Source organism: Rattus rattus, chromosome 4 (assembly GCF_011064425.1).
Source record: "Rattus rattus isolate New Zealand chromosome 4, Rrattus_CSIRO_v1, whole genome shotgun sequence".
In the NCBI taxonomy this organism is placed as follows: Eukaryota; Metazoa; Chordata; class Mammalia; order Rodentia; family Muridae; genus Rattus; species Rattus rattus.
In genome coordinates, this window is record NC_046157.1 from 34,065,765 (window position 1) to 34,209,943 (window position 144,179).

Sequence of the window (144,179 nt, forward strand, 5' to 3'; positions counted from 1 at the left end):
CAAACACACATAGAAGCACACACATGCACACACACATGCACACACACTTGCACACACAGACTTTGAATGGCCATACAATTTACTAACGAAATGAAATACTTCCATTTCTGTAAGTCTACTCCCCAACTGATTCATGTTCTATTGCAATGTAGGCTCTCATACTTTAAAATCCATGGCTTTCTGTAAGTCCCCAGCACAATTATTAAAGTTTTAATTGCTGTTTTCACGAACATTGTGGCAAAGGCAAAGTTATGATAGTTACTCTCATCAGTGTGATTAAAATCGTACAGACTGGATTGTCACCAGTCACTAGCAATATATATTCAGAAAAGATCCAGGCATTCATACGAGAGACGGTGACAAGAAGTGAACAGGAGACATAACGAATGGCCTTGGCTGCTAGGCAGCTTTAAGTGCTGCAGACGAACAATGGGAACCAACAGGATCCAGCAGGATCAACAGAGGGGGAAAAATCTCTTTCAAACTCAAATTAAGTCTAAGATGTCAAGTAGTGGCAGTCAGGGTGGACTTTATTGGATATGCATTATGAAGTCTTCATTCTGGGGGAAATTATACACTTGCTCTAGAAACAGGGCAATTATGTGAAATGTTAATGAATACTTTCACACAGAAGACGTGTCAAAATAGCAAAGTGGGATTGGATTTTATGAGGAGGTTAATTTCTCAAGTCAGCAAAATATTCGCAATGTCAAAATTACCTCTGAAACTTCCTTATGAAAATCCCTTCCTACATAATGACCAGACAGGAGCAGGAGAGTCAATACATTTAAAAATTACTATTTTCTTTCATATGTGTGTGTATGTATGTATGTATGTTTACACTGTACTTATGTATACTGTATAATATTTAGGTAAATATAAAATGATTCACTGAGGCTTTATCAAACAACCTGGGTGTTATGTGTCCTTCATCCCTCCTTGTCCTTTATTAACCTACACCCTTCTTCCCAATTGGAGACCTGCATCTTGTTATTCTAACTCCATATCACCTGTATCCTGCTATTCCCCTCCCCCAAGTCCCCGTGATCTATGGTACCTTTATACTTCCTGGTTTCTGTTTATGTTCACATCTGAGAATTTGAAGCTAAGAACTGGAGACAAAACTGGAGACAATTATCTTTCTGAGTCTGCGTTACCCAACTCAATATAACTTTTCTAGGTAGGCCTATTCATTTAACTGAAAATTTCAGGATTTCATCTTTGTGTACAGCTGAATAGTATTTCATTGTGTACATATACAACATTTTCATTATACATTTATTTAATAATGGACATTTAGGTTGTTTCCATTTCCTGGCTCTTATGAGTGGGGGCAATGGACATCTCTGTGGAGAAGGCTTTCAAATCCTTTAGGAATATTTCAGGGAGTGGTAGAATTAGTAGTTGGTTTTAGTTAAGATATATATATATATATATTATTATATAGTTCAGATATTTATAAGATATGTGTAACTATATGTAGTTAAGATATATATGTGGTATATATGTGGTATATTATATGTGTATGTCTATTCTATTCTATATATTATACCATAGTTAAGCCACTTGGGCTGAAGTGCTCCCTACAATAATCACAGAAGAACAAAAAGCTTAGTACCAGGCATGAGAAATGTTCTTTCAAAGGATTGCTCAGTTTAGTCCAAGTGACTCCCAAAACCAAATTTTATAGATGAAGCTTTTGGGGCTAACAGTTAGGCCCTACTGATGAAAACACTACATATTTAGGACACAAGACTTGTATAATAAAAAGTTAGACCTGACCTGAAAGCCTCTCTGTAGCTTAGATTCCATGGTTCAGAAAAGCTATAAAAGGCTGCATGGGAGGGGGCGATTAATCATTCCTACCCGGCTGCAACATCCTATGAACCATGGCATTTGCAGTATGACAAGATACACATAAAATGCAATCTTGCATGTCTGTGTCAACCAGCATCTGTTTAACTGGACTTATGGCCCACTCGACAGGAGGAAAACCATACCTGGTACCAGAAACCTAGCCAGTTTCCTGGGACTGGGGAGGTCTTGGACCTTCGAAATGAGTCTACTGCTGCCACTCTACTAGACCAGCATAATTCCTAAATATATTCTAAATTTTATCTTTATACCCACAAGTAAATATAGCTACCACCCCCTCATCAAAGAAGCCTCTCTTAAAGCAAATGCAGACTATCACAGAAAACCACAGCTGGATAAAATGCAGAGACCAACTGATCACGTAGATTCCAGGCCAGTGAATGCATCTACATCATCACTTCTGAATCTAGGGCTCAGAAAACACTGTGGAAGAGAAGCTGGAAAACCAGAATATCAGGAAGTCTGCTGTGAAATGGTCTCTGCCCCCTGCCCCCAGTGATGGCATAAACAGGACCAGAACAATAGCTGTACTGATGGTCATGTTAACACAGAAGTCAGAAAATGTTCTGGGTTCCCAAGGTTGACCTAAGAGCTCCAGGCAACTGATGTCTGCTGGGAGAGGAATTAGTTTCTCCCGGAGAAAGGTAAGCCCCTTTACCTGTTGTCAGTGCAGAGCAGTCAGTCCTGAAACCATTTACAGGAAAATAACAAACAAGGACTCGAAAAGTTTTTGTGTGTGTTTGTGTGTGTGTGTGTGTGTGTGTGTGTGTGTGTGTGTGTGTACACCATACAGACATACATCTGTGTGTAATGATAATAAGGAAAAAGGCTACCAACTTGGGAGTAAGGAGAACATAGGAGGGGTTGGAAGGGGGTATCTGGGAGGGACTGCAGGGAGGAAAAGGGAGGGGGATAGTGATATAATTCTATTTCAATGAAGAAAAAGAAGTAGGAAAGAATGAAATTACTGTTTTCTCAAGTAAAGATTTCACATGGTCAACTTGCATTTAGGGGCTAAGCAGTACCAAAATGCCTACTTTAAAAGCAATGTTTCCCTAATTACTGTGAAATGATGTCACTCAAAATTGTTCAGTGTGGTTTTTAGAAAAAAGAAAATTCTCGGAACATGGTATGGTGCCAACTGCCTACGACTATTAAGAGTTTTCTTACAGACGAGAATGACAGCAGATGCCGCTCCCTACACTAAATCTGGGTCTGAAAAACTGGGTCATTACTCCATGGACAGCAGCAACCAGGAAGTTCTGACCCGCAATAAGGACAGTCAGAAAGCTCCGTGGAATTCTACCATTGGACCTATCAGAGCTAGGACTTTAGGTCAGTCAGTACCCACAGCAGTCTCCTGAGTCTGAAGACATACTTCGAGTCATTGCCTCAGTTTTAGAATTAACGGTCCTTTGACACAGAGCAGGTCAAAAGTCTGAGGTCAATTCTGAACACGTGCTTTCTCAGCAGACTTGCATTTGAACCCTCTAAACACTTCCAACATTTATTTTGTAGGTTCCTGAGCCTCTTGCCATGCAGTTGTCCCGTCAATGTGGTGCCCCATGAAGTCATTGACGAATGCCGAAAGCCCTAATCGTCACACCTGGAGGCCTGCAGAGAAGTGGGAACTTTAGCAGGTGGAGGGGCCGAACTGGCTTCCTCACAGCCTTCAGCCTGAAGCACGCCCCTCAGCCCCTGTAGTTCTTCCTCAGCATCCTCAATAGCCCTGCCCTTGACCCTTCATCTTTCCGGTTTCCCAATAAGCAAGTGCGTGTTCAGTTCACTTGCAACCAGTGGTCCCTTCATCCAGAAGGCTGAGCGGACTGAAATTCATCCCGCATCTTTCCAGACACCCATCTTGCTTGCTTCCCCTCAGGACTTCCGCGGTTAGTTCGCTCCTCAGCAGCCTGAAGCCACAGGAAAAATCCATTTCCAGACATTTCAGGGGCACCAGGTGTCCCAAAGGGCACCTGACATAGCAATCCAGGGGGTGCAGATCTAGTATTTACACCTAGAATTTGCTGAAGGTCAGTCCCCAGGTTGGCAGAAAGTTTAATGTCAGCATGGGTGTTACCTATCCGCATAGACTTTATCAATGGATTTAAAAGGTAAATTTGTATCCTTTTTGGAGCCCACGCTGAAGCAGGATCAAAAGGTCCTTATGAAAGCAGTGCTTGCTAGAGTCTGCAGCTGCAGGGCTCTGCGGGTTCCTGAGAGGGCTCCTGAGAGCACTCGCTGCAGGTCACGCTGAGCCTGGCCCTCTGCTGACACTGTAGAAGAAGCCTCATTTAAAAGTCAGACGTACAGCACAGCTCTGACAGTGACAGTCAGACTCTCACTGTAAAAATACGCTGGGGATATCAGGCCTAGAGGAGAGCTTGCTACCCGCCTATCCCTGCAGTCTTGGGTCATCAGAGATAACTGCAGGAGTGCTCCACTGGTGATTGTGAGACCACCAGAGAACAGACAGTGATGGATCCCCAGAGCCGCTGGAGATTAAAGGCTACATCAGAGTAGCATCGAGGAGGCTGAGGTCCTCTGAGAGCAAAGAGAACCTTCTGGGCAGAGACAGAGCCTGAACCTGACCAGTGAGCAAACGAGTGCATTGAAATTGCCAATATTTGGGCACATGGATGAGCCACCTTGGCATTAGAGCCAATGATGCACCAGAAAGGTGGGCAGCAACCTGCAGGGATGGATTCAAGTTTTCTAACATGCGGTTCCCAGGCCAACCAACCCCTATGACTCTTCAATACTCAAGCACGCTGCTCGGACTGGCTCTTGCTGAAAGCCCGCGGAGTTAAGAGTTTCTGTGATGCTTACACACACTGCATGGGGAGGAAGGGAAGTTTGCCTTCTCGCCTCATTTTCCTCTCCATCTCTAGACTCTGGCAGCTGTGGAGCTGCCTGTCCATCAAGCCTTTCCCCCCTTTTCAACATAAACTAAAATGTAACAGTTTAAAAACGTATAGGCAACATCCCGTGTACTCTTTATCCGGTTTCTCAGACAAGTCTCTCCAAACTGTAATAGAGTATCCTAACAGTCCATTCATTTCCCTTGCTACGGCAAAGACTGCAGGCTGACTGACGGGATCTCACAATTCTAAATACCAGACACTCAAACACAAGATGTCAGAGGGGTTATTTGTTCTGAGACATTCTTCCTGGGCTTGCAGGCGACTGTTTTATCATGTAACTCACAGCATTGTTCTGTGCCTGTCAGTCAAAGTCACTCTTCTTCCAAGGAATCCAGTCATATTAGACTATGGCCCACCGCAAAGACCATTTTTCAGTTTAAATATCTCATTAAAGATTATTTATATATATATTCCATTTTGAGATGCAGGGATTTGGGGGGGAGGAGGGGAACATGGCTTATCCCAGAACAACTAGTTACTGGTAATACAGCAAAGACACAGGCCTTCCCATCACCATAGAGATACTCATGTTTGACCTTGAATAATTTCACTTCCTTCTTTCTCTCAATCCATTTAAAGCTTGGCAATCATTCACCTGCTCCTCGTGGTTGTAATTTTATTATTTCCACGCCATCTTTTAAATAGTATCCCAGTACACAATGTTTTGAGAAAGCTTTTTTATTTAACTCAGTTTATAAAGCTGTCAGGAGACTCATCCAGGCTGTTATGTATCCATCAATGGTCCTGTTCTTATGGCTGGGTGGTGTCCCGTGATACACTTCTCTTTCGTGGGCTACCCACTGAAGGACATTGGATTAGTTTCAGAGTTTTGAAATAGGAGTCTTGATGCCGTAAATATCCATGTACAGGTTTCTGAGTGAATATGATTTTTTTTATTTATCTCTTGGAAAAATGCCCAGGTGTACAGTTGCTTTGCTCTTTAGTGTTTTAAAGAACAGGCCAAACTGTTTCCCCAGAACTCTAGACTATTTACACTCTCAGCAACAATATGCAGAATCTACCAATAATTGGAACAATCCAGCTTTACAAGTCCTCACCAGGATTTGATATTGTCGTTATTTTTTATTTTAGTCATTCTGCTAAGTGTATAGTGGTATCTTGTTGTGGTCGTAATTTGCATTTCCCTAATGTATTATAATGTTGAACATCTTTTCATGTGCATAGTCACCATCTGTATATGCTTTGGGGTGAAATGTCTCTGCATGTCTTTTGCCCATTTCCTAATTGGATTGTCTTCATACTGTTGAGAATTGAAGGTTCTTTATATATTCCAGATTTCATCCTTTGGCAGATACATGAGTTTGCAAATATTTTGTCTCATTCTATAGTTTGTGTTTATATTCTTTTAACAGAGAGTTTTGCAGAGTAAAGCCAGTTAATTTAAGAGATTCTGGCAGTTATTTTTACATTGTATTTCAGCTGCCTTTTTCTGACACAGCTCCAGCAGGAGAAGAACAAGAAGGCATTTGATTACCGCGTGCTACAGGCAGGCATCCAGATCCCTAGCCCCCATCAATGCCCTGCAGAGCTCTGGAGAGCATAGGGTTCGTGTTACTACCTGGGGTTGGGTACAAAAGGCCAGAATCTCCATTCAGCCCCCTGTGACATCAGCCTTGAGAGTGGGCACATCCTTGTAACTGTCAGGAGAGAGAAACTGAAGCTCTCCGGCTTAACATCAAAGGTGCCACAGGCCACTGCCATAACATCCCATCTTTATCAGCAATTTTTGTTCTCTCTTATTTCCTCTTCCACAGCAGGAACAGCTGGAGATCATGGAGGCAAGCAGAACAGGAGGAGAAGGAATTGACAACAGACAGGACTATGTCATGAGAATTCTAGTCACTACGGGACAACTCAGGACCCCATTTTGAAGTCATAACCCAGATTCTCCTTTATAATCGAATAGGAATACATAGCCAACATGTTGTAGAGCTATAAAGCCATATGTCTCTAGGTTAAACTACTGAGTGAGAGCTACACATAAGCAAATAGAAGCTAATATTCCAAAAGAATATGGCCTCTACCCTATTCCCCTGCCACACTGAGATGGGCGGAAGTGTCAGGTGCCCTTCAACATTCTTATTTCCATATTTCCCTCTAAAGCCCAAGCTACCTGGAATACATTTCTTTGGTTTCCAGGGGATATGAAGATTGTCTCTGTCACATGGAACCTATTTTCCTCTCTTCATTTCGTGAAGAACACTTGTTTTAATTAGACCTCTATAATGGTAGAGTACAGGTGATGTGTTTTGAAAATTATTAAAAATAATCATTTGTTATTAAATGGTTTTAAATAGTTGAGAGTCTCAGACCTAGGAAGTTGCAAGGCATATGATCATAACCCTGAGCTCTAGTTAGTTAATTCAGTTTCTGGATTCTAAAAAGTCCAAGAAAATCTCAGGGGAAGATTCTGTCACACGTTGGAGGAATGCTGGGCGGGTATCTGATTACCACACTAGTCATCAAATTTTAATATCTAAATTTTTCATAAATAATAAAAAATGCATGTGACCATTTCTTATCTAAGTTGGAAATTTACTGTAGTCTCTGTCCCTACTTTGAAAGCTGAACGATAAGTTTCTATAAGAATGCTGTGATCTGTACAGAGCTCAAACACGAATGGTTTCTGTGTCTGCGTGTTGAAGAGGGAATTTGGGTGTTCAGAAATGCAGTCTTACTGACATTCACTGCAAATGGCTGATCTCGGCATGTGGTGAGCGCTTGCACGACCTCCAGACTCTTGTGTCTGGCATAAAGAATTCAGTAGAATTAGACAGTGATAAGCAAAGTAAGAGAACAGATTTAGAAAGGATTCTCCTCCAAGAGAGCAGGCAGGCCCCAGGACAGACAACGTTTAATGTCTGCAGTGTTTATTCCTATGTGAACAGGGCTGTGTGTCTATGTCCCAAAAGTCCAAACCTTTGTCTTATTGGTGTAGCATTGTCTTTTTAGTTCACGTTTTGTTACATACAAATGCTTTATACATCCTATTAACAGCTTAGAGCTCTACCCAAAACTATTTTAATTAGCATTTATATTAGTATTAGTATTCTAATGAGGCAAGGGTTATTCTCAGACTCTTAGAAGTGCCTCTGAGTCTGCACCTGCCACACATGTGACAGGGGTGACAGCTAGGTTTAGTTGACCTTTGCTAGGGATGTTCTAGTTTTCCTCTTTGCCAACGTTAAGGCAATGGGCCCTTTGCACCTTCCCCTCTGCCTTATTCTCCTGCCACACTGCCACCTGCTGAGTCTGCTGACCTTTGACATTATTCCTCTCCAGAGATCAAACTCACCACCAGTTGGGCGTCTGTTTCTTTGGTTACCAGGGGATAATAAACAATTTCTCAATCATACGGAAGTCACTTACTTCCCTTTGGCTTGTTTTAGCAGACCTCTTCCAGGAAAAGGGCCCTATTTAGTCACCGATGTCACCCCAGCACCCTGGCTCACTGTCTGTCATTGAAGAGACTGAATAGTCATTGAATTGAATGAGAAAAAACATGAAAGGGATTTTATAAAAGAAAGAACAAAAGTGGTTCACAGAGCATATGGGGTGTTTTTGGCTAACACGTGAGTGCTGGGGTTGAAGTTAGGGTGTGAGGGAAAGAGCTCAGTGTCAGCAGACATAGCCAAGGCAGCTGAGTTTAGTCAGCATGGGAGGGAGAAACACTTGGCGAAGGTCTTCCGATGGGAATGTGTGGAGAGTTTTTAGCCCTTCAGCACCTTTCACTGGAATAAAATAGCATGAACCTTAGAAACGCATGTGCTCTCACTTTCTAGTGGACCAAATCCTGCCATAAGAGCCTTTCACGCAGCCTAAAATTCGTACTCTGGGTAGCACGGGAGAGAAAAAATAAAAGAAACATGGAGGCAGTAGCAGAATGAAATATGAGTCAACCAGAAAAGGAGGAGACATGGCAAAGGCAAGCAGCAAGTCGGCTCCGAGAAGACAAGGAGAAAAATAATACACCCTTGTACGTTTTGATATCAGTGTTTTGTTGTTGGCTGTTGGGTTGCATTTTTGTCCATGGTGTCATTTTCCATCCACAGAGGGCTTTTCTGATTTGGGGTAAGATGGAGTTTTAATTAGTTCTATTAAAGTACCCATTTCTCAAAATATAAGATCTTAGTTTTCAGTAAGAAACACTTGGGAAATTTGGGCATTATAATAGTTACCAATACTTACCTTTGTTCTAATATGATAGATTAAGTATTCTAAACACTTTGTTTCAATTTAACAGAAGAAAGCGAATAGAAACAAAAAAAATCATTCATGAGCTATCAAAAGCTGGTACGAAATTAGAGAATATGAAAATTCCCTAAACATTTTAAAATAAAGAATACAGGACAATAAGATGGTGCCACAGTAGATTTAACAGTCGCTGCTGACCTATGACGATTCCTGGGTTTTGTTTGTGTGCTCTGATATGAGTAAAGGAACCAACTAAGCCCTATGCCCGGTACAGTTGGAGGATTCAACAGGAAAGCCTTAACTAAAACATTGATACCTTTAAGATATAAAGAGAAAGAGTGCTAAGGGAAAAAAAGATAAAATCAAGAAAACATACATCCTCATACTTAGGTTGTAAGGAACAAGTGTACCATATAAACAAGTATGGCCATATCAAGGACACCAGTGCCTCATCCCAATAGGAGTATCAAGGGTTTCCCCTCGTACAAATGCATGTACAGGAAGTATTGACAGCAGCTTCTTCCACTGCAGATGACTGTAGCTGAGACTGCTTCCCTACAAAGATGCTGAATCAAGATTAGTCAGCGTGCCTCCTCCTATGGCTGCCAGGACATTCTCCCAGGCTGGTGCAGCTCCATCAAGAGTGCACAGTTCACCTGATCCCAGATTTTTTTAAATATGTATCTGTTGAGTTCAATCGCAAAGCTGTGCAGGACGCAGCAATTAGCAGTAAATAAAGCAAAATGGAAATTCATTCTTCTCTGAGAACACATAACTACAAATTAGCCCCTTGGATCACTGGAGAAATTCAGGTCATCTGTGTTGTGGAAGAAATTCCCAAATACAAACTTTAATTAGAAATTGTCCTGGATAAGTCCTACCTCTTGATACTGGTAAAACAAACACCAATTCTCTCAGAAGAAATGACAGCTAGCTTCAACTCCAAAAATTCTACAAGTAAATTTCCAGTGAAGTTGAACACACACACAAACGCACATCAAGATACAAATTTTAAAAAAAAATGGTATTGAAAGTGCGTGCGCTACGAGCTAAAACTGGGAATTAGAGTTATCAGTAGAAATGAAAGGTAGAGATTCTGAAAAGCAAGCTGGTAATCTATTGTCCAGATAAAACTAGAACCAACAGATTTAACACGCAATCATATGTAACGTGCAGAAAATAAGAATCCAGGGTGTCAAATTCAGAGCAAGAACTTGCAAAGGCTGATAGATTTTGTTTTCCTTCTGTGTATTCTTGAAGTACACTTTGGAGAGACTTCCAATACATGCCCAGGAAGAAAGACGCACACATATAAAAGAGAAGCTACGGGTAATAGAATGAACACCCTGCATATGTCTAACTCAGGTTCTGGAAGAGCATAAGAACCGAAGGAAGAGGGAGAGAGAAAGAAGATAGTGGGTAACAGAAACACATACTGAACAGTAACACAGAAGATGGAAGACAATGCTCAGAGAAGAAAAGAGATTAATATACATCTATAGACACTCTAAAGAAAGAGGAAATGGGTACTATGAGAAAACTGGAATATCTTTAAGATCAGAGCCTTTCTTTGCTCGAGTGTTCTTTAACTCAGAAGTGGGATGCTGGACTTGATGCTATGTCAGTGGCCCCAGGGTGGTCATAGTGTCTTATCACAGCAACGAAAACGGTGACTAAGACAGGAGAGGATCCTCTGGTTAGTCCAGTTGGCCCAGCCATTGAGTTGTTCAGGGGTCTCCTCTCAGCTTTAGTCCCCTACTCAGACATTGCTTCGAGGCAAAAGAAAGAGATAACAAGGAACCAGGAACCAGAACTCTGCTCTGGCACTCCTGGTCTCCACAAAGGATATTTTAAGAACTGGTACTTTGGGGTCCCTGGACCTTATCAGTTTTATCTCCCTTTTGCATCATTAAGAACTTTTCTAGGGGCTGGAGAAATGGCTCAGCAGATGGGGACACTGGCTGCTCTTCCATAGGACCTGGGTCAATTCCCAGCAACCACATGGCAGCCCACAACTGTGTAACTCCAGTTCCAGAGGATCCAACACCCTCACACAGACATAAATGCAGGCAAAACACCAATGAACATAAAATTTTAAAATATAGTTTAAAAAAGAAGATCTTTAGTGTATGAAGTTAAATAAAAATAAGGGTAGGTAGCAGTTCTAGGTATAAAGAAGACCATAATGTTAAACATAATGCCCAGGGTTAGATTGGCAACATAAACATTCAAATGTTTGTTGTTCTGGTCTATCTTTAAGAAAAAAAATCAATGTGATCTATTAACAAACTTTGTTCTATACCTTTGTGATCCATTGGTGTTTGAGTGCAGACAACCCTCCCTGGACCATCCCAAACCAATAACTTAAAACCACACGGTAAGAAGTAGAGCACACTGCTCACTTCCCCTTGTAAGCATCACAGGTGTGGCCAACAATACAATGACCTAGTACCATGTCTGTCCTCATGACGTCATCTTTGATATAAAACCTAATGCCATGGCTCTCCAGAGGAATCCCAGAGAGCAGGTAGTAAGAGCTTTGGAACCAAGCTTCCAGAGAACAGGAGGTTGAGTTATTCATCCTTTGTACTATATGGGACATACTAATCCTTTACTGCAGTGGGACAACTTGAGTCTTAAAAATTAATTATAGCTAGGCAGACAAGAAAAGCAGAATTGACTAGTTACTGCAATCTAACTATGATCTAACTATGATCTAACTATGGGGGTGGGGGAGGAAATAAGACTACACAGCAGTTTCAAAGTTGATAACCAGGATGAAACCCTAAGGTCCTGTTTTGGGAGAAGGGAAAGAAACAGAGGTCCTTGAGGGGTATGGCTCTGAGGACATTCTGAACCAAAGCCTATTAGGATCGTTCAACCCTTTGACTTGAACAATTTTGACCTCTTGAAAGAAGATGTTGCTTTCCTTTAAGGGAAGCAAGCTCTGAAGGATACAAAGGCTTTGTCTTATAAAGCATTTAGTATCTACATCACCAAAGCCCCAGGGTTTAGGATTTTAGCATGACAATTAGGGAAATCATAGCACAAGGCAGCTGAGTGGTACTGACAGGCTTGTTAAGGGCTGAAGGAGAGTAGTTCCCCAGAGAACTCTTAAAAATTCCCAGACTTGCTCTAACAAGGACAAGGTGAGTCTCCTTGTAGCAGGTCATCCTTTATTCAGAAACTTCATTCTTATTTACTCCCAACCCTGTGGGAAAGTGTAAGATTCTTAGTGACTCTGAACCATTGTAGACCTCACAGTGACATTCGCCAGGAAATCTCCAGGTCAGCTAATGCCATCAAGCAATTAGTTGCATTAGCTTCAATTTCTAAGTCTAATCTTCCTACTCGCTATGGCATACATGTGAGCAATGTGAGATAACTAGACAGACAGGACACTGATACAGAAAGATCGATGTAGCTACTCTCGATTCCTAGGTACCTCATGGAAAGTGATTATACTGGAATAGGAACTCCCTCTGAGAAGTAGGCACAAGCCTTTCTGGTGAGCCCTAATTGAACCTAATAGCATCTTGCTGGTCATTAGATTAAGAGATAAGACACAAGTATTCCTTAAGCAAAAACAGGATAGTACTAAAAATATCTAAACAGAACTAAATCCTGGGCTGCCATGGAGCTAAAGGAACCAACACTCACTGTGAGTGAGGCTGGTGTGCACACTTCTGTCATGACTGCTGTCTTCCTCCCTGAAGAATCCGGCCTTTCTTGACCCTAAGAACTGCATGAGATGCAGCCTATTTTATACCACATGTATCAGCCTGCCTCAAACCCTGTACACCTCTGCTAGGAACGGTGTATGCAAGAGAGCGAAAAAGTAACAGGCAAGAAATCAGAGGAAGACTTTCAACAGAAAAGCGCTAGAGACCAAAGGCGCATAAACCAGAGCACGGAACCCTGACAGGCTTTCTCTCAGCATTATTATGTATCAGATGTTAAGTGCAAAATTGCTGCTACTGCTTATCAAACAGGACAATAACAATAAAACAAATGCCACAAGACATTAAAAGAGTCAGATAACTTTTTACAAATACTAGCGTACGATTTGAGTGTGTCTTTGTCCTTGACATTTGCAGCAAGAATCGCTAAGGGCAGGAGCTGGAGACATGACTCAGCAGTGAAGAGCATTGGCTACTTACTCTTCCAGAGGACCTAGGCTTGCTTTCCCGCCCCCTGAATGGCAGCTCACAACCATCTATAACCCCATTCCTGGGCATCCAATGCCTTCTCTTCACCTTCACATGTACTACACGCATGCGACACAGATACACACGCACAGGCCAGACACCTGTACACACAGGATAAAAGTAGATTTAAAACATAACAAACAGCAAATATAAAAAAACATTCTGAAATTCATTTTTATAATTGAGCTTGATGTTTTAAAAAAATCTGGGTGTTTTAATAATCATAATGGATTTTCCTATTTTTTTCTTATACCTCAGATCATATAAAGGTTTTTTTATCCAACCACATAAACGTTGATAATAAACTTCTGTGGATTTGCTGTCATCAGCATTGGCTTAAATCACAGACATTCTTCAGAGTCTACAAAAGCTACTGCGCTAGTCAGCTTCATTGTTGATGTGACTAAATTCCAAGCAAGACAACAGAAGTAAGTATTATGTGGGTCCTGTGCCCCCATCCCATCAACCATGGTGCACTTGCTGCCTCAGGATGCAGAGGGTGCAGAGGATGCAGAGGATGCAGAGGATGCAGAGGATGCAGAGGATGCAGAGGATGCAGGTGATGCAGAGAGCAGGGTCTCAGGCAGTGGTGAGTATGGAGGGTAGGAACAACCCAGCCAATTGTTTTGAAGGACAACTCATTTATTGAAAAGGAGGGTTGAATCAGGGGAACGGAGGGAAAAGGACATGAGAGGAAGTGTTGCAGTGGGAACATGGGCCTTCCAAATGTATGGGCTAGATTAGTAGACTGCTGGACACATGGCTTCTGAGAAGCCATTCTCTAGCAGGCAAACAAAGCCTAACTGGCATTATTATGACATGGCCTTGTCTTTAGAGGGTTGAGTAGGCCCAAGCCTGATATGGACCGGAGCAGCCCCATGCCTGCTGCACTGTCTGAGCGATGTCCAGGGAATAAGCGATGACCTACTGTCTTGGGAATTCACAGTACTGGCTTGGGTTGGTGGATTAGAGGCTACTGGAGCTTTATTTTCTTGCTTTGTGGTTTGTAATAAACTTAAACAGCATGGTGAGAAGAGTGAGGTAGAAAAAAGCTGCTCACCAATGGCAGTCAATCATACACACACACACACACACACACATATATATATATATATATATATATATGTATATTCAGCCCACTCTTCTAGCAACTTCACAGGTTCACAATGAAGTCTTTTATATTAGACCTTGAGGGACATTTGAGATCCAAATTTTAACAATTACTCAAACAAATGCTTTAAAAATTACAATCTCATCTGTGTTGTATGAGGAGATTAAGAAAACAGAATCTGGGAACTGTGAAGCAACTCTATCTCGCCTCATGTGTTCCGGTATATACATGGAGGAGAGACGAACCAAATGAGCAGTCTGCAAACTTGACAGCCGGAGGTGACACCGGCAGAGAGATGTATGCTCGGTGCCTCTAATTCCACTGGCTGTTGTCCAAGCATCTCTGTACGCCAGGTGTGGATTTGAAAGCCAAGTTGCAAATAACATAATGGGAACCCTTTTTCTATAACCAGTTTCATCTTGGTACTGGATCCCCACGGCTGCCCGGATACAGGAAAAAAAAAAAGTCATCCAATTCAGTAATTATTTCCAGCCAACTTCAAAATCACCTAATTGCATTCCTGTTTAAAGATCCAATTTGAAGGGCTTCTCCTCATTCTTGAGTTTCTCAGAAATGATGTCACTTAGCTGTGGGGCGAAAGAGGGGGGGAAAAGCATGTGTTTTCTGGCCATCTCTGCATAGCTGATGGAGTCTAAGGATAGGTCTTCTAGTAGGCATTCTATCACATAGAGTGAGTTTTTGCCAGGGCTACCCCTTTCCTTCCTTTTAGCCTCCCACTTTCCACTGTCCTATGAAGACCTGGCTGAATTAACTTGGATCTTGACTACACCCCAAAGGCCTATGTGTTAATGATTGAGCCATACCATGGCTCTGTTGTGAGGTGGTAAGACTTTTAACAGATAAGACCAAGTAAAAGGCCCTTAGACACCCTGAGACTAAACCCCATCTTAATCTCTTTTGCTCCCTGGCCATGAGGTGAACAGCGTTCGCTGTCACATGCTCTTGGCCCGGTTTGTACATAGCTGGAAATAATGGGGCCACTCGATCCTATACTAGACTTTCCAAAAAAGATGGCCTAAAACCAACTTCTCTTTCAGAATCTACTATGTAGGGTACTGTGTCACAGTGACAAATAAAAACCTATCAGGGATAGGTAACTCATGGCCAAGTATGATCTATAACCTGACTTCATATGTTTAAGCAATTGAGAATTAGAAAAAAAATACACAGTGAGAAACAAAGAAGCCATACATCTGCAAAACCTGAAGAATTTAAAATGTTGTGTCTGAGGGGCTCTTTCCCTTCGATGGGATCAGTGTCTCTCGGGTTCCCTTCTGTGGAACTGGTACTGTAATTACCTGATTATTAGTGTTAACCACCTGAATTATTAGAGATTTTGAGTTTTCTGGATGCCAAGCTCATTGCTGTATTAACTAGGGTTGAATTAGGCCCTCTCTATTAACCTAGACTTCTTTACCATTTCCATCTGCCTTCTTTGCCCAAAAGAGCTGCATTAGATCTGACTAATTAATAAGCTCTAGGCATGACACTAGCTCCAGAACCCACCTGCCCTAAGGAAGAATCCGTCGTCCCCTGTAACCCCTAGAGGGAAAGAGCATCATCTGTTTCTCTTACCCTCATAGGCTGTACTCGAGTGCATTACTGTCAGAGTTACTCAGGATTTCTCAAAAATAAAAGAAATGTAAAGCTAGGCCTACTGCAGTCTCAGTGTAACTCCATGAAAACTTCTGATTATCCAAGTATATTTGACAAAAGTCAGATATGATTAAGTTACCCATTCTTTATGCAAGTATGAAGAAAATGATGTGAACATCATATCAAGGAGTTTCTCAATTTGCTACAATCCTTGGTTTTAAATACTAATGATTTCAGTCTTGATAGTCATCTAATAATAGTTTGATATGATACCTTTTATCCATTCATTGTTATTATGTGAAAACCATCCATAAGTTCTCTCTCTCTCTCTCTCTCTCTCTCTCTCTCTCTCTCTCTCTCTCTCTAACTCAGATTCAGAGAAAAATCCTACTATGCTCAGGGAGACTTTTTAATTAACTCCTACATTTGGCATCCATCCTAGGTTAATTATGGTTAGGTTGGATCACGCTTTAAATATATACTCAAAAATAAAGGTGAACTAAAATTTCAAAATGTTTGTTATTGGCCCAGTAGCCAAGTGACAAGACAGTAAATTTTGGAACATGGCAAAGTAACAGTTCATACTGTAGTGTAGTAAGACCTTCCCTAAAATCTCACTTCTGACATCATGGATGCTTTCACACCATGTAGGTGCTTGATAAGATTGCATCTGTCAGGAAAAGGTTGAAAATAAAATAGTGCTTACCATTGTCTGCATTTGTTAATGCATAAAGAATCAATCATTTGAGAGAGCATTGACTGTTGTGTCAAAGTGATAAAAGGAAGGGAGAACTCAGAGAGTCTGGGAGCTGTAGGGCCGGGAGTCACTGTTTATCTCCAGTTGGTAAACAGTAGAGACAGAAGTTTGGGCTTCTTAGAATTTCCTGTCACAGAAGAACCAAATCTGTGGTCAATTAGTTTGGAACAGAGGTCATTTTCAGTGAAAAGACATGATGGCTTAGATTCTGACACCTAAACCCACATTCAAGCCAAGCACTTAGCTGAGGGCAGCCCAGCTTTGAGAATGATTGTGCACATGTCTATCTGTACAGGATGCTTCTTGGACTCAAACAAATGAGAACCCAGTGACTGTAGTGGCTATGATCCAGAGAACCACAAGACTAGATCAAGAACTGGTGGCTACTGAAACTGAACGGCGTACTTGGTCCTTAAAACAAAGTTTAATGAAGCTTTCAACTGTAAAATGGGGACATAATCTCCAACGGTCTCCTCAGATGTGGCCTAGGATGACAAGAACAAAGAAGAAACTTCCCAATGGTGAAGCTGAGGGCAGCAGAGCAGGGCTCCCTACTCCCCAGGATATGTCACTGAGTCCCAATTAGAAACTGCCACCTCCGTGTTCAGGACCCCTTGAATTCCCTTGTTGATATTAGGATTGTGAATTACTCTACACTATGTTCCACCCTTTCCCACCTGAGCAGTTTCTTACTAAAGCCACTTTTTCCTGATTCTTCAAGGTGTACTGGCCATGTGAGCAATTGGTAATTAGTCACCATTGCTCATGACTCTCCAGGTAATAATTTTCATTCAGAGAGGCAAGAGCTTTGACTTTGATATACTGATTTGAATTGGTTTTCAGATGCTATTTCCTCAAGAAATGGCAACAATTTCTCATTTGCAAGAAAAAAGATAATGTCCTGTGTAAGTACCCCAGGGGGTTAATATTAGTGCTTTTTTGCAACCATTTTCAAAATGGTGCGATTTTACTTCCCGCCCCTTTTAGAAATTCTCTAAGGCATCATGACACCTCTTGGACAGAAAGTTGCTGGCAAAACCTATCACTTCCAGGCCAACCATTTAATTTTTACACCAGTTACCTTCAACGCCCTCATCCCTTTGTCTTTGCAGTGCTTACATTAACAGCTTCTCCATCAGGCCCTGAGTGGCCATGACAGGCAGAAACCCTGTGTTGATCCACAGCTGACGTGCTCATTTCTCACCCAAGTGTGCAACCAGTTCAAAGCCATAAAAATCTGGGAAATGTTTGCTACTGCAACATAGTCTAATCAATCTTGACTGATAACAGGGGCAGATGAGGATCACAGCAAGGAAAGAATTGAGCACGTTGAATTTATGAAATTATTGTTTTCAGATACATGGCTAGATAACAAAGACCTTTAATTTATTTTCTCTATGGTACTTGCAGTAGAAGATATTGATAAGAGATTAATATCTAGAATGTATAATAAAGAGACAGGGACTCCAAGGGAGAAATAAAACTATATACTGACAGGCAATTTATGGAAGAAAACCCAAAGGCTAGCAAGAGTATAAAATGATCCCTGAACTCATTAATAACCAGAGAAATGTAAATTAGGAAAAGATATCACTTTACACCCATTATCCTGGAAATGAAAAGCAAAATTAATTATTAAAGGTTGGTAAGATTGTGAGAAATGGGAATCTTTTTGCTGCTGGGAATGGATGATGGCAAACCTGACTGGCCTAATCTTCCCAGGAGACGATCGGTCACCAGTAATAATCAGGTTGAGAATAGTTAAAACTAATTTTTGGTAAGAGAGATATGAAACAGAGTAAACCAAACCATTTCTGTAAGTGAACAGATATGCGTGGAGTTGTACATTATTTTATAAAGATACATACAAAACGTTAGCATCAAATCAATGTCAGGAGAAGGCAATAGCAGTAAAGAAGGAGGAGTCACTAAAATAATGAAAGACTTAAAACAGTGAGGCACAGGGTGATGGACACTGCCCTCTGTCCTTGAAATCTCCCTGAAAAGAAGCAATGTGCTCCCCCCCACCTTAATATCATAATTGTCATATGGCCAAGTATTTTAAATCACTGAAAGAAATCCTAATAAATTCAAGATCCCTTAAGCATATAAGTAAATAAATCCTAGTGGCCACAACGGAATGAATCCATCTTTAAACCCTAGTCTACTGATAAATATTTAACAATCACATCTGGATGAGGGAGTGTGGGTTCTGTTTGCAGGATTTGCTGATTTCTGTGGTATAACTATTCTTGTCCTGGCTGATTTTACACTATCAATCATTGAAATAACAGATGGCAAAGCTCTTAAAATTACACAGTGGACTTTGCTGAGCTCCTAGGAGTGTGTTCCCACATGCTACCACTGGAGCTCCCGAGTCAAAGCACCAGACCAGCTGATTTAAACACAGATCATGCAAGGGTGTTGCATAAAACAAACACTTAGACGTTTTTCTGTACACAAGCTCTCAGAAAGCACTTTATTTCACTTGCGCCAAATCTTTAATCTGAGCTAAGGGGACCTTCTTCCATTTTTCAAGTTGAAACATTTAATTGTTGCATGTGTGTAAATCTCTTTATTAAATGGAGGCCAAGTGACAGCTGCAGACGAGTCACAAATCCTGAGCCTTGAGTGGTATATTTGTTCCTAGAAGCAAGAAGCAAGACTGAACAGTTGAATATTCCTGCAAGTTGGACAGGGACCTGTAACAAGGTGAGGAGACAGAATGCCTGTACTTAGCATCTCACAAAAGCCTTGCATTTTCATAAAGACAAACACACAAAAAAGTATCAATAATGCTCACCGCTGAGCATTATTCCCAATATTCATGACCACAAGCAATTCCACAAGCTCTCCAATATCTATTTTTTCTCTTTGTTCTTTTGAGACAGATTTGTTTTCCAACAGTCTCTTCTTCTACTAAGTGGTTACTACACGAGGACAATAAACTCTTCTGAGACCTTTTATGAAGATTACATGCTTTACACTGTACTTTCTTTTTTTCCTCGGTTTTCTCATTATAAACAAGGTTACTACAACAACAAAACCCCAGTAATACAAGAGTAATATAAGATCTGGGTTAATTTCTTACTTAGCTGACCTAATATTTGTGAATAATTAGCATACTCCTAAAGGACCTTTATCTCACCACCCATTATAATTTTTATCACCTCTCCTGCTGCCACCAGAAAGTTATCAGGAACCTACATATGCAGTGTTAACAGACAACAGCCAAACTCACAATACTCCTCAGGAAAGGGAAGGTAGATGGGTTTGAATTGTGGGATCATCAGCCAGTTGGGCTTTGTAAATTAGGGAACATCTTGGTATCTTAGGAGCACCACCTGTCTTCTGACAATTACTGGTAAAGACATGGAAACTCAGGCATTTGGTGGCATTTACTTCAGGTATTCTAAGACCTACAAGAAAATCTCAAAGTCCAGAATACACAAGGTACAGTTCACAGAACACAAAAAGGTCAACAAACTGAAGGGCCCAAGGGAAGATACCTCAGTCCCACTTGGAAGGGAGAGGAAAGCAACCACAAGGGGGGAGGGAGGGAGAAAAGGGGCAGGGAAAGGGGATGGGGTCAGGGAGAGGGGAACATGAGCTGGTATTTGGTGGGGGGAAAAGACTGAAGCCCTGAGGGCCAGCAGAAAGAATAGAAACAGGTGACCTCAGGAGGAAGGAGGTTGGGAGGACCTTCCAGAATGTACCAGAGACCTGGAAAGTAAGAGACTCTCAGGACTCAAAGAGGGGACCCTAGATGAAATGCCCTACAGTGGAGAGAGGGAATTTATTGAACCCACCCCCAGCAGAAAGACAGGGCATCAAGTAAGGGATGGGATTGCTATCCCACAGCCAAAGCTCTCACCCAAAATCTTCCTGTCTGAAAAAAATGCAGCGATGGAAATGGAGAAGAGCCTGAGGAAAAGAAGGTCCAGCAACAGGCCCAAAGTCGGATCCAGCTCAAGGGGAGGCCCCAAAACCTGACACCGTTACTGAGGTTATGGAGTATTCACAGAAAAGGACCTTTCATGACTGTCCTCCAAAAGGCCCAATGAGCAGCTATAAGAGTCAGTTGCAGATATGTGCACCTATCCAATGAACAGAAGCCGCTGACCCCTTTGGCTAAATTAGGAAAAAACTGGAGAAAACTGAGGAGGAGGGCAACCCTGTAGGAAAACCAGCAGTCTCAATTAACTTGGAACTGGGAGATCTCTCAGAGACAATGGATCACCAACCAGGCAGCAGACACCAGCTGAGATGAGGCCCCCAACACATACACAACAGAGGACTCCCGGGTCTGGGTTCAGTCAGAGATGATGTACCTAACCCTCAAAAGACTAGAGGCTCCAGGAGGTGTAGAGATCTGGTGGCGTGGGTGGGATGGGGACATCCTTGGGGAGACGCAGGGCGGCGTGTAGGAGGTATAGGATGTGGAACAGTTGGAGGGATGGACCAGGAAGGGAATAAAATCTGGACTGTAAAAATAAATACATTTTAAAAAGTTTGAAAACTATTATCCTGAGTGAAGTAACCCAGAAACAAAAGAACACACATGGTATGTATTCAGTGATAAGTGGATTTTAGTCCAAAAGTTCAGAATACACACGATACAACTCACAAACTGTATGGAGCTTAAGAAGAAGGAAGACCAAAGTTATATGCTTCGATCCTACATAGAATGGGGAACAAAATAATCACAGCAAGTACAGGGATCTGGGATGGGGAGAGGAGAGGGTGGAAAGGGAGGCAGGATCAGGTATTGGACAGGATAGGAGAGAAGTACAGAGGGTCAGGAAATTGAATAGAAACATATAGCAGTGGGGGATGAGGAACTGGGGGTAGGCACTAGAAAGTCCCAGACTCCAGGGATTTGAGAAGCTCCCAGAACCCAATGAGGATGACATTAGCTGAAATACCTAATAGTGGGGAAATAGAGTGTAAAGAGACTAACTCCAGTAGATAGATATGGCCCCGAGTTGAGCAATGGGGACACCCACACATCTCTAAATTTTTAACCTAGAAATTTTCCTGTTCAAAGGAAAGACAGGGACAAAAAATGGAACAGAGACTGAAGGAAAGGCCATCCAGAGACCACCCCACCTAAGGATCCATCCCATCTGCAGACACCAAACTTGCACACTATTGCTGATGTTATGAAGTGCTTGCCTGGTATATCAAGAAGAAGCCTGGTATGAATGTTCCCTGAGAGGATCTACCAGCACCTAACCAACAGAGATGCAGATACTCACACAACCATTGGACTGAGCCCAGTAGAAGATTGAGGAGAAGGACTGAAGGAGCTGAAGGGGATTGCAACCAATAGGAAGAACCCTATCAACAAACCAGACCACCCAGAGCTCCCAGAGAGGAAACCACCAACCAAAGAGTACACATGGAGTGAGCTGTGGCTCCCGCTGCATATGTAGCAGAGGATGGCTTTATCTGACATCAATGGGAGGGAGGCCCTTGGTGCTGTGAAGGCTCCATGCCCCAGCATAGGGGAACGGTAGAGCAGTGAGGTGGGAGTGGGTGAGCAGGTGGAGGAGCACCCTCATAGAGGCAAAAGAGAAGGAGTAGAGGAGAGATGGGATGGGGAGGTTGGTGAAGGGCTAACTGGAAAGGGGAATGTCATTTGAAATGTAAATGAATAAAATGATTAATTAAGAAAAAGAAAATCTCAACTCAGGAAATACTCTTGTACGGGTTTTTCCACCTGGGGGTATGTGTATAGTATATGCGTGTGTGTGTGTGTGTGTGTGTGTGTGTGTGTGTGTGTGTGTGTGTCCCTAGTGTGTCAAATCTACTACAAAAATAAATCAATTCTTTATTAAATAGAATGCTGTAAATTTACATATACTCACACAAAAAGTCAATGTAAGTGAAGGGGCTATTGCACAGAGGAAAGCTTAAGTGGGATAAAGACATTATTTTTAAACTATTGGATAATTGACTTACTTTCTGGTTTCTACCTACTCAATGTAGCATAGCACTTCCAAGCACATATTCGTTAAAAGTGCAGATGTGCAATTACTGCAAAAACTACAGGCAGATTGCAAATGTATCATAGATTTGGGACTCCCTTTAAGCGACTACATGCCAAATATTATCAAATTAGAGGAACATATGGAAAGCTTACTGCATTTCACTACAAAAAGTGTATTAAAATTTTATATCCTTAGCCATCTTACATTGTTTTTGTTTAGTACAAGGATAAAACTTTATGCTGTGAAAATAACAATACAAATTTTTTTTGGAGTTGTTTATTTTTCAGCAATTACTTCAACACTATTTCCAACCATTTAACACCCAATAGTTTATGTTTCTTATTTTAATTCACTCGATAATCCCAGTGGCTTCCGGATGAATATGGCCTTCTTTTGACTTGGTATATGGGGCTGAATGTGTGCCCCAACATGGATAAAATTTCAAAACAGGAAACTTGATAGTTTGTCACCATCATATCATGTATTGCAGTATAAAAAATAAATGGGCAGCAAATGCACGCTGCTCTCATTTTTAAGAACCTTAACTTCTCATTGATTCCATCTCAGAAACATTTAGCTTGGCGTGTTACATCTACTTCTGCTGAGGCAATGCCCTCCCTTAGCATAAAAAAAAACCCAAAAAACCTAACCTCTTTTGCTCCTGTACAAGATCACAAGATGAGCACATTTATTCTTGTATCTACCCATCCTGATTGTGAAGGCTTTCTCAGAAATGTCTGTCCAAACCCTAATTCCCAGTACGATGCACTGCCTTTGGGAAATAATTTAAGAGAAGAAAGTATAATCCTCATTAACAGTATTAATGGCCTCATAAGAAGAGAACACAGGGACCCTCTGGCCCTCTTTCAGCACGTGAGCCTACAATGAGGAATTTTATCCTTTAACTTAAATGGAATCCCTTAGTGCTCAACCGTACTATCATTCTCACCTGAAACTTCAAGCCTTTGGGAATAGGGGAAGTGGATGTTTGTTTAAGCCACTCATTGGTGACAACAGACTGAGGTGACACAGCTTCAACATCCTTGTCTTGCATGGAGTAATGTTGTCCATTCTTAATTTCTTGGTCAAGACTAAAGTATTAATATCTGACCACTCTATTGTCTTTAATGTCATTAGAACTGGATATACTCACATAGGCAGATTGGATTAATTCTAATATTTAAATCTTTTCTTCAATGTAATAAAACATTGTATTGTTATTTAAAACTCATAAACCCAGGCACGTTATATATGAACTTCATTTGATATATAAACATTTGTGGTAACGGAGCACTGGAAACATGGGTGTGCATGTGTCTTGAAGACATTTCTTAGCATGAGGGTAATCATCATTCTATGAGGCCCAACACCTGACTATAAGTAGCTAAACAGTCCATTTTTATTTTCCATCCTCCTGAATTGCCTACAGCAGCAGCTGTCTTCCAGTTGATTTTTAACGATTAAAATGTAAGAGCTACATATCAATTACAATGGCAAAAAGTATCCTAACAATAGTAACCACCGCTGAAGACGTAGAAGAAAACAAACACTCACTCGTGGATGGTGGGAGTGCAGAAAAGTACAGTCATTATGGAAAACAGTTTGACATCCTCTAACAAAGCTAAATATAGCTTGACCATATAACCGCGCAATCATGCTTGTAGATGCTTACCCAAGTGATTTGCATATTCATGTTTACACAACAGTCTACTTGTCGGTGTCTAATGCGGCGTTAGTCACAGTTACGAAAAAGCTGGAAGAAACCAAGCCATTCCTCAAAAGGTTGTTAGATAAACCACCATGACGTGTGACAGTGCGGTACCAATCAGGCATTAAAAGAACTGACCTATCACTCACCACAGAAAGTCATGGATGCGTCTTACATGATCACTAAAACCTAGAAGAAGCCACCCTGAAAAGCAACATAATTTTTGATGGTCATCCAGTCTGTTTCCGATTTCTGGCTGTAAAGAATCATGGAGCGAGGATATAAATGAGCAAGTATTTCTGTAGAGGGATAGAGAGTCCTCTGGGTATATGTCCAATCGTGGTAGAGCTGGCTTTTGAGACAGATCAATTTTCAGCTTTTTGAGGACTCTTACACTGATTTCCATAGTGGCTACAGCAATTTTCAATCAATACCAGCAATTAATTAGTATGATGCCAGTGATAAGACCCAAATGATCTCTATAAAGAGAACTATGGTTACCAGGCAAAGGCAGAAGGTTACATGGGTGAAATATAGAACAGGGTTTTTTTCCACTAGGCACCGATTCTGCATAATTTTGATTATAGGTGCATATCATTACATTGGTAAAACTCACAGAAATTTATAGTACAAGCATGTATACACAAATACAAATATTTACAAGGTCCAGTCGTCTCTGTATGGAATGCAGACTGTGTAGAGAGCCTAAGATTTATTGTTAATGTATAGAACAACCTCACGGAAGACAGTGGGCAGTAACTCAGGACATGAGCAGACTGCTGCTAATGCAAACCACACACACAAACAGACAAACCAACACCTAGCACTCTTGTTCATAAAGCTCATTCCCACGCAGTAGAGGTAAGAACAGGAACCAGGTCTCTTCATTGATCTGTGTGGTAACAGACCGGACCATAGTTTGATATATCTTAATGAACTCACTTAGATTAATTCAGCTATATTAATTCAGTTCACATATGAAAGTATGTGTAGTCCCATGTGTGCAAAAGTTAGTTCAAGGATAGATATAACACAGATCTATTTGTCACGTTGACTGAAAGAACCTAGGAGCAAAGACAGCAATCTAGAAGCCATGTCTCTGTTTCAAAACCACTTTAAAAATAACCACAGTTCTTTTGAGAAATGACTGATTTGAGCATTGAGGCTAAAATAGCCCAAGACGTGATGACTTAGAAACAGTCACACATTGCAAAAAGGCATTTGAGTCGGTGATAGGTCGCGTATTATGAGATGCTATAATATTTCAGTAGATCTGAACTACCCCTTTTGGCCAGTGATGCCATCTCATTGTATCACTCCTGCTTTAGTGATTCTAGTACAGAGAGGCCTACTGTGCTGTCAATCCTGTAAAAGCAGAGCCCACATCATGGCAGCCACTGCACAGTATTTGCTAATGATAATAATAAACAACCATGTTATCAGATTTTGTATTGACTATTGTATTCTTTTAATCTTGAGGTTCTACCGCTCCTGAGTACAGGAAATGTTCACATGGTCCAGACCAAGTCTGTTGGGAGACATTCTAGAAGGAGCTTTTATCATAGGAGATGACGTGGACATCTCCTCGACTGTTACTCCTGCAGGAGACTTTCCACCAGGACAAGATGTGGAGAAAGAACAAAGGAATCAGTGACCCATGGCCCTGATCCTGTGACAGCCTAAAGATAATGAGTTTTGTGTTAGCTTTAAAAAATATGCTAAAAAATAATCATTAAAATATTGAACTAGAAAAAAAAAGGTTTGTGGATTAGAATAAATTTTGCATCCTGTACATTGTGTTTGTGTTTTAAATGGCTATTAGGTGTCAGACAGTTGAAATATAAATGTTTATAAAGGCAAAATATAGAGTAAGCCAAAGTGAGTTTACTACTGAAGGAACGCTTGTTTATAAAACTGGTAGAGCCCCAATGTACAGCGTGAATAAAGTCTACACATGGTGCACTGTACTGTCCTCGGTTTCCCAGCTCACCTACATTCACGTACTCCTACACTCACGATGATTTCTAGTCGTGGAAAGTCCATTCTTCATAACTGCCCTGGCACATGTAGTAGTTTTAAAAATCCCTCTACCATATATTTTCTCTACTCTCTTTCCCTAGGCACACAAATATTTACCATCGCCTGCCGCGTCCAGGGCAGTAGGATGTTGTATGGATGTATATCACCAGAGCAGGAGGCTAAACTGGACGGTTCAGGTATGCACCAGAAGCTGTACCATCCCGGCTTCTGTATACTTTCTGATGTTTTCACGATGATGAAATTTCCTAATAACACTTTTCCCAAATATGTAGCCCCATCATAATGAGGCATAATTTTACAAAATGTATTTTACAATTTTATAAATTGTAACACTTTCAGTGTTCCAGAATTTGAGAGAAATCTTTAGTATCACAGATAAACATTTCTCAGCTTGAACACTGAAATTATGATCCAGAAGAGATAAATATTGTGATTTGGGCTTTGTTCAAATGTAAAACCTTCAGTCAGAGAAAGACTGTATTGGGAGACAAAGAAAAAGTATTTCTCTGTAGGCCCTTTATCTGGTGAAGGACTTGCATCTGGAATATCACATTTCAACAATAAAAAGCAATGAACACAATAAGACAGTGGGAAAAATGAAGAGACATTTCTTAAAAAGGATGTAAGAAAATTTGTATGAAAAATCCTCAACATTATTGGATGTATGAGCTGTCGCCAAACACCAAGCAAAATGAATATTATAAAAACAAATGTCAAATCTATGGGGCAAAGATAGTGCAAAACTGGGTCGTTTGTACAATACTGTTAAAGATGTCTAAAAACAGTTGCTAATTTCTTTAAAACAAACATACAACTGTCATACAACTCAATAATTACCCCTAAAATTTTATCTTAAACTGACAGTTATACAAAAACTTATACAGTGATAGGATAGAGGCTTCGATGATCATAGTCCAAACCTGTGAACAATGTGGATAATCCTTTAGGGGAATACAACTCAATAATAAAAATGAACCAACAGTCGCTATAGGCAACAGTATACATGAGTGTTCAGGGATTGCCAAAGGTTTCATACCGTGTGATTATATTCAGGTACATTCACTATTATAATACTGTATGACTGGATCAAGTCAGTGGTCCCTGGGGATTAAGAGGGAAGTGGACATGGCTAGAACAGGTCAAGCCGAAGGGTCCCTGTGCTGATGGGTATGCTCTGTATCTTGGCCATATCAATGGTGGCATCTTAGGGATGATCTTGTACCAGGTTTGTATGCTATTAGTTACTGTGAGGTATAGTGGGTAAAGAGATACCGAATCCTTACTATTGTTTTTTTTTACAAGTGCATGTGTATCTATACCAACCCCAAAATAGAAAGTAAAATTCAATTGAAAAATGCCTCGTCAAAGGGCAAGGGAACGGAGACTCTCGTTGTATGTAAAATAATCATGTCGTTGGAGGCCGCTTCATTATTTTAGTTTGGTTTACAGTGGGAAGATTAGGGTTTGTCATTGGAGGTTCTGGCTAGCAACCTATGGCATACCAACCTGTGCCTTTGAACAACATGCACCTAGAGTCTTCATTTACAGAATACTAAACACCTCCTAAGTTTAGTGTGAGATCATGCCTAGTTTGACACATAAAGAACTGAGTACTCTTACCCCGGAGTGCTGTGTCTGACAAACCATTAGATTCTAATGCTAGCTAGCAGGGAATCACAAGAATTACTTAGGAAGCAATCGTCTCCTCCGTCCTTTTCCTTATCTTTGGTAGTTGAGACTTGAACGGGCTTTAGAGCCAGGTATAAAAATAGAAGAGAAATCTAACCAGGAAAACAACCAAAGATGGAGATATATGTGTCTACAATAAAAATGACCAACCATAGTTTTCTTATATTTAAAATACTGGATAGTTATAAACTATTTGGAAAATGGAAAAGTACAAATACCAAAATAATCTGATGGTAGTTCTGTTGCTAACGCAACTCACCTTGTTGACTAACATTGCTCTTTACATACTCTTGAAACACTCATTGTAACTGCATGAGCATTTTTCCTTGTCATTAAGTATCCCAACGTGTCTCTTCCAATGTTGTCTAAGTCAGCACCATATAGTCAATGGAATATTAACTATGTACCGCTGGACATGCTGTTTGGTTCCAATTATTTTTCTATTGTACAGACTAATAGAAAAATTCTATTTACATAAAACTGCGTTGACTTTGATGTAGCAATGTTTTATGCAGAAGGAGTGTTGGGGGAAAAAGATTTACACTAAGTTCCTGATCTGCCTGATGAATTCTTCTGAGAAAAAAAAAGAAACAGGATTTTTTTTAAAGAAGCTTCCATTTTAAAAAAAAGTGCCTTTTCTCCCTGAATTAAATTCACTTTGTCCACAAATTATTGAATTTGAGAGAGAATAGAAACTCTGGGGAAAAGCAAGAAAAGAAAAGACAACCAAATCTATTACAACCAAAATAATAAAAAGGAAGGAAGGAAGGAAGGAAGGAAGAAAGAAAGAAAGAAAGAAAGAAAGAAAGAAAGAAAGAAAGAAAGAAAGGAAGGAAGGAAGGAAGGAAGCAAATGTCAAGAACACCATAAAGTGTACAAAGGTACCAAGGAGGCTTATTTCAAAACAGTGTATTTCAATGCCAGATATTCCACTATGGTGAGAGACAGTTGGGACTGGTGGGAGGTTCAACTACGCCTCGAAAGCTAAGGAAGAGAAGCATAAAGACAGACTAAACAAACAATGCAGATGTGGTTTCGGGGAACTAGCTATTACTAAAACCAATAAAGGGCTGCTTCAGGAAGTTAAAATTAGACTTGCAGAAAATAGCAATAAAGACAAGACAGATCCCATTGCTCCAAGAATAAGCTGTTTTAAAAAAGCCATCGAGTGAAAGAAGGCAGAACCACTTAATTGTGTTTTGAGTTCTTTCTTCATAAGGAAAAATTGTTTTACTGTAAGGTGGAAAGTTCAAGATTGATGGAGCAAACTGATCACTAAGGGAAGAAAATCTACATCTTGCGCATCACAGGGCCGGGTAAACAAAGAAGCCGCATTCCTCAACAGGACGGTAGTTATGATTTCTTATCCATAACAGTGAGATGCTAGGGAGAGGCAGTAACATTCTTGGAAGGATGATATAACTCCTAGCTGCCTGTGCGACTCAGCTGTAGAAACTTTAAACATGCATTCATACAGACTTTATCCAAACATTGAAGGTTAGAATATCCTTACAGATTGAAGGGATCGGACATTTCCGTAGCAACCAAACACAGCCTGCATGCTTTAGAAGACAGAACAAACCTGAACCCTTGGGGCTTTCAGAGACTGAACCACCAACTAAAGAATATACGGAGGCTAAACCTACCCCTCCACCCCACCTCCAACCCACACACACACACACACACACACACACACGTAGCAGATCCACAGCTCACTCTACCTGTGGGTCCTGAACAATGGGGGCAATCCCAAAAGCTGTTGCCCGTCTTGGGATATGTTCCTTTAGCTGGGCTGCCTTGTCTGGCCTCAGTGGAGCAGGATGCCTGCAGCCCCTCCAAGACTTGATGTTCCAGGGTTGGGGGATACACAGAGGAGGCCTGCACGCTCTCAGAGGAAAAGGGAATGGGGTAGATGAGGAAGGGATTGTGGGAAGGGGTGACAAGGACGGGGGCAGCGATCGGGATGCAAAGTGAATAAATAAATTTAAAAAGAAAATTTAAAGGCAGAAAAAGATGATTAAAAAGGAACACCCAGGAGCACCCTAAAAGGCTTCTCAGCTAATTATACTTCTACAGTTAAGATCTGATATGTATCCCATACACATGATTTGAGCACTAGCTTCCTGGCTGGTAGCCTTTTTGTGGGCGATGTTGGACCATGAGAAGGTAGGGCCTCCCTAGTGGAAGTACATTCCTAGAAGCAGACCTCTGAATTGAAGATGACTACTGTCCACTGATTCCAGACACTGTTTCCCGAGTTGTCAGCATTTGACAGGCTCCCACGGGCTTCACACAGACGGAGCTGTCCCCCATGTATACCTTCTCTAGCCCGATAAAAATCTCACTAAACCCAAACCCAAACAAATCATTCCTCCATTCAGCTTATGTCTAGGTAGTTTTGTTCACAGTCTCACAATAGTAACGGATACATACACCAACACTCTTGCCAGAAATTCTGTTGACTAAATCAGTCATATATATGAATCAACAGATTTATATACATCTAATACACAACATGACTGTGCTATCTTGTGTCAAATAACTTGAGGGCTTCCCAAAGTCTCAACTCTTCTCTTCTTTCTCGTAAACTACATCAAAGTCAGATGTAGCTGCCCGGCTTCCCCTCCCTTCATAGCTTAGAATCATCTCTAATCAAGGTGTTTCTACCCAACAGGACCTTTATGGAGTCACTGCACTGTGCACTACGATTTTTAAGTTGTTGCTTCAGTAGTGTTTATGCTAAAGGAATGGAAATCCATCTTCCGTCCCCATGTGGTGTTTTCTCTTTGACTGGGCCTGCTTGAAGTGAGGTGGAGGGGTGGAGAATGTGGGTCGCTTCATCTTATTCAAGTCTAACTATGAAAAGAGGACAAGCATGAAGCAGATAACTCCTGATCGCATCAGTGATCCCACGATCTCAAGAAAGAGAGGCCAGAACTCAAACATTAGATTCTGTATACTTTAAGGTAAACCTACTAGACTATTAAATCAATGATAAAAAAGCACGGGTTGGTATGAAAATTGTTTTTTTCCTAACTTCAATGCATCTTTCTCTTTAAAATTCCGTGCATTTCTTCAGTCACCAAACGGTGCCAATTGTCGCCAGAAAATCAACATTGTAAGTAACTCATATCTTTTGCTTTCCCACTAAGATGCGGATTTTATCTTTACTGATAAGTCAAAGCTAAGTTTCCAATAAGGATTTAATTTATGATATAGCTCCGTCCTGAGTTTTAGCGAGTCCCTGAGCCAATTTATTTTAAGTGGTGGATTTTCTTATCTTCCCAACTAATTTTACTTTGGAAAAACTGGCTCCACTCTGATACCTCTGAGTTCTCTAAACAATACTGCAAATTAGCCAGCTCTTCAACTATAAATGACATGAAGATTAAGCAAATCGAAGGCTGATTTGGTGCACAGTCACAAGGTGTATTTTGGGTTCTTCTCATTCATCTCCCTTTGTTTCTTCTGATACATTGCATTTTAACTCCCAAGCAGGCAGGAATTAAATACTTTAATCTATGTCATTATCTCATGCCCATTTATATGTGGGTAAGATGTCTAAAGGAGTATAAGACAACAGCAAGGCTAACTACAATTAGTGTCCTTCAGGACAGAATGCTATCGTCTCTTCCCTTTCTCATTCAGGCTTAGTGCATTGCTCTGTAATACACCAAGGAAGCTATCTTGAAACTGAGTTACCTGTTGAAGGCCATTTAATTGCTTTTGGATCGGAACGCAGCTCCCCAGTTCCCATTTCGAAAAGGCCATTTCAGAAGGCAAATTTGGCTTTTATTATTTTGGAATTATATGTCAGCCTAGAGTTGAAATGTTAATCAACCATCTCAGAGGGAAGAAAAGAATCCAGAAACAGCTCCCCGTGATTTGTTTTGGGGGTAATTCTTGCTTCTCCTCAACCCGTATTTAATAGAAATGAGAGAAGAAAGGAAAGTTAACTCTTATGGTACTCGCTGAACCACATCAACTTTTAATTTTATTGTCCTAAATTGTATATAATCATATGTAAATTAGTAGGAAAACCAGATGGCGGGATGCTTCTTAAACACCTCGGAAACAGATGAAGCAAAACAAGGAAGAGAGAAACAAAAGTAAATGAAAAGTACCAGCTAAAGAGTGTTAATCATCATAAGTGTAAATCCAGGATGCTAATGGCAGAGAGTAAGCAGCAAAGGCCCTCTTCGTCTGATGGAATGTCTACATGCATACAAGCCAGCATTACACAAGCAGGAGTCAGGGAGTTACCCTCAGAATGAATCCTGAAAGTGCTTGGTCAAGGCACCCAGAACATATAACTCAGTAAGGACTCACTGACCTGGGGATTGATTCTTAAGACTTGTGATTTAAGACTCAAGCAAGGACGCTAGAATGCTAACCTTACAGCTGTGTAGTTCCTAGACCAATACTCAACCACGTAGAAATACCTAAGGTGTCCTAGCGGAAGGTAGGTAAAGGAATGAAAAGGCTAAGGAAAGTTGATACGTGGAGCATATATATGACAAAAGGCCAGAAGATCTGTAACATGTTCCTCAGAGAGACCCTGAGAGCAGGCCCTTTACCAAGACTATCAAGAATGTGATAACACAGAATTCTGGGATGCTCCTTGGACAGGCCAGAGACTCTCAGCCCAGAAGCAGCCATGTAAGACTGATTAACATCCATGCAGATGATGAGGTTTTCAAGTATTGCAAGCCTGATGTCAGCATTTATCCTGTGTATTCCAGGTGCTTGCAGTTATCACAATAACTGGCAAAGCTTTAGCCTACACGGAGCGGTAGAAATGGTTAATTCAGCATGGATGTCTACATAACAGACTGACGGATAACAAGCATGCTGTTTAAAACTACAGCCAGAAGACAAGAACAGATGAGAGGGTGCTGAGAGGGATTGCCTAACACAGTCATAATTGCCTGCCTAGTCCTCAGACCATGACGTGCTTTCACATCTGTAACCCACTGACTAAACAAAGAGCTGGGGCTAAGGAGGAAAGACTGCAGTGTCCCGAAAAGCATTCGTGCCAATTTTGACCATTAACAGGTGGAGTCGTCCTGTCACCATGTTCTGAGATGGTGGAGAGCTCTCATGGTGGGGAGGGCCAAATGGAACCTCAGAAAGAGCTCTAAAATCCCAAACTAAAAATAAGACATTGTCTCATGGAGGGGTGTGGCAAAATAAATTAATAAAAGGTGCATCTGCCCTACACAGTTGGGGAATACAAGTAGTGGTTCCTGTGGTAGTTCAAGTGATCATTTAATATGCTACCCCAGTCTCTTCACAAACCAAACTGATCTGGAAAGTTATTGCAGATGATCACAAATGTAGCCAAGAAGTATCACAGATTGTAGCTTCTATGCTATGAGCAGTATGGTTGATAGAATAAACTGTTGTGACTTCAGACACACAATAGGCAGCTGCACGTCTGGGGAATGCATCCTATCTAATCTCAACCAAGAAAGTCAGAAAGAAAGAAAAAAAGCCTACATTCACCCGGATGGACATCAGTCTTCATTTAAAGTGTTCCCTCTGCGTATTTTAAGTGGCCAAGCCACACAGACACAGAACAAAGGATTCTAAACCCCAGGACATTCCGGAGAATTCTAGGTGATCTGTCACATCCATGACGTAATGCTGATGGAAAGAGAGTAAGAGGTTGCCATTAGACTGGAGACGTGCTAAGACGCATGCGCAGGGGAGGGAGAGAGACTGAACTATGAAAATGTGTACTGGTTACATTAATAGCGTGTTAAGGATCCAGTGATTAGGAACATGTTGATACAAGCCCCTCCCCAAGCAAAAGGTGAGTTATTTATTTGTTTTTCCTGTATTTGTATGCTAGCATGTGTGTGGGTGCATGTATGTAAATGTAGAGATCAGAGGTTACTATGATGTGTTTGCCTCCATTGCCCTCTGCGTTGTTTACTGAGGCTCGCTCTCTCTCTCTCTCTCTCTCTCTCTCTCTCTCTCTCTCTCATTGTGTGTGTGTGTGTGTGTGTGTGTGTGTGTGTGTGTGTGCATGAGTGTGTGTGATGGTGTCTGAATTTAGAATTCATGAGTCCTGTTGTTCCAGCTAGCCAGCTTGCCCCAAGGATGCCCTGTCTCTGCCTCCCATTGCTGGGATTACAGAAAAGCTACCAAACCCACCTACCTTGCATCCGTGTGAATACTAGGGATTGGAACACCCGTTCTCACACTAGTAAGACATGCAGTTTTCCACTGAGCCATCTCCCCAACCTCTGCAAAATACAATTTTCTGTATCTTATATCTCCTACACAAAGAAAGAAAGAAGACAACATTCCAAACTCAGGTATATTAATTTGGTGGGCACACAAGATAACATGTAAGGCTTCCAGCTCTAAATGAGGTCATTAAACCACCTGGCACCGTAGAATCTATTCTTTCCAAACTTCCTTCTTTTTATTCCTCTCTTGGCATTCCTGTTGTACCAGGGTCTGACTGCTCTCCTAGTCTTTGCCAACTCCGTTCCCATTTCCTATCTCAGGCATACAGCCTAATAAAATTCTTATGTGTCTAATCCCATTTTTGGCCTCTGCTTCTTGGAGGACCCAAGCTAGCATAAATACTTTAGAGAAAAGTCACCACAGAAATAAGGAATTCACTGCTTATTTTAAAACAGAGTCTGCAGAGAAAAACAAACAGGGGACCAGGAGTCAGAGAATGAAGAATGGATGTTTATATAGAGGAAGAAAGATGATGACAAAATAGTTCTAGCAAGTCCTGTCATTAAATACTCTCCTGCCTCAAGTGGCAGAAAACTAGACCCTTCGGTATGAGACACTTAACCAGAGACCCTGTAGGCATGATGTTGGTTGCGTTAACTACATAGCCAGAAACTACTCTAAGAGATATCAAATCCAGTCAACCACCATTAAAGTTTTACCAAGAATGTGGCTCATTAGAACAGGAAAACTATGAGAATATTTCATCCAGAGAGCAGAGGGCTAGTGAAGGAAGTTAGTAACTACCAGAGTTGCATGTTTTGTCATAGAGTCGTAATTAACTTAATTATATTCAAGCAAGCCAGGGGTCAAATCTATTTGAAATCAATGGAGTTGGAAAAGGATGGGCCCAATAGCTCCTCTCTCAAGGTAACTGTAAGAAAGATGCAGTGCTTTTCTTTCATGATAGGGAGAAAAATCCCTGGCCGAACTCAGCAATCACAAGGCTTGATTTTAGTCAGCAATAACTGGGCTATCAGGAAGTTCAGCTTGTCAGTCACCCTAGACTACATTATTCCTCCATTCTGCTCATTATTTATTGATCCCGTAACCTCAGCTCATTTGAGATAATTAAGAGATTCCCTTAATAGAGAAGATATACCAGGAGACTGGTGGAATCAATGCCTTGGGGAAGCTCAGCCTTAGAAAAACAGCCTTTTCTAAAGCCCAGAAGCTGAATTAGAATTCAAAAATTTTGTATTTCTTCTTCTGATTCCTACCCTCAGCTGTATGAGCTTCGGGCCTCACAAAGCCTGAATTTGTCCCCGGAGGCTTCTATAATAAGCTAAGAAGTTTGGCCGCTGTCCTGAGTAGAGGGACCATGAAATGAGAGTAGCAAGTCCATATTTGCATTTGCAGGAAGATTACTTTGGGGACAATGAAGACAAAAGGCTAAAAGAGGATCAGATCTGGAGGGGAAAGTATGAGGAAGTCATCATTGTATTTCAAGTCAGAATAAAGACCCTTTTGCTTTTGATTCGACAAAGGGAGCCGGTGTTTCCTTTGAGCCAGACTACTCCTCTGGGGGATTTCTAATATGACTCGCAAAAGCACTCCTCCCTCAGCCATATTTAGGGAGTGTTATACTTCCTCAAAGAATCTGAGCAAAGACTCTGACAGTCAGCCTTTGCCTTCCAAAAGTAAAGTGTGAGGTTTTCAGACTCAACACGGCTACCTTAAAGGAAATAGTGAGTGTCTGTCTTAAAATGAACTGTCAGTTTAAAATTAGGAAATAGGCAAATTTTCAGTGGCTACTCACCGACTTCAACTGAGAGATAGCTAGTTTATATTATGCATTCTCGGTGGTAAATTCAATTTCTTTAAACGTATATTTACCCCACATCTTCTAACGTTCATTAATGTGGCTTCTTCAGGATGAATAAATGTTGACTATCAAGAAGACAGAGCACTGAAGAGGTGGATTTTCTACTGGACATTTAATCTTGACTTAAAGTCACAAAGCATAACCACTGTCCCACACACACCAAAAAAAAAGAAGAAACCCAAAAACCAAAAACAAAACAAAAAAAAGACAGTTTTACAGACCTCAGCCAAGAAATTCACTGAAGTTAACTAGAAATTTGAACTCTGCAAATGGACCAAGTAAGTATAAACATTCCACGTTCATTTCAAAATAAAGGGACGAGTTGGTACAGGCTTATTTTTCAGCACTATGGGGTGAAGGAAAAGCCATCTACTATTGCTCCATGGTAGGAAAGCTCTCCTGTCTTCCTGGGGGCTTAGTTTAGCCACAGGATCTACATACAACTTAACTGTTAACTCTTCTTCCCCAAGTATTTCTACTTGGGGCATCATGGAGAAGGGACATCAGAGGCAGAGGTTATGAGTATGGCCCTGAAGTTTGCATTGTAGTTCTTCCAAGTGAGTGCATGGCATACAGAACATGCCAAAGAAAAACTGAGCGAAAAGGACAAGTGTTGTTATGAAGAAGAGATGTTTATGATTCTGATTTGTGACTATTATGGTGAATTTTCTTTAGAATATACTTAAACATATTTCCATTTGAACTCTCAGGGACTGGGTCAGCGATTCCTGTCACAGAAATATCTGGCTGAACATGCTGCAGTGTTTACTGACGTTTGCAGCTGCACACAAACAGAAGTCAGCTCGTGGCCCTGCACGCCTACGCCAGGGGCCAGAGGACATCACCTCCCCTCCTCATTAGCACATAATGGTGAATCCAGGAACTCAGCTCTCAAGTTTGACTCTGTGGACTCCCTCTAACTGTTCTCATCCTTTGGAAATAAGAAGAAATATTGAGATTATGAATGGAGGTCATATCCTAAGACATGAGAGTAGAATGGAAAAACAGCCAACTCTTTTGTGGCGAGCTAAGACAAAATATTCACAAATTAGGCTTATTCCTCCACACATTACTACAAATGCAATTTCCAGCGAGATAGGTTTCCCCAATAAAACATGACTATTGGGCACAGAGATCAGGCAGATGAGTCTTTGTACGGTTCATTCCCAATGGCCTAGCACATTATCTGTCTCCAAATGTTTGCTGTGAAATACAACCACGCTAAAAACGCATTCTCTGTCGATGTCAAAAAGCAACTGAGTGGCAGTGTATGTATGAGTTTGGGCTCTAACACTGCCTCCTCAAAATTGGAGAGCATTTTTTTTATTCATAAACTGTTTTAAGTATAGAGCACAGCAATATCCGCTAAAGATAAAGGAACAGTATTAAGCATTTAAATTCAACATTTTGTTATAATGTGATAGTTTGGAGACAGACTCTAAGCCAAGACAAGATGTCAATAACTATTTGTAAAACAGGCAGTCAGGAAGGCCTGTATACTGAGCGCTGAGGTGTAGGCTTGGACTACGCAGGTGTGGAATTCCACGCGAGGCAGCATCTAGCAGACATTTTTATTAGGCTCTAGGGAGCCTCATTAAGAGAGGTTTCTACTATGGCATTTATTATTTACTCTTCAGTTTAAATTAATTTTTCCCAGAGACAAACCACTGTCCCTGGCTATAAAGTAATTGGGTCTTTTAAATCTAGCTCTTGAAAAATAAATGGGTTCCTATTTAACCTTCAATACTCTGACAAATCAGATGAATCCTTGTTAGTACCCAATCTATATCAAATCAAAGTGTTACTATCATTCGTGGTGGACTGGAAGCCTCATTGGGGATTTAGAATGAATATGTGAATATTTGGAGAGTTATTTGATGTGCTATTTCTGTCTGACAGTTTATAACTTATCTTTTTTTTCTCTATACATATAAGAATATCTACTTCGGTGGGCATATATCCTCCCTCCCTCCGTTCCTTCCATCTTCCTTCCTTCCTGATTTGAGCCAGATTCTCACTGTGTACCTCTGGCTGGCCTGGAATACGATATATGGACCAGGCTGACCTTGAATTCTCAAGCTCTCCGCCTGCCTCTCCATTTTGAGTAATAGGAATACGTTGTCAACTATTGGAGCTGGAGAGATGGCTCGGTAGTTAAGAATATGTTCTGTTCTTGCAGAGGACCCAAGTTCATTTCCCAGGATGCACAGGCTAAGATACCTTCTTCTGGACACTGTAGGCATCTGCACTCAGATGTACACGTTCCCACGTGCAGACATACACATACGCACATAACAAAAACACTGACCTAAATCTCCAATGCCACCTGCTATCTTAAAATTTGATATCAGCTTCTTTCCCTAGGGTCATGCTGCCATTCCCCAGCTATTAAGAGCATTGCATGATGTGCCATAGCTGCATCTTTTTTGTCAATGAGTCACCTTACTCCTAGGTGCTTGGGAAAGCTCAATGCATCCAGGGGGACAAAGCCATAAAAATTAGCATTCTTCTCCCATATGGGGAATTTGTAGGGCTGCCTATGTCCTAGAATATATACCAGATAAAAAGTTCTTTCTCCTAATATTGGCTAACTGTCACCCTTCTCACAATTCTAGTTGCCCCTTATCCCAGTTTAAGAATATATTTACCCTAACTATGAAAATTATCTTTGGAATCAATCGTCATTGTTCTAGACTTCCTTTTATGTACCATTGCCAAACACTAAAATTCACACTGCAAAGTCATCTGCCTTCCTCAGTGGTCAAATGAGTGAGTGGGTCTTTGACTCTTTTGCCTTTACTTGGGCTGTTTTTTCATCGGTTTGTTTTGTCTGATTCCAATGGTTTTGTTTAACTATTATATCTTATTATTATCCTTTAGAAATCTGTTTTGTTTTCTAATAGAGACAGAGAGGAAGTGAATCTTTATGAGCCATGAGGTGGGGAAGAACTGGGAGAGGTTAGAGGGAGGGGAAACTGAAATATGACTAAGACATATACTATGCTTAGTCAATGTTTTATTGCTTTGAAGAGAAAACATGACCATGTTAACTCTTATAAGGAAAAGTATTTAGTCAGGCCTGGCTTACAGTTCAGAGTTTAGCCCATTGTCATCATGGCAAGAAACATGGCAGAATGCAGGTGGACCCAGTGCTGGAGAGTAGCTGAGAATTCCACATCTTGATCTGCAGGCAGAGGGGGTTGGGGAAGGCCAGTTTGAATATTTGAAACCTCTAATGATACATTTGCGCCAACAAAGCCATGTGTACTCTAAGAAGGGCACACCTCCTAATCCATGTCAAGTGGAGCCACTCCCTAATGGCCAAGCACTCAAATCTATGACCCTATGATGGCCATTCTTATTCAAACCACCATGCATTATATAAAAAAATTATTTTCAATAGAAGGAAAAAAATCTGAAAAGAAGTCATCTACCTTAAGCCCCTCTCCCTAACACATACACACACACACAGAGAGAAAGAGAGAGAGAGAGAGAGAGAGCCCTCTTGAATTCCTTAAACAATCATTCCCATAACCTGTACAGATGTTACTTACTCAGTACTTCCCACGTATAGTTCATTTTCCCGTAAGAAAATTAAATCATTGAGCCCATCAAAGCGTTGAAGAATATAACGCCACTGGGTGATATTTACCCACCTTGAGAGTTAAAATTAGTTGACACAGTTAAGTGTAATCTTAATGGGGTTAGAAGAATTCCATTAGTAGAAAACAACTGCCTGCAGAATGAAGTAAGCCCAAGGGGAAGGGTTGTAAAATCATTTCTCCTCCTAATTCAGGGAAGCAGAGCATGTTAGGGCTTGGTACTTTTGGACAAGAATCTCTTCTCCATTCGACCCAGGACTCTCAGCACACTCTGGAAGTTTAAGATGACAATTTATTTTCAAGATTGAGCGTATGTCATTCATTGAAAGTTGTGACACTAAGTACAATAATAATAAAAAGCAAACACATAGCAGTGAGGATTATGCTATTTGATATCAAAATATCTAATAAATGGGATCTGGTAATATTAGAAAAACAAACTAGCTTGTGAGTTAAGTTTGTTTTATGTATTAACCTAATCTATCCTTGCTGCTATAACAGACTCCTGAGATTAGGTAGTTAAAATAAATCTTTCAGTTCTATAGGCTGGGAAGTCCAAGATTGGTGGAAAGGTCACTCGGGTGAACCAGCCTATAGTAGAAAATGGAAGGGCAAGTACATTATAGTTGAAGGGACAGCATAAACCCTCTTCTATACTGGACATTGATTCATCTGTGAGACTGGAAGGCTGCCCTCCCCTCTAAACAGCTCCCATGTGACTCTACCACCCAATAGTGCTGCACTAAGGACCAAGTTTGAAACACGATTTCTAGGGTACATACTCAAACCATAGCTATAACTGAATAACTTAAAAAATTAGCTTTGCGTCCATGTTTTTGTGTTAGAATACTTACTAGAATCTATCACTTTTCTTTCCCTTTACTTTCAGACTGAGAAGAGTTATCAATATCTGGATCTGTCTGCCAAACGCTGTTAAAACAAGCTCAGCAGATTCGTCAGTGGTTTAAAATTCTATATATAAGTTGTAATCACCCCTTATGTTTGGCGGTAACAAATCTACATTTGTAAGCTGACTACGATTTGAATAGCAAACTAAAAACTTCAGAATAACACTGTTCAAATTTGAACTTTAATACATTACTAAATCAAGTCTCTTTAACAGTAAGAAGCCCCAGACATAGCTTCCGTGCATAAAGGTCATCCTTAAGCACTGGGGACTCGCACCGATGTACAATGTTCAAATCGTTACAAAATCAATGCTCGTGGCAAAAACAAATTCTTGCATAACAAAAATGCCCTGTCTTTGAGAAGGTGAATTTTCTATTTCCAATATTCTGTGCATACAAGGCATTCATTTAACCTTTGGTTAGAAGCCCTTTAAAAGCCATTTGCAATGTCAAACTTTTTGCAATGTCAAAATGAGTTTTGGACAGTGGTGCTCAACCAGAAGTGACCACCCCCTCCCAACCCCACTAAACACACACCATTAAAGGGCATTTGACACTATCTAAAGACATTTTTGGTCATCAAAACAAGTGTGGGTGTTACTGAAGTCTAATGGGTAGTAGCCAGGTATATTTTCAAAAGTCTACAGAACGGAGCAATTCCCACACAGGTACACAAAACAAGAAACGATCAGTCTAAAATGTTCATGCTATCAAGTTCATGTAGCTCAAAGTAGATCACATAAGGTTCCCTAACGTGGATTTGTAACGGTCACTTTATGTGCTTTAGAGACCAACCCATGGGCATCTTCTTTCTGTATGCATCACAAACATCTTTCTTCTTTGGTTATTACCTATTCCTATTTTCATACCTTTGATGCTAAATTATGAGCTTGCCTTCTAAGTTTTTATATACCTTTTTTTTTATTTTTATAAAATCTATCACTGAAGTAAACAATTCTCTGCCTTTCTCTCATAGAATGAATGTACTTTATAATGGTGTCTTTAATACAAGGGGAATTTAAACGATGGGATTTAGAAATAAAATGTGATTGTTTCTATGTGGATGGCCCATGGTGTGACCAAGTTCACCTTTCCCCTCCTCGACAGTGTACTAACTTTCCAGAGAAAGCCTTGTCTATTTCTAGACCATCTCCTACTTACTCCTGTGATAAAAAGTCTCACTGTAATTAGGCAGCTAATTCCTTCCGTGTATTTCTCTAAAGTGTATTTTCACGTGTAAAGCGCTGATTCGAGTTCTTTGAGTGACGTGGAGTTTACAAGCTTGGCAATACCTCTGATCTTCTCATTCATAAAAACTCTACTATGCACTTAGATTTCAGTAAGGTTTAAGCACTTTTCCCCCATAAAAATAATAGATTTATTTCCTGACTTAGACACTTCTTTTGGAGTTTACTTTTTTTGGTTCGTTACTCCACCTGCAGTAAGCGTTCCTTAGTTTGTCTATGAAAAGTGGGAAACTCTGAGCTCTCCCTGTAGCTCCTTTCTAAATTCTTTGGGTTCCTTCGCTCACGTTACCCACGGGTCCGGTTTAGAACACAGAGCATTGGCTATTTGCTTTCATTCCGCTTAGGGGATCCATTCCGACATTCACATTTGAATATGACCTTTTCCCTTTCGAGGATTTTCACAGCACCTACCAGTCTGAAGGAATTTAAAACTTTCTGCCTAGATACTGATGTTGAATATTGATTGGTTTGACTGTGTGGCACTTGCAAAATATCAGACACAGGCACTCTCTCTGACCTCAGTTGCTGCTTAAGAGCAGATCTGGTTTCCCAGGAGACAGATTCTTCTCTATCCTAAGAGAATCAGGCTTTTATTGCTGGACATTAGAAGTTGCTGCTTAAATGAATGTGTATAGATAAACATATAAAACATTTATCTTTTATTAGTTTTAAATACACATAATAATTTATCACCCTTAGAGGCTTGAATCTATTTCCCTTTGTCTTACAATTTCGTTATATTTGTATCATTCATATTTGTATTAATAAAAAAGCAGAGTATATATGCTTTTGATCTTAACTGCTTCTTTTTAAGCAGGATTCCATATGCATAGGAAGCTATTAAATAAAATGTATGTGCTTTTTCTTCTGTCAAGCTATCAGTGTGTAATTTAATTCTCCAGCCTAGGCCTAGTCACATAACCCAAGAGGGACCAAAAAAAAAAAAAAAAAAAAAAAATCAAAGGAATAAAAGTTTTCAGCCTTATGGTTTCAATTGCAAAGACATTTTTATTTAACTGGTGATTTTTCTGACATTTTCGCATTTCCTATGGGTGGTACTGAGCATTTTCGGGAGAAAAAAAATGGTATTTTAGTTTAGTTGGTCCCTGTTGATATAACAGAGCAGCTGAGATTAAGAAACTTATAAAGATTGATTGTGGCGTCTGGGCTGCCCAAGAGGATGGCATACCTGTTTAAGCAGCTCCTTGCGATCGCTTCTGGTTTCGCCAACTCATGGCAGAAGGCAGAAGTCAAACAGAGCATGTGCAGGAGAGAGAATGGATTAACTTGCCACTATAGCTAATCTATGCCTCTGTTAAGACCATTATTACAGTCAGGAGAGCTCTTTCTTCAGGACCCAAAACCCTCCCACTAGGCTGGCTTAACAAAGAAAGAGTTGGGTTTTTTTTAAGCCTGCCCAATCTTGCAGGACGCACTGCCTGAACTGGGAGTCTCCCCAAGACAGCCTACCTCCATCTTTCAACGTCTCCGTTTTGCTATCAGCTTTGCTAAGCACCTTTCACGGAAATCCATTTAGCTTAAACCAGCTTTGGCAGGGATTCTGTTGAGTTTTCTGAGATTAGCTTGCATACAGGCATAGAAAGGCTTTTTTTTCAAAGTCTTACAAACTACTTCCAACCATGTCATAGACGGTGTGTAAGAAATGAAATGATCTGAAGCCTGACCACAAATAGTGGTCAAGAGGACTGAGAGGATAAGTCTGCTCTTACCGCCACATTCCAAACTCTTTAAGCTCTATCTAACTCCTTCGTCAAAGCGTTAGTCTTGCAGGGGGGGAAAAAGCTATTAAAAATACAGTATGGAGCTTCCGCGTGGCTGAAATAACTCGAAGAGGTTATGAGTGGATATTCTCGTGAAGGGAACTACTTCTACCAAGAAAAGGGCAGTTGGCTGTTGGCAGCTCTTCCAGACAAATAAAGAAATGTGAAAACATCTGGCCTTATTAAAGTTGAATGATACTTCTGTGTTCTTTCCTATTTTCCCTCTGTGGGAAACCATAATGTGGTGAAGAATTGGATTTTCTCTTTTTATTGTCTATGTGCCAGAGTTATTGGGGATAGTTTATACTTTAGTCCTTCATTCCTTCCTCCTTTCTCTCCTTCTTTTCTTCTGTCCTTCCTTCCTCTCTCCCTCCTGCCCTCTTTTCTCCTTCCTTCCTTCCTTCCTTCCTTCCTTCCTTCCTTTCTTCCTTCCTTCCTTTCCTTTTTATCTTTCTTCATATTTTCAATGGAAAACTAATTCTTTACCTGCTTGCAAACCAAGCCAAGTCATGGAAGAAAATGGCTGGATTCTGGAAAAAGTATTATTTTCTCCCAAGTCAAAACATATACATTATGGAAATTCACCCGGAAAGCAGTGATTGACTATTTCCTACTGTGTTACATGACCTTCTAAGAGTGTCAGGACATCTTGTGTAAGCAGCATGCCTTTCAAGAATCATTTAAAAAGCCACGACATGCTTGTTGTTTATATAAATATTTGTGACTCTTATTGTATTTCTAAAAGGCTTCGTCTTCATCTTGTAATGTTCTCAACTTCCATATGTGGTCATTGGATACGGTCATGTCTGGGAGTAATCACTATTGTAGAATAGCTAAGAAAAGTAAAGACTCATCTGACAGGGGCTGGAAGCAAACCCAATTTTCCCATTCGTCCTTACTAATAGTCACTAGCCCATGACTTACAAACCAATGGTATTTAAAAAGCAATTCTTGGGTTATAGATAAAGCTCAGTGGGTAAACATTATGCTACAGGTGTGTAAACTTCAGTTCAGTTCTCCAGAACCTATATGAAGATGAGGATTATAGTGTGGGCTTACACTCTACAGAAATATAAAAGGCAGACACGGGAGACTCCCTAGACCAGTGGCTCTTGTAATGCTATGATCCTTTATATGACCCTTTAATATAGTTCTTCATATGTAGTGATGAACCATGTAATTGTTTTTACTGCTACTTCATATCTGTAATTCTGCTACTGTTGTGAATCATAAAATAAATATCTGATATGAAGGATGTCTGATATGACCCCTCCCAACCCAAAAGCAACCTCGTGACCCACGGGGTTGAGAACTGCTGCCTTAGGAGTTTACAGAAAAGCTGTCTGTTTCAAAGAAGTAGTTGAGGACTGATACAGAAGGTTATCCTCTGACCTCCATGCGTGAACCGCTGCATGAACATACCCCAAGTCACATATGATCATGCATTATTCATTGCACACAGAGAGAGAGAGAGAGAGAAATTCAAAAGAAATCCACTTATCCACAGACTATCTCCCCTTACTTTATGTTTTACATCAATCAGTAGTTTTATGTGTGTCTTTTATTTGATGAATAGCGTTGTTCTTCATGCGGATACCTTTATTAGCATCAGAAACAAGGCTGATGAGAAAGATAAACTCTTCATCTTATCACGAGGGTTTTACAAGTATGTTTCAGATTTTAGCTATGTCAAAAATATGATTCTCCTACATTTTTTAGGGTGTGATATAACATGTTGATGATCCCTTGACAGGCACAGGGCTAATCCGACAAATGTTTGACCTCTTGCTTCAGAGTCATCTTAAAAAGTAGCTGGTATGGGGTTGGGGATTTAGTTCCGTGGTAGAGCGCTTGCCTAGCAAGCCCAAGGCCCTGGGTTCGGTCCTCAGCTCCGGAAAAAAGATTTAAAAAAAAAAAAAAGTACCTGGCACTACTCTTCGCTTCACTTCTTACTTTTAACTGTTAGGAAAACTGCCTGATACAGCACTTTTCTTAGCACTGTAAGGATAAGTCACATCCGTGGTCAGTTATGTCTCCATGTGTTTTCTAGGTCAGCACCTGCAGCTGTAATAGAAAAACTTTTCTTATCTAATGTAAGTGCTGCAAAGCAGAACTTCCTTTCCAGATACTATATTTTGTCAGATTTCATTAGTACTCAAGAATTTACATCTGCATGGGCTTGGAACAGATTATGAGGGCGATGAGCGTGTAGTATAAATCCTTTCCCAAGCCACCCTCTTCTAAGCAACCATTTTCCTAATACTGGAGTGATTACTTACCCTTGTAAGACTTCAAGTCTTATTTAGAATATACTAGTAAGCCTAGCATTATCTAATAAACGATTAAGTTAAGAAATAAACAAGCAGTCTTGTGGGTGGTATTTCTGAGGGAAAATGAACCTGAGTTCACCACAACTACGATAACTTCCCACTTTGAAAAACATAAAACAAGAATCACTGAGCAAGCATAGCCTCCAATACTCTGTTCCGCTTCGTTTCAGTCCTTTGAATTGCTACCTAGATGATCAGATGTCGGTTCAGTCAGCAGCCCTGAGCAGAATACCAGATCCTCCGCTCCTCTTGGCTGTACTGAGCACGCAGAATTAAACAGCCTGGGCCTTTAAGACTCGCGTGAAAGTCCCCGAAGGGGCGGGGGAATAAACGCCACGCCTACAGGGCGGAGCTACTTCCTAGGCCAGGGACGGGCATGGCGTGACGTCGCGGCGAAACCCAGCTTTGGTTGGCGAGAATTTAGAGAGGCCGGCTGAACCTAAAGGGGGCGGGGTCTAGTTGCCATGGTGACCGGCAGCCCTGCGGTCGCCTGGTAACGGTGGCGACCGGGCGGTCTACGGGGTGCGGGCGGCGGTGGCCGCAGAGATCCTAGCCCGGGTCCAGCCCGGCCCTGTGGATCTGAGCAGCGATGGCTGCCGCGGCCGCGGTGATCCCGCCGTCGGGCTTGGACGATGGGGTGTCTCGGGCTCGGGGGGAAGGCGCTGGGGAGGCGGTGGTGGAGCGCGGGCCGGGAGCGGCCTACCACATGTTCGTGGTGATGGAAGACCTAGTGGAGAAGCTGAAGCTGCTCCGCTACGAGGAGGAGCTACTCCGAAAGAGCAATCTGAAGCCCCCGTCCAGGTGCGTGCAGTGCCCCAGCGCCGGGTGCTGGTTGGGCCCCAGGGGGACGCCCCCTCCTACGTGAGACGCAGACCCCACGCGGGGGTCCGCACGTCCAGTCCTCTGTCTTCTTTGCTCTGGAAGGGAACTTCTTCTGCACCGAGGAAGGTGGAGTTTTTCAGACCTGATCATTTTGTGGAGAAAGTAAACAAGTTTTGAAATGGCAGGGAGGCCTGGGGAAGATAGCCTGTTCATTCTTTGAAACAGACACGCACCGTCTACCAAGCACAAATCTTGTTTTAAGTGTAATAAAATACCCACAGTAGAAAGGGTAAAAGAAAAAAACGATCTCTAGAGATGAGTGGCCTTATCATTTACATCTCTTTCTAGTTTTTGTTTTCCTTCGCTAGACTTCCTAAACTGACAACTGTGATTACTTAGGACCGTGTTGAGGAGCACTTTTTATGTAGTACGTAAACTTGTAGGCTAATTACTGTGGTTCAAAGGATTTAATACTTTTGCAGTAATACTCTTAGAAATCGGAGAGTGGAGAAGGCAAATGAAACAATAAGTGTTGGAATGGCCCTCATTATAGGGCCTAAAGTTCCGTGCTTGCCGTGGTGGGAAAAGTTTGAAATATCCTGAAGGCAGTGCCATTAGTTGCCAAGAGTGATAGACAAAACTCCCACAGGTAATCATGATAGCTTAGTGATAACTGTTTTATTGCTTTTCCTTCACTTTAAAACTTATATTTGTTTTATTCTGAAAGAAGAAATAAAAAAGAACTAACATACTTTCTTTTACCATCTCTGGGTAGGCTCATATAATTTCTCTTGGCAGTTTGAGCTCTTACCCTCCTCCAGACACATTTGGAAGGATTCTTGGGCTTTTATACAAACTGTCCATAATGCCAAATTAGTCTGTAAGGGAGAAAAATTACCATCTTGATCCTGATCTACAATAGAAGTTTTAGGATTGGGATTATTATTTAAAAATGAGTTGGTCATAATAGCATAGATGGCCAACATTTTCGGTGTTGATAAAAATGTTTTTCAAATGTATTTGTCGAACAAAGGGAAAATAGCCTTACACTTCTATTAATACCTTGCTGTACTGAAACTCTAAGCTTGAGCAAGATACTTTGTACCATGCATTTGTGTGGAGACATTCTAACCAGGAGTTCAAAGTGTCACTATCAGACCAAAAAGTCAGCATCACCTGGGAATATAGACAGAAGTTTCCAAGGCTCTTGTCCAGGTCTGCCTTTTCAGAACTTCTGGAGGCAAACTATCTGAGTTTTCAATCCCTCTGGGTGATTCTGATGGAACTTCATGCTTGAGAATCCTCATCTCAGACCCACAGTATCTGTCAGTGTCCCTTCTTCTGTCCTTGAGGAGAGTCAGGTAATAAGGAATAAACAGTTATTGATGGATAAATTCCTTGTAAACCTATGCCTGAAAGGAGTTCATGAAAAATTTCCTAGCTTTATATTTTCTTCCAGAACTTTTATACTTTCTGGATGGAAAAAGTTTAGAAAATAGAAGTATAGACCACTGATTCTTATGTCATATATATATATATATATATGACATATATATATATGTGTGTGTGTGTGTATATATACTGTATATATGTATATAGTAAAAACGTAAGTCATTAGTTTCTTAAATTCATATATATATGTGTGTGTGTGTGTTAGTAATAGTGGTAGCTACATAAAATATATCAGATCTCTGATTTAACTTTTGAATGATGCTACTTGTACCTTTATGTCCTCCCTAGCTTTGTGTAAATCATATCCTCATGGCAATGTATCTAGTACAGTAATGGAATTAGCAAAAGTTAGCAGTGGTGATGCAGGGGGACATGACAGGGGTCCTTGGTCCTTTCTGCCACCCTGGACCATCTAAGCTGCGAACCTCTGAAATGTACCTGTGCTGGGTTCCATCCATAAGTTATGGCTGTGCAGGCCTGGGGAATGCTGCTGGCAGTACTTTAAGGAGTTGATCTGAATCTGCAGCTAAAATGGAAGCACCTGCTTGACGTAGCTGATAGGCTACAGATAGTGAAAACCATGGTAAGTTATTAGTCTCTTAAAGTCCAAGAGTCTCATAATCCACAGTCGCCACTTGTAGGGGAACTTGCTGATGACCAGTTAATTGATTGTGACCAAAGCTTCAGGTCATCCTCCAAAATTACTGCCTTCCATCCCTGGTTGGGGTAGGGGTGTCAATCAAATATTTTGGGCAGTGTAGTGATCGTCTCTTGATACTGGGTCAAAACTTCGTGAGTGCCATAACTCACTAGATAGTTCAATAGTATTGATGAAGTCTGCTTGAGGGGAAAATTAGCAACTTCAGACCTGTCTGTGTGACTTACTGTTGATTTGCTTTATCTCACCCATCCAATCCTCCCTTTGAAACAGACACTACTTTGCTCTGCCTACCAATCCCGGTGAGCAGTTCTACATGTTTTGCACTCTTGCTGCATGGCTGATCAACAAGACTGGCCGTGCCTTTGAGCAGCCTCAGGAATATGACGATCCCAATGCAACTATATCTAACATCCTGTCTGAGCTCCGCTCTTTTGTAAGTGGCTCACTCTCTTCTCCATGTTCTCAAACTGCAGGTTCCGTAGTAGCAGTTCAGTAACAGGTGCGAGCCTTTTTATTTGACTCTTCTGGAAGAGTAGACAGACAGACCGATAATTGAATGATAGGAGTGATTTTCCAATTTATTTTAAAGTAAGAACTTCCCAAAATGGTTGATATTATATGGAACATGAATTCCACTTCTAAAAACGTTACATAGACCAGATTAATAATAATTTTCTTAATTTTTGTAAGCCTCAAAAATAGATTCTTAGGTAGGTGGTCAGCTCTTCCCCTGGAGGGATGATTCAGAGTATGAAGCAAACAACTGACTTTGGAAGGATTTGGGGTTTGTTAGGATTTCTCATTTGTATTTTCATTTCTGGCTTCTCCAGGGGAAAGGCAGTAAGACATTTTTGACACAGGTTGCTAATTTCTAATAAGTGAATCACTGTATCCTTTTTTAAAAATGCATTTTACCATGCCAGTAGTTTTGCTGACAATTTTTCAGTACTGATTTGTTTCCCTGCTATGATGAAACTGCCTTTATTCATTTATATTTTTGAAATTCCAGAAAGTTAGGTCTTTAGTCCTGTATGTAGGCTACAGTACATTCCTTGAAGCAGAAACAATAAGTTAAGATATTAAAAAATGACAATTTCTAGATTGAACACAGTTACAGAGGTCACCCCTCAAGTCTGCCTCTGGATTTTTCTCAGGTGTGATAGGGAACACAGAGCAGCAGAGTTGAGCTTACACTCATGTCCCATTCTCCACCGTCAGCAGTCTAGCTAGTTAAGTAAATCCTAGTTCTTAACGAAGCTGGGCCTAAGGTAATAAAAAGGGTGGGCTGAGGGTGTGGACCTGAGAGGTCTGGAAAGCTTGTATGGTGAGGATGTAAGTGCCTTTTAATTTGGTACTTTGAGCATAAAATATCTGTACTTGTGTAAATGTATCAGTGGACTAAAAAGACTTAAGGAATGAATGCCTAAAAGAATTACCTTTATCTTGTCATTTGAAGAGTTCAAAATATACATGTGCTCAGTAGTTCTTTGCTGAAATAATCTTGGCCTCTGGAATACAGCCAACAAATAACGTCTTTATCTTTTCAGGGGAGAACTGCAGATTTTCCTCCTTCAAAATTAAAGTCTGGTTATGGAGAACATGTATGCTATGTTCTTGATTGTTTAGCTGAAGAAGCATTAAAATATATTGGTTTCACTTGGAAAAGGTAACTATTACCTCACAGACAATATTGCTATTACAGACTTAATGGGTTTTGTTGTTGTTATTGTTTGTCTTGATTGTTTCTGAAGTACAGAGCTGTTTAATTAAACTGACAAGGGCTGACTGATCTAAACTGACAGTGCACCAAAGATTAAAGATAGACAAAACCAGAATGCTTTCCAAATCCACTCTGAAATGATTTCATCCATTCCCGTGCATCTCCTGTTTGTTGTTATTGTAATCCTTGCCAATTTGGAAAAACTTTCTAAGTTCTCTCTGTGCTCGTATGTGCAACTATTGTGTGTGCTTGTTGAGGTAACCGAAAACCTCATATTTATGTAGAATAGGAAATTAAAATAGCACTGAGTGGGGGACTTTCTTTTTGCCTTGCTCAATGGCAAGAATAACACTGAAGAAGTCACTTGCCATCCTTTTGGATGGTTTCTGAAAGCACATTGTGTATTTTTACAATATTTAAATAATTTATTTACAGGTATAGCTTTGTAGGTACAACTCTTTTTTTTTTTTTTTTTCTATTCTTTTTTTTCGGAGCTGGGGACCGAACCCAGAGCCTTGCGCTTGCTAGGCAAGCACTCTACGGTACAACTCTTACCAATCCTTCATCATATACAATCTTTGGTAATTAGCATTGTACTTAGTTCATCATATATGTTTGGTAAATATTGATGAATAAATAAAATCAGAAACTTGGTTTTCTACGGTATGATTAAAATATATACATTTCATCTTTGAAAGCTGATAGGTTAGATTTTATTTACTGATTATTAGATATTATTTAATTCATAGGTTAGACTGTAGAACATGATAAAAATAAAATATGGCTTAGCATTGTTTTTTAGATTTCAACAAACTCCTGCAGCTAGAAAGTGGTATATAATGTTCCATGTTAATATATTAATACATGCACAATTACATTTATGTAAAAAATCTACTTTATAATTTTTTCTTTTTTTATTGGATATTTTATGTATTTACATTTCAAATGTTATCTATCCCCTTTCCCGGTTTCCCCTCCAGACCCCCCCTCTATCATCCCCAACTCCCACCCCCCCCCCCCCCACCCCCCGCTTCTGTGAGGATGCTTCCCCTTCCATGGACCCACTCCCACCTCACTGCTCTGGCATTCCCCTACATTGGGGACACGAGCCTTCACAGGACCAAGGGCCTCTCCTCCTATTGATGCCAGACAATGCATTCCTCTGCTATACATGCAACTGGAGCCATGAGTCACTCCATGTGCACTCTTTGGTTGCTGGTTTAGTCCCTGGGAGTTCTGGGGGTCTGCTTGGTTGATATTGTTGTTCTTGCTATGGGGTTGCAAACTCCTTCAGCTCTTTCAGTCCTTTCTCTAACTCCTCCATTGGGGTCCCTGTGTTCAGTCCAATGGTTAGCTGCAACCATCTTCATCTGTATCGGTAAGGCTCAAGCAGAGCCTCTCAGGAGACATCCATATCAGGCTCCTGTCGGCAAGCACTTCTTGGCATCAGCAATGGTGACTGGGTTTGGTGGCTGCATATGGGATGGATCCCCAGATGGGGCAGTCTTTGGATGGCCTTTCCTTCAGTCTCTGCTCCACTCTTTGTCCCTGTATTTCCTTAGACAGGAGCAATTCTGGGTTAAAATTTTGAGACGGGTGAATGGCTCCATCCTCCCAACCAGGGGTCTAACCTCTGGATATGGTCTCTATAGGTTCTCTCTCCCCTTTGTTGGGCATTTCAGCTAATGTCATCCTCATTGGGTCCAAGGAGCCTCTTGCTTTCCTGGCATCTGGAATTTTCTGGTGGCTACCCCCAGTTTCCCATCCCCCACTGCTATACACCTCTGTTCAAATTCCTGACCCTCTGAATATCATCCCCATCTTCTCTCATACCTGATCCTGCCCTCCTTCCCCCTCCCCCTCCCTCTCCTCTCCTTCTCTTCCTCCCAAGTCCCTTCTGCCCTCTACCTCCTGTGAGTATTTTGTTTCTCCTTCTAAGAAGGACTGAAGCAGCCACATTTGGGTCTTCCTCCTTCTTGAGCTTCATATGGTCTGTGGAAATCTACTTCCTTTTAATAAGTATTTCTAAAAATTCTGAAAGTGTGTGTGTGTGTGTGTGTGTGTACAGTACAAGAATCGTATATTTAGGAATAGTTACACACATATATATGTAACAACAATGGAAGAAAAGGAGGACTGAATCTTAAAGAGAATAAGGAAGTTGGTATATGGGAGAGTTTGGATGGAAGAAAGAGAGGAGGGGATTGATAAAATCTCAAAAATTATTAAAACTTACATGATGTAAGCTGTCTTTAGATTTAAGCATATTCAGTAACTGATATCCATTTAGTTTCAAGGTAAAACATGGCAGTTTCCTTTGCTTCAACCCAAACATTTCCATTCAGTTCATTGTAAAGAATGACTCTGCAGTCCCTAATTGTGTTGGTTAGATTTCAAGAAAAGATGAATTACATGATGTGCTGCCCTAGTTTGTTAGTTACTAAATCCATAGCTCAGTGTATCATTGTTGCATTGCAGGTTATTACTGTGTCAACCACTATTCAATTCACACTTCCTTTGTTTCTAGTATAATATTCAGTTATATAATATGGGTTGTGACTTGGATAATTTGTAGGAACTGTATATACATGGAAGAGGAAAGGAAAACATTTGAAAAGTAATGAATGTTGGAAACTATCACTTGTGTTACATAGAACTTTCTTATTTATAGAAGGTTATTCTTATTCCTAACTATGTCACACGATTTTTAGAAGAACATTGTTTTTTATATAATTATCTAATTCTAAGTCATGAAAATTGGGAAATTTATTATACAAGATTGATTTGGTTCATAATACTTTTTTTCCTACTACATGTTGATCTGTATATTTTGTTAAAATATTTGAGATATGTATGTTTAGAATTAGTTGTCACAATTAATGCAAATATGTCTGGATAATTTTTAATGTGAAAATAAGTAGATCTTAAGAGAGAAATGGTAGTCCAACACTTTAGTGTTAGAACCACTAATTGGACTTTAGAAATAAGAATCAAGCTTGCTATCTCTAGAAAAATAAACAGCATATTTGAGATCAATGTGAATTGAAAATTAAAACTATAAACATAGTAAAGGATCAGAGAGATGTAGGGAGGTGTGACTCAAGGGAATGCTTTAACTCTGTAATATTAAATCCAAGGTCTGGACAGGAAAATGTTGCCAAATCTATCTAGGAAGAATTATAACAGTCTTCATTATTCATGATTCTAAGTAGTAAAACTAGGGAACAGATTAGATTAGGTAAACAATTTTCTTCCCCTATTGATGCCAGACAATACCCTCCTCTGCTACACATGGGGCTGGAGCCATGGGTCCCTCCATGTGTATTCTTTGGTTGGTGGTTTAGTCCCCAGAGCTCAGGGCGGGGGGTCTGGTTGTTGATATTGTTGTTCCCCATATGGGGTTGGAAACCCCTTCAGCTCTTTCAGTCCTTTCTCTAAGTCCTCCATTGGGGTCCCCATGCTCAGTCCTATGGTTAGCTGCTAGCATCCTCATCTGTGTCAGTAAGACTCTGGCATAGCCTCTCAGGAGAAGCCCTTGGTCCTGTGATGGCTTTTTTCCACAGTGTAGCAGAATGCCAAGGTGTTGAGGTGGGAGTGGGAGCGTCTTCATAGAAGCAGGGGGGGGGCGATGAGGGATGGGAGAGGAGGGAAAGGGGTTAACATTTGAAATGTAAATACATAAAATATCCAATAAAAATAAAAAATAAAAAAGGAAATATTTGCTGCAAAATATATATACATGTAAAATTTAGTATATAACTTTAAATGATATTGAATAAAACACAATAGAAAGACGGGGTGGAGGAAACTAGAAAAAACATTAATTTTCTTAATTTATAAAAGTTAGAGTATAAATGAGAGTTTCACTAAAAATGAGTCATCAATTAAAATATATAAAGTTGCTCAATCACTTCTATGATTAAGAAATTTAAAGAAACGATGATACTTTTTCATTTGTTTTATTGGCACACTTTATTTTATGCATATTAGACGAAAATTTGAAACATAGATGCCATTCCTCACCATCCTTGGGAGTATAAATTAGGATAGCATTTTGGAAGCCAATTTTGACAGTTCGTTAAACCACAAACAATGTACAAACTTGTCGATGTAGCCATTTCACATGGACAAATTTATCTTAAAAGATCTGCCTGGTAGTAAATTTACAAATATGATCTTTAAAGTATTATATATCAAACAATAGAAATGACCCTATGTTTTAGTCACAGGATGAGAGTTTAATGGTAGAACTGCTGCTCAGTGGAGTGTAATGCATATATTGTTTTTTGGGTATATATGAGTGAGCAGGTTAGGTATGGTATATACAGCATCAATTATTTTTGTTAATGTGCCTTTTACATCTAGTGGCAGATATCTTTGCTTTTCTCAACATTGAAATTTTGGGGCAGAAGCAATCAATTTACTGAAGTTAACAAAGGGAGCGGGGTTGGGGATTTAGCTCAGTGGTAGACCCTGGATTCAGTCCCCAGCTCCAAAAAAAAGAAAAAAAAAACAAAAAAACAAAAAAAACAAAGGGAGCAGTCCCACAGGGAAGCACCTTCACCATTCTTCATACGGCATGTTTTGTCTCACTAAAAACTTCTAAGCATTCAGTAAATCTTGTTCTTTCAGGCCATCATACCCAGTGGAAGAGTTAGAAGAAGAAACTGTTCCGGAAGATGATGCGGAGTTAACACTAAGTAAAGTGGATGAAGAGTTTGTGGTAAGCGTGCAGCCGAGCTGCCTACAGCCTTGCCTGTGGCTTGCTTTCCCTTGGCTAACTCTCCTACTTTGTTTTCTGGAATGTGTTTTGTTTCTCAGTGCAGTGCCATTCTCAGTCCTTAGGCCTTTGTTTAAGTTGTTATTTATGGTCCTGAGTCAATTTCGGAAGAGGTTCTAAGTGCGCGCTCGCGTGCAGGTGTATCACCAGCTATCAAACATGTTTGATCTTAAAAAGCCATAACTTGCAAAAAATTAAAGAAAAATAGCACTCAGTTCCTGCTTGGCCAAATGTGGCTGTGCATACCTGCGATCCCAGATTGTGAGCCAGAGTTGGGCTGAGTACTTTAGATCTACCCACATAATCTGAACGGGACACATGACGGGGCAAAGAACTTATGTCGTATTTTCCGTCGCAAACTAAATAAAGATTTCATGGGTTTATTTTTTAGTCAGTAGATAATCCACTCCATATTTCAGAATAAGCTAGTATAAGCTATAAATTTGCTAGTTGCTGAATTATCTTAATAAGTTAATAAATAATCATTAAATAAATTGGATTACATCCAAACAGAATCTTATGTAGCTAATATGACTTATTTACAGACAATGACATGAGAATGACGATTTGTGCTTTGTTTTACAAAGTTAGCTGTCATCACAGCTGTAACTGTGAAATGTGTAATAGTATCAGTATATTAATATTTGTTATAAACAGAATAATTATGGTAGTCTCTGTTTAATATTTCTTAGTAATTTAATGTATATTTTATTAGAAGTATAAAGGATACTTTTAACCATATTAAAATACATGATTCTTCATGACTTTGCTAATTTTTTTAGCCCCAATGCTGAATTTCACTATACAAGGCTAGCCTAGACACTCAACGGTGTAGCCACTGTCAAGTCTGGCTCTGGTTCTCAACCTAGACCACCATAAAATTAGTTTAAAACACATGCTTTCAATATGATAAAGTTTGAAAGTCGAGGTAAACAGTGCTGTCATCAGTTCTACATGCAGCTATGAAGCCCTGTTACAGGAGGCGAGAGGAGCTCCTGTTCTAGAACCTGAAAGCAAGAAGGTGCTGTGTGTCACCAGGAACTTGGAGAAATCAGAGTTTCTGGAGTTGTCAGGTGTCGCTTCAAAGAAACCGGAGAGATAATTTGGGCATTTAAAGAGGTTTAGACTTTATTGTTCAATTGACTTTCCACTCAGGACCAGAAAGAATATCCTCATACCTTCTCATTATTTAGTTATTTCCTCGTTTAATTAGTTATTTCCATTGTCTTTTTAATAACTAATAGTGCATGAGTCTATACTTGGTCCTAGTATGCCAACATTTAACTTCAAAATTGTCACTCAAAGGTAGTCAAAGGAAAGGAAAGACTATTCATCAGGAGGGTAAGCTAATGGGATGCTATCTCACCTTGCTGTCAGTCATGGCCCCAGCTTACTGGGTTTCATTTGGTATGTGTCAGGTTTTCAGTATTTGACATAGAATCTTTCAGGATAATGTGTAACTTTTCAAAATCTTAGCTATTTTTTTCACTGGGTCTTTTATTAAAGTTCAAAGCAGAATTGTTGTTTATAAAATTAGGGAAATAAACTAGACAGCAGTCTTTTTATACTGTTCTTGCAAACCAGGAAGTAAAGACCAGAGGAGGTGCCTCTGGAACCTGTTTGCTTTTGTCAAGCTCCTTGACATGTCCTCCCTTCTCTTCCACCTCCTCATCCTCCGCTGAGATCACCTCTCTTCCTTCCCCTGCCATTGGTGCTCAGGAAAGCTGGGTTGGTGCCTACAAAATCTCACAAGGAACCCACTGATCGGTCGTGCTTCAGAGCTGTTTTGGTGGGGCAAGGATGGTAAAGATCATTTGTGACGAACTTCTGCTTTTATAGAAACCAGGGACCTTCAGCTAGAAAGTGCCAAATCAAAACAAATCACATTGACAATTAGTTTTTAAAATTGGCATTGATGTAGTCTTCTTGCTTTATTTATACGATCATATCTTTAGTAACAAGCAGGAAGGGAATTAGTACCAATTAAGCAAGGAGATGGTAGGAAATCGTGCTTTCTGAATTATGGAGATAAATCATTGAGAATCCTAACTTGTTTTAGGGCATTTTCTTCTAAGTTTATGCTTGAATTCCCTTTAAGTGTTCTGGTCATACTATTTAGTAAGAGATGTTCTTTTTCTACGTGCTAGTCTAGATTTTTTTAAGAAGCAGGACCAGTAGGACACACACACACACAGACACACACACACACACACACACACACACACACACACACACACACACCTTTTCTGGAGCATTGGGGATTGGATTGGAATCCAGGCCTCACGCATACCATGTGAGTAATTCTCTGAGCTACAGTGCCTTTGTGACATGGGCTCTTTCCAAGTTACCCAGAGTTAAGCTGACCTTGAACACATGGAGTCTAGGCAGGCCTTAAGCTTTTGATATCCCACCTCAGCGTCCTGGTCTAAGGAGAATCTCGGGTCTGCACTACAAGCTTTGCTGAGAGAAAGTTTTTACATGGAACTGAGTCGTGTGGCTATAGGGGCTGAGAAGTCCCATGGTCTGCTACTGACAAGGTAGACAACAGGATAACTGATGGCGTTGTTCTCATGTGAAGGTGAAGACCACAGGAGAGCAGTGCTTCAGGTTCCTGTCTGAGTTTCATACCACAGGCAAGACAAGACTGATGTTCTGGTTTCAAAGTGGGGACAGGCAGGAACATCTGTTGGTGAGCTCATCCCTCCCAGGCTTTTCAGGTGGATGAGACACACCCACCTTGGAGACAGAGACACCCACCTTGGAGACAGACACAGTCCACTTTACTCACCTCTGTTGGTTCAAATACGTACTTCACCAAGAAATACCCTCAAAGACACAAGAATAACATTTAATAAATTATTTCAGCATCCCATGCTCCATCAAATTGATACATAGAATTAACCATCCTACTTCCATCCCTAGTCAGCTTGGCATCCTTTAAATCACATTTAACTCCCAAATAAAGGCAATAACAGGATCATAACTCTGATTAACTGTATGACACAGTGAAAGTATCTTATATTTATGAAAAAGGTGATAAAAAGGAAAAATACATTTGCAAACAAATATGGAAGAAATATGTATAACAATACAATTCTTATTTCTGTAAGAAGTTATGCCAAAGAGTACACATGGACAGACCGATGGCTCCAGCTGCATATGTAGCAAAGGATGACCTTGTTGGGCACCAATGGGAGGAGAAGCCCTTGGTCCTGCCAAGACTGGACACCCCCCACCCCCAGTGTAGGGGGATGTCAGAGGGCATGGAGGTGGGAAGGGGTGAGTGGATGGGTGGAGAAACACCCTCATAGAGGAAGGGGGAGGGGAATGGGATAGCAGGTTTATGGACAGGGAACTGGGGAGAGGGGATAACATTTGAAATGTAAATGAAGGAATGTCCAATGGAGGAAAAGAAGATGGGAAAAAAAGAAGTTATGTAGTTATAAACTACTCTTTATAACTCCCTTCATTCACCACACATTCTGTATTCCCTTTGCCTTCAGCACCTCAGCTGACAGTGGGTATTTACCTGGGGAGTTAGCCACCCTTCATTCCTAAAGGGTCTGGGTCATCAGAAGTCTTGTGTGCTTTAGACCATTGTAGTTCTCCATTGAGTGTAATCACAGTGAGTGGCAGGACTAAAGGATACACTGAAGGGTTGTCTGTATTCGAGACATGCTCAGTCACACCTCTGTTGTAATGGTAGCGTAATTTCCCCTTGGGACAGGGTCAGTCATTGCAGCCAGCACAGGCACTCTTCTCTTGCCTATAACTCAGGAGTGTGAGGAGTCCAAAGTATCCAATAGTGTTCACGCATGCAGCTCAGCAGTCATCGTTCTGTCTCCCAGTGGACGAGTTCTTCCGCTTGGAACGAGGACCTGTAGACTAGCAGAATAATAAAATCATAGGAACCAGAAGAAGCAAGGATTTTGCTAATGGCTAATTGGAACTAGTGATGTCACTAATGTTTACAGCCCTTAATTCCTGAACCTGTGAATTCAGGCTATGAGAGAAATAGTACCATATACTGATGTTGGCTCATACTAGGGTCTGGTATTAAGGCTCTGTCCTCTCAGTGTTCAGTAAGGTACAAGTATTGGCTGGTCGCCTGTGTGAACAGTACCAGTGAGATCATGGTAATTTTACTGTAACCTTGTTTCTTCAAACAGCAGTGAGTCACTGGCATTTTAATGAATTACTCTGGTTGTTACGTAGTACAAACACAGAATACACCAAGCCACTTTGCAGAAGTATCAATATTTACTTGATTCATAAATAAGTCAGCTGTGTACTCTGTGCCCCCATTATTCCCACCTTAAGAAAAACAAATCGTACCCGAGTGTATAGAGTATATCTATGCTGTCTTGTGTATTCAAGGCTTAGAGGCATAGTGCTCAAGTCTTACCTTAGTGGAATAGATCTCGGTCGGATAGGGCCTTAGGATTTTCATTCCGACACGTTCTGGGTGATACTAATGTTACTGGTCTCAGAATCACGTTTCAAGACCACTGGTTTACATTCCTCAAATCCAAAGGTAAGGGTGAACTGTAAACCTCCTCCTGCAACTCTGAACATTTCTCCTTGTGGAACTGTTTGCTATGTATTACATTTTGCCTGGTTTCTGTTTCTGTTTACAAGATCATATGACTCAAGGTTTTGTTAGCATCAATTTGATGTCCACTGCTCATATGACTGCTATTCTTAGGTCACTTTTACCTACCATGTCACCACAATGGCATTTGTTTTCCATGCTAACGGAACTTCCTGCTTATTTTCTGTGTATAGAGCAGATTTAATCTGAAAGGGTCACTTCCTACCCACACCCCCACAGCCAACTGCACTCAGGTGAGGACCAGTTTGGAATCCATTTGGGCCGTCCTTCTAAATGGATGTGAGGGCTGTACACCACGCATCACTATTACTCATTACCTTAACAAGCTTGACCACCTAGTGTGCTTTCCACACACAGTGTGAAAATGCATCTTCAGTGCTGGAGAAATGGCTCTGTGGCTAAAACCTTGCTGCTCTTTCCAAAGACCTGGCATCCAATTTTCTGCCTCCTGTGAGCCCTGGAACACATGTGGCATGCATGAGCACACATACATACAGATACAAACACGTAAGTCAACATTGTTTTAAGTACATGCACTTGTCCCTGGAACAAAGGAAGTGACTTGTGTCTCAGCATTCATTTTTTTTTTTTCATTTCAGTCTGGTTGCCCAGAATTCCATAAACATGCACTATTTCATACATGCCACTTGGGCCTATTTGTTTATTTTTATGTTCATCAATGAACTGTAGCAGTTACTCCTTCCCTCCCTCTTTCTCCCTCCTTTTTTCAGTGTCTACAGAAGCAGGTTTTTTAAATGGCACCATCAAAACTTCAAAGAACATATGAGCTGTTAATAATTGCGAGCCCTACTTTCTGCATATTTATTAGACTTTTAAATATGCTTTACTGAGTCAGTCAGATTAAGCTCAGCATAGTTTAGGATATTATGTATTTAAAAATCTATATCTAAATGATAGCTTTTTTAATATGAAATTTTTTTTATTTTTCAAAGGAAGAGGAGACAGATAATGAAGAAAACTTTATTGATCTCAACGTTTTAAAGGCCCAGACCTATCGCTTGGTAAGTGTCATGGCCAAACAATCCCCATACTGTTCTGCTGGAAAGCCGCCCACTTGCCAGACGTTATTGTGTGCCCCTTGCAAACTAGCTATGAAAATCGTCTTCCTATATATCAATGTTACAATTATAACAAACGCAAACCCAGAAGGGTGAGTGAGGCGCCTCCTGCCTGTGAAAGCCCACACAGTGCCTCTAGGGCAAACTGAAAATGTATTTGCTGGATGGCATTTTTAATTATGGAAAGCTACAAATTGTTCTGTTTCAGGTTGTTACCCATTGAAGTAGACTAGAAATGGATGACTTTGTTTGTAGGAAAATACTTAAGTTATATTTCTATGAAATAAAATAAATTCTGTTCCATTGTCAGGCATTGCTTTATGAAAGTTTCTCTCTGTTGTGATTACAAAATAAATCTAGTCTATAATAGTATATTTACTGTCAACGAGCTATTTTAAATGAATGTCGTGGCACTTCACGTTTTATATGTGTATCATATTTCAATAATGTATATACCTAGGCACTCTGGAAAAACATATACCTGCAATATATTCTTATTGGTCCTCTATTTTCATGTCTGAATCCTCAAAGCCAATTTGGATCTAGGTTTTGTTTCATTTGAAAACTTCTTGAGCTACCACAATATGCATTATTTACTGCTTTATTGATACTGATTTTCCAGTAGTTATAATCCCTGTGTGTGTGTATGTACATGCATGTGTATGCACATATGTATATGTGTCCCAACTTGAAATGGAATGTACTACTGTGCCAAGTGTATGGCTTAAGCTCTGTCCTTTACTAGGATTCTAAACTAGGGCAAATTTCCAAGCTTCTTGGGAAATATGAACCTGTTTATAAGATTGCTATGATTAAAAGTCAGATGCAAAGCAGTATAAAAATAGCATCTATCACGTAGAAAATGTTTACTATATGCTGGCTAAAAGCATTATTAGTTATCCCCATGTTTCCTTTGCAGCTCTGATTTGTAAGTTCCCTCTTGGCAGGGATAATTGTCTTTATTTTTACATTTCTCATAGTATAAAACACAAAGGATTGAATAAATACTTCTTTAATAAATAAATATACTATAAACTTACTTTTAATTTTTAAAATTAAAAAATAATTATATTATTTACCTCCATTTACTTTTCTTCCTCCAGCTCTTCCTGTGCCTCTCCTCTAGCTCCCTCTCAAATATTTGGCCTCTTCTTTCTTTGTTATTTTTACACACACAGGCACACACACACACACACACACACAGGCACACACAACTTTAAATACAACCTTCTGACCTTGAGTCCCTTAAGTGTTGCTTGTATATAAAATACTTTAGGAATAGCCACTTACTATTGCATAGCCAATAATCGAGCTTCTCCTTGGGAAAAGACTCTTTCTAGTCTCAGCATCCCTTAGTTCCCTGTAACTCTTTGTCTAGGGGTGAAAGCCTGCGAGATTTCCCCTCCCACTTTAGCACATCTATGACTGTTGTCCTTGTCTGGGTCTCATTTCGGTAGCCATATTGAAGTGTTAGGATGATGCTCCCGTCATTTCTAGAAAACATTTCACAACAGACTTCCTGGTCCTCTAGCTCTTACAGTTTCTGTGTCTCCTGTTCTGCAATGCTACCTCTGCCTTAGGTGCAGAAGTTCTGTGGTAGACGTATCCACAGGGCTGGTACTCTGATCAGTTGTTCTCTACACTTTGGTTGTGATTTTCTGTAATGGTCTCTGTTGTAAAGAAAAGCGTCTTTACTGAGGGTTGAGAACTACAGTGATCGTGGGTATAAGGCTAAGTACTTAGAATGCAGTTAGAATTTGCGCTGTTTTAGTCAAGTGCGGGTAGTAAGTTCTCCTAAAATCAATGACTTCACTAGCCCCAGATAGTTTGCTAGGTTTCCAGTATCAGGCATGATTTCTTTCCTGTTAAGTGGACCTTAAGTCCAATTGGAGAGCTGTTGGTTACTGCCAGAGTATGACTGCCACTCTTACATTTTTAGGGACATCTTGCCATGTGGGTCATTGTTGTGGCTCATTAGTCTTCAGAGCTGGATAGAACAATTGGTTTCTTTCCTCTTTTGGCAGTAAACATTCTTAGTCTTATATTCCCTCCTTACTTTCTCACCTTCTGTTTTGGTTTCCCTTTGCTTCCCTAATTAAAGCCTCCAGTTTCCCCATTTCCCTCTGAATAAGGCTATTTTTATTGATCAATTAAAAGTCTATAAGATAATGTTACATCCAAATAAATAAATCCCTATTATTTGTTTATACCTTAAATTTTAGATCATTTTTAGCATTCAAATTATTTAAGATATTTTCTACTCTTTTGGGCTATTTATGTAGTTGTTATCTTATTTTCATAAATGTAACCATTAAAATTTATAACCTCAAGGTTCTTAAATTTTAAAAGTTAAAAAATATACTACCTAAGTATAAAATGTGCCTTCAAAGCCCAAGTCTTTGGCCCCTTCTACGTCATAACAGGTTTAACAAAGTTTAAATATGGTGTGATTCTTACCTGGAGCACGTACATTGTGGTACTTGTGTTCAGTTGGTGTCTGTATTGGAGATGATGAGGACACTTGATTATTAAATAAGGAAAACAAAGTAGAGATGAACTCAGTTATTCTGAGGCATTGATCTGTGTTGTTTATGTCTGTGGATGGTAGTCTGTGAAGGTGGAACTTCCCTTTGAACAGATATAGAGAAGGACAAAGGTATCTTAAATTTGCCTCTGCCACTAATTTATTTTGTCAGTGAAATTAGGACATATGAAGAAGGATTTTCCTCCTCCTATGTGTAAGCTTATCAATTATTGAAATATTAGCTCATTTGGCAAAGATTGCATAATACATATTCTTTGGAATTAAAACTATGTGACATTTTCATGGGAGGAAGGAGTCTAAGCACCAGGTGTTTGTGGATGGTCAACCATGAAGTACTAATGAGACAGAAACCCTTTCATATTTTGAGAAACCTGGCAGGCTTATCATATTGCCCACTAAAGCCATCTGCCTGGGACAGCTGTGACTGACTCCAGCTTCTAATGACTCGGGCTGTTCTTCCCCCAAGGCAGAATTGCTGTGTAGGTTAGTAATATAGATTTAAGATCTTATGTTTAATGCAGCAGGTGGGCTCATGACACAGTAGAGATACCCTTTCAGTGCACTTGATGGTCGGCATCCCAGCAACAAAGCCAATGCCCCAAACGTGTGTGACTGCAAACCTGGGAAGGTGTGGGTGACAGCTAGCCGCCTTTACTTGTGACTTTAAAACAGTGGATGCTTCCCACATTATTCTTTGTCTTTTCACACTGCCTTGCTGTAAGGGACCCAGTGTCCTATTTTAGTAATTACTGACCTGTTTACTGTCCATCCCATCTTTAGAATGCATACTCTTCTATAGCAGGAGCTCATAACCGCCTTTTAAAAACCTGTGCCTGGTGTGTGGAAGCTACTCAATAATCAATAATGCTGAACAAGCACATGCTGAGTGTATGATACATACATACATACATACATATATATATATATATATATATAAAATTTTGTAGGCAAGGTGTAATCTTCATAGAGAAAAGATCTTTTCAATAGCAGTTGTTGCTCCTGTGTACTCTGTATGAAATACAGAGAGGGGTGTGTGGTGTGTGTGTGTGTGTGTGTGTGTGTGTTCCTTTCACTAAGTAAAATGAAGCCTAGACCCTAAAGGGCTCACTAAGTAGCACAATTCCAGGATTTGGAAACCTGCCAGTGTTTTCCCGGGCTTTGGTAAGATGAAGCAAGAAGAAAGGCCAATGGGAAGGACATGTCAGGGGTCATGCTCTCAAGAAGTGAGGACAGAGGAGAGATGCTCATTTGATTAGATTGAAGGTGATGAAAGGAAGGGGCAGAGAAAGGAGTCTGGTTGTGGTAAGCGGCAGACATCCTGGGGAGGAGCCCTGGAACAAGCTCCACCTGGCTCAGCCGCAGGAGGCAGGCTGCCCTGGAAGGCCTTGCTGCAGGGTGAGAGCCTGAGATGCCGACAGCAGCCAGCCATCTGCTTCTCACATTCCCTGCAGCTTGGTAAGCCCTTCCCTGAGAGAGGACCTGTGACCCATCTTCTTTAATACCACAATGTATGGAAGGCTGCACCTGCTAACTAGAAGAATATGTATGGAATTACGATCCTCCTCCGTGGGCTTAACTTGTAAAGGACTGCCTAGGCAAATCACAGCACCGCAGGTAGTTCTCAATCCTGAGGAAGCAAGGCTCTCCCAGTGGTTAATGCTGACAGGTGATTTGTTTGGGAGGAAGTGTGCTGCTCGGACCCCACCCCCCCACCCCACCCCCACACCCGCTCTGAGATTTAACGCAGTGTCTTTAAGGCCATTCTTACTGTCCGAGTTTCCCATACAGCTTCCTTATCCCCAATTACAAACTTGCCAAGCATACTTTTTTTCAGGTAACAGCCACAATTAGTGATGGATGTCTGATTTTCCAAAATTTCATCTGTAGATTAATTATCTGAATTTTGGGATACCTTTTCTTAGGAGAACCTTATGAGTGGTATTGGCCTTAAGGCTGGACCACAAACTTCCACATTCTCTAATTTCAGACTGAGATTTAGCTAAACTCTCCTAACAGAGACTCCAGTGCTCTGTTAAAGTTCCGGGGCTGGGCAGGACCTGTTGATGGTGTTGGTGTGGAAGGTGAAGGACCTGCAGCATCTCCAAAGAAGAGAGTGGGCACGCGTCAGGAGGACAGGTTCTTGTGGAAGGTGTCAGGGAGGTTTTCTGGTCATTCTGTTTCCTTGTCACATTTGTCATTGGGGAAAGCTGCCAGTGCACCCACAGTGGCTTAGCTGGCACTCCCTTCATTGTGAAGCCAGTGTCCTGCCTGCATAATGCAGATGCATGCGCTCTCCCACCCAGTGAGAGGGATATAGGCGGGAGCTGCGCTCTGCTCAGTTCTATTTTTAACTGCCCATCACTTCATTTCAAAACATTTTTTCAAACATGCCATAGATACTATTCTTCCATGAGTTGCTAAATTTGAGGTTTTAGAAACTCAATCCCGAGTTAAGCAGCATAAAACCAAGTCTCTCAAAAGCCTTAAACACAATTGGTTTTTAATTACTTAGCAAAAAAAAAAGAAAGAAAAAAGAAAGATCCTCATTATACCAAGAATAAGCAACTTTTTTGCTTAAAAAGCAAAAGCTGAACGGAGGTGAAACTGAGGCCTTAGAACACTAACTTCACTTTACATTAGACTGTCATTCAGGCAGGTCTGCTGTGTCGTCATCAAAGCAGGAATAGGGGTGATTTGCCTGCTAACCGCCATAAGTAATTTGAATTTCTTTATTTTACTTCACCTTATACCTTCCTTCTCAACAAAATGTCCTTTCTGAGCAGTATCATAGCCTACCTTTGATCTGATTCCAGCCTTAACGAGCCATTTCTTCCCTTTCCCAAGCCATTGGTTTGCATGGTAAGGCTGTCTGTGTTGTAAGCGAAGTCTGGGGTTGGTATTGTGCCAGAGCAAGGATTAAAATGCCTCACATTTGACTGCAGTGGGACATTATGACTAAGTAAATGCTTTTCTTTCTCTGGCAGCTAACCTGTACCACCCCATCAGTTTATATCCACGGGAGAATAGGGAATGTAGGCTAGAGAAGAAAGATGAGCTTCCCTCTCTCAGAGAAGGCTCAAACGGCAGTTCTTGCTGGGTGTGAAAGACTGTTCACTTGATCTTTAGTTAGCCTTTGAATCCGCACTTGAATAGACACCCTTATTTCCATCTTGGCCCTTGCAGATGTAGCAAGGAGATGGAACAAGGACTTTCCAAGGTCCTTGCTCAGCTCCAAGCCCAGGCCTTAAAGGTAGATGCAATGCAGAAAATGGCCTTTGATGAAAGTCCTGACTGTGTATGTTCTAGCCACAGGACCCTAGCAAGTTAATTAACCTCTCCTTGATGCTGCTTTCTTATCTCTAATGTGGAGACACAATTCCTCCCAGGCTTCTTTTGAGATTAATATAACCTAACTTGTGAACAGTCTGTACCTGGCATGGTACTAGCTAGCATAGACCATGTGCTTGCTGTGTTTCTCTTTTTGTAGAAATGTTCACCTTTCCTAAAGACTGGAATCAGTTACTGCATTTGTGTTCCCAGCAGGAAAACTAAAATGGCGTAGATACACACAGCTCCTAAGATTGCTGTCATCTTGATAAGAAGTCTATTCAGTAAGCTTGCATTTCAGAGTAACTGAGAAACCTGGTTACACCATAGCTTTACTTTCACAATCTCATCTCTCCAGCAGAATTGACACACGATAATTTAATGAAAACCAAGGTGTTTTTCAGGTATCGTTTTCAAACTGTCCATATATAAATGAGCAGGCTGTGTTTCCTGGATCAACACTAGGAGTAAATATTTATTATATGATTGAGTGTATTAGATGGGCACCCATAAAATAAATGTGGTGTTAGTCTTCTGCCCACTGCCTGCAGCCCCTCTTCATGACTAATGCTGAGAAAATACTGCTGTATTGAATATCTGACTGATTCATTTTCCCCTGAGACACCAGTGTGTCACTGTGACATGTGGGTGCTACGTGTTTCATTTTCCTCCTTTCAGCTGTAAAGCCATGTTCTCTAGAACCTGTCTGAACCGTAAAGCAGACTTTAGTGGTCTTCCACACTTATCTTCAGTCCCACCCCTGCCTTTTCCAAAATATTGTCCCCCAGCCCCTGTATTTGAATACCAGTGCATGACTTGTACAAGATTATTCTGGTTTCAATAACTTGGAGACTATTTTCCTGCCTACAAGTTTATGTACATAGATTGTGCAGCACTAAGGTTCTGAGGAGGCTTCAGTCTGCACTTTAGTAACTGCAGTTCATGCACCTAACCCTGTGCTTTCTTCTCAAACTGTTATGATTCAAGGTAAACCAACTCTTTCCTTGGTTTTCCAATTTGTACAACTCTGTCTCTCCCTCTCCCTCCCTTTCTCTCTCCCTCTCCCTCTGTCTCTGTCTCTGTCTTGGGGTGTGTTTTGTGTGTGTGTGTGTGTGTGTGTGTGTGTGTGTGTGTGTGTTCTTTATATATTTCTCTTTGCTTCCTCTGTCTCCCACTGTGTGTGTGTATATGTGTGTGTGTGTGGTGTGTATGTGTGTGTGTGTGCTTGTGTGTATGTGTGTGTATGTTTGGGTGTGTATATGTATGTGTCTGTGTGTGTGTTCATGTGTGTGTGTGTGTGTCTGTGTGTGTGTTCATGTGTGTGTGTGTATGTGTGTGTATGTTTGGGTGTGTGTATATGTATATGGGTGTGTATGTGTTTGGGTGTCTGTGTGTGTGTGTGTGTGTATGTGTTTGGGTGTGTGTGTATGTGTATGTGTGTATGGGTGTTATATGTATATGCATGTGTGTTTGTGTGTGTGTAGGAGTTGCATGTGTTTGCCCATGTCTGCAGAGGATAACCTAGGCTGTCATTCTTCACATGCTATCTGTATTGGTTTTTACAATAAGATCTGCTATTGTTGACTCACAGGCAAGCTAGGTTGGCCGTGGAGTGACTTCATCTCTCCCTCCTCCTTGGTGCTGAGACCAAAGCATGTGCCACCATGCTTGTCCTTTGTTATCTGGTACCTGGGGAGTTAAACATAGGTCCTGAGCTTGCAAGGCAAGCACTTTATAGACTAAACCATCACCCCTGCCCTTTATGGGACCCTTTTGACTTAGTCTTTTACTTAAAGTCATTATCTCTACCTGATAAAGTCAGCTCATCCCCCCTCAGTGACACTTCTCATTGAGCTCCACCCTATTCAACCCTACAACACAGAGATCTTTATGAAGCAGAAGCAGAGCACTTGTGCAGGGAGGTTTCTGTTTGCTTCATTGTTCCCAGGACTAGCACAGTATGTGGCAATAGTAGGCATCAAGTAAATATTTATCTGCTCAGTGAATGAAGTCAGCAGACCTTATTCATACTTCTGCCTCTTCCCTAGCCCAAAGGACAAAAGTCACATTTTGTGACCTAGATTTTCAGACAGTGTTCTCCTGTCTAAGTCCCTGCTCACCTTCTCATTGTGATTTTTTCCAAGCTGTGTTCATTCCTATTTCAGTATTCTGGCTCATGCTATTTTTGTCATTGTAAACACCTGACTTTGTCTCTCCTCTGCTGCTCAGACATTCCATACACTTTCATAAGGATACATTTGAATTTCACTGTTGCCAAACACAGGCTCTCCTCTCTTTTAAACACTAAAGCCTGCCCCACCTAAATTTCATCTTCTTTTTAAACGCTAACATATTTTACCCCTGCTCCAACACAGGCACACACAGGTGTGGGCGCAGAGAGAGAGAGAGACAGAGACACAGAGAGAGAGACAGAGACACACAGAGAGAGACAGAGACACACAGAGAGAGACAGAGACACACAGAGAGAGACAGAGAGCGAGACAGAGACAGAGAGAGAGATTAATGTAGTCTCCTCATTTGAAAGCTGAGGAAGGAATTGCTATACCTTGCATTAAAAGGGATGGCAGGGTGGCGATGGGGGCGATAAGAACAACGTTAGCTGTATACATGATCAGTTGCCAAAAATTGCAAATTGAAGCCTAACTTGATTGTTGCCACAATCTATGTACATGTATTCATGTTTTATTATTTAAAAAACAAATGTTTCCTGTAAATTAAAACACAAATAAGTACAGGGGGGCGTGAAAATATCTCTGAATATCAGCACCCAGATATAAACACCCCACCCTCTATTTCCCACTGCCCTTAGTTTATGTAAGAGTCTGCTATTTCAGGATCTGGGTGAAGGATACCTAGAATTGTTTGTGCTTTTTATGTAAGTTGGGGTGAGTATGGCTGGCATAGAAACAGAACAGTGGACTGGTTTAGCATCCATGAAATTGTCTAAATATGTGGCAGTATTAACGTGTGAAAGGATGTCAGTCAGTGACAAATGTTGACTTCTCAGGTTAAATGGTGGTGATATACTGAACTACTGATGTGGAGAAAAAGACCGATTCTTCTCATTTCATAGGCCTGTGTAAACTCCCACATGGATCAGGTGGAAGGAAAAGAACAAAAGTGTAGACCCCGTAGATATAGTGATACATGATAATACGTAATATGAAAATATCAAAGCATAAAATAAAATACAAAGAAATTTAAATGCCAAAAATCCCAACTGTATATTAAGGAGCAGTGGGGAGGGGTCAGCAAAAAGTTAAAACTCAAGCAATAGGAGGTGGGATTTGGGATCTGCCACTTTATCATGTACAATGTACACTTATGACTCTCAAGATGGCCTTGTTTCCTCTGTGGAGTCTCAGGACTATTTAATTTCTCTTTTTTTATTTTGGACAAAGACCCATAGAGACCAGGCTGGTCTGGAACTTGCTCTGTAGCTCAGGCTGGTCTTAGACCCATAATCCCATTTTGTTAGCCAGCCTGAGTGTTGGAATTGCAGACATGTGTACCACACCTGACTAGGACTATTTAATCTTGGCAGATAAATCCACTTGAAGTTTATCTTGGTATTGAACCTTTCAGATAAATTAAAATTTATCCATAAGGTGGTTGTGCATTTATATGTATATATTTATATTATATGTAATGTACATTTATATTTGGAGAACACACACACACACACACACACACACACACACACACACACTAGTTTTTCTCTAGATGTTTAACCATCCTGTCTTTTTAATATTACCTGGGAGAAAGAGACTACTTGCTGGCACAAAGCTCTGTAGAAGCTATTAACGCTGCATGTTTGATCTTTGAACTGACTTTGATCTTGCCCCTCACTATTTGAGCCCGTGGTTACTTTGTGGGATGGGTTGGACTATTATCCTCAATTCTATCTCTCACAGTGAGAATCACTTCTCACTTCATCCATCAGTCCTTTTACCTGAGACCAAATTTCACTCCCATTAACTGACCTCAGATTCTTCCTAAGACTCTGTAAACCCCTTGCAGGCAGGAATTAAAGTCTTTTATCTTTCCAAACCATGTATATATAGTACCTGGAATCTTGCCTTGAATGTTCTCAGAATTTAACAGTGAAGTGTGGTTGGGCTAATTAATTATGAGGAAAAACACTACATAGGCTATGGCTCCCAAGCTTTTAACTGTTGTTCCACTGGAGTAAAAGAGAATGCAGGTCCTGAGAGCCAGCATCGTAGTTGATATCAATTCAGAAGGGAACACAGCATTTTGATCATATCAAAACAGGGACTTTGTCTTTTACTAATAACCACACGTAAAATTCCATTTGTTAGATGAAAAGAAATGTTTTTTCCAAGTGTTCTAACTAAGGCACAGTACAGAACTTTTACATGATGTATCTTTGATAGTGTGTGCAGTTGCCAGATGTTAGGAGATGGTGAATGAGGAACAAGGTTATGAAGTAAAAGTGCAGATGTTCAAGTAGAAGCTGAGTGGTTGGCCGTACTCGCCCAAGCCTATGCCTATGGTGCTCTGGTTGCCTTTTCTTAGCCACTGGGCTGTTTCTGCAATGGATAAATACAGCCTGAATGAGTGAAAATGCTTGTACTTCTGAAATAAATTACCTCAGGACACTGAGAGTTAGCAAATTAGTCCAAAGAGAACTAAATAAGCCAGTAATGGTAAACACAACTTTTTTAAAGGGCCAATGTTAAAGTACTTGAGTGTCCTAAAACAGTGTTTGGTCTTCATCCTGCAAAGGCAGAGTCTGGGTCATAGTCATACAAGGCTTGAGGAAGACAGAGAAAAAGAAAGAAGGAAAGGAAGGGAAGGGAGGGGAAGGGGGAAGGGGAGGAAAATGGGGAAGGGAAGGGAAGGGAAATTGCTGAATATATTATTTACCCTTGGAAATCCTATGTCCAGGCTGAAGAGAGTGCAACAGGAGAGATGTTCTTTTTAACAGGCTGGGTCATTCCAGATCTGTCTTTTTGAAAACCTGGCAAGAGAAGAGGCAGAAATGAGGGGACGAGGCTGGGCAGCATCAGCTCTGGATTTAATCTAGCATATGTGGCTTCCGTTAAACCAAATGATGGCTCCACAATCCAAGCGTCTTTGTATCAGTGACCACAGCATCTACTGAGACCTCTTTTTTGGTCTGGCTTTATAGAATTGTGACACGGGCCCATAACCTTGGCAAAAGCAGCCTGTGTGTCTCACAAAGCTTCACATTGTAACGCTTATATTACACACGACAAGCAGACCCATGTCAGCCACGCCTGCTACTCTAACCTGTTTGGTGCTAGTGAACTGGTCAGAGTTTGGGCCTGGGAGAGCCAGTCCAAGTAGGCAGATATGTGAGCAAGCGAGCGAGCGAGTGAGTGATCACATGCTGCACTTCCAAGAGCATGTGCATTATAAGTGCCGGTACAAATCAAATGACAGAATCTTTTCCAGCCTTGCAGTGGGAAAACAGCTCTCCTTGACCTGCATGCTCCTGTAGACTTCACAGGTGTCTGCCTAGTGAACATTGCCACCCCCTTCCCTAGCCAGCACTGATGCTCAGTGCTTCTGTGCTGCCCTGCATTTAGTTTTTACACATACAGCATTCTCCTAAGTGCTCAAAACAAAGGTTCCAATATGTAAATGGACACTGTGGTATCTGACATTCAGTCTTGGCTATTTTCACTTAGATGTCCGCATTTTGCTTTGATGAATACTTATATATTTTTTAAGGGTACTTTGAGCCCTTCTAAATGGAATGCTGCTGAATCAATGCCGAATGTGCATAATAAAGTATTCGTCCCCAGATAATGGAGATAGAAGTATAAAAGCAATATCCACTCCGCTTACAGTTCTGCATCTGTCTGGACGCTAATAGGTGGGAGACACATAGCTCTGTCAGAAGGGCTGGTCTCATGAGTGAGCTCAATAACTAGAGACCCCAGGCTGCCACAAAAATGCAAAACACTCAAGGCAATCTGCTTAGAGTTAGACATTTAAGGAAAGTCTTTCAGCGCATAAAATTCACATTGAGAGTGTAATTTTACTGTGATGTTTATATAGTTTTTAAGGTTTTATGTTTCCATTGTGTTTATTGTTGAATTTCATATTACAGAGCATTTCAAACGTAACAAAGGTAGATAATGCCCCTTATGTACCATTGCCTGCTGTAAGTTATTAATACTTCCTCAGTCATGTTTTAACTAAGCTTACTTTTTTTGTCCAAAAATATTTTAAGGTAGATTTCAGACATTATTTAACTCATCTGTAAACACTTGGCATGTATTTCTAACTTATGAGGGTTTTTTAATATTAATGCAATACTAAGACTTGCCTCTAGAATTAATAATATCTTAATTAATATCCAGCAATTCCTGATGCCTTGACTGTCTCAGCCCTATCACTTAATGAGGATGGCAGCATGACTCAATCATTAAAGTACTTTCCATGCACACATGAAGAACTGAGTTGAGATTCCCAACACCCAACATAAAGCTAGGTGCGGTGTTTTATATCTGTAACCCCAGGAGTGAGGAGTAGAGAGGCACTAATCCCTGGAACTTGCCCACCAGCCACCCTAGCCCAGTTGGTGTCTCCAGGCAGTAAGAGACAGTCTCAAAGGTAGTATTGTGAATTGTGAATGATGCTAAAAGTCATACAGTGTTCATGCACATATACATGAATTCTTGCATGCACGTGAGCACATGAACTCATATACAGCATGTAATAATACACACATATAACAACCTCAAATAGCATTTCACAAGGGGATGCTGGCCTCACAGGGTAAGGTTCTTGCTATTCAAAGATTAGGAACTAAGTTGAATCTTCAACATGCAAGTAAATATTAGGCATGGTGGTAAACAACTATAACCATAGCATTGGAGGGTGGAAACATAGTTGCTAGAAGCAAATGGCGAGCTCCAGGTTCATCAAATATGTATCTCAAAAATCAGAAAATAAGTAGAAAACAATAGAATAAGACCCTCACGTCAACCCCTGGCCTCTTCATACACACACACACACACACACACACACACACACACACACACACACACAAACACGCGCGCGCACACACACACACGAAATGCACACACACATACACACATTGCATAAGCACATGTATGATACTTGAGTACAATAAACATTTTTAGAATTAAAATTTAAAAATATGTTACACATTATTTTTAATTACAGTTCACATTGGGCTCATGTATTTAGCTATTTACGCTTCTTGTATTTCTTATTATATATAAATATTTATATTTTTCTTTAGAATCACTTATAATTGATCAGGGGAATTCAAAGAGAAAAATGCTTCTAAAATTAATGCTTTGAGCTTTATTTTTAAATAATTAGTTTATATATTTTCTGCATTTTTAGATTCATGATATTTAATGCTAAAATATGAGAAAAGCAGAGATAGGGAAGATTTTCTTTCTGTGATTAAATAACCATGAATTAATCTTGGTACCCAGAGGTTCTTATCCTTTGGAGAGCAAGCATGCCTGTGTTACGTCAAATTTTAAAGGGCTCTATTCTTTGACCTAGCCAAAATAAATACATAGTTTGTCAATGAACACTTTATGTCTGCAGATGTATCTTTGTTCATGTTTCTGTATCATAAATTCAAACATAATTATTTGTATTTCTTTGCTAATACCAGCTTGAATTAATAAATGGTGTGTCTATTTCATACAATCATTGCATTCAATCTGATATTTTCAAATCACTGTCCTTTGTAAATCATATATATTATATATATTATATATAATTTCTAATGCTTATTTTGTTATTCTACCAAATTGTCTTGCAACCTAGGTAGGAGGACAGACAGGAATTTCTACTGCACTGTAATTTTAACACTACTATCCTCAATTTAAATTGTGCAGTACTGCTTAAATGCCTCAAGATTTTTTCCAGTTCTTTTTATAAACTCCAAATCTTGTGAAATCTTTCCTTTCTTAGGACACAAACGAGTCTGCCAAACAAGAAGATATTTTGGAATCTACGACAGATGCTGCGGAATGGAGTCTAGAAGTGGAACGTGTACTACCGCAGCTGAAAGTCACGATCAGGACTGACAACAAGGTATCAAAGAGAGAGCATGTTTGCTCAAAGAAACTGCCTTAGAAAGTGCTTCAAGGTTGTGAAGGCCCAAGATTTTAATAATGGGGGAAGGGTGGGAGGGTTCAGTGTCCAGCAAACTGGCCTGTGATTTTCCTGCCTCCGCAACTCCAATGTGGAAATTACAGGTATAAGCTACCTTACCTGATCTGTGCTCTATTGTAATAAAATTTAAAAAGTTATTGAATGAATACTGTAATACAGTCTGAAGAGAAAAAATCTGCCAAAGGGTTTGGAACATACATATGCTGTTACACTTGGGTTGAGGGTTTTTTCTCAATAACTTTCATGTAATTTATTGAGAATCATATTCTCTTGAGTTGAACTGGAATGATGACACCAGATGATTGGAGTTAAAAGATGTTTTAGAACTTGCTGCTTTGCACTACACATGACTAGAGGCCAGGGGCTTCCCCAGCGCTCAGGTGGCTGAGGTAAGAGGATCAGGGATTCCAGGTAAATATTAAGAAGTCAAGAAACATATAGTAAGACGAGGAAGGATTGGTCATTGAGGAAATGAGCTGCTTCCAAATCAAGGTACTGCTGTTTCATTTTCTGGTTTTGGCCTGTGGCATTGTAAAAATTACTTTAGGGTAACCATGAAGCCAATGATTCTGTTTTCACTAACATTACTAATAATCCCTTCATAAAGGGCTAAAGAGACATTGAGGTAATGGAACTAAAGGAAATTTTCATCCTTAGGGAGTTAAACATAAACTCAGAATTTGGGCACAAAATTCTACAGAAGATCATTACTGAAAACCATGGCTTTGTCTCTATCTTCAAAGTGGGATCTCTACAAAGATTGCTATTTTTCGAGATTCTTTTTTAAATTATTTATTCATTCATTCATTCATTCATTCATTCATTCATTCATTTTTACATTCCAGATTTTATTCCCCTCCTGGTCCACCCTCTAACTGTTCCACATCCCGTATCTCCTCCCTGCCCCCATGTCTCTATGAGGATGCTCCCCACCCCTACCAGACCTCTAATCTCCCTGGGGCCTCCAGTCTCCTGAGGGTTAGGTACAGTTCTGCCTGAACCCAGACCCTGAGTCCTCTGCTGTATATGTGTTGGGGGCCTCATATCAGTTGGTGTGTGCTGCCTGGTTGGTGGTCCAGTCTCTGAGAGATCTCAGGGGTCCAGGTTAAATGACACTGCTGGTCTTCCTACAGAGTTGGCCTCCTCCTCAGCTTCCTTCAGCTTTTCCCTAATTCAATCAGAGGGGTCAGCATATTTGTCCTTTAGATGTGTCCCACAACTCTTAAGAGGTAGCCTATACTCCTGTGGCATCCGAGAACAGGATGAGTCTAAATGAGAGACAAGTCTATCAAAATCAGTGGAAGAATCCTGCAGCTGGTCCAAGTTGCCTACTGAGTTGTATGCGATCAATCATATTAGAGGCGAATGCCTTGTTTGCATATCATGTGTAAATTAGCTATTAATAAGAATTTCTTAACTGATTAGATCTCTGCTAGAAATCAAAATTTTCAAAAAGGAGTAGTGTGCTTCTTCTTCTTCTTCTTCTTTGCAAATAGAAAATGCCATTTCCAGTTCTTTAATTTTTGTCAGAACAAATTCTCTTTATAAAATAAAAATCACTATTGCTGTGATTCTAGATATAATAACATGTTAAAGTGATTGTGTAGTTGCGAACAGTTTAATCCTAGAAGAAAGCAAATTTAAGTTGTTTACTTTTATGGTAAGTAAACTCCAAGAAGGAGACATCTCCCTGAGAACTTAATGGGTTTTGAGTGTGTGTCTTAGCTATGTCCACATACTAGAGTGAGCCAAGAAGGGAAGTGTAACCATGGGTACTGCTAACACTGACTGCTTCACAGAACAAACCGCAGGTTAGATTCTACAGTGGACCAACTCAGAATCTCGGGTTGTGAAGAATCAGGACAATCAGAATTGTCCTTCTGACTAGGGAAATAATTAACTAATTTAAAATTGGACGCTGACTCCCACCACATGCTGCCAGCTTAGTCTCATGAGGATGGACTGTGCCAAATTATTTATACAATCAAGTATGTGAGTAACGTCCCCAAGAGCAGATGTTTGATTTCTCAGTGTTTCTTAGGACATGCGGATATTATTTTGAATTTTGATTCTTTTTTTACATAAAATTTCCCAACTTTATTTTTTATTAGTTATTTTATTTACAGTTCAAATGTTATCCCCATGCAAAACCCCCATGCTATCCCCCCTGCTTCTATAAGGGTTCTCCCCAACCCATCTCACCACCTTAGCATCCCCTGACTCTGGGGCATCAAATTTCACAGGATCAAGGACCTCCATCGCCCCCCACCATTGATACCAGATAAGGCCATCCTCCGCTACATATGGGGCCGGAGCCATGGGTCCCCCATGTGTACTCTTTGCTTGGTGTTTTAGTCCCTGAGAGTTCTGAGGGGTCTGGTTGATTGGTTTTGTTGTTCTTCCTATGGGGTTGCAAATCCCTTCAGCTCCTTCATTCCTTCCCCTACCTCCTCCATTGGGATTCCCGTGCTCAGTCTGATGGTTGGCTGTGAGCATCCACATCCGTATTGGTCAGGCTCTATTAGAGCCTCTCAGGGGGACAGCCATACCAGGCTTCTGTCAGCAAGTGCTTCTTGGCATCAGCAACAGGGTCTGGGATGGACCCCTAGGTGGGGCAGTCTCTGGATGGCCTTTCCTTCAGTCTCTGCTCCACTCTTTGTCCCTGCATTTCCTTTAGACAGGAGCGATTCTGGATTAATGTTTTTGAGATGGGTGGGTGGCCCCATCCCTCAGCCAGCAGCCATGCCGAGCCACTGGATGTGATCTCTACTCCCTTTCTTGGGTATTTTGGCTAATGCCAACCCCGTTGGGTCCTGGCATCTGGGACTGTCTGATGGCTACACCCAGTTCTCCATCCCCCACTGCTACACACCTCCGTTCAATTTCCTCACCCTCTGTACTTCTCCCCGTCTCCTCCCACACCTGATCCTGTCTCCCCTTTTCCCCTCTTACATTTAAGCATCCTGACGGAAGCCATACTTTATTGCTTTGTCAGAATTCTCCGAGTCATTTGGTAATTACGGCCAGTGTTTCACGCATCTTTTTCCCTCTGAGCCTTTCAGATGGACCAGAGGGGAAGCGCGGCATTAGGATCGACGTTCATTTAGCTTAAGGAAATAAACTTATACTGTGATTCAAAAACATCAAGAACAGAACATGGATTCTCCTTTCTCAGAAATTAAAAAAAAGAAAAGAGTAAGCAGGCTGCATGGGAGTTTTCTTCTCAGACCCCGTGTCACTGAGCACTGCTGCAGGTCCAGGGTGCATCCTCCTTTGCCTTGATTCCTGACCCTGTCCAGTCACCGCCTTTGTTTGGCCAACACAGTGACAGGCTACGAGGGACATTTAGAGGCCCTTCTGATTGGAGGGAGAAAAGCAAAATTAAATATTTGGAGAGTCAGTGTGTTTTACTGGTTATCATGTATTAATATTTGAGTACCTTAGAGATTATGGGAGACACATAATAAAGGATCTCATTATTTAAACTCATTATAAATTTATTTTAAATGACTTTATATTAGTAAATAAGTTTCATATTTGCCACGGGATAAGGTTTTTTTTTTAATTTTTTTCATTTTTCCTCTCAAGCTAAGTTTATTATTTCTATGGTTCCTTGCAGGTAATTTTAAAAAATACGAAATATTCCTTTAGTTGGGAATGTGTTCTTTACATGCTCCATCTGTGCCCACCGGGTTTCACTGTATATGAGTCTTCACTTAGGAAGCCTTTCCACAATGGTGCTATCAGGTTCTTTTTGCTAAGGTAGCTTTTATCTGTTATATGGTGCTACTTGCTACTGTTGCCTCTTTCCAAAGAATAGAAATTAATTCTAATATTAGCATAAACAAAATAGAATTAGGAAAAAGAATATGTGCCAAAAATATAAATAATGTGCCTCTCAGCTGAAGATAAAGGTCTCATTAGATGCTAACTGAATATAATTAAAAAGCTCAGACTGCAAAGGAAATAAGCAATTAAAGAAACAACCTATAGAATTGGAAAAATATCTCTGCAAACTATACATCTAACAGAATTATTATCTGGTATCCGTAAAGAGCTTAAAAACCTGCCAAAGAAAACCCCCTATCAACAAACAGACTAATGAGAACAGACCGTTCCCCAGAGGTGAAATACAAATGACCAACAAACATGAAAAAATCAATATTCAGCAATCAGAGAAATGCAGATTAACACTGCATTAAAATTCTATCTCATGGCAGTGAGAATGGCTATCGTGAAAAAATGATAACAAAGGCTAGCAAGACTGGGGCCTGGTAAGGACCCTTACTCACTGCTGCTAGAAATATAAACAGATGCAGTGTTCTAAAACTCAGCATGAAGGCTCCTCAAACAAACAAAAGGCTATGAGGAGGATTACGTGCCCCCGCTGTGCAGCTCCGGGCCTAATCCTGGAGAACGCTAAGTCTACATGCCACAGAGACACATGTACATTCTACATTCGTGTGCACTGCGGGGCTTTTACTTAGGTTAGGGAAGCAGCCTAGGTGCGCCTCAGCAAACGAGTATGTACTTGGTGTCTGTGCATCCTAGAGTTTTATTCAGTCGTTAATAAAATGTGTCATTGGCAGGAAAATGGATGCTCCTGGAGATCATCAAATTATGGAAAATAGAAAATAACTCAGACAGATATTGCATGGTGTGACATAATACATAAAATCATATTGTGCTGGCTGGTACTATGTCAACTTAGTACCAGCCCCAGTCATCTGAGAGGAAGGAACCTTAACTGACAAATTGCTCCGTACTGTCTGGCTGCAGGTGAGCCTGGAGGGCATTTTCTTCATTAGTGATTGAGTGGGGCCACCCCTGCGCTAGTGGACCTGAATTCTATAAGAAGCAGGTTGAGTAAGCCATGAGGAACAAGCCAGTAAGTAGCACCCCGCCATGGCCTCTGAATCAGTTCCTACCTCTAGTTTTCTGCCTGTTTGAGTTTATGTCCTGACTGCCTTTAATGATGAATAATGATATGGAAGCATGAGCAAAATAAACCCTTTCTTCCCCAAAAACCCTAAAACACACACACACACACACACACACACACACAAACACACAAACACACAAACACACACAAACACACACACAAACACACAAACACACACACACACACAAACACACAAACACACACAAACACACACACACAAATGTATATGTATATATAACACAAATATACATATGTATGTATACACACATACAAACACATATATGTGTGTGTGTATATATATACACACACAAATATATGTGTGTATAAACACACAAATATGTATGTGTACACACACACACGGAGTTGCAGAGAGATTGTCTGAGGGAAGTAAGGAAATTAGCAGGGGAGGGAGGGGCAAGACAGATGAGGATATGAAGGAGGAGTTGAGATGGTCAGAAAAGAACATGATGTACTCTGATAAAAATGTCTTTATAAAAGCCATCATTGTGTATAATGAATATACAACAGTAGTTTAAATTCAATTTTGTTTTTAATTATGAGAGAAATATGCAAGTAATGTTTCAAAGAAGAACAAGCCAGAAGTGTGCTGTGATTAGATCCAAAGCATATTCATTTTCTAGTTGATTTCTGTCCACCTGACACAACCTGGACATGTCTTGGAAGAGGGAATCTTAATTGGAAAACTGATTTCCTAAGATGGGCCTGGCACATCTGTAGGGCAGTTTCTTAACACCGATGAGGCAGCTCAGCTCATTAGGAGCAGCTCCACTCCGAGACTGGTTTATACAAGTTGACAAGGGTCCCTTCACAGAAGAGTAAAAAAGTTGCTACCAGGTTGTGTGTGACAAGCCTGACCATGCTACTTTTTACCGTAATGGGGGAAACTTTGAGACTTTGGACTGGGATAGCAGTGGAGGCTGTATGAAGAGCATCCCAGTAGGAACCTGGAAGACAAGAATGCTGAGAGTAATGTGGACTACAGAGGCCCGCCCGGCTCAAGAGTTATTAGAGGGGAGTAATAGTAGTGTGTGGGCCAGGGACCGTTCTTTTACAGTTTGCCCTTGTCTTAAGAATCTGCCTGAAGCTAAACTGGAAGGTTTTGTACTAATTTCAGTGCCAGAGGAAATTTTAAGATGGCCATCTATTGACTGTGTCATGTGGTTATTAGTAATCACTCTATTCAGATCTACAATAAGAAAGAGCAAGTCAGGCAAAAAAATAAATAAATAAAAGTATACATTTTGAGAAGAACAAGAAGTGTAATGTTGAAGCCATAGCTTGTGCTGAAAGACACAGGGAGAGAGGGAGTAAGGAGAGTGGCACCCTTGGAGTGAGACCTTACCTGGCTAACTCTGTAACTTGTGAAAAGAAAAGAGTTACTGTTTACAACAGAGCGACAACAAATCAAAGTTTATGCAAATGTAATTCAAGGAGAGGCCAGTTCCATCCCCAGCAGACTTGGCAGCATTGATCACATGGTTCTAGCTTTAGAGTCAGGAAGGATACAGTAAAGGTGTAGAATCATTCTCTGAGGTTAAAGAAAGCTGCTGAGACCAGGCTTGTGGGAGTGGAAGCCCAGTAAAGGCCATGCGTAGGCTGTTAAAGTAAAGCCTGGATTGTGAGACCCCAACCCACAGGAAATCTGTCAAAGAGAGATGCAGACAGGGAGTGGAAAGAGACAGACAGACAGAAGAGAGAGAGAGAGAAGTGTGATGCGGTCAACAAAGTCCGAATGCCGGAGGCATCCAAGCCTTTTGATGTTGGAAATGGAGCTACCAGAATTTGAGATTGGCCTGCTGGATTCTGTCTTTGGTCCCAAATGTTCTCACTATGCCCCAATTCTATCCTCTTGGAATGGTAATGTATATTCTATGCCACTGTATGTTAGAAGTATGTAATTTGCTGTTTGATTTACAGGGGTTTCAATTAAGAAATTACCCTGAATCTCAGAAGAGACTTTAGACTTTTAAACTTTATTGAGACTGTGAAAGACAATGGAGGACATTTGAAGTTGGATTAAATTCATTTTTAGTTATGATGTGGCCCCAAGCCTATGAGGACCAGAGAGAGGACATGGTAGTTTGGATGAGAACAGCCCCTCTATGGTCACATAGTAGAATCCTTGGTCCCCAGTTGGTGGAACTTTTTGGGAAGGATCAGGAGTTGTGGGCTTGTTGGAGGAGATGTGTCACTGGGGGTGGCTTTTGGGGTTTCAAAGCCCACACCATTCCCAGTTAGCTCTCTCCTTCTCTCTGCCTCATGTTTGTGGATCAGATATATGATATCAGCTACTGCTCTGGTATCATGGCCTCTGCCTGCTTCCAACCCCCTTGCCATAACAGTCATGGACACACACCCTTTGGAACTGTGAGCCCCAAATTAAATGTATGACAGAATATGTAGTCAGTATATTATGATGATGATTACTACTACTACCATTGTGTTCTTCTTCTGTGGGTGCCGAATCAGTGTTCAGGAAAATTTACAGTGTGTGTGCAGTGCTGCTTCTGTTGTCATCTAAGGAATATGTCAAAGCACCCGCAGTATGTTCTTCAGGAGTCTAACCGGGCTTGCATGGTTATCCTTTGCTAAGTCTTTCCAGTCACCCCCCGTAACTGTGCACGCTATGAAGCGTCATTGCAGCACGTGGGTGTTACCATTTACTGTGTGCCACGAGCTGACCCTGCCAGCCACTGAATGTGCATTTCTCACTGAACCCTTCCCCACCACTCAGAAATGCAAGTACCTCTTACCTCAAATGAGGAACTGTGAACAGAGAAGTCAGTCGCTATGGAAGTGATGAAAATAGTATGTGAATGAGAGTATAACATGTGATTAAAGGTAGAAGTTGTAAGCAAACCTAGGTCACTTGACACCAAATCATAGTACCCTACCACCCCGTACCTTGTACCTTAGTTTCCTTATCTGGAAAAGCGGAATTTGTTGTAATGCCTCCCTTAAGGAGTTACTAAAAGACTTAGTGAAGGAGCCCATCTAAAGCACATAGGATGGCATCAGAGGAACCCCGCCATGCTGACCATTATTCTGTAGGTTTTTATTCATACAACTGACACTATACTGCTTTTCAAAAATATTGCAGCCAGGCATGGTGGTGCAGGCACTCGGGAGGCAGAGACTAGTTGATCTATGTGAGTTTCAGGCCAGCCTGGTCTACAAAGAGCGTTCCAAGAATGCCAGGGCTATTACACAAAGAAACCCTGTTTCAAAAAGAAAGAAAAGAAAGAAACAAAGAAAGAAAGAAAAAAGAAAGAAAGAGAAAGAAAGAAAGGAAGGAAAAAATCACACACACACGCGCGCGCGCGCACGCGCGCGCGCGTATATCCCATTGCATTGCATTATATGTATCCCACATTATTTTGAAATAGGAATGAATGGAACCTGACCATTGGCAGTCCTTGCACTTCCCATCAATACCCAACTGACTTCCAGGTGGAAGAGCTGGCGTGTCCAAGCTCAGCCGGTTGGAATCAGACGGGAAAAGTGTGGGTAGCGTGTACAGGAGCTGGGCTTTTGGCGTTGTGTGTTTCCTGGTATTGCCGTTGTCCATTTGAATATTTGGTGACCTAAGGTAAATGACTTCTTAAAATCATCAATCTTATTAGCCTCTATTAGAAGAATTTATTTTTATTTCAAGTTAATGGTGTTCTGTTTGTTTAATAATAGAAACCAAATAAATAGTAATATTTTTATTCCTCAAAAACATGGAAAAATAGGAACTGTGAAATCAGTTTTTAACTAAATTTTGCCATAGACTGTTTTTTTTTTCAGTAATTTGGTGCTTATTTCTAAAAGATTGTACATGACAATGATTTAATATTAGGTATTTAATAGAATGAACAAATGTTCTAATATGCCTCAATGCCCTATGGATATAGTAATTAAAAATTTGATTAATTTCTTAAGTAGATTTTTTTCCAAATTATAATTAAATGTTTCCTGCTTTGCTTTTCAAAGAGATGGCTGGGTAGGTACTGCCTTCATTTTGCCAAAGTGTTTCTAGTAATTACGTAAATCTTTAAATTCATTACAAGGAATTTAGATAAAGTGATTATTTTAAAGGCTTTGCAACATATATTTCTAATTATTTCAAACCTTTGAGTCGCTGAACTGCTTTCTACATTCCTCCCTGTTCTACAGAATCTCAGACTGCCATTGTAAAACAGAACCTGAAACTTTAAACTTCAACTCCAAGCAATTGAATTTTGTGTGAAAGTAAATAAAGCACTCAGGTGTTGCCTTGGGTGACTTACAGCAGGAGACCTTTTGGGAAGAGTCATTGTGCTTAGGATAAAATCACCACAATAGTTTTGAGCCTTTGGGCTTCTCAGTCACCGTGATAGCTAAAACCTAAGAGGGAAAAGAGGAGCCTTCATTAATCAGCAGGTAGAATTCCATTTAAATGAACCTGGAGGGACCACAGAATTACTATATTGGATCTCAGTCTCTTCAGATTGGAAACCAAGTCCTGCAGAAGTTACAGGGGTAGGCTTTCTCTTTTTATTATTGCAGACAAATCTGTACCTGGGAGCAATGGAGAGCACTTCTCCCATTCCCAAGCAGTAGAGAGACTAGCTTGCTTTGCCCTGTCCCTGTCACTGCATTTGGATACAGCATGAGAGGGTGTTAGCAAAAGTTAACATCTCTAAATATTTATGTATTGTTATAGTTTGGGAATAACATTTCTTAAGACATTCTCTAGTTTGGGAGTAGGAAACATTAATAATATTCTTGTATTCACAAGCCAAGAGATATAATGTATTCTGTGTGCTGGAAGACAGGAATGAATTTTATGTACATGATCATTTATTAAAATGGAATTCTGCCTGTTATTTGCATAATGGAGAAACTACGTTTATAATTCTTGGAGATTTTCTGGTAGACCTTCTATTAAAAATATTCATGTAATTTAAAGAAAAATAAGACACCCAATTTTAAAAGTCAGCTTTTACAATTATAGCAACAAATGTAAATACAGGTGGCAATAAGTTGATCTCCATGAGGCTCCATGCAGGAGTAATAGCTCCAATTACTGTCACAAATGTTTGTAATTGTATCTATTGCTGCCAGACAATAAATGCTTTTTAATATAACAGGGCCATAAATGTACATGCTGCTGTTGTTTAAACAAAATACAATTTTCAGTAAATTTATCCTTGAAACACCTGCTATAATCAAAAAGAGGTGAATGCTATCAAAATAAACTGCCTGAATTAACTAGACACACATACATTTTTAGAACAGCCTGCATGATTACTCAACTGCCACATTATCTCAGAATGAGGGAAAATACTCACTGATGGACTTTTATAGCTAGCATTCTTCAAAAGAGAGTGCACAACGCAGCTATTCTTTGGGACGGTTGTATTATTTCAAACAAGATGTTATTTTGTGGACTGGAAGTTGTATTTGCAAGGTCAGCTGTTTGCTATTGCTTTTGTATTTGCTTTGTTGCATGTGGATTGTGAATAGCTACCAGATGGTGGGAAAGGTTATTGTGCTTAAAATTATACTGAATAATACAGCAAACGACTGGAGACAAAGTCAGTCTCCGTAATCAACAACAAGATCTTCAGTTACTTCTGTCATTGTCCTTTCCGAAGGCTCTGACCATGGTTTAAGTGTGGCTGATGATGCCTTCCTCTCCGTTTACCCTGAGAGTGATTAATGCTTAAACTAGACCTAGTAAAGGGCCCATACAGCACAAATTAAAATAGATGAAAGAATCTTTTGACTTAGTCATTACCATTAGCTGTAACTGAAGAGCACCAACCGTGGTGGCTGACTACAAGAAAAGAACCAGTGGAAACTGCATGCTTTGTTAATACTGCAAAGGCAAGAAACCAATGCCTCACTGCCCGCAGACCTCAAACAGACACCTGTGATTGAGAGTGGTGAATTAATATATATTGATTATAATTAAAATGTCTAGACTGCCTAAATATTTCATTATTGTAAAGTATGATTTAATGTTTCCTTGAATTGCTTAATATAAAATATGAATTGGAGCAGAAACCATTTGTCACATGGACCTTCATGGAAAATGTAGTTTTTATTGGCTTGACTCATTTTTTCCAATCCAATGTTAGAGTCATTCTCACCATTACTGTGTTTTATTTGAAATTTCTTAGTATTTGAACAAAATTTTATCCCCATGGCTTTCGTTCCATTATTTTTGCCTGTTTCTTTATACCAAAGAAATGACACATGTTTCTTGGTTCTTTAAAAATGTAAAAGATAACCAATTTTTGTTTGTTTGCTGGAAGGATGTTGAATGTCAGTCTGAGATTGAAGTTTTGATCATCAGATTCTTAAACTTAGGTGCAACTGTTGTTGGAACCTTGACACAAAAACAAGAGTCACCTGGGAAGCGAGAGTCTCAATGGCTTGCCCACATTATATTGGTCAGTGGCCATGTGTTTGGAGGATTGCTTTGATTGTTGATTGATGTGAGGGCCCAGGCCACTATGGGCAGTGGGACTCTGGGGAATGTGGTTAGGGGTCGTGGAAGAACGCTGTCTGAACTCAAGCCTTCTTCCATGATTTCTGCTTTAGTTCTTGCATGATTCCCTGCCCTGACTTCTACCTGTGATGAACTGTGACCTAGAAGTATAGGACGAAATGTACCCTCTCCTTCCCTAAGATGCTTTTGGCTATGACATTTATTACAGCAGGCAAGCATACCAGAACAAGTGTCAAGTGTACTCATCAGGTTTTCACAGTAGTTTCTCAGTATCACATGAAATACTCATTTCTGACTTGATCTGTAAGTACTTGCCTTGTGAGATCTCTTCTCTAGACTTGTCTTTCTCAAGCCTATGAGACTTCAACAATGCCCATGTAGTCATATAACAGGAGTATATTCTGGGATAGGCATAGTAACAGGTCTTAGTTAACATGGGAAAGCTCCTTAGAAGCGCATGGTACTCAGTAGTGATAACCTCTGTGCACAGTTAGAGTGTGATTGTTTAACAAGTTATCACCGTTAGCCACTCTGGATCTCTAGTCTGAATTCAGTTATAGGGAGGTGCGAGGCTGTGTGCATGGCTGGATGTTTCTCTGCAATGTAAAGAATATCTACAAAAGAGAAAATTCTCAAAGGAAACCTCTTTACTAATGGTGATTATCCCCACACCCCACAAAGCAAATCGACTACAATATGCATTCCACGTATGTATAACCATTGCCTCCTCACCCACAGAGTATGTGTTCAAAGGTTGCTAGTGGACACTTGTGCCTTGCCACGAGTCTGAAACCAGTGAAAACATCCAACTATGGATTAAAACCAGAAGTCAAAAGAAAACTTTCCTTTTATTAAATTTAATTTTATTTGTTCTTTACCTATTCACTATATATCCTGCTCATCTGCCCCCAGTCACCCTCCCACAGACCTCCTCCCCTTCTCTTCTGAGTGGGTGGGGGCCCCTTGGGTATCCCCCCACCCTGGCACTTAGAAAACTTTCTCTTAAGTTGATTTTTCTTTAAGTCATTTGTCAAATTGATGAGACGCTGACTAATGCAATAGCTTATTCCATTTAACATAATGTCCTCTATTCCATCAATGTTACTGCAGATGCTAAATCCCTGTTCTTGTTAATGCTACAAAACAGTCTGTGGAGTTATGCACATTGTCTTTGCGCATTGCTCCCATTTCTGTATTCCCCACCATGTGCCCCTTTCAACTTCATGCTCTTTTTATTTTTTAAGAACTCACCAAATCCAACTAATACCGGACTATAGCACACCCCCAAAGAAAACTGACTCTTCTTCCCCCAGAGGCCATCAGCTGTCAGTACCTACTGTGCTAGGGGTAGAGGCTTCCTTGCCCTCCACATTCATGCCAGGATGCTACCTGACTTGATTGTGTGCAGACAGTGTTTAGGAACCACTGCTGCCATGTGTGTCCACAGTACATGGAACTTGCATGGCACAATGTGCATTTGGGAGGTGAAAGCTCATGGGGTTGCTTTTCTCCATCCACCATGACGTGAATTCCACAGCTCTAACCATTAGTCATCAGGCTCGCTTGCACAAGAACATTTACCCAGTGTGTGTGTGTGTGTGTGTGTGTGTGTGTGTGTGTGTGTGCGCGCGCGCGTGCACGCGCCTAGGATCTACGTGTCTCCACTCACAGCCCAGCCCAACACTGCTGTCACAAGTCAGCGCCTACATTCTCAGCACTGGCTAAGGCTCCTAGCTTGGATCCTCAAGCTTGAGAGCAAGCACTTCCCTGCTCAGTCATCTCCCCGGCCTATTATACTTTATATCTTACTGTGATCTGTTTATATTTGATAAATTTCCTATTCAGATTAATGTTCTTTTCCTTATTTTATTGAACATTCCAATTTAATTATATTCCATTAAGCCTTTAAAGTCATCATTCGGAATCGTTTTTTCAAACAAGTCATCTGGATGTGTTCACTGCTTAGACATGCACAAAGGTTTTATGATCATGGCTAGAGAGTTGCTGTGTTCCATAGGAGGCATGATTTTCTCTGTCATGCTGTATATATGCTCTTTGTGCATCAGCTCTGTTGACTTTGTCAACTCATTAGAGGGCTGTTGTAGCAAAAGGCTTTTTCTCCTGGCAGCATGTCCTTAGATATCAGTGGTGTTGACTTATGTCTAATGTGAGCACGCTCGTACACTCACTGAATATATCCTTCAGGTGTAATCGGTATTGGCGATGCCTGTATGTATCTATGTACTCCACTGCTGGAGTATGTGGTATTGCCTTTCCAGCTAAGATGTACAGCCTTGAATGGTGGTAGGTCACTAGTGGTCTCAGAATGATAAGCAGCAGTGAAGCCAGGATCTCCATGACTTTCTGAAGGCCGCAGGGAGAAAGGGTGGCACAGACAGGTTCAGGTGGGCATGATGTAGTAGGTTCAATACCAAACATGGGGCACCTACAATATTAATGTATGCATGCTGAGTGGAGGATCAGGCCATTCTGGTGGTCCTTGGCAGATACGCTGTTCCTGACAACGGGAACAAGTTGTTTATTGGTGTTTGATGACCCCTTGGTCTGGACCACACCAGTGGCTTAAACTCTGTTTATCCAGGGTTATAGGCATGCTGCTGCAAAGACTGCGGTTGGCTTGGTAGAGTTAGGCTGGATTCTCAGTGTCTCACTGAGTCCTAGCTCTCTAGCCGTCTTCTAGTATCAAGGGTGCTGACACCTCGGCGTGCGTCTGTGTGGAAGAGGCGTGAGGTGCTGGCGCCTCGGCATGCGTCTGTGTGGAACGGGCCTGAGAAGACATAGCAAAGGCTAAACTCTTTCTCTAGGCTGTTGAAGGAGCTTGTGTCTCCAAGCACTCCTTAAACTGTCCTCCGACCTCTGAGGGATGGATGCAAGGTTCTCAAGTAACAAATGTTTCAAGAATTCATGGAATTGGTAGGAAATTATATTGACCTCCTGTTAACCCAGTTGCTGCCAAATGAGGTCCCTCTTGATTCAGGACCTAAATTAAACTAGGGGAATAGGATGGCTGATATGTACTTTGCTCCTTCCTTTCTAACGCTGTGTCTCTGCCACATCCCTACTGGACTTCAGAGTTCCTCACACATTCTTGTAGAAGAGCAGACTTTGTTTTTTTGAGGAAAGTATGTCAAACTCCTTCATTAACTTACTTGCTGATGTCACCTTTCTTTTAAGTATTTTTTTAGTGTGAAACCAACTTTGCATTTTGAAATAAATTTAAAGAAAAATTATTATCTTTTTATCTTTTTCATCACTACATTTGATTTGCTAATATTTTAGTAAATTTTTAATTCTTTTATATAAAGGTATGAAAGGTATTAATGTATGATTTGTTGTTTGGTGGTTTTGGCTTTAGGAACCTCTGTCAAGTTTTGATGTAGCGCTGTATGGACCGCATGAAACACATTGATGCTTTCTCCCCCTTGCCACCTTGGTCCACCTCCCCTCCTTACCCCTCTCCCCCCTTTCCACCCCCCTTCTTTCTACTCGGCAGTAGACTTGCATAAGATTGTTATTTCCTATTTAATTAAATGTTTGAGACAATTCACTGATCAAGCTGTCTGAGTCTGGATATTTCCTAATGAGAATGTTTTTAATTGTATTTGCTGATCCTGTGAACATTTCCATTCATTTCTCTGGCTGTTAATATATCAATAAGCTCTTGAACTATTTCAGATAGGAAGCCCTGTGTTAAGTTTGTCTTACAATAGCAGAAGTGTGGTAGCCAGCCTCTGTAGAGAAGGCTCGTTTGGGGAAGAGCACAGGAGCTTTCCGTTGGCCCTGATGCTGTTAGGAGGCAGCATTTTACGTTTTACTTTTGTTCTTGTGGTAAACAGCTCACCTCATTGTAGGAGCGTGGAAACAGAACAGGTTGGGATCCTCCTGCCCTTCTCACGAGCCTGTGCACAGCGGTCCAAATATCTCTCACTAGGCCCCACTGAACGTTTCTTTCCTTTCCTAATGTCTCCTAGAAATCAAGGCCTACGGCTTGAAACTTTTAGACTCTAAGTTTAGAAGCTATGAAAATTCAAATTTTACTACAAGTCAGAGTAAAGTCATCTTTTCTCTTGTCCTCGTCCTTACTGGGGATCTGTGTTTTGATAGTCCTGTGTAGGTTTGTGCCTGACAATGGATATTTACCTGTGTGACTCAGGCTTCCACCTAAAAGTAACTAAATCTTAGCTTCTGCATCTTAGTAGACTCTCTACGTAAAATATATGTCCTGATATTCCAATAGCTGTTAGCATAATGCTTACATATATTAAATGTTATGCTGTTAACATTGTAGTTTTATTCATTAGATTTAAAGAAACCATAGGATTCATGTGACTGTTGGAATTCTATCCTACCCTAAAGCAAAGAAGCAGAAAGGCTTCTGACTAGCCAATCTCTGTGCATATATGTGTGTATACATGTATTATGCATGCATGTATCTGTATTGTATACTATATATGCATATGCATGTATCATGTATATATGTAATGAGTGTATTGTATTCTATATGTATATATAATGTTTATATGCATGTATATGTATATATTAGGTACACACGTATACGAGTGTGTATTATATATGTGTATATGTATGTATTTATATACATGTATATGGACACACATATCTATTGAAGCTCATTTCTTTGTAGAAAAGCCCCATAATCTGTCTGGGTAAATTGTACTTTTGTTTTAGACATCGTCCTAATAGGGTTGTTCATTTGGAGCAGACTAGAAGCAACAAGATTCCCTGATGTCTGTACTTTAGCAAAACAACAGGAAAATGATTCCACTCGGTGTGCATGTTTGAATAGGGAGTCCTCAGGATCTCTGTTTCTCTTATTGAAGTCGAGGGACAGGGTAAGAAAATGAAAGCGACCGCTTGATGTAAAGAGAATCTGTCTGAGACAGGAAAGGACATTTGGTTTCCTTTTCAATTGACAATAAACTGAGAAAGTCAAACAACCTCAGTTTGTTTCCCAGCCTGTGAGCTGGAGGACAGGATTTCGTTCCTTACACACTACAGTAACCATGAAAACTTCCAGAGAAATTCTGAATTGAAACCAAGCCTTAATGGGAAAAAGAGATTAACTGTGTAAAATAAGAGCTCTAATGGAAACCTTTTATTTATTAGGATGCAACTGCAGGCAGCGGTGCATTGAGATGTCACTGGTGATTATCCATAGTGGGGCTGGGGCAGAGACTGCAGGACAGAAGAGAAAGGAAGGCAGATGGCAGAACAGAGGAACCATTGTAGTCCTTGGGAAGGAGTGATTCTAGCTACAGCAGTGCCTTGGGCCCTGCTCCTGCTTTGAGGAAGCAAGTGCTTCCAGTAGACCCTGTGAGCCCGCCATATGACCCTGTGAGCCGGGTGGTTCTTCCCAGTTGTGCCATGGATTTCTCGTCCACCTAGAAGAACACTTCCCAGCACACAGAAGGATCCTGCCTTGGCTTTCGTGTGATGAGTTCTGTTCTGTTATGTTTTGTTTTTTAGCACTGTCTGTCTATGAGCAAGGAAGCCCAAACTGGATTTAAGACGGGAGAGTCTGACAATTTACAAGTTATATGTTAATGAAACTCACATATGGATATACAACCAACCCTAGCTTATCTAATCTTTGCCTCTGTTCCCAAAAGGTTCAGAGAAAAGCTTTTAGTCATTGAGTTAGAAACCTCTCCCAACACCCCCCCAAAAAAGAAATTAAACAAAATCTACATATGCAAAGAGACCAGTCAGATGGTGTTCTGAAGTGCGACTCAGAGACCATGGAGCCTCCACAGTCACCTAACAGCTGCAGCCAGATCCCACCCATTCTGACTGTGTGCTGTGCTATGAATCACCAGCTATAGGTCCTTTTTCCCAATTTCTGAAAGGGGGCGATTCAGAATATAATTTAGTGCTGAAGAATTCACAGTGAGGAAAGGGATTGTGCTTACAATACCTTTTGTCATTTACCCCTCATCAATGATAGAATTATGAGACTTTGTATGAAGGGATTTTGAAGAATAACCTGAATAACAACCCTGAAGACCTGGGAATAAAAACAGATGGTCAAGGACCCAGCATGCTCGAGGCCTAGGGTTCAGTTATGAGCACAGCAAAGAGAAAGAGAGCCTAAGGAAGTGGTACGCTGGATCACTGCTGTTCTCCATTCCATTGAGGAGAACGTTTATAATAGGTGAGACAGATCTCAACAGACTGGAAAGATGCTTAAAGAACCCAAGAACGTGCTTCAGAGCACTTAGCGATAGGTGGCCCGTGGCCTTCAGGGCCACACAGTCCTCAGCGAGTACATGACAGACAGAGGTCTTAGTTTATACACTCTTGGCAGTCTGTTTTGTCACATGGAAAATCATTACATGACGTACGAAAGTCATAGGTGTGGAAGTGCACTTTCCTGACAGAACAAACACTGGAAAGTTCCTGTAGCCTAACTAGCCTAACTAATGTACTTCTCTTCACTATCAAAAGTGTCTATGCTGCTGGGTGGTTGGCAACACATGCCTTTAATCCCAGCACTCAGGAGGCAAAGGCAGGCATATCTTTTGAGTTTGAGGCCAATCTGGTGTACAGAGGGAATTCCAGGACACCAGCGCTACACAGAAAAACCCTGCCTCAAAACAGAAACAAACAAACAAAAAAATGTGATATAATACATAATGGTCTGCTCTGCAACAAAACCTGCCCCAAACCACAGTGGCTTACACTGACAGAAGCACATCATCCTCCGGCCGGGCAACTGATGCATGGTCAGCTGCATTAATGCTCAGACCCAAGCTCGGGCTCAGAAACTCCTGAGTAAGGCAGCCTCCTTACTTTGACTGACAGGACATGGACACTGTTTAAGATGGATACCTCTCCCAACTTCTATACAGTCCACCATTCCACTGAAAAGACCCACCCAGCCTAGACCAGCATCAGTGGACCCAGGAGGTACATTTCTCCAGTTACCAGCCAGCAAGTCTCATAATACTCCACAGCAGTGGTTCTCAACCTGTGGGTCCTGACCCTGCTGGGGGGGCTGGGAGGGGATCTGGATGACCCTTTCACAAAGCTTGCATATCAAATATTCACATTACAATTCTTACTGTAGCAATGAAATTATTTTATGGTTGGGAACTATTTAAAACCATCTCAGCATTAGGAAGGTTGAGAACCATTGCACTATAGGGAAGGGAGAAATGGATCAGAAGGGATGACAATGTCTACTTATCTCTCCAAACCTTTACGTCTTAAATATGTAAAATTACATTAAAGTGGCTGTAACTTAATGCATTCTCCACCAATGTTCGAATTGCTAGCATCGTCGAATAGTTGCTTTTACTGTTACTTATTACTAGAATGCAGGTAGGCTTCAAGTCCTTACATATCATTAAAACCCATCACTTCTCCATTCTTACCACAAAAACCTTTGTAAAGCTTTCAACCATCTCAGTTGTTGGTTCTCAAATATATGCCTCCCCCTTTTATATTCATGTTTTCAAAATGTTAGTTATAGTCAAAGTCACATCCCACTATAACTATGTTAAAACCTGTTCAGGAGCTTCTTGGACAGCTATGAGGTTTTTCTTTTTCCTCCCTTTTTCTTCAGATAATTAATGTGATAAAATTTTCTAGAAAGCTTAGCAAATTTTAAAGAATAAAAATGGAACTTAAGTTGTTCTATATTCAAACTCATGCTTTAATGTAAAGTACAACATATATAATCCTAACTTTAAATATCTAGTTTTTGAGACTGTATTTTTCTATTATCTGTATGCTATTAAGCATACATTTTTGCTATCATTAAAAGAACAGGAACTTAGCATTTAACATACATTAATGTTTATATAATGCAAAATACAGAGTTTTAAATCTCAAAAATAAAACCAACCTTTTTTCTGACTTGGGTTTTAAGAACCCTGACATTACCTATGTGTTCCGCTGTATATCTTCCCTCCCCTGTCATGGTACCTACCATCCTCTTCCCTCCCCTGTCATGGTACCTACCATCCTCCTCCCTCCCCTGTCATGGTACCTACCATCCTCAAGCCTGTGGACTCTCCGTAGTTGCTCCCTGTGTTTCTGGGTAACCTGTGTCTCTCTCTCAACAGTGTATTTCTGAGTTCTCCGCTTTGAGACTTATAAAAATACCTTCATATTATATGTATTCTTTTTAATAGTAGCATTAATACAATATGGGCAGTATATTTTCTGGTGTTTTTCTGGGCATGAATCTGTTTTCAGTTAAGGGTAGGAATATTTTTCAGAGTTAAAACTGTTGGATTAAAAGATAAGAATATTTTAAATACTTGTTTGCTTTTTATAAAAATCAGTTTTCATCAGGAAATATGTCCATGGAGATTTTAATAAGATACATATTTAGATTTTTCTGGCAGATAATTCCAAGTCATGACTAGCTTTGTATTTAATTGCCTATAAAAATTAGAGAAATTTAACAAGTCTAATACCAAATCCCTTAGTCTTTCCTGTCCTTGTTATGTGTTGCATGACGTGGTATTCCATTCCTTTGTCAGTCTGGGGCCCTTACTGACTACCCCTCTACTTCCCACCTGCACCAACCATGTGACTCCTAAGTCCCCTGCTGAGAATGCCCTACCTGCCTTGTCTCTGCAATGGCAGTTGGATGTATCCCTCTCTTTCATTCAACTCTGCATGAGCTGGACCACTACACGGCCTTTTGACTGGTCTCCCACCAGTTTTCAGAATCTTGATCTTCCTAGTGGGTCCAGTAACATATCACTTTTTCAAAACACAGACTTGGCTTGAAGATTCAAACCAAAACCTATAATAGCATACCCTTGTGCACATGGTAGAAGCCATACTCCTTGGATGCTAGAAACAAAGCCCTTATACCTCTTCCTTTGGTTTTATTTCGCCACGATCAAGCCCATCTACCTCTCACTCCATGATTCTGTGTTTTACACTTGAGCCAACCTACCTGATATGTTCCTGTGTTTTCCTTGTTTATATTACCTTCAACCTCAAATGCTCAAAAGGTTGTGCTACCTAACTGTTACTGGTGAGAAGACAGTCCCTAAGTTCCTTTCCAGCTTTTACAGCTTGAGATGTTACGTTCAGGATGCAGAGAGACCCAGGAACGGGTAGTGCATGTTCCGTCTGTGTTTCGCTGTTCTTACTAGTGTCAGGTGGCTAGTTGTCCTCTCCTGACCCCTGCCATGGCTACAGCGTCAGTCAGGGACTTAGACTGCTATGTACCTGTCGTCAGCTTCCCCTCTCCTGTAACCAGGTCTCTGCTCTCATAGGTATGAGATTATGTGTTTCTTGAGGCTCTCTACAGCTTAAATATGTTATAACTTGATATTTGCTCTGTTTGAGCACCCAGGACATTTTTATAACCTGTTGCCACGGGCATGTTTCAGAGCACAGACATGAGTAGAGTGAACTGTTCACATTTTTTCGGAAGATTGAGTAGCCACAGCAAGCAAGCCTGTCATTTTATGCTCACAGACAGTGACGCTGAGCCTACGTCCCACCACTGTCCTCAGTTTACCTCTCATGATGGATGTTGCTGAAGTCATTTAACGCTTTGACTTATAATGATATAAACTAAAATAATTTGAAGGTATCTTTAGGGGGTTACACAGTTGACATCAATTTAAAAGGCTTCCAGTAGCAGTAGGCTCTAGTAATCAGTATAGACTGCCTTTATTAAGGGAGAAATTCAGAAGTCTTGCTGAAGACTTCTGAATGAAAGCCCATTTTCATTTCCAAGAGACCAACTAATCTTTGATACATGATATTTGAGTAAAGAGTTGAGAGTTGCTTCTGGCAAACATAATCGTTACTGCTTAAGCAAGTATTTCTTTGCAATAATTAGATTTTTTTCATTTTGATGGGTAGTCATAAATATTAACCACCAGCAGAGCAAGAATAATTTGTATTCAAATTACCAGATATCACTCCATGAACACATAAAATAATTTACATTTACTTAGAACTTTTATCCTAAAGTGCCCTATGCTCTCTTTACATTCTGATTGCAAGCTATATATAGGACTCTGCCACCCAAAATAGGACAGCTACCAAGTAATCAAGGTAAAGGACACAACAGACAGGCAAAAGGTATTAGAAAATGTGGTATTTTCTGCTTCATTCCTGTGTGTGCTTATACCACTAGGATTGGAGAATCCACGTTGACCAAATGCACCAGCACAAAAGTGGAATTGAATCTGCTCTAAAGGAGACCAAGGTATGTGAATGACTTTAGACAAAAATAACAACAAAAAAACAAAAACAAAAAAATGCCTTTACTCATATAGGGCTATCGTGACAGAGCATGAAAGGGGAGCAGATATAATCCTTATCTCTCAGGATGTGATTAATTGGATATACTACAGAACATCTTCACAGCCCCAGTGCTTACACCAAGTAAAGTAAAGCAGGCTAGTTAAACCAAAGCTACTCAGTCAGACATGGTAGAATGCGCCAGCAGTCCATTTGTATTTTAAATATGAACACGGCCACCACACATTACACATACATATCTAACAGATGTTTTAGATTCATATCAATCTTTCTCTTGATTACCAACGTTGTATGAACTCCAGGCTGATAATGGCTGGAACTTGCAGCTCCCCCCGCCTTGTTACTACGGTAGAAGTGGGATCTTTAAAGAATGCCATAAAGAAGCAAGCTTGAATGCAAAGCTGTGGGTCTCAGGCTAGACCAGCTCCAGATCGTCATATTATTCCTTGGCTACTTTGATTTTGAAGATTATATACACGTTAGTGCAGTGACAGAAAGCTTAGGTGCTCTGGTATGCATGAGAACAGAAAGTCACTCGCACTACCAAGCTCCTCTTTTCTGAACACAGGGTCCATGGGCAACCCAGGGGCGGTTCCCTTGCTTCAACTTCCATGGTCATTGGATTACAGGACTGAACCATCACATCTGACCTCTTCAAAAAAAATTATGTTGTGACTGAAATGTTTCCCATCATAAAGTTTATTTGTTGTTGAAGTTTCAAACTGTCTTCTTTTGCATGCACTTGCGGATTGGGTTGAAGAATATTTAACTTATTTTTGCCAGTCTTGAAAAACCTTTTTATTCTTTTATCTTCTTAAATCCCATGGATTTCTAGGGGTTCTTGGACAAGCTCCATAATGAAATTAGCAGGACTCTGGAAAAGATCGGCAGCCGAGAAAAGTACATTAACAATCAACTTGAGCACTTGGTTCAAGAATATCGTGGGGCCCAGGCCCAGCTAAGTGAGGTAATTTAAAAATGCTTTCCAGGGATTTATTCCAACTCATGATGCTAATCCCTAAAATGCCACAATACACTTTGTTTATGAATTGTACAGTGCAGAGAGGGGAGGGTCTGCGGTGGATAGGATCTAAATGGATCTCTGTGTGAAATGGGCAAAGGATATATAATATCTAAGAATGTTCATCAACATTCTCTGCCCACTTGAAACTGAGGGAGGGCAAGAGAACCTCCATTTTATATGAGATAGAAATGATTCTCCCCCAGGAGGCCGTAAACACACTTGTTCATTTTATTTAGGTAAGCACAGGTTTGCTGTTGGCAGTCATGACTTAGAGCAGGAGGAGAGAGTCAGGATGCTGTGTCTCACTTCCATGTCTGTTCCTTAGTCACTGTTGAAGTTGGAGAAAGACTCACACGCATGTCTGTGTGGCTTGGGAAAGCAGCCTGCCATAGTGGCTTACAGCTTCCTACCAAGGAAGAGGGACGCAGTGTGAACTCAGAGACAAACAATTTAAGTTAATGAAAACAATTTTTCATTCTTTCATCATTTTAGAATTTTGATCAGAAAATAAAATCCCTGGCTTCTGAAAACACCTATTGGGATCCCATAGCTGTCCTTGGGAATGGATAAGGGGACACTTTTGCCCTGATGTTAGGTAAAATGCATTCAAATTAGGGGGCCCGGCAGAAGGGGAGCTGGGAGAAGGCAATGAGGGTAAAAAGACCAGAATGCATTGTGTGCATCTACGAAATTGTCAGTGAGTCATAATTTTAAAGCATACTTATAGAAATGAAATGAAAATAAGTTTGAGATGACTCATATTTTTAGAAGTTCTGAAAGACCAAGTTGAAAATAATTTTCACTTTTTATTATAGTCACTTTGAAATCATTATTCCCTCATATATACATGAATTCCTGAACATTTTTTACTGTAAAAATGCCCTCTGGTTAGAGCCACTGTGTATCTAACGTTAATATTGAATAATTGATTGCCAGATTAGTTTCCGAGAACATATTCTAGTTGGCTGCACTGTCATCCACTTTATTAATCCTTATTAATTGCTGAGCTTCAGACTCTACTCTGATTGATTTTTTTTTTTCATTTTAGAACTGATTTTCTCTTGCATAGCACACAAATTAGATTGATTGAGAGTCACCCTCCCAGAGTGTTTAGAGAGGGCGGAGGACAGTTTTTATTGTCAACTGTGCCCATGTGAGTTACACAGCTGCCATGGGAAGGCTGTAGTAGTTCATCATTTTATAGTGCTTCACTTAAATGCATGGAGCCTATTAATAAGGACATGAAATAGCTACAGTTAAATGTCACTTTCATAAATATATTCACAAATAAGAGGGCGTCATAAAATGCTGGGCAGAGACTGCACACACACAGAGGTCATATTTAAGTAATCTTCCTAGTGAGGATTTGTTCTTAAACATGGTGTTTTCTTCCTCAGGCAAGGGAACGCTACCAGCAGGGCAATGGCGGAGTAACTGAACGGACCAGACTCCTGTCTGAGGTACATACCAGCACACTAGGGCTCGCCCGACAGCTGGGCCCAGCCTGGCCGAGCCAGCCACTGCCTGAAAGCTGCCGAGTTCATTGAGTGTCCCTCCCAACGTCCACTTTAGAAGTTCCCTAACGAGTGAACCCATTATCCTTCTCTTGTTTCCTTAAGACGCCTGAGGCTGCGGGATTAAATTAACCGTACAACTTGCTGTTATTATCAGCACATTGATAACCTTCCTAATCTCTGTTTAAAATAGTAATTAGTAATAGAAGAGCAGGTAAAGCACCACCTGAGGAGTCTGCAGCCAATTGTAATGTGAGTCCTGAGGAGATAAAGCTGTTGTCTGCGATCGCTGTTAATGGTGTGTGTGATCCGGAGCCTGGGCTCTGTCCACAATCGAGACAACTCGCAACCTGTTCGCTCGGGAACTTCTAAAGCATTTGCGTGTCACTGCGTTTGTTCCCATGCTCGTACAGAAGAAAGACCTGATACATGTTGTCATTTCTTTATTTATGAGACTGAGATCTAAGACTATAGTTAGAAAACAGTACAATTTTCACAAGCTTTACCATTTGGACAGTAAGAAATTAAGTTTCTCTTATTTCAGAAATATTTATTTTATAATATAGCATTATAAGTATTTAGGCTCTAGCCCTACAGTGTTGCTAGGCAGATAAAACATTCCTCAGAAGGAAATGCTCACTAATGTGGGGTAAATGAGCATTTGAAGGGTGTCCGGGGACCACTTAGTCCTCTGGAGTCGCTGTTGTCCCCAGTTGTGATGTTTCAGGTGCCTGCAAGAAATTAATTTGCTTTGCCTTGATGAGCACTTTATTCCCTGGGAAGGTTTTACTCACCAGCACGACAGAAGTAAAGCCTATAAGTTACAGTAATTACAGCACAGCCTAGATTATATCAAAAACATTCAAATGTTAGAGATTATATTCCCCATATCATTTTAGAGATTACACTACTGGCGTGGAGTTCTTCCAGGAGAGGCTGCCGCAGTCTAATCTTGAGGTCAAGTGCAGATTCGTCTGGGATCTTCCTGTCAGCACTTAGGTCTCTTAGAGTTCAGAGTGGCACAGCAGAGCATTTTCATATCTCACCATACGTGTAAACGTTTCCTCGCTGGCCTAGGCAGGAAAGGACGGTCTCCTAGTAACTCTACTATTAAGAAAGATCCCTAGAAAGCCAGAGAGGGTTCTAGTAGCATCGTTGGCTAATAACTAACAGTTAGAGAGCGGCGTGGTAAATGCTAGTGATAATTGCACAGTTTGAGGGCTTCGTTCTGCAAACAACTTGATCTTCATTCTATAATATCGCAGCATGAGAAAGTTAATGCGAAAGTAATTTGCTAGTGTTTTATAAGCAGCTCTTAAAACCAGAATGCTTTGTGTATCTGTATCTGTTGTCTTTTATTTGAATTACATCAATAATATTCTTAATGTTTTATTTCCTTGTATCTACATTGGTTTTTGTCAATGTAGCATTCAAAAGATTTCAGGGCTCATTAAAATTCAGCATTCATAGGATTTTCTTTCAATGAAAGGTGACAGAAGAATTAGAAAAGGTAAAACAAGAAATGGAAGAGAAGGGCAGCAGCATGACGGATGGCAGTGAGTACTCCTTCACTTCCGGGCTGGGCTCCAGAGCCTGGGCGGGGCATTGTGGGTGGGCAGTGTGGCTCAGTGGGCAGAGGAGCTTGCCACTTCAGCCCGGCAACCTCAGTTCTATCTCAGATCCATGACAGAAGGAGAAATCCATCTCCTGAAATCTGTCCCCAAATGTCTACATGTTCACACACACGGAGATAATATATAAATTAGTAATCTATCTTTACTTGTTTTAAGACAGATAAGTAATACAAAAATAATGTCTGATCATCAGAATATTGTGTTCATTATAAATCAACTGATAAATGTTTACTCTAATTTAAATTTTATTAATTCAAGATTATTCTGTTTTCACCATTTATGTACAAAAAGACCTTAAGAATACCCCAAATGACACCAGGCCGATGATGTGATGACATTTGAGGTTTCTCCCTCCTGGCAGCAAGTCCTGACTGAGCTGGGCTTAAACAGAATTCGTCTCTCAGTAATTATCCTCCATTATAAACTGTTCAGTTTGACCAGGCCAGTGGTCATCACCTCTGGCTGGTATTTCAGAAAGATTGTCTAAGGTTCTGATGCTCTGTGCCCAGACTGGGAATCTAGAGTGGGATGTGGGATTCTCTTGCAGTGTTTTCCATGGGCTCATCATTTGGATCTCAGATGCGTCTTTCTTCCTTCTCTAGCTGGTCTATTCTCTGTTCCTGTAGACAAACCTGTGTTGAACACATCCTTACGTACCCACTTAGCACTTCTTTTCCTAGAAAAGTTAGAAAATTGAGCCTCAGTACATCAAACATTGAACCAGTTCCCATCCTAAAACTCTCAGGTGTTTAAAATACCACTGCAAAGCTGTGTGAATGTCAGCGAGTCATTGGCTGTGTTTTAACCCTATTTCTGGCTTAGGACAAACTGAGGAAAATGTCAGGCAATTCTCTGACAAACTGATACTCCAAACGAACATTTTTATTTCATGCTGTTTTTCGTCTCCAGCTCCTTTGGTGAAGATTAAGCAGAGCTTAACCAAGCTGAAGCAAGAAACCGTTCAGATGGACATTAGAATTGGGGTTGTGGAGCACACGCTACTTCAGTCAAAGCTCAAGGAGAAGTGTAACATGACCAGAGACATGCATGCGGCTGTCACCCCAGAGTCAGCAATCGGCTTCTATTAAACACATGGTGTTCCTGCGTCTGATGATTTGTTTTTTATATCAAATGATTTTTTTAATGTTGCATGGATTTCCAAACAGTTTATACTTCTTCAAGCATATCCAGTGGGTATTTTTGCACATGTTCTATCATGGTGACTATGATGGCTAAAGCCTTTACAATGAATATAGTATTTAATAAAGTACTTAAAATTATCCTGTTCAGAGAAGCTTTCACTGGCATTGCCAATGGCCTACTGCTGCCTGGTGGTTCATTCCTTATGAGAATGACCCTTGTGTCATGTGTCCCATGGCACTCTGGACGACCGACAGAAGACTGGTACATCTGGTGATGCCCAGAGCTGGTGCCATTGTATAATGACCACTAGTACTTACGTATTAGAGGAGCTGAGAATAGGTGTTAGAGTTCATAGGAAGCCAAATTTCCCTTGCCTCATCTCTACAGTTACATGATATTACTACCTCCTTAACTATAAAAATAAAAAGTCCAGCATCCATGTTAACAAGTGAAACCTAGTATTGAAATAGTCATTCAGCCATATTTGGTTCAGCTGCTATAATTAGGAAAGATGCCTGAGCCTGTGTCTGCATCCCACCCGTTCACACGAAGTCAGCTATGCTAAGCACGGTCAGGTAGAAGCCGCCATAATGAGTCTCATGGTTGTCGACTAGCGTGACATTCTTTTCTTAGGCACCCTACTCAGCAGTTTTTCTAGACTAGGATTTCTAAATCAGCCATAAGCATTATTGAAGAGTAGCTTTTCTGGGCTATGGCTCAGTTCTTATGTCACAGGCAAGTGGCCCTGGATTTGATCGTCAGCACTGTATAAACCAGTCGGTGATGCACACCTATAATGTAGACTCATGGTGAGGCAGGAGAGTCTGAAGTTCAAACTCATGGACCTGCACAATGGCTCAGTGGGGAAAGGCTCTTGCTACTAAGCCTGATAACTAGAGTTTTATCCCCAGGTCCTAAAGTTTGTCCACAGGTGTGTACACCTAGATGTGTACAAACATAGACACACATACGATAGATAGATAGATAGATAGATAGATAGATAGATAGATAGATAGATAGAAGACAGATACCTTTCATTAGCTTTAAGAAATAAAAGCACTTCATAGTAAATTTTGACTTAAAAATGCTTATGTTTATTTTATACTTAGGAACAACATATTAAAATATTAATTTTTAATCCTAATACCTTTCTCCCATAAATCATTTTTCTTAGCCCTTACTTTCTAGACATATAACACATTTATACACACACATGCACACACATACACATACACACACACCTCTTTTGTGCTCACTAAAACTAAGTTTAGATAAGAGAAAAATTGATGTCTATCATAAACTGCCACTCGAGACAATGACATTCAATACAATGGCAAATCAGACAACGTATTTAATGTGTAAAGGAACTAATCCACAGTGGCATGATAGGCAACGTGAACCTCCTCCACTGTGCTCACTGAAGAGCCCGATAGAAAATGTAGAACAGAGCCGTTGGCCTGGGAACGTCCTTGCCTAGGTTGTGTCTTAGCTGTGGATGCCAAGGGTCAACATTATGTGTCTTTTTGAGATAAGGTTTCTTACTGAATATGGTTGATTGGCCCGTGAGCCTCCAAGGATCTTCCTGTCTCCTCCTCTGTCTCCCAGTGCTGGGTTCACAAGCACATTTGACCACAACTGGCTTTGTATTAGGTGCTGGGGATCTTCCTCCTTGCACAGCAAGCAGTTTACCTACCAAACCATCTCCTTTCTTGGTTCCTAATTCTATCCTCTGCAAGGGTCTAGAGCTGTAGTTCTCAGCCTGTGCGTCCTGGCCCCATGTGAGGGTCACCTAGGATCATTGGACAACAGGGATATTTACAATTCATAACAATAGCAAAATTATGGTTACAAAGTAGCAATGAAAATAATCTTACAGTTGGGGGTCTCTACAACATGAGGGATTGTAGTAAGGTTGAGAACCACTGGTCTAGAGGCAGGGACTACCCAACTACTGTGCAATGCCTAGAATTCAAATCTTGCTATCTAAATTATCTACTTAATTTGTAAAAAAGAAAGAAAGAATAAAGAAACCATAGCATTCCTTTTAGAAAGCAGATTCACAAACCGGGAAGGAAAGTATATATGTAGCAAAAATATCTGGCTCTTCCGTAAAGTACTCAAAGAATGTTGGGGAACTGTCCAATAGACAGCCAGATACAGAGACAAGTTGAGCACCATGGTAATGAATTGTAACTGCAGAATAAGCACGGGCCCATACAGATAAGCCTAGAGGAGTGGGTAGATGAGGACACGAGAATGACGACCTTACAGTAGGATGTCTGAAGTGTGACCTGGATACTGCGTTTAGAAAAATACCAGCTGGCAGCTACCATGCTAGCTAATTGGAAAAAGCATCCTCAGTGAATGCTAAAACGACTAGCAGAAGCTCGATGAGAAATGGGGTGACTGCGTGGTCATCGTAGGAAAGGTAATCCACAAAGAGAGAAAACAGTCGATGTACACTGGGAAATCCGGTACACTCCACTTACATTAAGTTGACCGGAGTTAACATCACCAGTCTTGGGCAACTACCATTTACCGCCTGAAGAGGGCACACAGTTGTTTGGGTCCTACTGGAGATGTATAGCCTGAATCTAGTAACAAAATGACAGCCAAGTCCAAGTGGAGAGGCTTGTACAAACAGCCTGTGTGCTTCAAAAGTAACAGGATGGGGCACAACAACCAAGGAGCCGTCCCTGACTACAGGGGACAGCAGAAGCATGACAACTGAACACGACATGCTCTAGACCCGGATCGGTAAGAATATGCAGACTGTTGCTACAAAGTACATTTTAGCATAAAAGGAAAAAGTTGAGTAAGGTCTGTAAATTAGAAAATTGCATCTTCATTTCTTAATTGGGTTTGTGCTGTGGTAATTGAAAAGAATTTATGTGAAACAGTATATATAATGATTTAGTCATAAAGGGTCATCATGGCAGCAGGGTAAATGGTTCAGGGAATGACTGTGTGTGTGTGTGTGTGTGTGTGTGTGTGTGTGTGTGTGTAAGCTTGTAAATAGAAAAATGAAAGTGATAAATCATGACATAATAATTCAATCCTGGTTTCCTTGATTGGATTCTAGTGTACATACAACGTGTTCCATTAATATGTACAACTAAAATGTTAATTTAAAAACTTAACAGTAAATATGCTTCTTTCCTGGATGGTTTTTGGATGCTGTTTCTAAGTCTCTTCCCAGCAGGTGCCTAAGATTACACTAAATTTAAAAGAATCACTGTGACATAATATTGTTAACTAGTCATTAAATGCCTTCACTAGAAAACAATGGGAATTATGATAAATTGTTAACATCTTGAGAATCTGGTAAAAGGCTATGTAGAAACCTGTTGGACTGTTTCAGCTTTCCTGCAAAGCTAAATAATAATTTGTGCAGGTGATATATAATTCAGGCAACTGGGCAGCCTCTCCCCCAATCAGATATACAATCCATTTATTAAAACAATATGACCTTCCATTGAGATTCTGTAGTTCACTGATAAAACAAAGTTATAATTGTATTCACTAATCAAATAAAACAAATCCTAATCACTCCAAACAAGTTTTTTCCCCCTATTTCCCTTTTCCTTAAATTTGCAAGCAAGGCTTAGGTTTTCCCTATTGTTTGTTTTTTAATAGTGTCAGAACCTCTTGTACGGGTTCACAGAGAACATGCCTGTGCAAAGAGGTGTGATAACCACATGTAATCTGGTTATGGTGCCATCCCCTCAGGGGTTGCAAGAGCCTGTGAGAAGATGAGACCCCTGTGCATGTGGCCCAGAGCCCCCAGCACAGATGATTAGCAGGCGTTCCATGCTCCCTAAGCGCAATACGAAGATGTAGGATGTCCACTGCTCATCCTCAAATTACAAGGCTATTCTTAAAATTGTGTGTACAAATAAGAAAGGTCTTGAGACTCAGTGTCAAAATGCAAGATTATCACTCCGTGGGCCATCTACTGAGCCCCTAGCAACATCCCCCTTTTAATTTTTAAAACAATATTACAATAGAATTTTAGAAGGTAGAATGGGTGTGACCCTATTTTTGGTCAAATTACAATGATTATAACTTCATTTTTTTTCAACTTAATGTGTCTAACAAATAAACTACAAACTTTAAACTGCTTATTATATTTTTTAATTAGAAATTTGCTCTCAAATAAAAAGGATGATTTGAATTCATGTTTCTATAAGCTGTTTTATAGAATTTACAATGCAAGAGAGGAGAGCAATGGCCACCTTATATTAACATTTCTAAGTAATGTCTCAAGCACTAGAGTTCTGTAATCATGTAATTTTAATTCAGGCACAAAATTCTAATCTGATTTGCTGATCCACTCCTAGAACCTTGTTTCAGGCCCAGAGTGTCCCCTTTATTATCTATCCTTGCAGTGGGTAGGAGACTAACACTTTCAAACTGGCCATCGGACTGCATCCTCCAGCCATCATGGGCCCAAACTGTTGCTCTGAATTCTTGGATGGCTTCCAGATCCTGTGCATAGTCCCTTTCATGCGATTCAGAAGTTACCCCATGGCTGCTACTTTCCTGCCCTGCAAAGTATTCTCTGTGCTAACAACCTGGAAACTCCCCATCGCCTGGGCATCAAAATCAAGTGGACAACTTAATAAACATCCCTCCATGCCCCATCCTGAGTCACCAAGCTACAGAGCCCGTGGCAATTGGCAGCTGCTGGGAAGGAATGCTGCTTTGCATGAGAATGGCCTCCATAGGCTCAGCTTTTGACTGCCTGGCCCTGCTGGTACAGATGTTCAGGAAGGACTAGCAGGTGTGATCTTACATAGGTGGCTTGTCACTGGTGGTCAGCTTTGAGATTTTAAAAGCCCATACCACTCCAGGTGGCTCTCTTGATCTTGTGTTGGTTGTAAGCCCTCAGCTACTGCCCAGCGCCATGCCTGTCTCCTGCTGCCCTGCTCCCTGCCATGATGGTCTACTCACCCTCTAAAGACCCAATAAACTCTGTCTTCTGTATGTTGTCTCTTCACAGAAATAGAAATGTAAAACAGAGGGGGAGAGTCAGTTTTCTTAAAGGATATGATCCCTTGAAAAAATACAGGTCTACCATGTTCTAGGAGATGACCATAAACCAAAAAGGTTTTAGGCAACACAAATGGGGCTCAATGGATTTAAAAAGAAAATAAATTGGGTAAGGAGGGTGGATCTAAAGGGCGTTGGGGTAGTAGGAGTGATTGTGAGAAAAAAATACCTTGTATGAAATTCTTAACGAATTAATAAATGTATTTTAAAAATACCTAAACACTGTCACCTCAATTTTTACCTCAGTCATGGGTGTTTTATTTTTTTTAATTGGGGGAGGGTGTTCAGGGATTAAAAAGAAGCTAATCAGCTAATGTCGATGATACCTAGTCATCTACAGAATCACCCATCTTAAGGGTTTTCCCCCCTAGGTATAACTAAACTAAACTTTTCAGTGCGAAGAGACTTTTAAAGAGAACTAAACTCATTTTTCTCCAAAAGTAGCCTACGGGTTGCCTTCATATCCAACCCACGTAATAAGTGCCATAGATAAATTAATACACAATGTTAAAAAGAAACTTAAGAGAAAGGAAGTGAAAAGAAGGAAAAAAAATAAAAGATTGGGAGCCCCACACCTAAGTTGAACACTAAGAAGTGTTCAACAACTTTAGTCATAAGGGAAATGCAAATCAAAACAACCCTGAGATTCCACCTCACACCAGTGAGAATGGCTAAGATCAAAAACTCAGGTGACAGCAAATGCTGGCGAGGATGTGGAGAAAGAGGAACACTCCTCCATTTTTGGTGGGATTGCAGACTGGTACAACCATTCTGGAAATCAGTCTGGAGGTTCTTCAGAAAATTGGACTTTGAACTACCTGAGGACCCAGCTATACCCCTCTTGGGCATATACCCAAAAGATGCCCCAATATATAAAAAAGACACATGCTCCACTATGTTCATAGCAGCCTTATTTATAATAGCCAGAAGCTGGAAAGAACCCAGATGCCCTCCAACAGAGGAATGGATACAGAAAATGTGGTACATCTACACAATGGAATATCACTCAGCTATCAAAAACAATGACTTTATGAAATTCATAGGCAAATGGAGGGAACTGGAAAATATCATCCTGAGTGAGGTAACCCAATCACAGAAAAACACACATGGTATGCACTCATTGATAAGTGGCTATTAGCCCAAATGCTTGAATTACCCTAGATGCACAGAACACATGAAACTCAAGACGGATGATCAAAATGCAAATGCTTCACTCCTTCTTTAAAAGGGGAACAAGAATACCTTTGGCAGGGAATAGGGAGGCAAAGATTAAAACAGAGGCAGAAGGAACACCCATTCAGAGCCTGCCCCACATGTGGCCCATACATATACAGCCACCCAATTAGACAAGATGGATGAAGCAAAGAAGTGCAGGCTGACAGGAACCGGATGTAGATCTCTCCTGAGAGACACAGCCAGAATACAGCAAACACAGAGGCGAATGCCAGCAGCAAACCACTGAACTGAGAATAGGACCCCAGTTGAAGGAATCAGAGAAAGAACTGGAACAGCTTGAAGGGCTCGAGACCCCATATGTACAACAATGCCAAGCAACCAGAGCTTCCAGGGACTAAGCCACTACCTAAAGACTATACATGGACTGACCCTGGGCTCTGACCTCATGGGTAACAATGAATATCCTAGTAAGAGCACCAGTGGAAGGGAAGCCCTTGGGTCCTGCTAAGACTGAACCCCAGTGAACGTGATTGTTGGGGGGAGGCAAGGGGGGAGGATGGGAGGAACACCCATATAGAAGGGGAGGGGTAGGGGCTAGGGGGATGTTGGCCCGGAAACCGGGAAAGGGAATAACATTTGAAATGTAAATAAGAAATACTGAAGTTAATAAAAATAAATAAATAAATAGAAACAGTTACCATCGTCACTGCTACGAAGTAGTTCTCTCAGCTTGGTGTCCCTCAGGTTCACAGCCCCTTCCACTCACCCTGTGCCGAGCACGCCCCTTCTCAAGCCCATGCTCAGAAGAACCCTGGCTCAGAAGTCCAGCCAACCAGATTCCAGCTCCAAGCTTGTTAGTAAGAAAGAAAAAAAATAATATTTTTTCACAATATTTCTGGCACTAAATATGTGGAGCTGTCCACACCAACAGCCAGTTTCTTCTGTCTCGCACATGTCCCCTTGCCCTTCTGTGACTCAGCCTAATGGCCCTGGTCAGAACAATGACTGTTCTTGGGCTTCTCAGTCAGAGCCATGAGCCAAAGAACTATTGTTTGTCAGTTATCCAGACGGTGTTGGTAGAGCATCAGAGAGGGAGAGAATCCCCTGGGCCTCCTCATGTCTAAGCATTTCCCAGTGTTCCCCTACTTGAAGCCTCAGAACCCCTTCATTTAGGTTTTCTTTCTTCCTTTCTTTTTTTCTTTTTCTTTTTTTCTTTTTTTTTTTTTTTTTGAGGAGTTTCATTTTGTAGGCGTGAAAACCTCAAACGTTCCAGAAAACTGCAGACTATTTGGAAACTCTGTGCCAACCGTTACAGCCAAAGATCAGACTTATTCCTTCCCGTGTCACAATTTCTCAGCTAAGAACTTCCTATGTGGCCTTTGAGGCACCGTTCATCCTCGGTTTCCTCCTACAAGGTAGTAGAGTTGTCTCCCTCTTGTCCAGCCACTTTCCTTTTACCTTCTGTAAATTCTTCTGCAGAGGACACTATCTCTGAGTCCCAATGTGCTAGTTAAAGCACAAAGCATTCAGACAGACACCAGTAGGGCTGGGATATTCTGAAGGCTTCTAGTGGTGGAAGTACATGGTTGTGAATCTCTTGGCACCTTGTGCATTAGCTTGTAGTAGACTTCTGGAGTCAGCTCCTATCGTCTCTAAAGCTGGTTGCTTCATTTTCAGAAATTTTGAGAGTCCGGTAACTGTTGATAGTTCCCCACCAGCCCATTGTGAGTGTTTACACCACAGAAATAGAAAACCACTACAGATCAGACCTTTAGACAAACCGGGTTTACTCACACATCACTGGCAACAGCAACATAGTGTTCTACATACCAGACCTAAATTCAGGAGCTATGCAACTGTTTTAACGTACATATTTAAGGTACATTATTATAGTGCTAGTTGAATTAGGCCAGATTTGTAAATTGTTCTTTAAAAAAAAAAATCATGAAGTCTACATAAAGCCACTCAGTGTGTCAGATGTGTATCCCCTGGACCATTTTATTGATACTACTCCACGGCCCTTCCTAACTATTACCTTTTACTGCTTCGCAAATCAATAGGCTAAAGCAGGCCAGGCATCTTGCTACACGGTAGATTCAAAGATCATGCTCGTACCACTGAAATGATGTAGAATGCACAGCTAGTCCAATTATTTGACTATAAAAAAACTAATTTAGCTCACTGCATCATTGATCCATTTAATTGTGCAGCAGCTTCCTATTGATAACAGGAAATGTCCCAACCCAACTGTGTTGAAAATGGAAATGGCCAGTTTTCCATAACCATAAATTTAAATAAGGACTCAATCTTACGTGTGGAGACCAGGAAAAAAAAAAGTCACAACCAGGGCTTTGTTCAATATTTCTTATTTTTTACGGATCTCCTTGTCTTGCCTATGACCTAACTTCTTGCATCCTTTCTGAGTTTTATAAGTCATTAAAGGTTAGCCTTTGTTTATGTTCATGACTGAGCGTTTTATTTCACATGGATACTGGGATGAATCTAAGCCATCATATTCATTCCGCCCTTGAGAAGCATTCAGCAGTCCCCCAGCATCGCAGAGATTTCTGGTGACCTAGAAAAACTACTTTTTTTGGTATTTCTAAGAAGCCTCTTGGTTCAGGCAGCCCCTGTTCAGTACACACATGTAGTGCGAGTCAATAAACATTTGACAGATAACCACTTGTTTTGGTACAGTGTGAGATATTAAAGGAGACAAATGCAAATGAGGCATAATCTCTTTCTTCAACTGCTCACAGTCTGGTGGGAAAGATACACACACACACACACACACACACACAGTTAAGAGTTAAGTTTTTTAGAGTAACAGTTTGTAAAAGGAAGTTTTACGTTAGACAAACAGAAACTGGAGTGAGAAAATCGTTCTAAGTTTAAGAAAATGAAGAATAGTCATAGAATTGGAATTGAAAGATGATAGAATTCCAAGATCAAGGAAAGTAGCCAGGCAGACAGGAAGAAATGAAATTATGAAGGTGTGGGTAGACACCATGGGGTCATGGGTGGGTGTTGACAGAACACTACAAAAAAAAATGAGATGCAAGATAATAAATTATGAAACAATGATAAAGTTGCACAGAGCAGAACACAGTTGAACAGATGTGTAGAACCGAGGTTCTAGAAGTTTTCAAGTTGAAAAGGTTAAAAAGTAACAGGATATAGAAGCAGGATGAGAAGAAGATGCAAGGTTAGAAACTGGTGAATTCTCTGCACTGTGCTAAATATGTTACTGTTGTGCTTTAGATTTTAAATGTCTTTGGAAAGCTGCGTGCTAACTGCCTGGTCCTCGGGTTGTCCAGAGGACTTGATGGAGTAACACTGCTTGATGACAAGCCTGACAACCTAAGTACAATCCCTAGGACCCACAAGGTAAAAGGAAAGGGCTAGCTCCTCAGATCGCCACACAGTGGCACAAGTTGACCTCTGACACAAACATACACAACCAGAGGTGGGGGAGGGAGGAGAGAGGGAGAGAGAGGGGGAGATGGAGACAGAGACAAAGGTAGATGTAGACATAGACGTAGACGTAGATATTTATTTTAATGAAAGCTTGGTCTGACCCTGACACCTCAGTTGGGAGATGTTAGAACTCTGGAAGGTGAGACCTAGCTAAAGATATGTGTTAGTGGTAAGCCTCTGAAGGTTGAAGTTATCCCCCTGCCTCCTCTCTCTCTCCCCATGTGTGAGTGTGTGTCTGTGTCTCTGCGTGTCCTTCTGTATGTGTCTCTCCCTGCCTCTTGTACTTTCTCTTTTCTCCTCTCGCCCTCTCCTCTCTATTTCAAGAGCACAGTGGGGCTTTATCTATATAATTCCTTCTCCACCATGGCATCCAGCCACATCCCAGACTCAAAGCAACAGAACCAAACAACCATAGACCGCTGAAGCTAAGCAAAATAATTTTTGTGTGTAAGTTGTTTTTCACAGTTTTTTTTTAACAATTATGAAAAGCTGACTGACACATCTACCTTATCACATTTTATTGTGTAACTAAAGCGGTGTTATTTCCACTCACACATATGAAAATGAGATCCAGAGTAGCTAAAACAAAGGATGTAAGCCCATCCAGTCTTGAGTGTAATACACGAGGACACACATAACTCAAATTTTTTATAACGTCAAAAGATATCACAAGTTACGATTACCTTTGATTGAGTGAACGTAGTTTTACAGGGACTTTTATATATTTCTCGAACCATCACAACAGTCTTAACAAAACAAATTAGAAATTGCAAAATCAAAAAATTTTCCCACACAGAAAATGCAGAGGGATTGTGGGGATGGGAGAGAGGAATGACAGACCAGAGGCATCCACTGAGAAGCAACCAAGGTCTCTTGGAACAGAGGAATGACTGTTCTTGCATTGTGTATCCACGACCACTGACTCTTCTCACATAAAACCCACAACACAGGCAGTTCTACAGTAAAGGAACTGTATTTGGTGTGATGAGAGAGACCCAACTCGGTGTGAATGCTGTTGAAGTCCATTGGAAGAATCTGCAGGGATATGGGGAGGGGGGGGCAAACAAAAACAAAATATCTTCCATGAAAAGTCTGTGTGGGGCAATTTAACATGAAAAAAAAAAAAAAAAAAGAAAAGAAAAAAAGGTAGGACAACCTGACTACAAAGTTAGATGGAATACGAGGACCTGGACCAAGTTTCCACTTTTTTCAGATGAGGCCAACAGAGCACAGAACACATCTGCTCAGGGATGTCCTGATTAACTCCAGAATCAAGAAGAGACAGTCCCAGAATTCGAACAACAAACCAGGGATCAGAGTCGGCCTGGTACAAAGTGCTGAGTTTGAGGTAATGCTAGTATATAGAATGAAAAAGTGAGAGACGTGGCCTTCCGCGGCCCAGGGCTGGGAGAGAAACAGGAAGGAAGAAGGAATACCAGAGTGGGCATGACTCCCCCGTTATCCAACTGTGCATGCCCCTCAGAAACCATTTGTCAGCGTGAGCTCTCCAGATGATGCAGCCGGCCTAAAAATGCTACTATTTAGTAATATTCTGACCTTGGTTTAAATGCTATTTGGCCAAAGCTCACTGGGACTGGCTCCAACACACACCAGTTACCCATGAGCAATGAAGCCCCACACATCTGAAGCGCTGGGGGTAGCTGAGCGTGGCACGGTCGAGAGGAGACGCAGAGTCTTCTACCTGGAAACTGCATCTTGAGCTGAGAGTGAAACTGCTCTAAAAAGCACAGGGCCAAGGGCGGAGAATCCCTCCTCTGAAGGACTGCTCAGAGGAAGGAGAGGACTAGATCCAAGGAGGTGAGGACAATATGGCTTCCTAAATCATCCTCGTTTCTTAGGCATCGCATTATGCTTAGCTTTGCCTTGTAACTGGAACGAAGCTTCAAAAGGAAAACCCCTTCACTGTAAAACAAGAGCCCTGCTGCCCTATCCCAGGGAGTGACATGGGGAAATGTAATAGCTGTCCCTTGGACCTAAGTTCCTTGGAACCACCACCAACACTGGGGCCTCGCTGCCCCTTCCCTGGGGTTATTCTACATCTTACTCATTGTGGTTTACTAGGCCTTTGATCTTATCATTAAACGGAAACCAGGCTGAGTGAACTGGGTGTGGACGATTTCATCAGGTGAGGGAAAGGGGGAAAGGATCAGGCCTTTGGTTTCCAAATCAGCTATTACCGGACGTTGGAAAGGTGTTCTGTGCCTCTGCCTTTTCCTGGGTGAGAAAATTGAGGCAATCAGGAGAACTGAAATGCCTTCTTCAGTTTCCTTCCTGTCTCTTAGTGTTCGGGAACATCTCCTGGAGGCAAAGAAGCAAGACAATGAATCATTTAGTGCTACTTATCCTTCCAAGAGCGGAGCAAACCAGTTTCCCAGAATCCCCTGAGAGAAGTCTGTGGTTCTACTTCAGCGTGGCCATCGCGCCGTGCCCCTTATTCGACACAGCTTGGTGTTCATGATGACAGCGGTAACCACGAGTTCTGCTCCACACACCCACCTTTCCTATCAACCAGCTTGTATGGTTTAGTCTTAGAAACCCGCATGGCCTTCAGAGCCTGTTTCCATTAAACCCATTAGCTCTCTTATGGCCAAGGGATCCAGGAACACTGACAAACCCTGGAGGAGCTAAAGCCCTTCTGAAGCACTATCCATTGTCTTCCACTCTGTAGAAAAGTGATGTCCCTTTGCCTCTGGAGGTCAGTGCAGCTAGGGAAATAAGTCACAACATCGGGTACATTTGTGCCACCCTGGCGCTCAGTGATAACTGGCTTCCCATGCCATCTTCTCTCCACCACCACTGGACTCACAGGTCCCCAAGAAGCCCACTCCAGCTTATTACACATGTGGTTGTGCAGGCGCTAGGACATACGCACTAATATTCAGAAAAGGATTTTCCCTTTAAAATCCAGACCGAGCAAACACATTACTTCAGTCCTCCGGGCTCCCCACTGTTTCCTGGAAACGAAGCAGTTGTGATTCTGAGTACTAAACAAGGTGAAAGTGGATCTTACAAATGCTTGTCTTACCTGCTTTACTCTCCGGTATTCTCTGCCTGGTACTGTAGGCGCTTAAGTGGAATCTAGGGAATTCTCACTTGCCTACCTCACTATCCGCACTGCCATAGCTACCAGATCAACAGACCCCACTTAGCCAGCCACGAAGGAAAAAAAAATAGCCCAGTAGATTATTTTCCTATTATGCTTCCCTAGAACTCTCACAAGAAACATAGTATCAGGTTCCGGAGATCATCAAAGACCAGGGGTCTGTCCCCAGGAAATGACCACATTCTGGTAGGAATTAAGCTTTGCACTGGTCCCTTGACCTGTCATAACTCTTCCAGGTTTGAGAAAAATATCTCCCTTCCTATCTCAGTTCCAGGTGAAGCAGTTGAATATAGCTTAGTTTAAGTTAGGGGAGGGGGGGTCTTACTACATAGCCCAGGCTAGCCGAGAACTCTATATGTAGATCAGGTTTCCCTTAAACTAAACTCATAGATATTCACCTGCCTCTACCTCCCCAGTGCTGGGATTAAAGGTCTGGCTCTAAATATATTTTCTGATGTTGCTGATTGCTGTTCTTGGCATATTGGCATCCTTATGTTTTGAATTCATATTGCATATATATATATATATATATAATGCTGTATGTGTGTTTAGATGGGCACATATGATTGCTATATGTCAAAGCAGAAAGTGTAGGTGTAATAGTGGTTTGTACACTTATATGGTTTAATTGAAGGCAGGAACTTCTGGACTAAACTTAGAGGCCTTGTTTGCCAACATCTCAATTTTCTTTATAATTTCAGAAAATACTCTGGGTAGACATCAGTAATCTTAATCTTTAACTGACTTTCTGCTGAATACATTTGTAAAATAAAGTTACTCACTGAGCCATGAGATGCATGAGACATGGTCTGGATTTGTGCTGAAGTCATTGACATGATTTTCTGAGGGCAGAACTGAGGCTCCTGCGCAAGGACATACAGGTTTTTCAGGTGGTGTCAGAGAAGGCCTTCCTGGGGCTCTTTCTGGGACTGGTGCATCCACCGGACTTGAGTGAGTATTTAAAAGAAAAATATGTGTGCTTCGTGAATAAACTCTGAAGTTCCCAGAAGTTCATCTGTTAGAAACTAAACCAGAATATTAAAAATGCATACGCACTCAAAACTTCTGAACAGTCCATAGATATTGTGTTGGATGTGAGAGACTTAAAGCAGTTGTCAAGGTAGTCTACAATAAAAACGGTCACAGCTTAAATGTGCTTCTTTATCTTAGTAATTATTCTATAGCCCAAGTTTATCAAGAACTTCAGGCCTGAGGAATTCAAATAACACTCGGTGCATCTGTCATTAATAGTCCCCACCACACCCTCCAAGGGTGTGGATGTGGATGTGGGTCTCTATCTTCCTATTTCAGTTGGAAACATGGTACAGAAAAAGGCATTTTGTGTGTGTGTGTGTGTGTGTGTGTGTGTGTGTGTGTGTGTGTGTGCCTGCCTTAAAAACACCTGCTTGCGTTTAGCACTGTGTCACCCATGTCTGATTCTGCTTTGCTGTCCCTTGTAAGAGGAAATGCTGACATAAAATGGAGAGGAGACTGTTGTTTCAGCCTGATGTCCCTGGAGTGGGCGTCTGATCAAAATAATAAGCCCCAGGCCCCAAGCTATGATGGAGATACAAGCCTGTGATGAAGAGAGGTTGACTAAAGAAACATTATGTATTGGCCTGGATATTCACATGACTGAAATTTTAAAAACACAGAGGTGCAGTGCTATTCAGTGGCATTAAAACCTAAACCACACCGTGCAAAGCCAGCTTGGTAATTCAAGCAGGGACCACCCAGGAGCTGGGCTTTCAGATTTGATTTCTGTTGTAATCATTGGACATGATGTTGAGTGTCCCGGTACCAATTTTAGCAATTCCGACATGTCACAGTCTTTCGTTCTGAAGAATATCTCAGTTTTCTGGGTTTTGTTGTATTGCTATTTAAAAAAAAAAAAAAAAACAAGCCAAAGGCACCTGGCATTATCAATCCCTGGAAAATCTATGAAAAGTGTCCTGCACGATAAATCTGTGTTTGTTCAATCCTTACCCCTAGTGCTGGAAACATTTGTAGGAGGGCATGGCTTCCTAAAGACTAGTGTTGCGCTTGTGAGAACTTCACTTCGCTAATCCAAGCATCACAAAAGCATTGCAGTGACGTTTGTAACAGCAAAGACTTAGCAGAGCAAGTGTTCATGAATAAAGAGCTGCTTGGGTAGAATGATATACGTCCACGTGACGGAATCTAGGTCAGCTCGAAAGAACAAGGTGAATGTGACCTTCTTATACCAATAAAGAGTGATCCCCCAGATATACAGGATAGCAAATAAAGAAACACAGTTACGTGCATCTACACTCAAATGAAAGCTTTGAGTGAATATTTTCAATCGCTGCACATTAACTTACTTAATCTGAGGATCTGTTCTACTAATGGGGATGGAACAGTAGTAAGGAAGAAACTCATGCACCCTTTTTAATTTTAATTTTTCTTATACACGCACACACAAGTATCACTTTGTGTTCCTAAATATAGAAATACAACCTGCTCCATCCATATAATCCTATTTGTATAGGTTTTCAGGGCTGGCCATTTGCTATTGGATAAGCAATTGGTGACTTCTTTCCTGGAGAAGACTGTTTGCCCACTCTCAGCGTTCCTTGGTTGCCTATAGTTCTTTGAGGCTGAGCGCTGCCTTGTGAGCTTCCCCCATGCACATCAACATGCCTATTGGCGCCATCCTCGTTCAGGTCATGTAGAGAGACCGTGTTGAGATTTCATAAATGTAGCTTCTCTGAAGTCTCTACAAGGTACATTCTCACAGCAAACTCCTCTGTCCTCTGGCTCTTACTGTCTTTCTGCCCTCTTTCACAATGTCTCCCGAGCCTTAAATGTGTGAGTTGTACTGTAGATGTACTCAACTGCATTTTGGCCAGTTCTGGTTATTCGTACTGATCTCTTTCTGTCGCAAAGAGATTTCTTGATGAGGGGCAAGAAACTACACTTATCTATGGATATAAGAAAAAGTATTTAGATGTAATTAGGGATTGTGCTGGTTTGGTAAAGTGATTCTCTGCCATGACTTTACTGGCCTTGGGTTGTTGACTGGTTTCCTGTAGCCAGCATACGTTTCTTCTTGTTAAGTGGGCCATCAGGCCAATTAGAGAGATGTTTGTTACCACAAAGGTATGTGCACCACTACTGACCCCACTATTGACCCCTTAGGGTGCTATTGTCTTGTTGATTGTTGTTACGGTTTATGAACATCATAGCTGGGTGGAACTATTGGTGGCTTTCATGCTTTGGAAATTTGCATGGTGTCTCCTGAAACCAGCATTACTAGTCCTCAGGGAAGAGGCTTTCAAGTCAGTTCTAGCTCAAGTCCTCTGGGCCCTTTGTCCAAAGTCAGCAACAGGAACTTGACTTTTACCTCTAGGGCCAACCAAGCAATAGCATATAATGAGAAAAATATTCTAAAAATTCATGTGGAACCACAAAAGATTTAGATAGCCCAAACAATCCTGAACAACAACAACAACAACAACAACAACAACAACAAAATGGTAAAGACATTACCATTGCACTTCTCCAGATACATTGCTGTTGTTGAGATATGATATTAACAGTAACAAAGTAAAATGGTATTGGCATGAAAACAGTGGAAGAAAATCATGAGTACACATAACTACAGATAGCTAATATTTGACAAAGATGCTGAAACATAGGTGGGAGCAAAGAAAGCATCTTCAACAAAAGGTGCTGAGAAAACTGGATCCCCATGCACAGAAATGAAACCAGGGCCATCTGTATTACATTGCACAAAAGACCAACGACATAATGGGAAACCTGAAATGCTGAAACTGCTAGAAGACATAGGCAGTAGTCTACATGAAGCTGGTGTAGGAAAGAACTTTTTGAATGGAACTCCATTTTCACAAGGATTAAGGTCAACAGCTGATAAGCAGAACCTCATAAAACTAAAACAAAGAGGAAAATAAAAAAGCATGAGGGTCAGGGTGTGCATGTGCGTGTGGGGACCAAAGGTCATTCCCCAACCCTCTTGTTTGAGCCAGGCTTTTATTGAACCTGGAGCTCTCCAGTTCAGTGAGACTGGCTTGTAGATGAGGTGCTGGGGTCCTCCTATCCTCCCTACCACCCAGCCAAGAACTGGGTTACAGATCATTCTGCATAGCTAAAGAAACAATGAAGCAGATGAAGGGGAAGCCCATGAATAGGAAAGAATCTTTGCTAGCTATACCTCTGAGGGAGGATAAATATCCAGAATACATAAAGAACTCAAAAGACAAAGAGTCAAAAAATAAAAATAAGCCATTGAAATAAAAGGGCATGGGATCTGAAGAGAGAGTTCTCAAAAGAAGAAATTAAAATGACTAAGAATTATCTCAAAACAATTTGTTTTTACTAGCAATTAGAGAAATGCAAATCAAAACTGTTTTGAGATTTCATCTTACTCCAGTCAAAATGGCAAAGATCAACAAAGCAACCAACAAGAAATGCTCATTCATGTTGGTGGGACTGCAAACCGGTGTAGCCCCTCTAGAAACCAGTGTGGGAAATCCTCAAAAAGCTAAAAATTAATCTACCATGTGACGTAGCTATACCAGTCACTGGCATATGCCCAAAGGAACCAAATCCTACTTCACTGATACTTTCTCAAGTCATGTTCATTGCTAGTCTATTCGCAGTAGCTAGGGGACTGACTAAATGTCCTTCAACCTATGAATGAACAATGCAAATATGGTGTATACACCCAAAAGAATGTCGTTTAGCTGTAAAGAAAACTGAGATCGTGGACTTTACGTGTAAATGAATGGAACTGGCAAAGACCGCATTAACTGAGGTAACCCAGAATCAAAATGACAAACACCACATGTTCTCAATCATCGGAGGTTCCTAGTTCTAAATCTTCAGGTGTGATTATGTAACCTGGAATAACTGCACAAACCAGGGAAGTGAAAAAGGACCTTGGGGTGGGGCAGCAATATGTAGAGAGAATAGTAGGATATACATGATCTGAGAGGGAAATGGGGAACAACGGGGCTTTAACTAGGAAGAGAAGGAAGGAAGTACAAAGGAAAGACGAGGGTAAAACAACATTAAGGATGTCTGGAAAAGTCAAAAGGAACCATTGCTGTGAATTAGCTATGTAAAAATACCTATAATACATGTATATCTGTGTATGCATATAGTTGTAAATGAAATTTTCCCATCTGTGTTGATCTTCTTGATGGATTTACATTAAATGCTAGGCCCTATTAGCATAGCCTTTTCTATGTATTTCCTTGTGGGAATTAAATAAAGTAGGGTTCTTCTTGTTTATCCCCCTAGAAATGTCCCTTTTGAATTCAAAAGCCCATTTTCATTTAATAGGCTGAAATTCAACAAATTCTATTTGTTGCCCTCACCCGATGCATTATTCTTTAATGCTTAGGACAATTTCCCCTTCGCTTCCGGTCACCAAAGATTACTGATAGCAAATGCCTTATTTCCATCATGCAAATTACACAAATCGATTTAAATAAGTTTTTCTGCTTATAACAAAGATGACTCAGACTCTTTGCCTTCCTCCATTAAAACCACCAGCCATCTTCTTCACCTTCCCACTATTTCACAGCTTCATTTATCCATAAACGTCTTTCTCTTAGAAATACTCATACAATCAACGATCACTCTAACCCTAGACAGTCTCATACCAAATTCTTACAGGTCCTTCCTCTCCTCCTGTCCTCCATCCTCCTTCTGTCTCCCAGTGTCTGTCTGATCAGTGTCTTGTTCTCATTGCATCTGCCTCTGAGGATCAGGTTGTGTCTATGTGTCCATTGTTAAGCGATGTACTCCAGCCCAGATCTTAGGGGTACCATTTTGCCTTTCCTGGCCCGTGCTTTTATTTATTATCACCTTCTGCACTGCTACAGTGGTCAAAACTATGAGAAACCAGCTATGCCAGTCACAGGTGGGCAAACTGTTATTATTAAAAGTAGACTCAGTTCCCTGTTGGCCTCTGGCATGCATGGTTGCCCACATACCACCTCTGGAGGATTCTTGTGTTTCGTTCTAGTTTGGAGACATTTCTACATCCATTATAGATGATACCATCAAGCTCTACCCACATCCCCTGGGATGGTTTCCTATAGTGACCAACTATTGCATCTGCCCAGGACTGTGGGTTTCCAGAATGAAGGACTTATAGAGTTAAATGTGAGCACTGTAAAGAAGACCCGGATATATTGCCCACCCGCCCTCACCACTTCCACACATGCTGCCTAGGGTACATATCCACCCCCCAAACGTGTTGCCTACGCCCTTATCAGAGGGCTTCCTTCCTGTGGTCCAACCCTCTGCACTTGCTACTCAAAGAGCAAGAAGAAAGGGAGAGTCTGCATCTCTAGGCTAGCCCTTCAACAATGACTGACCTATGGTAAGGTAATTCGAGTTCTCCTGGGTCTTTGACCTTGATGGGGACAAGGGTGAACATGGCTGATATTGTCTTCAATGCTGTCTGACACTACGTTCTCATTGCTTTCCCCCACTGTGTTGCTACTCCCCCCCCCATACTGTTTCAAGTTTTCTCCAAAACGGTCTTCAAATAACCACTTCCTATTTTCAGAACCGTCATTTGGAACCTTGACTGTTCTCATCGAAACAGTCATTTTTGTTTTTGACCTTTCACAATATTGATTGCACTGTGTGGGATAGTTCTTCTATGCCACATGATGACAGCTGCAATGGGGATCATCTGGTGGGGGGCTCAACTGTGCAAGACCATCTAAGACACCTCGTGCCACGATGCTTGTGTGCTTAAAACCCTTCAACAGTCCTGTTCACTTTACTGAGTCTCTCATGTGGCTGTGTCAGACAGCAGTCGGGCTGTAGTCATCTATCTGAGAGTTTAACCCAAGGTTGCTGTTTAAAAAAAAAAATGGTCTTTATTCATTTTCTTTACATTTTTCAAGGTTTCTCTTCTAGTTTCCTGAGGAACCACAAACTGTGGGCCATGAAACAGTGGGTGCCTACACTCTCACAGGTCTGACACCTGAAAGTCCAAAATTAAGATGTGTTTCTGAAGGCCCTAGCTAAAAATCCCTCCCTGGCTCCTAGCTGTTAGTGATGTTTCCAGTATCTGTCTGTGGCATCACAAGGCCTCCTCCTCACGTGTCTTAAGGCTACCTTCTGAGAAGGAAGCCACACGTTGGATTTGGATGTATCTACCTCAGTTAGACTTCATTTTAATGTTATTAAGCTTTTTTTAAAAAAAAAAATTCCTAATAATGCATATGTTCTGGGTGGTCAGGAATTTGAGAAGAATATCATTCAACTCAGTATACCTACATGGATTCGTGGAAGTCCTCTAGGTTTTCAGAAGCACCAAAGTGGAAGCTACTAGACCTTCTGGAGACTTGTCAAGTGCTCAGAATGTCTCTACCACTATGCCACATGCTGAGATTACCGTAGAACCAACACAGGAAACACACTTGAACTAGAGAAAATGTCTTTAAACATGCCTCAAGCCTGGAGCCCTTTACATGACTTTGGGCAGTAGAAAGAATAACCAACTACACTTGGAACCTAAATCCTAGGTTCACTTTGGGTCCCACACACAATAATAGATAACACAATCTTTTCCTTGCTTAACCCGAGCCTCTCTTTCTTCAGATACATAATGAAGAGTGTGACAACCTGAGGCTCTTCCAACTCCTGATGTATCTACCGCTCACACATATGTATTCCTTCACTCAAACATCTCCATATAGGCTTTGGAAAGCTGGAATTTGGGGACCATGCTTATAATACTATAACATTCAGTAGGCTCGAGACAGAAGATTGCCAAGAATTCAAAGCCAGCCTGGGACACATAGCAAGACTCTGTCTCAGACCAGAGAGAGAGAAAGAGAGAGAGAGAGGGAAAGGAAGGAAAGAAGGAAGGAAGGAAGGAAGGAAGAAAGGAAAGAAAGAAAGAAAGAAAGAAAGAAAGAAAGAAAGAAAGAAAGAAAGAGTACAAACAACATATCTTTGGAAGTGTTTGATACTAATAGAAGATTAAGGAGAGAATGAGAGGTCTAAAATGGGACAATTAAGGAGGTTCCTGTGTAACTTTAAACTGTCTCTTCCCTTCTCTTGGCCCCCTTATTTTCGTAAACTTCAATTTGTGACACTTCCCCAAATTATTAATAGACATCTGCCCAGTGTGTGGTTTCCATCTCAACTGACCCATTTGGCAGGAGTGACAGGCAGCAAGTTGTGGTCTGGGATGGGATCATATTTTTTTTTAATCTTTTCAATCTCTAGTATACACCTGTTATAGAGAACAGCAGGTGTTGGTCAACAGATGTTCTGGGAATTCACAGAAAAAATAGGTAACTGCTCTTCTGTGCATCGTAGAAAGAAAACATAATGATGCCCATTAATACGCCTTCTTGGGAGGATCCTAGGGATCAGCCCGTGTCGGGCATGTGTGCACGCTGTGCCAAAGAAGTAGGGAGGAAAATACAGAAGAGAGTTTTTGTTTCGTCTTTTTATTTTGTTTTGTTTTTAGAATATGTGTTAACATTGCTTTGAATAAAATCTATAACTGTGCCAATGTTAGTTCAAACTGGAATAAAGGGACCGTGTGTATCACAGGGACGGGGCTGAATCCAAATACAGATTTCTAGACTAGTCTCAGAGAGGAGCATCTTGTGTTCATTTCTCCAACACACTATAAAGTGATCGCCCCTACTAGCGTCTTCCACGTGATGCTATTACTCCATGCTTTCTTCAAAGCCTCTTGGATTTCAGGCCAGATATTCACACATGAAGCAATTACCTAGCACACACACACACACACACACACACACACACACACACACACACACACACACACACACACACACACACACACACACACACACACACACATATACACACACACCCCAGAAGAGAATTTGAACAATCTCCTCATCAGCCAAGTAGATTCCCAATGTGAAGGCAGGAAACCTGGGAATGCGTTGATGCTGACCCGGACCAGCTGCTTCTTGCTGCCTTGTGCTAATGACCATTGAGAAAATAAAAAGGATTGTGTGAGCCCTTCAGAGTGACATTCCTCAGTGGGATATCTGCAGGACGTTTCAAAGGTCAAAAGGTAGATTTTTTTGACCTAGAAAAGAAAGTTACAAATTCCTTGATATTGAATATTGTTACTGGTGTTCAAAGACAAAAGCCCCACTCTGGGAGACCTAACAGATTAGGCTCCACCACCCATCGATTAAAGAGACAAGCTGTAGTGGGAGGCAGGGAGAGATTTATTTTATATCCTCACATTGGATAATATAGATTTTTAAAAAAGGTCTAGTGACCCCAATTCTATCTTTGTGGTACTGGCATGAGCTTGAGGTTTAAATAGGAAAAGAAAAGTGGCAGAGCCAGAGGCCAGTGTGGTAACGCATTTTTTCTTAAAAAAAAAAAAAAAAAAAAGCAAGGTCTGGTTGATTATTAATTCAGCTCTGGTTCAGCAAGGTGGTCCTGAAGAAACCCTTACTGCTTGTTTTCATATGCCCCGCCCAGGGAGCGGCACTGTTGGAAGGTGTGGCCCTGTTGGAATAGGTGTGTCACTGTGGGTCTATGGCTAGGTGCCTGGAAATTAGTCTTCCACTAGCAGCTTCCTTGCTACTTCCTTGCCGTGAGAACCTGGATTAAAAAAGAATACTAAAATATCCTAAATGAAATGTCAAAGCACTCACTACTATTCTTTAATGGAACTGGGAGTTCTAAATGGTGTGACTTGTTTAAAAGTTGGAGCACAGTTCTGTGTACCTGGTAATTACTTTATCAATCACTCAATAAGAGCTGATCACTGCTTTTAGAGAACAGACAGTAAGAGTGACCCAGGGCCAAGTGTTGAGGAGAGCCAGTGTTTCATTGTTAGCTGGAGAAGGATTGGTGTATACTAAACTGCACCTACAAGCAGGAAGCTCAAGGTGTACACAACAGAGTCACTACAGATAACAATAATATATTGTACGTTTCAAAAAGCTAGAGGAGAGCATTTTGAAAGTTTTCCCCATAAGCACATACAAATGTTTGAGAAGATGGACATGTTTAAAATGGTTTAAACATTATATAATGTATGTGGGCATTAAACATTACCTAGTAATTTATCAATAATTTTGTGTCAATGTATCCATTAAGGTATTTTTAAGACACCTATGTTACAAAAATTCTATCCTAGCAATATGAATTTTGTAGACTCACATCTTGTTTTAATATGTTATCTTTAAAGGTGTATATTCTTTTTCAGGTTGTATTATGTCAAATAAGAAAGATTTCCCTGACCCAAATCCCAGTCGAGAGAGTCTATACCATTCTAGAAATGTTTATTGAGATGTTGGTAGTAACTTATCATCATCACCATCAGTAGCCCAATAAGATATAATATCAAGAAAGAGAGAGAGAGAGAGAGAGAGAGAGAGAGAGAGAGAGAGAGAGAGAGAATAGGGAATGACAAGAAAATGTAATTAAAATCAAATTTGGATTGGCATCAAACGTACAGCAATTGAATTGATATTAATAAACAGAGTGTTGATACTAGTTCATGCTCCTGGAAGTCTATTCCCATTATAACGAAGGCATTTATTTTCCCATTAGATTGATGGATTGCTGAAGGGAGCAAAAAGTGAATCTGTCTTGGTAAGCAAATCTCATTTTACTGCATGTGAATTTCTTTGGGTCAGGCCCCGATGCTGAGATACTCAGAGGTTGAATATTGAGTGGTCTCTAGCTTAGGTCATTACCAAAGGCAAGCGTGGGGCATGGGGTACTTGTTTAAAGGCAAAAACAGCATCGCCTGGAATATAACAAAGATCTTGAGAAATAGCTAAAGAGACTAAAAGCACCGCTAAGGTTGTTTTTCCCCTGAACAGAAATGCTTTTCTGAAAGGTCTTCAGACTGACACTGTCTGTTTACTTATTGATTGCCTGGCTTCCCACTGTGCCAACCACATTGTGGCCACAGGGAATGCTGTCAGACGCAGCTCTTTCATTTTCTTAATCAGGACAATCTAATGTATTAGAGTCAGGCAGCTTCTGATGAGTAGCTCTTTCCACACCCACTCACAGGTATACACATTAAGGATCCCTTCTTCCTCATTCCGAACGTCTATGCTGCCCTGCTTTTCTCCAGGAATCCTTGCTTCTGTTTAGGTTTGGGGCAACACAAAAAAAAAAAATCACTCTTCCAAAGCATAATGTCCCTTGTGGTTATGGACCTGGCCAAAGGAAAAGGCTGGGGAACAAGGCAAAATATCTGTAGAGAGATCATCTTGTGTATTGTATGGATGCTTCATCTGTCAATCAAAAAGCCTATGGCCTATGGCTTAGACAAGAAATAGAGGCGGGACATTGGGAGAAAAAAGAATTCTGAGACACAAAGGAGGGAGGAGCCCAGAAAGAGCTAAAGAGACTAGACCCATGAACACATGGTACGAGAGCACAGGTAACCAGCCAGTCAGCAAAACGTAGGTTAAAATAAATGGGTATCTTTAGTTAGGATCTAGTCCAAGTAGAGCCTAGCTGGATGGCCAAGGAATTTGTAAATATAATTTCGGTCTAAGTCTTATTTCTGGGAGCATGGGGCTGAGAGGCAAAACCAAGACTTAGCAGCTATCTGCTTTCCTGTGTTGGGGCAGGATTGGGTAACTCAGTGCGGTCTGAGCACAGGGTCAGCAGTGCAGTTTCACCAGAGAATACAGGGCTATTACTTAAGCCATGCAGGAAAACTAGCTGAACCCAATTTCTACGGCTATACCCCAACATCCTATGAATGTACCTTAAAAACATGCCTGACCGCCCACCTACAAGTAAACAACTAATTCCAGAGATGGAGATGGAGGATGTTGACCACAGGCAACTTGGGGTTGAATAACTTCTAAAACCCCAATAACAAAACTAAATCCAACATGGCACCACCACCACCACCACCACCAACCTGAAAATGGATGAGTTACCTGGGAAAGGCAACCATGTCTTATCCAACAAGGGCCCTAACGATGTTGGTTACATTTGGAGTCTTCCATTTTAACAGAAATGATACACTGCCTTTAATTTCTTTTCCTTCACATCTAGAGCTGCTTATATTAGGATGTATGGATGACCCAGAGTTCCTCAATGGGCAAGACTTTACTGGAGTAAAGTTTAATTCTTTTCTAGGGTCACTGTCTTGGCGTTGTGAACCTTCTTTTTCTTTGGGAAACAAAGGATTTCTAGAGATTGGCTAATTCATCTTCTCTATGAAGCTGATGCAGTCTGCTGTAAATGTGTTTTGCTCTGCAGACAATAGTGCCGTGATGGAATGGTTAGTCAGAGAGTCTGTGAATAAATGAATAAATCACACACCTGTTAAATCATGTGCTGTGCAGAATGAAGGGTTTGTGATCAGTTTTTTAAAAGCAAAATGTTTTTTCTTTCTATTTGCCACTCCTAAAGACTTCTCAATGCAATGCCTTGTGTATCTCCCTTTTTAGTGAACCTCAAAATACTTCATAGTTTTTACATATATGTAATCTTATTTATTTTTGATCTATTATTATTATTATTATTATTATTATTATTATTATTATTATTATACAATATCGTGCTATCCTGGTTACCCTGGCTATCCTGGTTACATGGTATTATCCAAGGCAAACTTGTAGTAATCCTCCTGTCTCAGCCTTCCAAGTGCTAAGATTATATGCATGTGCCAACATGCCTGACTCATGCATGTGGATTCTAAATTATTGGTGCATCAATTGGTCCCATCAATTTTCAGAGTTGCAAGTAAGAATATTAAATCAATGTTCTCTTCCTGTTCTGGGTCACAGGGTAAGTCAAAAGTAGAGAAGTAAAAGAAAAATGATCCGAAGTGGTAAGAAAGTGGCCCATGGAAAGCCATGAGGTATGTCAGGGTAGAGGAATGGACCAAATCCTTGGAACCCTAGACTCCAGTTCAAGAATACTGACAGGGGCTGACCTGTCCAGGCCAGGCATGCAGGCGTTCTGTCTACAGCCCAGAGCAGTGTAAGATATGCTTGCTGTGGGAATCTTTGCATGTTTAGGGTTCCCATGTGTCTTATAGTTTTAACAACAATGCTCTCATGCAAAGCAGAGATGTGTACACCATAATGAAAACATTGCATCATTATTATCCAAGGCAAACAATAAATACACCTCTGAATGCTGGGCATGAGGCTGAGCAGTAGAGTTTCTGCCTAGCATGTGTCAGGACCTGGCACTCTCTGGCACCACAAAAATAATTCCTTCTTCACCTATTTGTTCCTGTTATCTCCCAAGATATAAAAGAAAAAAAGGGGGGAGGGGGTACAGGCTCTGAAACCAGACCGTGTAACTTAAAATTCATACTCTGTATTCTAGTAATTTTTCACTGTCAAATCGATTAACCTAAATTTGTTTACTAATTCTAATGACACGGACATAAAATTACTAGAGTGTAAAACTCTTGGGGGAAATTAAGTGATCTGTGTATCTCTCTCTCTCTCTCTCTCTCTCTCTCTCTCTGTCTCTGTGTGTGTATGTGTGTGTGTGTGTGTGTGTGTGTGTGTGTGTGTGTGTGTGTGTGTGTAGGGGGGGTCTATTGTGTTAAAATGCCATGAACATAAGCAACTTTGGAAAAAAGAGTTTATTTCCTTTTTATTATTTTTTTAATTTTATTTACTTCCACATCACAGTCCATCATCAAGGGAAGTTGGGGCAGGAACTCAAGCAGGGCAGGAACCCGAAGGCAAGAACTGGTGCAGAGGCCATGGAGGAGTGCTGTTTACTGGCTTGTTCCACATGGCTTGCTCATCCTGCTCTCTCATATCCCCTCAGCAAAAATCACCCATCCGTGCGTGGGATCCACACAATGGGTTGGACCCTCTCCTATCAATCACTAAACAAGAAAATGCCCTCCAGTCTTGTTTGCAGACAGATCTTATGGAGACATTTTTCTCAGTTGGGGCCCCCTTCCTTCCGAGGGATCCAGCTGTGTCGAGTTGACGTGGAAGCAGGTAGCACGGCGTGTGGGAAACGTGTACTGAAAGAGAACGACTAGGTTCTCGCTAGAGTTTCGGACTGGGTTTCTGTACTGTGTTATTTGTAGTATACTACTTCCGTATGTAGTTATCAACTGAAGCACTGGAGAAGCCAAGAGAGAAGACAAAGAGATAGAAAGACAGAGGAGGAAATGATAAAAAGAAAGAAAAACAAGGGTGGGGACTGGCAGGGACTGAAGGGCATTTACTTAGAAACACAGAGCTTAGCCACACTTACACTGCTGACCTGTTGTTACAAACTTGGAGACTCTCGCAAAAAACTGCAAACCTCGTCACCAGGAATTCCTGAAGACTCCATGGGAGTAGTCAATAGCATATTCCTTGGTAGGAGACAGGTTTCCTTTCCTTCTTATGTTAACCCAGAGAACCTTCCCTGCATGCTCTGGGAGGTTGAGTTTTTAATCCACTCATACTCTAAACCGCTTCCTCCAAGTTATCTTAACTCTCTGAGCCCCACCACTGTTCTTAAAGGCATGTTAGCGCCTATAGTGCACTGAGCCAGAACTTTTTGTATACCTGAGAAACCACTGAAAAGCCTCTCGGTCTTTTCCTTCTGGAAGACTTGTGTTATGGGCCATGGGGATATTTTATTTCTCTTTCTGTTTTATGTACCATTTTTGGTAAAAGTATTATTTCAACGTACAAAGCACAGATCCTGTTACTGGATAAAACAGAGACACCAGAGAACTTGAGGAATATTTTCTGTGTATTGAAAGTACTTATGACTAGAGCAGATCAAGGTTATGTTCCTTAACCATTTACCTCTAATGCTGAATTGGCTTCTAAGGCACTTAAGGGATTCTTGAAATCTGTTATTTTCGAGCAGTATTTTCAGAAGTTCATCAGCAGGACTTTTGAGGCTTATAAAATAACTAAGTAGGAGACATCAGGAAATGCCATCTGGCCTTTAAATACTACCTGACTTTCCCCTAACCCATCATATTCCTATAGTTCCTGAGATGTTTAACATTGTTCATGTGTTCTTCAAAGGTATTTATTAAGATCCTCCCACCATTTAATCAAAGAGCTGGCCCTCATGAATTAGTATAATAGTGTGTGTACATTAATACTCATGAGTCTGCACACAGGGCTCAGAGCTGAACTAGGAGGGGGACAGTATCGCAAGGGATGTCATTGACGGGTAGCAAGTGCATGACAAGAGACACTCACAGGCGAGCTTTGATGGCAGCCTCTCACCCAGGATATATGGGGGGTTGTGAGTCTTCCTAGAGGAACAAATATTCTTATCTTGGGTTTATTTATCTTTTAAAAAATAAATACCATTTTCTAGAAATGCTATTAGAACATAGGAATTCTAGAAGCATTAGCACACATTAATGTCATAAGTCAAGGTCCTGAGTTAAGTAAATATTAGAATCATTGCATTTTAGATGGCACCAAAAGAGAGATGAAGCTGGGGGCTCTGTTTAAAGAGCAGGGAGCTAGTTCTGCGGGGGAGTTTTATCTGAAGAGGTGATGTGCCTGGTGGTGCAGACAGGTCAAAGCTCTGAAACGACACACAGGCTGCAACCTATGTTAGCTGCAACCTACGTTACAGTTTTGCCTAAAGCCTGCACTAATCTTGAGCTCTCCCTAACCCTCCCACTCAGCAGAGAAAATACTCAGCTGGGCTTCCATAGTGGAAGTGAAGTGTAAGGGGGAAATGGCATTTTTAAATCTGACGAAGTGTCTACAGCTGTTGTGTGCCAAGACAAGTTTGCCTGGAAATTTTCCCATTCTGACGTCCTTCAGATTGTCTCTTGGACCCTTCCGTATTGTAGCGCTTGTGTAACTGGAAACTCGGCATAAAAAAATTGTTATTCTCTGCTGGACTGGAGCATGTGCCAGCACCTGTGTATCCTCCTTCCCACAATGCTTCAAAAGAACCAGGAAATGAGTCCTCTACTTATTATCTACAGGCTTTCAACTAAAAATCACCACGGCGTAATTATATAGGCACTTGGAGATGTAATACACAACCTCTAACCCTAATCTTAACCTGTGTCCTTTCGTGACCCAATTTGAAACTCTTGTGGAATGATTGACTACAAAGGTGCCCTCTATTAAGCAAGTTCTAGAAGGTGTTTTCTGCAAAATGAAATGTGTTCACATTTATCTTATCCCTAATAGGAATTTTGCTTCGACTCAGTCTCCTGCGGTGAATGAGGCCACATGCCTGTGAGTCAGAACTCTCTCCCACCTTCGAGGAAATCCAACTTATTGTTGACAGTTCTGCTCTGTGCAACAACGATCGGTATGACTGGGCCTTGGTGTGAAACTGTGGAAAGACTGCAATATCGCTTCACGGTTTGGACAGCGTTCACTTTAGCCCAACAATAAGCCTGTGAAGAAAGAAGACTGGTTACACACGTCATTGTGTTTACCGACTTTACCCTCTGGATCAATGTCTTTAAATACAATTGAATCCATTTGTGAGAAACATTCCATGGGCCAGCAATGGTGTTGGAATCGGTATTACTGCTTTTGGTAGTGTTCGCGCCATCGATGCATTCCTAGCACCTGAAAACCTTGTTTGAGAGAATTTTCCCAAGCATCATTAACCTCATAAGGTCCAATAAGGAAGTCCAAGGGCGGTGAGATGTTAAAAAGTCCTCATTGAATGCAAGGTTACCATGGAAACGAAGTTTTTTTTTCTGTTTTTTTTTTTTTTTTTTTTTTATTATTATTAACTTGAGTATTTTATATACATTTAGTGTTATTCTTTCCTGGTTTCCGGCAAACATCCCTCCCCCTCCCCTTCCTTATGGGTGTTCCCCTCCCAACCTCCCCCATTGCTGCCCTCTCCCCCAACAGTCTAGTTCACTAGGGGTTCAGTCTTAGCAGGACCCAGGGCTTCCCCCCTTCCACTGGTGCTCTTACTAGGATATTCATTGCAAAAGGTCAGAGTCCAGGGTCAGTCCATGTATAGTCTTTTGCAGTGGCTTAGTCCCTGGAAGCTCTGGTTGGTTGGCATTGCTGTACATATGGGGTCTTGAGCTCCTTCAAGCTCTTCCAGTTCTTTCTCTGATTCCTTCAACAGGGGTCCTGTTCTCAGTTCAGTGGTTTCCTGCTGGCATACGCCTCTGTATTTGCTGTATTCTGGCTGTGTCTCTCAGGAGCGATCTGCATTCACATTTTGATCATCCGTCTTGAGTTTCATTTGTTCTAGGCATCTAGGGTAATTCAAGCATTTGGGCTAATAGCCACTTATCAATGAGTACATACCATGTATGTCTTTCTGTGATTGGGTTAGGTCACTCAGGATGATAGGAAACGAAGTTTTTAAAACTGAAAACGAAAAGCTGACAAGATAGCTCAGTGGGTGTGTGTTTGCTTGCCATGCAAGTGTGAGGACATGAGTTCAAGTACTCAGAACCACGGAAGGCCAGGGGTGATAGCATGGATCTGTAATCCTCGCACACCAATGATGAAATAGGCGTGGAGACAGGAGAAACCCCTGAAGCTTGCAAGCCAGTTAGCTGGTATTTATAAACGGAAGAGTCACTGGCCTCTCCTAGCATGCCATGCCCCTGTACACACCCTGGGCCCAAATGAAGAAGTGATGTGGCCCTGGGCCTATCCTTAACCCTTGAAGAGGCCTGGGCCCAAAGAAGAAGAAATATGGGCCTGGCCAATCCCTCAGTCTCAAGAGGCCTGGGCAGAAAAGAAGTGTTTGGGCCTAGGCCAATCCCACAGTTTAAAGAGGTAAGAAAGAAGAGTTATTTCCTGTGGGTGTAGAATAAATTATTTGAGCGTTGAATGATTCCGAGAGACAAAAAAATCATCCGACACACCAGCCTGGCACTCCTGGGCTAATGGATAGTACCAGTCAGAGGATGATGGAGACACTGGAAAACATTTGGACAGTTGTGTATCTAGACACCTAGTGGCTACCAGCTTCAAATTAATTCCAGGAGGGCTTAATCCCTAGGGAAGGCAATCATCTGCCTCCATAAATTTCCATTACGGACAAATGAGAATGGTTTGGGGGTTGTTATGCATATTCAAAAGAAATAGACTTTCCGTATCCTCAGTATGCTAAATGTTACTCTCTAACCTCTAGACATACATGGTACAGAATATATATGAACAGGAACACTGGCCGTGAGTAAAAGCTTTGAAAACTTATTCAGGATCCTGCTCCTGGAAGTACATTTAGGGGAACCAACTTAGCAATTTGGAAACCTCCAATAAACGGCTCCACTTAAAAGCTAGTTTTAAGTGGACTCTAGTGTTAGTGTTCTGATCTGATGAGGAAATTTGGCTGCAAAAGGCTTCACGGGCTTTGCTTAATAGTCAGAGGTAAAAGGAAACTTCAATTCAAACCACGGCTTTCTTCAAATACATCCTGATTATTTATGATCTGTATTGACCCGAAACATAAATACACACACACACACACACACACACACACACACACACACACACACACAATCTCTCTTCAGCTATGTGAACTAAGGTTAGGAGACAATATCTTGAGTTTTTGAACAGAGGATGAAGTGCTTCTGTCTAGTAGTTTAATTATGTGTGGATAAAGATCATGGTGTCTAAACTGAGCATGCTATTAGCTTTTGTATTCCATGAAAAAGATCATGTAGCATGAAAAGGCTGCTGATTTTGGTATGTGACTCATTTAAAGACCTGGAAATGATTCAGAATGTCTGAAAATTGTAGTAAATATGTTGTGTATTTTGAGTGTTGTCAAGTGTGGGATGAAGATTTCAGCTTCTGCTATTTTAAGTAGAACGCATTATTAGTTTGATTTTTAAATTCTCTTTTAGTTTGTGATACACTGTTCTGGTAAGCCACATGAAGAATAGTGAGACAATAACAATTTTTCAGCCTAAAACTACTCAGTGACTAGATTTTAAAACATTGCTGTACTGAAAATCAAAATAGATATTTATTTTTGTAAAAAAAAAAAACTCTCTTTAGAATCTAGCCTTGTCCAACAATGTCTAATAAATGCATAAAGACATGTACTTATATTTAGTTCATTTTTTATCAGAAAGTAGGGGTTAGCAGAAGAATGAACAGAGAATATTTTCCATCCATGCTCAAAAGTTTTTGCAGGGCTGCTGAAGAAGAATGGCCACTTTTCCACTTGACTGGGGCTCAATTCCCAGCACCCACAAGGCGGCTCACAACTGGAACTAGAACTCCAGTTCAGAGGATCGAATACCCCCACCCAGATAGAAGGGCAGCCCAAACTCCAATGCACAAAAAGAAAACACTAAATAAGTAAATATTGTTTTTAAAAAATAGTATCAGGGGGTCGTTTTTTCCCTAGAATATAATTATATCTGTCTTTTAGTCCCAAGTGCCTTTGTGTACCAGTTAACTTTCCAGAAGCCATTCCTAACATTCTCTATATAAGACCCTCTTACCACAAAGATGGAAAATAAAATAAGAGTGGCATTAATTTTTTAAAATAAGGAGAGTCACGTGATTCTGTAATGGTTCATGAGACTTAAGTGGAAGCTCCGTGGGAAGAGGCTGGATTTCTCTAGCACTAGAGGCAAGTCTGGAATAACAGACAGCATTCTACAGCTACAAAAGAAGCAATAACTGAATCGCAAGGATTCATAATTAGAAGCCTGAGCCTATAAGCTCTTGTCTATTATGGGCAATAAATATTTATGTGTTTAGGGTCTTAAAGTATCTTACTGATAGCTATGTATGGACAATTAGGTAATCTAGTGGTTGATTTTTGTGTTTAATCCTTATTATAGCATTATTTCTAGGGAAATTGTTCTGCTCCAAAGAGATATATAATCTTTTTTTTAAAAAGGAACCTAGCTTCTATTTTTTTCAACAAACTCAAGTGTTTACTTTCATTATGTCTCCTGCAAGCTCAAACTTTTGCTAGCACTCTCACACACGTGTACAAACACATGCACACACACGCACACACACACACACACACACACACACACACACCTGCTCAAAGACCTATATTTGCCCCTCTTACCTAGTGTTAGGATGATAAATTGGTTTCATCTCAGGTGTCAGCATTGATAGATGGGTAGTGGCTGTCTGGATCACTGTGTTGAGAATAATTTTGAGGCAGACTACACAACTTATAAGGAAGAATGTTGTGATCAATCGGCCAACTTTGCCATGGATATGAAAAATGGGGTGATGTATTTGGGTTTTGTAACAGTTGACCTGGGCCAGCCTGTTCAAGGTTAATTGTTCAGCCTGATGTAATTCTTTGTCCTCTGTTAACCCTTCTGGTAGGAGTCTAGTATCTTCAAACTGGGCCATTCAGTCCCTGTGAGACCTTCAGTTCACAAACTAGGAAGTGAGAAGATGCCATCTAGAACAATATCCTACTGACGCATTTCAGCTGAAAGTGTAGAGACAGGGGTATGACTTGAGATAGCTATGCCATGCTGTGCTGCCGTGGGAACATGCCACTTGCCCCTCCCTTCAAGATAATTTGGCATTCAGCTGCAATCAGTGTAGTTAGGTGGGCTGGAGTGATGGTCCCACAGTTAAGAGTGCATACTGTAAGCAGAGGACCCAAGTTCAGTTCCTAGAACCCAAACTGGAAAGCTTACAAACCTCCTGCAATCCCAGCTCCAGGGGAATCCAAAGCCTTTAGCTCCCTTGAACACCTGCCTTCTAGTTAGAGTGTGCACATGCGTGCAAAGGAAGAAAGGAAGGAGGGAGGGAAGGAAGGAAGGAAGGAAGGAAGGAAGGAAGGAAGGAAGGAAGGAAGGAAAAAAGAAGAGAAAAAGACACCCCACCTAGCTGCCCCCTGTCACAGTGCAGGGGGATCCCCCTCAGCTTTCACACCAAAGCCATGGGATGTCTGGAAGACTGACCATGGGTACTCATGCCCAAGCCGTCTATCTAGTGGGAGAATCAGCCACAGACAACTTTCCTCTGGGACTCCCTCTGTATTGACTAATGTCTCATTAGATGTGCACCACAATCCCAGGTATTCTTAGCTCCTGTCTCCTTGCTTCTACCTCTCTGTAACTGACAGGACATTGATAGGTAGATGACATCTGTGTCCGTCTGACTCATTCCCCATCTTGGCTCACACAGGTGAACCTCATGTCCACAGACACTCCTAAGTCTACCAGGGTCTCTGCTCTCTGTAGAGTCCAGACTGGAACAAACACATTTTGCTTTAGTTTGATTCTAAAATAAGCTCTGATGCCCCGTCTTGTTTAAAAAGCAGTGAAACTTCAAGAAGTGGGTAATTTCATACCACTGGGGCATGTTCTGGAGGGAGAGTGTGAGATGTTGATTGTCTTTTCTTTCTCTTCAGTTCCTGATCACCATGATGTGGACAGCTTTGTTCTCTGTGGACTCCCCATTTTGGCATCAGGACCAACGAACCATGGACAAAGACTTTCTAAGTTGTTCAACTCTAATAGTAGTAGCATGGTTTCATTCTAAGATGTGTATCTGCCGAGCTTTCCAGATGAACTAGCTTCCTTGCCTTTTCTTCTGATCCACTATCCTGCGGGAGCTTTATATATATATGCTTCCTCCTTATAAGGAGACAGTGCCCTATTCTTCCAGGCATTTTGTTACAGTAACAGACAGCCTACTATGGAAACACCTCCTTAGATATACAAAGCTTTCACATCAAATGTACAATATGCAAAACACAAGCCAAGTGCTAAGTCAGCATTGATATTAGAGAATATTGATTAAATCATAGACATATGTCGTAGAGTGGCACAGAACCAGCATCCTTGACTTTAAAATAAGAAAGTTAGCAGATATTTGATAGAACTCTGTAAGGATTAAGGGAGATAATATGTATGAAATTGATTTCTAACTATTAAGCACCACATATTTAGTTATTAATATTGCTACTATTTCAAGTAATTTCCAGAGAGAGAGAGCTTGTGTGTACCAGTGTATGTACATATGGGAATGTGTTAGCCACTGTATAAGGGTCAGAGGTCGACCTAGACTGTCATTCCCCGGGAGCCATCCATCTTGTTTTGTGAGGCAGATCTTCTCTCGGTGGTTTGGGGCTTGTGGATTCTGCTACACTGGCTGAGCAGGGAATCATGGGAATCCACCTGTCTCTGGTTCTCCAGTTTGGGGATTTTAAGTGAGCAGCAGCATCATGCCTGGCTTTTTAATGTGAGTGTGAGGGATGGAAATTAGGTTCTTATGTGGCAAGTACTTTGCCAGCTGTACTGTCTCCCTGGCTCTTTCCAGGAATTTCTAATAGCAATTCCCAGCAGACCATTTAAATTCCTCTACAAACGTGTGCTTAGGCCTCTCCAAGATGCCGGAATTACTGGGAAAATGAGAAGGGAAAGAAACCTGCTCTAATGGCGCTTACCTCTTCTAAATTAACCAAGTAAACATGAGTCGGATGGGATGTACTAGTAGGTTAACCATAGTCCAGTCACCAGTCCTGGCTTTGTTCAACTCTAATGATAGTAGCATGGCTTCATTCTAAGATGTGTATCTGTCGAGCTTTCCAGATGAATGGGCTTCCTTGCCTTTCCTTCCATTCCACTATACCCGATGCTGTGAATCCTGCGGGAGCTTAACAGCCTTGTGTGATGGATTCTTCCTACACCCTCAGCTCAGCAGGCCCCGCTACCTGTTTCACTCACTTGCTATTTCTCTTCTTCCCTCTGGCCCTCCTCCTCCTTGCCTGAATGCTTGTTACATCGTACCTCAGCTTCACTTTGGCTCTGCTTCTTTGCTGTCGCCTTCCTGAGAAGGTGTACCTTCTTACGGCGGCATGGATGGCTATGCCTAAAAGCTGCTACTTCCGGCAGCACTAGCAGGAAGACACTCTACCCAGGAAACTGGGCCTCTGATTCTAACACTTTCTGTAGCCTGGTGACCTCAGGAACCGACTTGAATCTCAGAGACACTGAGACTAACTTGGGTTTTAGCAAGGCAGAGACCGACAACGGCCATCTTTTACTGAAAGTGGTCTCCATTCACTAGAAAGGTGGCCAGAATGTGGCTACACTGAACAGACTGCTCCGGTCCAAACCATAAAAGACGCAGCACAGTCCTTATTTATCATTGAAAACACGGGCTGTTTCTCATTGTCATAATGTCTAGCAGCCTGTAGGTCACTGACTATCCGACATTTTATCATGTTCTGCACTTAGGACTAAATATATATTCATATAAATAAATGTATACAATATGCATATAAATATTTGCATTCTTGAAACAAAACTTGCACAGAACATTTTTCCTTACTACATACAAGACTCACTCTTTATAATCCATTTTAACCTATTCGACTTAACCTTACTAAAATGCTGGTTTTGATCTAGAGATGTTTAACCTTTCTGGTGTATGCATAGGCTTGCCATTTCGAACCACTATGATCAAGACTGTGCTGCCCTATTTTGAATGTTTTTAAATGTATAAAACAAAACTCATAGGACTACAAAAGAAAAATGATTATATTAAAACTAAGTCCCTTTCGTTGGCCTTGGAAAAGGGGTCAGTATCAACAGTCCCCAAGTTAAGAATGGTCCCTTGTGTGACTAAACTAACCTCACGGCTGTCTATAGTGCCAGACCCTGGAGGATGAGAAAGTTGACTGTAAATAAAGCCTCAGAACACTTCGTGACAATTAAATATTTCAGGTACTTAGCAACTTGTCATGGTTTTAACACTTTTTCTCCCCCACCCCTTTTCCTCTTACCTGTTCTATCCAGTCACACACAGGTGCCCATGCTTCACACACACACACATACAAAAGAGCACAAACATATATTCACATATACACATTCAGGCTTTATGCCACGCACATAGAGTGGCACAAGGCCCTGGGCCATTATATCAAATCCTTCCTATGCTCTTAGCCATGGGCCCCAGCTTCCCCTCCCTCCCAGCTCCTCCTATGCCCTCCTTTAGGGTTTATTATCTCTGTAGGACAGCGCTCACCACCCTGGCATTTCTGAGTTTCTGTCACAGCATTATGAACTGATAGCTGCCTCCTGCCCTATGAAGAATGGTGGAGAACAGGGGTAGCTCAGTCCAGAGTCTTTGACCTTTATTTTCTCAGGCTTCAGTGAACCTTCTGTGGCAGGTGTTTCCCTTTGATAGGTGGTTTCTGTCTCCCACCAAATGACACACATCCATGTGTCATGCCCAGCCTAAGGAGGAAGCTCTGGCTTGGCGGACAGTGGCCATCCTGAACATGCTGTATCATGTCACAGGAGAAAACACAGGTACTGTTACAACTGAATTATGCAGGTGCTTCCCCAATGGTTTGCTACAGCAATTTCCTGCTGCCTTAGCAAAGTGCCTGCAACAAATGGTCTTCCCCTTTGCATATAGGAAGAGGAGGGCTCTCCGAACAGATTCTGAGTAACAGATAGGAAGTCTCTTTCTTGTAAGTCATGTTATGGAGTACAGATAAAATTGGGTGTCTTCCCAATGATATGCTAGAGCCTTGACCTCCAGGGTTTCAGAATGCAACCAGCTTTGGAGAAAGGGACTTAAGAGAGGTAATCAAATTAAAAGACAGTTAGGATTGTTAGGATTGTTAGGATTAGTGAGGTGGCCTTTCTAAAATTAAGGTAGCACTCTTAGTCGACTAGAGAGTCTAGTGAGTTCCTTTTTTAAAAAAAAAAAAAAATACATATAGGGGCTGGAGAGATGGCTCAGCAGTTGAGAACTTCCAGAGGTCCTGAGTTCAATTCCCAGCCCACCACACTGGTGGCTCATAACCATCTGCAATAGGATCTGATGCCCTTTCCTGGTGTATCTGAAGACAGCTACAGTGTACTCACATACATAAAACAAATAAATCGCTTTTTAAAAGTATTACATGAGCGGTTGGGGATTTAGCTCAGTGGTAGAGCACTTGCCTAGCAACCGCAAGGCCCTGGGTTTGGTCCCCAGCTCCGAAAAAAGGAAAGAAAAAAAAAAGTATTACATGTTTGTGTGGTGATGCAGGTAAATGTCACTGAGCTTAGTGACCTGAGTTTGATTTCTGGGACTACGTGGTGCAAATAAAGAACAGACTCCTGTGACTTGTCTTCTTGTCCCCATCTAAAAGCCATGATATGCACACTCACCCTCTACCCACTCCCCCCAACACACACATACACACACACACACACACACACACACAGCCAATAACATGCAATACAATTCTTAAGCAAGGTGGCAACAATGTTTATTTTACAAAGACTGGTATATTATTTGAAGAGAGGCAAAATTTGGGCAGACCAGCAGACCCCTAAAGAGTGAATTTGTCATGAAGGGATAGGGAGAAGACAGAAACAGGGATCTTGGAGTTTCAAAGGAGAGGACTCAAAAGAAATCAGCCCTCTTAACATCCTGATTTGGTTTTGTAACCTCCAGATTGTAAGCAGCTGTGTCATCTGACTCTGAGGTGGGAGTGGGGAGCAGAATCGTTTGTCCCTCTGCACACGAAGCAGCCCGAGTTTCAAATGACAGTTATATTCATGACCTACTGCTCTAAGAGGGCCAGGTTTTATCTGGTCAGCATTCTGTGCTGAGAAAAATAATTAACTGCTACCGAGATCAAAGCAGGAAGCAGGTAGAGGAAGAGTTGTGTCACTTTCTCTTCCAGGTGAGAGTCTAAAATTGAATTGCCCTAGTACCACAATTTCCAGAACACAAACAGAAATATAGATATTTGCACTATACCTAGTGTTAGGTTTCAAACCCGAGGATAATGGTTGAGGTACTTATTTAACATATCAAAGAGAACATGGATGCTAGGTTCTCCCTGTCCCCCTCAGTCCCTCCCTGCTACAGGATCCTCCTCACTAGCACACCTTGCTGCCCAGAAGACTGGGCTGCTCTTCTTTATATAATACAACCATTTTGGTTACCTGCTCCTTCTGTACCTTTGGACCTCTTAACTACTGCACCTGGTTTCCCTCTTTAATCCTCACACTTCCTCTCCTCAACTCCCACCATTGCCCAGCTCAGGGTCATGTCAACTCTGGATTCTCCCAGAGGTCCCTCCTGGCTATGCTCTCATATGTCTATAATAAATCTCCTCCACTGTATCTAAGGGCATGCCATGCCATGGTGTCTTACAGGGTTTCTATTCCTGCACAAACATCATGACCAAGAAGCAAGTTGGGGAGGAAAGGGTTGATTCAGCTTACACTTCCATGCTGTTCATCACCAAAGAAGTCAGGACTGGAACTCAAGCAGGTCAGGAAGCAGGAGCTGATGTAGAGGCCATGGAGGGATGTTTCTTACTGGTTTGCTTCCCCTGGCTTGCTCAGCTTGCTTTCTTATAGAACCCAAGACCACCAGCCCAGGGGCAGCACCACCCATAATGGGCTGGGTCCTCCTGCCTTGATCACTAATTGAGAAAATGCCTTACAGCTGGACCTCATGAAGGCATTTCCACAACTGAAGCTCCCTTTTCTGTGATAACTCCAGTTTGTGTCAAGTTGACATACAAAACTAGCCAGTACAATTAACCCCCTGTCAACTTGACACAGAAACACATTACTATTAAGCCGCAACCCTTACTTTCTTATTCATCCCCAAGATCTAAATAACTTTGAGAGTCACATAGTCTTTACATATTAAAAGTTCAATCCATATAAAAAATCTTTTAAAATTCAAAGTCTTATTTAAAATTCAAAGCCTCTTAACTGTGGACTTCACCAAAATGCTTTCTTACTTCAAGAAGGAAAAATATCAGGGCACAGTCACAATCAAAATTGAAATCAACCTAACTGTCCAGCATCTGGGTCCGCTCATGATCTTCTGGGCTCCTCCAAGGGCTTGGGTCACTTCTCCAGCTCTGCCCTTTGTAGCACCCACCTTGTCTTCCAGGCTCCAGATGCCCATACTCCACTGCTGCTGCTGCTCTTGGTGGTCATCTCATGGTACTGGCGTCTCCAAAACGCTGCTGTCTTCTGCTGTAGCTAGGCTTCACCAATAGCCTCTCACAGGCTCTCTTCATGGTGCCAGGCCTCAACTCCTTTGCATGACCTCCTCAGTCCTGGGCCATCAATTGCAACTGAGGCTGTACCTTCACCAATGGCCTTCCATGGCCTCTCACAGTGCCCCAGCCTCAGCTGCTCTTCATGACCCCTTCATGCCTTCAAAACCAGCACCACCTGGGTGACTCTTACACACTACCAAGTCCAGCCACAGCATGAGGTACAACCTTGGCTATCTCTGGAGCACAGTCTTTGGGCTCTCATAAACACTTCCCAGAAGATTTCACCTCAATGATGCTGGTCTCTTCTTTATCACCACTAATTTCTCAGCTCCAGCTGACCAGCATCAATAGTCCCAGTAACTCAAAGGTTCACTTTAGTAGTTCTGGTCTCTTGTTAATCACAGCTGATTCTTCAGCCCCCACTAACCAAAACCACAGAATCTTCACAATCAAAATAACATGGCCCTGACAAGAGTCTTAAATCTTCCCTCTGAAATTTCATGAGCCAGGCCTCCATCTTCTGCACTGTTCTCAACATTATCTTCAAAGCTCCTACAGAAACTCTTAACATCCCAATAGCTCTTGTAGCTCAAAGTTCCAAAGTCCTTCCACAGTCCTCCCCAAAACATGGTCAAGTTGTCACAGGAATACCCCACTATGCTGGTATCAATTTGTCTTAGTCAGGGTTCCTATTCCTGCACAAACATCATGACCAAGAAGCAAGTTGGGGAGGAAAGGGTTGATTCAGCTTACACTTCCATGCTGTTCATCACCAAAGGAAGTCAGGACTGGAACTCAAGCAGGTCAGGAAGCAGGAGCTGATGCAGAGGACATGGAGGGATGTTACTTACTGCCTTGCTTCCCCTGGCTTGTTCAACTTGCTTTCTTATAGAACCCAAGACCACCAGCCAAGGGGCAGCACCACCCATAATGGGCTGGGTCCTCCCTCCCTTGATCCCTAATTGAGAAAATGCCTTACAGCTGGATCTCATGAAGGCATTTCCACAACTGAGGCTCCTTTTTCTGTGATAACTCCAGCTTGTGTCAAGTTGGCACACAAAACCAGCCAGTACACATGGTTTCTTTCCTTTTCCTTTTTTATTTATCTTCTTTTTTTTTTCATTCATTTGCTGCAGTTAAAGAAAAAATTTCATGGGCTTGACCTTAATGACTAACAGCTTCTAACCAGAAATTGTTATCATATTTTACAATTTCAAAACCCACACGTAGCCTAGGGCTTCAGATGGGTTGAGCTCCATAATTTCATATAGGAAGAAAGACACTGAGACCCGGAGAAGGGATAGACTTGCTGAAGGTCACAGATCAGGAAAAATACTCCAGCCTCTGATCACCACCTCCTATCCTAGAGTCTCCAGCACCGTAGGCTGCATGCCTATCCTACTGACGTCACGGTAATCGTCATCCACATCTTACCACTCTGCTTTGGTCGTGCAATGATTTGGTAGTTAAAAGGTTGTGAACGATTTGTAAAGTCAGCCAAAAGAATTAACAAGACAATCAGTGACAAAAAAAAAAATTTATTGTAAAGCCTTTGGTTTTCATGAAGACAACTCTCCCCTCAGAAACAGAAAAAATACCCTCCCCACACTCCACACTCCTCTAAATGTGCCCAGACATTCCCTTTTAAATCCACTTGATGCAGTGCTCTCTTACTGCACATAATTACCTTTAATAGAGCCTTTTTTAGCCATTGAAATTATCAACCTTTTTTTCTTCTTCCTCTTTACTTTTAAACCTCTATCTTTGTCCCATAGCCTAACTTTCTTTTCCTTCAAAATCCAATTTGTACAATTTATTTTTGGAGCTTCCAAACAGTTACTGTTTGTGTAGTCCACAGGTTTCCTCTGGATGAGGAAATGCTTATTCCACCCAATAGCGTCATTGCTTTTATTATTCTTGTTCCAGAACGGGAGAAGAGCATTCATCAAACAATAAGACTCTCCTTTATAGGCACTGGGGAGCTCTCCTGATGGCTAGTAAGAGCCTCTGACATTGTGTGCTTTTACCTTGGGCAGGCTCCGTCTGAGAACAGCACAGCGCGTCAGGGTCTTCAGACCACGGAGCCTAATTGTCTTCACTCAGAATTGATGAAACTGAGGCCCA

At 41.1% G+C, this 144,179-nt stretch overlaps 1 protein-coding gene across 1 annotated transcript; it reads left to right on the forward strand.

The window, feature by feature from the left end:
* The first annotated feature begins 46,552 nt into the window (after positions 1–46,552).
* On the forward strand, positions 46,553–102,438 carry Ift57 (intraflagellar transport 57). The gene is made up of 11 exons (XM_032900264.1): positions 46,553–46,883; positions 49,288–49,450; positions 50,565–50,683; positions 55,370–55,460; positions 61,083–61,151; positions 75,058–75,180; positions 96,859–96,930; positions 97,822–97,953; positions 99,408–99,470; positions 101,014–101,080; positions 102,068–102,438. Exons 1-11 carry the CDS (start codon positions 46,672–46,674, stop codon positions 102,244–102,246), a joined length of 1,290 nt encoding a protein of 429 aa, XP_032756155.1. The 5' UTR covers positions 46,553–46,671; the 3' UTR covers positions 102,247–102,438.
* The last annotated feature ends 41,741 nt before the right edge of the window (positions 102,439–144,179 follow it).

Bases quoted from the DNA above. Each gene is read 5' to 3' on its own strand.
- Ift57 (XM_032900264.1), top strand. From the start codon at position 46,672: ATGGCTGCCGCGGCCGCGGTGATCCCGCCGTCGGGCTTGGACGATGGG. The intron at 46,884-49,287 runs GTGCGTGCAGTG...CCTTTGAAACAG, and splicing joins AATCTGAAGCCCCCGTCCAG to ACACTACTTTGCTCTGCCTA. The intron at 99,471-101,013 runs GTACATACCAGC...TTTCAATGAAAG, and splicing joins GGACCAGACTCCTGTCTGAG to GTGACAGAAGAATTAGAAAA.